General features: G+C 38.6%; 1 protein-coding gene and 1 non-coding gene across 4 annotated transcripts; one reads left to right on the forward strand and one right to left on the reverse strand.

Moving 5' to 3' along the window:
• Positions 1-8095: 8095 nt before the first annotated feature.
• On the forward strand, positions 8096-117424 carry CNOT6L (CCR4-NOT transcription complex subunit 6 like). Of its 3 annotated transcripts, none has more exons than XM_054728085.1 (12): positions 8096-8494; positions 38304-38425; positions 44060-44246; positions 46070-46155; positions 72929-73018; positions 81894-81962; positions 84914-85071; positions 87367-87521; positions 96955-97106; positions 101406-101633; positions 101807-102009; positions 110177-117424. In XM_054728085.1, exons 2-12 carry the CDS (start codon positions 38314-38316, stop codon positions 110387-110389), a joined length of 1653 nt encoding a protein of 550 aa, XP_054584060.1. In that variant the 5' UTR covers positions 8096-8494; positions 38304-38313; the 3' UTR covers positions 110390-117424. The 3 variants fall into 3 exon arrangements, with proteins under 3 accessions (XP_054584060.1, XP_054584047.1, XP_054584053.1); XM_054728078.1 differs by lacking the exon at positions 8096-8494 and adding an exon at positions 9018-9073; XM_054728072.1 differs by lacking the exon at positions 38304-38425 and having other exon boundaries at positions 8303-8494.
• On the reverse strand, positions 55978-56084 carry LOC114232273 (U6 spliceosomal RNA). Its single transcript, XR_003618312.1, has one exon. It is a non-coding gene; the product is annotated as a U6 spliceosomal RNA (small nuclear RNA).
• Positions 117425-144179: the final 26755 nt, after the last annotated feature.

Below are 144179 nucleotides of genomic sequence, written 5' to 3' on the forward strand. Positions count from 1 at the left end.
TTTGCTTTGCTAGGGTAAAACTTTTAGTTATGAAACTCAATCCAATGGCTTAACTTATCTCTTTAGACTCATCAGCCATCCGATGGAGTGCTGGATTGCATTCAGGCTGCACCTACAGGGAGGCTGCCCACTAGCTCATGGTGGCAGTATGTGTAACTAAAACACTGTTTTCAGTTTCCCTTCCAATTGTTGGTGTCCTGTCATTAAGTACTGGCCAATGAAATCTAAGCAAATATTTTTTACGTGGGCCTTCCAGGAAAGTGCTTAGTGGTAGTGGTAATTTTTCTCCTGCCAGGAAAATGGATGTGATAGCTGGAATCCAATGGCCAAAATATCTCCGTTAACCTCTTTGGTGCGTTTGAACAGAATAGAAAGAGCACTCATCCTTGCAGGTAGATTAGAAAACGTTCCTCCTCTCGGTAGATGCAATACATCACACTATACAAAACCCACTCACTTCTTGATCTGGTGCCTCTGCAGTAAAGAAACTGCAAAACTATATGAGGTGGCCCTGACAGCCACATTGGACTATGAGGCAGGAAAGGAAGCCATGTTCTAAAGGCAGCAAAACTAAAGAGAAAAGGAGATGGTTCCCTGCTGACCATGAATGTGCCATATCGGCCCTAAATGGACTACTTCCAGACTTCTTTTGTGTGAGAGTGAGAAAAAATATTGTTTGTCATGGTTACTTCTGATTTCTTTTACTATCAGCTAATTGCTGGTAAATTAAGAACACATGGCATGTTTTGAGACGTGCTACTTTTAATTACTTATTAAACAAATATTCCTTGAGCATTATGCATCAGATACTCTGTATATGCCAGGGATAAAGACAGAGCTTACAATCTAGGATGGGAAAGGTAGATGGGTACTTACATAGATAATTATAGTATACTGTGATATGGTGGCTCAGTTTGCATATTGCACAAAGACCTGTGGCCAACAGCTGAGTGGGGGCTGTGCTTTGACAGACTGCAGTCACCTACAGGGGGAAACTTTTCTAGTTCATCTCCATAAAGGGGATGCCCCATTTTAAAGAGTAAGATTCAACCAATAATAATGCCTTATTTTTGTTTAGTCATTTCCAAACTTATTTTAGCAGCAGTTAGCTTTCTTTGAAAGAACTCTCATCTGCCCTAGCTGGTTTGGCTCAGTGGATAGAGTGCTGGCTTGTGGACTGAAGCGTCCTGGGTTCGATTCTGGTCAAGGGCACATGCCTGGGTTGTGGGCTTCATCCCCAGTAGGGGGCATGCAGAAGGCAGCCGATCAATGGTTCTGTTTTATCATTTATGTTTCTCTCTCTCCCTCTCCCTTCCTCTCTGAAATCAATCCTATATAATAAAAGGCTAATATGCAAATTGACCAAACGGTGGAACAACCAGTAGCTATGATGCACACTGATCACCAGGGGACAGACGCTCAATGCAGGAGCTGCCCTCTGGTGGTCAGTGCACTCCCACAGGGGGAGCGCCACTCAGCCAGAAGCCTTGAGCTGGGCTCACGACTGGCAAACACAGCAGCAGTGGCGGGAGCCTCTCCCGCCTCCACAGCAGAGCTAAGGATGTCTGACTGCTGGCTTAGGCCCACTCCTTTGAGGACATCCCCTGAGGGCTCCCGACTGTGAGAGGGCACAGGCCGGGCTGAGAGACCTCAGCCGTATGCACGTTGGGGGTGACCAGGCCCGCAGGGGAGGGCTATTAGGGGTGATCAGGCAGGCAGGCTGAGGTGATTAGGGGCAATCAGGCAGGCAGGGGAGGGCTGTTATGGGTGATCAGGCAGGCAGGCAGAGGTGGTTAGGGGCAATCAGGCAGGCAGGGGAGCAGTTAGGGCCATTAGGCAGGCAGGCAGGTGAGTAGTTAGGAGCCAGTGGTCCTGGATTGCAAGAGGGATGTCTGACTGCCAGTTTAGGCCCGATCCCCAGGCAGTCAGACATCCCCCAAGGGGTCCCGGATTGGAGAGGGTGCAGGCCGGGCTGAAGGACCCCCCACCCCATGCACGAATTTCATGCACCGGGCCTCTAGTAAAAATATATTAAAAAAAAAAAAAAGAAAGAAAGAACTCTCATCTGGCAACACAATGTATTAGTCCAGATGTTTTGGTTTTAGTGATCTAACTCAAATTAATTTAGATGTAGAAGAGAATTTACTAGTTAATTTACTTACACTTATTGTAATAGAGGTGGGCACAGTATGGTAAGGGAATACACAGTAGGGCTTTTTGGGAAGGCTTCACAAAGGAAGTGATGCTTGAGCTAAATCTTGAAGAATGATTTCAAGAGGAGGACAGAATGGGAAACAGCATACCATGTTGAGGAAAGAGCATGTGCAAAGATATCTAAGAGAGCATATTCTATTTCAGAAATGGGAAGTAGAGAGAAAGGCTGATGGTTAACTGCCTGCAAGTGGTAAGAAAGGCAAATTATTAAGGGACATTCATGCTTATTAGGTTTTAGTTTATAAATTATTGGAAGTCATTGAAAGATTTTAAAGAGCAGGATAATATGAATAGAACATGTTTCAGGAAGATGTTAGGATTATACTTTGTAGGGAAACGTTAATTAAAAAATTAAAGAGCTCAGGCAAGAGGTGTCAGGCTGACTTAAGACAGCAGTACATTGAAATGGAGAGAATCAATTAATGAAAATATTTAGTAGGTCAAACAGGTAGATTATGGCGGGGATGGTAAAGAAAAGTTAAGGATGATTCCTAGGATTCTACATTGGGTGATCATTTATATGATTGCATGACCATTAGCACGGAGGTACAATTTTTAGTGAGAGAGGGTCACACAAGGTCAGGAATAGATTGGGGAGGAAAGACAATCAGCTCAATTTCCTTGAAATAGGTGCAGACTGTCTAGGTGGAGATACCCAGGAGGAAATTGACAATATACTAGTAGACCTGAATGTGTGGCAAGAACTCTGAATTGGAGGTGTAGATTTGGGAGATATAAGCAAGCATACCTTGGAGATACTGTGAATTCAGTTTCAGACCACTTCAATAAAGAATCGCAATAAAGCAAGTTGTAATCTTTTTGCTGGTGGAGGATCTTTCCTTCAGTTGGTAAAAAAATACATCTGTGAAGTGTAAAAGAGATACATCTGTGAAGTGCACAATCAAATGAGATATGCCTACAGTTAAAATTTGTCTATCTGACCATCTAAGACTCAAAGACTGTGTTTGGGACCAATATGAAAAACACACGAGAGGCTCAAAAAGGCAAAGGGGTCTATTATGGCCTCGATGTCACCAAATATCTTCCCACTAAGCAGTCAGTGTCTGAAGTTGCCATTGTTGTGATTTATTTCTTTAGGTTAAGGCTGTATCTCTAAGTAATTGCCTCTTAAAAATACCTTGGGGAGAAATTAAATAGACAACAGGGTATTTTAATGAAGAGAACAACTGAGCTAGGTATCCAGAGATCAATTTCTAACACTGACTTACCCATCGACTGCCTGGATAATGTACGGCAAGTCACTTTGTCTTGGGTTCCTCGTGTGGAAAATAAGGAAGTAAGGCCAGGCGACCTTCAATATTTGGTAGACTGCGATATTATACCCAACTGGAGTTTAGTTCAGTGATTTTTCAAATGTATTTAGCAGCAGTTAGCCTTCTTTGAAAGAACTTCCATGCAGAAACACAATGTATCAGGCTGTTTTGGTTGCAGGGGTCTAACTCAAGTCTGACTAGCTGTTGAAGAGAATTTACTAGTTGATTTATGCTATGTGAAAAGGTGCAGCTAGATCCCATAATGGCTGGAACAGGAGACTGATGCATTACCAGGACTTGCTCTCTACACTTCTCACTTGTGTGTGATGGCTTCATTCTATCCAAGGCAGGATGTGGCCACTGACCACTCTCAACACTTCCTTTTTCCTTCCTCCTTGTCTCAGACTACCACTGTGATGAAATAGCCCCTTTTCCCTTTCTTCCCTGAAAACACTCAGGAGAAGAACTCTTCTTGCTGTGGCTTGAGTCATATTGCCAATGCTGCAGCCAAGAAGTTGGGAGACTCTCTTGAGCTGTAGTGGGCATTAGAATCACATGTTTATAGTTAGGCAGAAATAGTTTCCCCAGAGGAAAGGAGCATTGTTTACAGAAAAATGAAAATTACCAGGCAGACAAAGATGGTCAATATGTAAAACATAAAGCAGAGGCTTTCCCACCTATATGGTCCCCTCTGTGTAAACTAGATGGCTTCTGAAGCATGCCTTTTGAAGTCACCATGCAGACCCTTGGGTTATAGCATTAAAATAATTGATTTTATTGAATGGATAGTATGCCAGATGCCTGCAGCCCTTGACAAATTGAAGCACTAGATATTTATTCATGGTGGTGGTGGTGCGTTAACCTAAAAGAAAAATTCTGGAATAAGTACTAGAAAAATGGTACCTGATGCTGATGGAGTTGGGGTGGAGATTCTGAATATTCAGGGATCAAGAGACTTGAGACAGAGAGTACAGAAAGAGTAGGCAGGAGGGCACCAAGATGAACTTGGCCTACTTAGCCATTTTATCTAGGACTAACATATCATATGGCACTCTATCAATAATGTTGGAAAAATGTTCATATTTGGCTATGATAGCGGGATGGCCATTGATGTCACTCTCAGTCATTCTAGGGAAAGGAACAATGGGGAAGTTTATGGAAAGAGCGTTTATGGACCTGGAAAGGAACAGAGGAGATGAGTGAAGCCACCTTTCTTGGATAAATGTACCTATGGTAAATGGTACCTCAAAAAATATTAGAAGTAAAGTAATGGGGATTTAGGGAGAGAGAGGAAGAGGAATAATATGAGTAAAAGATGAGAAGTTAGAGAGGAGTTTAGTTCAGTAAAAGGTAGAATATAGTTTGGAAGCCTTGTCAGGAAATCTGGGATGTAAAAATTCAAGATCATTTTGATTAATACTTGTTTAAAAGTTGTACTAGTGAATATCATGTAAATTACATTTAATTATTTTACTAATTATACCTTATTGAATAATTTAAATGTGACACTGTTATTGTGAAGCTATGTAGCTATTAATATAAAAGTGTATATTGAAAGCAATAAAATCAAATTTGATTATCAAATAGTAATAATGTTCTTAAAAGTTTTTTAAATCTTTGCTTTTTGAGCAAGTTTTTCAAAGGAATTTCAGAAAACAGACAAAGGAACATAATTTTAAACAATCTTATAGATCCAGCTACCTGTGCTACCAACAGAAAAAAACATGGAGAGGTCAGATTTACTCAGATCAAATGTTAAGTGCTAATTTGGAAAATGCACAGGTCGCTAGAACATGAAGTACTTTTTTTTTTAAATTCAGAAGGAATCAACCAGTTCTGTAATAATACAAACAAATATAAGTGTTGTTTCAGAACAAATTGTACCTACACAGCAGTGCTATTAAACCAATTTGGTCAAAAAGGTCTTACTTAAGCCAGAAGTTTTCACTTGGATAAAGAATTTCTTTAAAGAGACAGTTTCTTATTTTTAATCTTAAAAATTGCAATATCTGACAAACATAAAAAATTCATATGAAATATGAAAAGCAAATGTTGATCTTCTATTATAAAGCTGCTTTTATAAAAAAATAGTTTAAGTGTTACTCTTTTGTTGGAATGTCTTTTGAATTGAGTCTTAGGAGAGGGGTTTTGTTTTTACATCAGTGAAGATTTAATTTCTCAGCATTTGCACAGTGCCAAAAACTATTTGAAAACTATTATTTCTCTAATCTCAATCTCATTGCAGATGTGATATATTTATAATATGTAAAAGTATTGCTTTCCTTTTGTTTTTAGTGAGTCAATTCATTTGCTATGTATTGCATAGAGAACATCATCGAGTAGAGATTAAATTTATTCTACATTCAATTTAACGTTTTATAATAAAATTTTCTGTTCTTAACTCTGAATGTCACAAGTACAATTATTCAATGGATTGTGACTCATTTAGTATTTAAAACTTAAAGGTCAACAATGAACATCCCCTATATATACCTAAGCTTCTGGACCAGCAAGCCTCACCATTTATTAGTACTTAACATCCACAAAGGCTCTCCCCACTTTTCTCACCACAGTCTCCACTGCCGTAAAAGTGGCAGGTATCATATGGCTCAACTAAAAATGCCAGTGCCATCAGTCTTATCTTTCTTGGAATTGTTGTAACTATTAATTTTGTGATACTTTTCATACTTTCATCTCAGGTTTGTCCTGTGAGAATTTCCTGTTTATGTGTCTGCTTCCCCTATGACTGTGAGCTACTTAAGAATAGGGACTACATATCCTTATCTTTGTATCTCTGATGCTAAATACAATGCATGTCTGGATGTTTGTTTATTGTATATGAATGAACAGCTAGGAATCTATATAGTTATGGGTATTCGAAGAAGCTTAAATCTGTGAGAATATCCCATCATCTGATTCATATTTTCCAGGTTTATTTCCCTCTTTTCTTCAACATCTGGTAGTATTTCTCCTTGGGAAAGCGTGTTTGTGTGCCAAGGAGAAATGCTGTGGCAAGATGCCATTGAGACGGGTTTACTACTCTGGGTTCCTGAAGTGACTTGTTTGGCTTTGTTGCTTACAAAGCCGAAGATAATTATTCATTATATGTCAGCCTAGACTTAAAATTGTTGGGAAAGAACAAGTGGGGACTTCTTCCAGGATTAAAGCCATTTTGATGCCTATTACACAGTATGGGGGTGGTGTTGCTAGGGAGAGAAATGGAAACAACACCGGTGGAAAACAAAACAGCCTGAGGTCTTCTATGCCCTTAAGGGGCTTCTTCTCTCACTCACTCACACTTTCTGGTAGCAAAGATGAAAGTGGTGCAATTGTTCTTCTGCAATGGTGAACTCTTTTAATAGCTGATCAGTTCTGTCTAAATGATGATTTGCATTTTTAACGCACCATTTTCCCCAGGAGATGAGAACGTTCTGCATCCAGTAATAGGGTCTAAGATTAATTGCAACCCTACACAACGTGCTTAGTGTGCTAAACAACCACCCTGTAGGAAAAACAACACTGAACACTGCTAATATACCCGTGACCTGGAGCATGCATTGAGAAAGAGATTGCAAAATTGCAACAGCAGTATTCTTTCTGCCTCTGGAGCTGGTATGATTTGGTTTTGGACTGCTGGTGGTAACAGCTGAATGAAGCTGACCCACAAAAACAAAATTAAACCCTAGGAACTAAAATGTCAAGGTCATAGTCATCAAGTAAACATTAATATTTCTATTTCGCATTTTGATGTTTTCATTCTGCAGCCAAAGAAACGTTGATTCTATCGCGAGAAGGGAAAATTAGAATACATATAGGACGTGATGATTGCAGTCACAGGTTCTTTTATTTACATCTCGCTGTGCCACCTACAGATGGTACACGTAAAAAAAAACAACCACCACCACACCCACAAAGATGTCAGGAAACATCTCCTTCGGTCACTTCACCTCACCTGGCATCTCAGCCACCCAGACCAGCGCTCAGCTTTGCTGTCAGCCTCTGGCGAGCGAGCACGCAGTAAACAGCGCCGAGTCCACGCGTGACCACGGGGCTCGGCGGCTCGCCAGTCTCTCCCCCCCCTCTCCCCCACCATGCATTTGTGGATGTGGGTTTTTGATACCCTACCAGCCTTTCCAGCTCGGCTCGCCACCCAAGCCGAGAAAAGAGAATAAGAAAAACAGCAAGAGTGAAGGAGAAAACAGGAGAGACCCCCTGGCCGCGGCGCGCGCACGCGCACGCGCACCGGCCTCCGGAGGCGGGGCCCGGGCTGGGCAGGGGAGCCCCGCCTCCTTCCCCTCACCCCACCCCAGGGCTCCGGGGAGTGACGGACTCCCGCCAGCCCCTCCACGTCAATCAACCTTTCCTCTCGCACTCCCCGCACCTTGTTATTAATCTCCGTACCGATATCGCGCGGACGCCTCTCCCCCGGCCCCGGGGGGTGTGAACGTGTGTGAGCGAGAGCGAAGGCACCGAAAGCTGGCGTTTCCGAGTAGCAGCCTCGGCCCCGGCAGCGGCGAGCGCAACAGCAACCTCCGCAGCGGCGGCAGCCCCGGCGCCAGGAGGCCAAGGCCAAGGCCAGGCTTCGCGCGGCTCTCGCAGTAGTAGCCGCGGCTCCGGCGGCTGCGGGGGCGCAGCGTCCTCGGGCGAGGGCCTTCTCGGCGGCGGCCGCGGGAACCTCTCCCGCGGTCCAGGGTCACCGTCCCCGAAGCCGGGGCAGCGCGGCCCTCGTCCCCTTCCTTCCCCGCCCCCGTCCGTCTCCTCGCTTCCTTCAGCCGCCCTCCTCCCCGCCGCCTCTGCCGTTCCTCCGGCGGCCCGGCCCGGCCCGCCCGCCCCGCGTCCCCTCCGGCCGGTGCCTCTTCCCCCCCGGCGGGCTGCCTGCATGTCTTTGCTGCCCTCAGCCCCGCCGCCACCGCCGCCACCGCCTCCCCCGCCGCCGCAGCACCAGCACCAGTCGCCCCGCCGCCGCCGCCGTCGCCGCCGCCCGGACCCCGGCGCGCTGAATGCAGGTGAGGAGGGGGCGCAGGGCCCCCGGGTGCCCCGCGAGCTCGGTCCAGGCCCCGCCGGCCTCGCAGCTCCCCTTCGGGGGCGGGCGGGAGCGAGGCCCGCCCGCGGGTGTTTGTGTTTGCGTCTGCGGCCGCGGCTCGGGGGGAAGCTCCGTGGGGGCCTGTGCGCGCGCGCGCGCGTGTGTGTGAGTTTCCCCGGCCGCGGGGAAATGGCTGCTGTTGCTCCTCCTGGGCCCGAGGCAGGGAAGGAGGTCGAGTGTTTTTGCGCCTCCGAGTAGGATCCCGAGTGTTGGGAAGAGGAGCGCGTCCCCGGGGAGATGAGGTGGGGAGGAAGGCTCCTGGTGTGTGTGGTGCGGATGCGAGTTGGGACTTTGGCGGGCGGGCGGCGGCCCGAGGAGCCACCGGGAGTGGGTGTGTGTCGGGCTGACCCGGGTCTGTCAAAGGTTCCGGGTGTGTGTCGGGGGGGGGGGGGGGGGCGGGGGAGAGGCGCTCAGGGCCCGGGAGGCTGGGGAGTCGGTGAGCCTGGGACCCTCGAGTGGCGTGTCCCTCCCCCTTTGTGGCCCAGGCTGGGGAGCCTCGCAGGTGAGAGCGGCCCCGCGGGAGCCGGGCCGGGTGGGTGAGTGTGTGCGGCCCACCGGACAGCTGCGGGGCGGAGGGCTGCGGGTCGGGGCCGCGCCTCTGATCTCGCGGCCGCGGCAGGAAGCGTCCTGGCCTGCGGCGCGGCCTAACCGCCTCGGCGCCCGCCCGCCCGCCCGCCCGCCCGCCGGCCTGCCTCCCGCCGGCCTCCCGGGACTTCGGGCCCCGCGGGCCAGCGGCGCCGTCTCGGGCCTGGGCAGGTGACGGTCCGAGGCGGCACGTACTGATTGGGGAGCGGCGAAGGCATATTCTGGCTTCGGAGGTGCGGGCTCTCTCCCGGGCCGGCGGTGGGACCTGGAGGGGGGGAAAGGGAATCAAAGCCGTCGTCTCGGGAATACGCGGTGCCGAGAGCCCTGAAGCTGTACGGGAGGGACGAAGTCCCTATTTTCAGGTCTCGTTGCAAATACTTTACGGTTGAGAAACCGTGTATGCATTTTTTTTTTTTTTAAGATAAAAGATTTTTCTTGGAGGGGCGAGGGAAGAAATGGAAGCTTCTGTGGTTTGGTGAGATTGGGTCGATTCTGTGCATTTGAAATTGTTTTATCCTGCCTCCTAGGGGGAAAGGCGGGTACGCGCCGGGCTGAGGCGGCCCGTGAGGAAGAGGAAGTTACTGGCTGGAGCTGTCATCCTCACCTCCGCTGGCTTGTTTAGCTTGGGCTCTCGAGTCGGATTTGTGTTCTGGCAGTTCAGCCGGGCAGTTTGTGCACATTGGGAGCGCGCTCCTGCCTCTCGGGAGGCACTGCCTTATTACCTGTAGGTGTCTTAATTGTCAATCGAGATAGTTGTGCATAAACACACTTTCCCTCGCAGTCTCCAAAACCTAGGTTAAGCCTCTGTTGCCAGAGTGTACGCTTGAAAAGCTATTTTTGAGAGTAGTCTAAATAAAATGCACCGCTAAAGAGAGATCTGCCAGTAGATGTGCAATGCATTTCAGAATTAAGTATAAATGGTTATTTGGGTAATTATTTGCTGGTTTGCTTTACTCCACCATCTTGCCATTTGTATCTAGTTAGCTCATCTAGCTAAAATCCTCTAGTTAAAGTCATGATAGAGATTCGACCCTTGCAGGCTTGCTCTGTATAATGGCCAGAGATTGGTCCTTTCTGACCTGGGCTCACAAAGAAATGTTCCTTCCATGCCCTTCGCTGGGAAGTGGGGGTAAGAATGGTGGTTGGGGGATGTAGGGGGGTGGAGAGCCGTTTTCTGAGGCCATTATTGGAAAAACAACACACATAGTTTTAATGGAACAGAGATTTGTTTTACAGACTTCAGAACTCCAACTGTGACATTTTCTTAGCTATTTGGCCTCAGGCAAAGCATTTAATGTCTTTAAATCTCTCTCATCAGCAAGAAGGAGATAATACATTTAGAGTAAGATTGTCTGAGGATAGAATGAGTAACATATGTTTGACACATAGTAGATGCTTAGTTAAATATTAGTTCCTTCACCTGCAGTCCTTATGGCTTTGAAAAACATAACAAATACTCTTTTAATTAGTGAGAGAACTATTATGTAACTAAGTTAAAAATCAAAGCAATAGAACATTTCAGAGTCCTTTGATATGCATAAGGTATATATATAAACGACTTTTAAAACTGTATTTTAGAATTCTTTCTAGAAATAAGACTCATTAAAATACCTAGTGTTCTAGTTTATAGAGACTATATAGTCTTAATATTTTTTCATATTTTCAAATGGGCCTCTAAAGAGAGATCTGCCTGTAGGTGTACAATGCATTTCAGAATTAAGTATAAATGATATTTTAATAATTATTTGCTGATTTACTTTACTCCACCATCTTGCCATTTGTATCTAGTTAGCTCATCTAGCTAAAATCCTCTAGTTAAAGTCATGATATAGATTCGTTTCATTACTCTTTTTATGAGTTCTTGTTAATGTAGCCCTGGGAAAAAAAATTAAGTTGTTTGTAGCACATACATGTTCCAATACAGTCAAGCATTAAAAAGGACCAAAGATTTTACTTTACCTATATAGGTCCACATAGTATAAGTGCCACAAATACTGCTATGTAATTATTTTAGTTTATGTTGACTGATTCTGGTAAACAGAACTTCTTGGAATATTTTCCTGAATGAAAGCAAAAATCCTCTATCAACTTTAATAATTTAATATTTTATTACTCTGTGTGAAGTAGTAAATGTGCTGTCGTTTTAATTTTAATTGTATTGTGGAAAAAGTAATGACATGGAGTTTAAGGCAAAGGCAACAGAGTTTAAAGAAATTACTTTTTTCTTTTTTTTTGGTGAAGTGAACATGGTAGAAGTTTCATTGGTTAAGTTTGTAATGTCCTTATTTACCAATACCAAGTTAACCAGTTAGGCTAAAAAACAAAACAAAAAAACTAACCACTTAGTAAGCACTAAAATTTCAATAAATTTGGGAAGATTTTTGTGAAGGATAGTAGAGACAACTTTATTAGAATGCAAAATGTCATGATTTTGTTAAAGTGAGTGTTATGGGTGGGTGTGTATTTACAACAAATATACCCATCTGCCATATAGTTATATTTAAAGGAAGAATTCTTACCTTAAAATGTATAAATGGTAATTTTTAATATCTTAAAAAAATAAAATAGAATTTTACTGTTAACTAGGTATTTGGTTTTTACTAGATACTATGAATCTAGTAAAATTTAAAGCACTCCATACTTTTTTAATTAGGGAAAATTGAGGAAAATTTTCTTAGCAATATGAAAATAGATGATACTGAACTAATATATTAAGACATGTGAAATTTATTATTAATAGTGGAACTGCTTATGTTGTCATTGTTTAAGCTAAAGGAATTGCGTTACATCGAAATCAAAGTGGCAAATGGTTTAGATTTCAACAATAAATGTTACTTAAATGGGCTTTTAAACAATCTTTCCAAAATATTCCTTATAAAATGTCTTTAATGATAGGGAATTAAAATACTTAAGAATTTGTGCATGTATTACTTTGGGTAATGCTAATTGGGATAATAAAGACACTCTAGAATTTCAGTGGCTTAATACATATAAGTGTATATTTTGCTCACATAACAGTGTAGTGCAGGTGCTCCTAGTTAGCAGGCTTGTGGCTTTCTTCCCTGTGGCAATTGAAGGACCCTGACTCCTTATATCTTATAGCTCCACCATTCCCTAAGGCCTCCTAGCCCTGCCTATTACCCACAGACCATTTCTTAAGAATCCCCACACTTAAGGTGACAAACATCTGTCCACATTTCATTGGTGAGAATTTGTCACAGAGTCTTATTTGAATGCAAGGAAAATGAGAATGTAGTCTCTGCATAGTGGACAGCTTGGGACTTTTCATGAGGTTATTTTAGATGGTAGCACATATTTATGAAATTATGTCTAAAATGAATTATAATACTTAAAAATTGCTTTCCATGTTAAAAGAATAAAATTGGGGCAAGGGGAGAAAAGGGAAGGTGTAGAGCCAGAGGATGAGGAGGAGGGAACAGGAGCTTTCTTCTTTGGGGATTTTGAATGACAACTGAAATCAGCGATTTAAAGATACAGATAGCTGAGACAACATTGTAATTGTATTTAATAATCTTTGGTGAGTTTCTTCTTTACTATCCAGTTATTGATTGCCATTGTGGTGTACTGGATTTTGACTGTTTTGAGTTGTTTCTCTTTGTACTTTGAAATCATTTGACTTTGAATTTTAGTTTCTGGGGTATAATTTTATGGGAAACGAATTTTTGAATTTTCCTTTTCTGTTGAGAAAGCATATGTAATATATAGAGCATTATAGTTGTTATTACTTTATACTTTAAAGAAATATCATTTAGGTTGACCTTACTATGTTTTATTGTTTGCTGTTGCTGTTTTTGTAATTTTAAAGTCATTGTAATTATAAGATATGTTAACCGTAATCAGAAAGAACAACAAAATCAAGTAAACAGCAAAGACTTAATTATTAACTTGTGCTTGTGTTTCATGATGAAAATACTACAACTTTCTTTAACTGTACTAACATTGAATCTCTAATACATTAAATGCATTTTATTTCTGAACAACTTTAATTCTAATTGAATCACAATTTATTCTTTCACTGCTTAGGATTCTTGTAAAGTGAAACCTCAGCTCTCTGGTCCACCTATACTTATTTTTCTTCTGAAGAGTTTGGTTAGGAATCTGGGAAATTTTATATATGTCTGTATTTCCCCAAAGAAAGATTTTTGAGTGGTCTGGTTAACTTTTTCCTGGCAAATATTTCTAATATTTTGTATTTTAAGAATTAAAAACCTTATTTGAGGGCCCACTCTATATCCATTAGTATATTCAGTTGTAAAGCGAAGTGTGAAAGAAGTAGAAGAAACCCTTCTGAGTAAGGGAGATAAAACAATTTAGTGATTTCAAAACAATAAACAAGTGCAGGTCAATATAGTATAAACTGTTTACAGATATTCTGAGAGGAAGTAACAAAATAGAATGGTGAGTAGGTTGAACTACTTAAAGAAAAAGGTTTTTGGTAAGAGCTTTTTTGAGATATAATTCACTTACCATAGAAGTGGTCCATTTAAAATACATAGCTCAGTAGTATTTAGTGTATTCATATTTGTGCAGCCATCACAACAATTTTAGAACATTTTAATCACCTAAAATATAAATCCTGTGTTCTTTAAAAGTTACCCCTTATTCTCCCAAACTCTTTATTTCTAGGTAATCAATTATTTATTTTCTGACTGTATATTTACCTCTTCTAGACATTTCATACAAATGCAATCTTAGTACATAATCTTTTATCACAGGCTTCTTTCACTTTGTTTCCAGGGTTTATTCCTGTTTTGTACTTTATTCTTTCTATGGCTGTATAATATGCCATTTTATGGATATGCCAGCTGATCAACATTTTAGTTGTTTTTACTTTTTGTCTATTGTAAATAATTCTATGAACATTCATATGTAAGTTTCTGAGCATGTGTTTTTCAGTTATCTTGGGGATATGCTGGATCATATGATTCCTTGATGGTTAAACTCCAGACTGTTTTCCAAAGCTGTCTCACCATTTCATTTCACATCTCCACCAAAAGTGTATATATAAGGGCTCCAGTTTCTCTACATCCTTGCCAACCTTTGTTATCTGTCTTTTTGATCATAGCTCTCCTAGTGGGTGTTAAGTAGTAGCTCATTGTGATTTTGATTTGCATTTCCCTAATGATTTGAAGTGTTTTTTCATTTCCTTATTGGCCATTTGTGTATCTTTATGTGTATTTAGATCTTTTGAGCATTTTAAAATTGATGAAATTGTTTTTTTTATGATTGCATTGTAAGAGTCCTTTGTATATTTAATAGATACTAGTCCCTCATCACATATATGATTTGCAAATATTTCCCTCAATTCATTGAGTTATCTTTCACTTTCCTGATAGTGTCCTTTGAAAAACAAATTTCTTAATTTGATGAAGTCTAATTTGTTTTTTCTTCTGTTGTTTGTGCTTTTGATGTCATATTTAAGAAACCCTTTACTAATCTGAGGTCACAATGATTTACCCTTCTGTTTTGTCCTAAGTGTTTTATAGTTTTAACTTTTACATTTAGATCTTGGATCTATTTTAAGTTAATTTCTGTATGTGGCCTAATGTAGGGAGTCTAACATTATTCCTTTGCATGTGGGTGTTTAGTTGTCCCAGTACCATTTGTTGAAAAGACTATTCTTTCCCTACAGCATTGTCTTGTAACTCTTTTTTTTTTTTTTTAATATTTTTTTATTGAGGTATTTGTCTTGTAACTCTTGTTGGAAATAAGTTAATCATAAATATGAGGGTTTATTTCTGGACTTTCTGTTTTATTCCATTGAACTATATGATTTTCCTTATGCCAGTACTGTCTTGACTAATGTGACTTTGTAATTAAGAAGTATTTTCTGAGTAATTCAGATTTCTTGAGTCCTCTAACATTTTTCTTTTTCAACATTGTTTTGGCTGTTTGAGGTCTCTTGTATTTCCATATGAATTAAAATATATATTTTTATTTATTTCAGAGAGGAAGGGAGAGGGAGAGGGAGAGAGAGAGAGGTAGAAACATCAGTGATGAGAGAGAATCATTGATCGACTCTCTCCTGCACACACACATTGGGGAATTGAGCCTGCAACTCGGGCATGTGCTCTGACCTAGGAATCCAACTGTCACCTCCTGGCTCATAGGTTGATGCTCAACCACTGAGCCATGCTGGCCAGGCTATTTCCATATGAATTTTAGAATTAGCTTGTAAATTTCTGCAAAGAAGCCAGCTGGGATTTTGATAGGAGTTGTGTAATCTGTAGATCGATTTGAGGAACATTGCCATCTTAACATTAAATCTTCCTATTCACAAACATGTTATCTTTCCACTTATTTAGATCTTTATTTCAACAATATTTTGTAGTTCTCAGAGATGTTTTACAATTCTTTTGTTGCATTTATTCTTAAATATTTTATTCTTTTTGATGCTATTGTAAATGGAATTGTTTTCTTAATTTCATTTTTTGGTTTATCGTAAGTATATAAAATACAACTGATTTTTGTGTATTGATTTTGTATTTAGCATGTTTGTTAAACTTTTTATTAGTTCTAGTGGATTCTGTAAGATTTTCTGTATACCAAAGATCATGTCACCTGTAAATAAATATAGTTTTACTTTTCCAATCTGAATGCATTTTCTTTCTATAATCTTGCCTAATTGCCTGGGTTAAAACCTCTAATACATTGTCAGAAGACGTGTCAAGAGCAGATATCTTTGTCCTGTTCCTCATCTTGTGGGGAAAGTCTTTAGTCTTTGACTGTTAAGTATATTAGCTGTGGGGTTTTCATAGATGCCTCTTATCATGTTGAGGAAGTTCCCTTCTATTCCTAGTTTGAGTGCTTTATCATGAAGAAGGGGTGTTATGGTTGAGTTTTGATGAAAGTATGAAATATGAATTAGAAAAGTGAAGATGCTATGTCCAGTAATGAGTGCCAGTAATAATGCTTAATTTGTTTGGAAAAGAGAGACTAGCTTTTTCCCCCTCTCCAGTCCTTCCTCCCCTCCTTCCTCTTTTAATGTTTTCTAATTGTCTTCCCATTGATCCATACACACATCTAGCAGGTCCTTAATCCTTTACTGAAGATTTTCTGAATAATTCAGATTTCTTGAGTAGTGGAGACTATTGTTTATTTTGGAAAACCTTAAACTGTGGAGAGTTTTGTTCTGATTAGTTTGATAGCTAGGTTGGAAGGGGGAACACAGGAGGCTGAGAAAATAATACCAAAAAAAAAAAAAAAAAAGTACCAATCGTAGAATTTAAAAGAAGGGAACAAACTTTGTGATAGTGAGAATATGGCTAATGATGAATTCCATGTTTACTATGAACCTGACAGTCATCTGACTTTTCCCCAAAAACGTTTCAGCATCAATGATTTTGTTTTTGTAAGTTTTCTGAAAAATTTAATAGCTTTCTTTTTAGGAAATTTTGCTTTACAAGGTAAAGTTATGTTTCAATTGATGTGGTTATTACCCTTTGTTTCATTTTTGAAACTTTCTGTTTCCATGTAGCTACATTCTGAATAGATAAAATATTAAAAAAAATACTTTTATTGATTCAGAGAGGAAGGGAGAGGGAGAGAGGGGTAGACATATCAACGTTGAGAGATAATCATTGATCGGCTGCCTCCTGCATACCCCCTACTGGGGATCGAGCCCGCCACCTGAGCATGTGCGCTGACCCAGGAATTAAGCTGTGACCTCCTGGTTCATTGGTTGGTACTCAACTACTGAACAACACTGGCTGGGCTAGATCACTATTTTTAAAATTTTATTTCTGTCCTTCATGTTATAAGTCTCAGAAGTTAAAAAACTTTGGGTTTAGTTCCAAATCATCCTGTTAAGGCAGAGTTGGAAAGTGGTATTTAACTTTGGGTAAATAGCAAACAAATGAAGGCAGAATATGGTAAGCAGCAAAGAATATTAAATGCTATAAAATACAGGGTACATAAGAGTTTGTAACCTTACAGGGATAGATAAAGACAGGTGGTATAGAAGTTGACCTTACCTTTAGCCTTAGGAGAAGGAAGGAAAGTTAGTGGATTATTGCAAAATCCTTCAGCATCCATTATTTAACTTCTTTTCCTTTGCATGCATTGTTGCCAGAGAAATCCCTAAGTCATTGGACATTGCTTAAATTTCCTATCTAAAATCCTTCAATGATAAGTTACTGTATTTTGGTTGCGTATTATGTGTAAGGGCAGGAGTTGGCAAGTTGCTTTTTATATAAAGGACCATATGTAGTAAATATTTTGGCTTTTTGTTTTGTTGTGGTTTTTTTTTAGTAAATATTGTTCAGATTATTACAGTTGTTCCTCTTTTTTCCCCCCATAGCTCCCCTCCACCGGTTCCCACCCCACCCCATGCCCTTACCTCTCCCCCACTTTCCTTGTCCATAGGTGTAAGATTTTTGTCCAATCTCTTCCCGCACCCCCATACCCCCTCCCCCCCTGAATTATCAGTCCACTCCCTTTCTATGCCCCTAATTCTATTATATTCACCAGTTTATTCTGTTCATCATATTTTTTATTCACTTGATTTTTAGATACACTTGTTGATAGATATGTATTTGTTGTCACTTTGTTGTTCATAATTTTGATCTTTACCTTTTTCTTCTTCTTCCTTTTCTTAAAGAATACCCTTCAGCATTTCATATAATACTGGTTTGGTGGTGATGAACTCCTTTAGCTTTTTCTTGTCTGTGAAGCTCTTTATCTGACCTTCAATTCTAAATGATAGCTTTGCTGGGTAGAGTAATCTTGGTTGTAGGTTCTTGCTATTCATCACTTTTGAATATTTCTTGCCACTCCCTTCTACCCTGCATAGTTTCTGTTGAGAAATCAGCTAACAGTCACATGAGTACTCCCTTGTAGGTAATTAACTGTTTTTCTCTTGCTGCTTTTAAGATGCTCTCTTTGTCTTTTGCCCTTGGCATTTTAATTATGATGTGTCTTGGTGTAGTCCTCTTTGGATTCCTCTTGTTTGGGGTTCTCTGTGCTTCCTGGACTTGTAAGTCTATTTTTTTTCACCAGGTGGGGGAAGTTTTCTGTCATTATTTCTTCAAATAGGTTTTCAGTATCTTGCTCTCTCTCTTTTTCTGGCACCCCCATAATTTGGATGTTGGTACGCTTGAAGTTGTCCCAGAGGCTCCTTACACTATCTTCATATTTTTGGATTATTTTTGCTTTTCCAGTTGGGTGTTTTTTGCTTCTTCGTATTTCAAATCTTTGATTTGATTCTTGGGATCCTCTAGTCTGCTGTTGGATCTCTGTATATTATTCTTTATTTCAGTCAGTGTATGCTTAATTTCTGATTGGTCCTTTTTCATATCCTTGAGGGTCTCACTAAATTTCTCGGAGGTTTATAGAAGATTCTTGAGTAACCTTATAACCATGGTTTTGAACTCTATATCCAGTCATTTGCTTTCCTCCATTTCTTTCATTTATGACATGTTTCTTTGTCTCCACATTTTGGCTGCTTCCCTGTGTTGATAGAGTGGCCTTGTGTGCTAGGTGTCCTATAGGACCCAGTGGTTCAGCCTCCCCAATCACCTGAGGTGAACACTCTTGGGGCATCCCTTTGTGGGCTGTGTGCACAGTCTTGTTGTAGTTGAGCTTTGATTGCTGTTGGTATCACTGGGAAGAATTGACATCCAGGCCAATTGGCTGTGAGGACCAGCAGTGTCTACAATGGAAGAACTGCTGTGCTGGAGACACCCTTATGGAGCAGGACTTGCTTCAGTGGGGCTTTGGTGCTCACTGAGTCTGCCCCTTGAGTGTGTCACTTATGGATGTGAAGAGTTGTAATCTGGTATGGTCTCACACTGACCACTGGGTACACTGGCTCTTGGATCTCCAAGGAGGTGCAAAGTCAGCCACTACCTGAGGCCACCCAGCAGGAGCTACAGAGAGATCTGCAGATTCCTCCTCTTTGTATGGGGTTTGGAAGTGCCCAGACAAGGCCCAGCTGTGAAGCAAGGCAGGCTGCTGCTGCTGGGCCTTGGGCCTTCTTTTGGAAGCTTTGGAGCTCTCTGACCCAGCTGCAGTTTGTTAGGTTTTAGGCTACAAAAGGACAGGCCATTCATATGCAAAAGCCACTGCGCACAGCTTTGGTGGGGTTATAAATTGGGTGGGGCGGGGTCTTAGGGAATCACCAGGGCGAGGCAAACAGCAATGTCTGCCAGTCAGCCCTGCACCGGGGTCTCTGTGTCCTGTGGCCCTGTGCAGGAACAATGATCTCTGCGAGCACCTCTGAGAGAAATTCGCCCTCGCGTTCCAGCCCAATGCCAGACAGTCTGGTTTCTCCCCGTATGAGTCTGGGTCCCCAGAGTCTTGCCAGGAACTGGAGTTCAGAGAAATCGAGAGCTTGTATCTCCCTCCCAATAGAAAAAAACAACAGCGCACCCAGTTGCCAGCCCGTTTTGTTCGCACCTCCGTACCTCCGCACTTCCGCACCTCCTACTAGTCTCAATGTGCTTTTTTCTTTTCTTCTAGTTTTAGAACTTCCACTCAGCCAGCTTTCCCATGATTCTGGATGATATTTGTTTTGTCTTTTAGTTGTAGTTTTGATGTGGTTGTGAGAGGCAGCAAATACAGGCGTTTACCTATGCCGCCATCTTGGTTGCCTCTATTTTGGCTTTTTGGATCACATAAGATCTCTGTTCTATAGTCTCCTTTATGTTTTAGTTGTAGGTTTTGTTTGTTTGTTTTTTCTTTTAACAATCTTAAGATTTAAAGCCACTCATTGCTGTCAAACCAAGCTGTAGTTTGCTGACTCCTGTGTTAGGAGATTTACATGAATTAACTTACTGGAATTCTGGCAAAATTGGTATTAATTTCTATTTTATAGTTGAGGAAACAGAAACTTAGAGAGGCATTTTTGTTGAAAGTCATATAGCAAGTAAATGTCAGAGCTTGAATTCAGATTTAGGTTATTGGAATTCCTAAACCTGTGTACTTTCCAAGATAACCTGCTGCTGCTCATTGCTTTTATAATAAAATGGAGATTTCGTAGAATTATATGTAAGGCTCCTTATGATCTTGTTCTTGTATACCTCTCCAGTTTTATTGATTACTCCTCTCTCTTGAACATATTCCCTAGCCTAGCTATATCGCAAGACTTATAGCTTGGTTTATGCTTTATATGTGCCTACAATACCTTATATTTTATGACCTCACTGACGTCTTTAATAATTCACCTCAGGTTCTCCCTACCCTGGGAAACTTTGCTGACACTTACACTATTTGCTTTATGCTCTTTCTTCTTGCTCCCCTAGCATCCTATGCATTCCTCTTCCATAACATTTACCAATTGGCTTGTGTTTACCTGATTTATGTCTCTGTTTTTCCATTGGGCTGAGAGTTGTTAAAGGCAGAGATACCTCACCCTTATAGCTTAAGTGTTTGATACATAGTAGAGGCTTAACTATGTACTAAATGTTTGTTATATATCCTGGGCTTAATAATTGCTTGTTAAATGAATGAATAATCAAATGGCATTGCAAGCAGTAGAAATTACATGGAACAAATATGTAGTAGCGGAAAGGCATCAGTTTAGATTCAAGGATGAGAGGGAAGTTGAGTTAATTTCCAGTTAACTTCTAGAGCTTCAGTGGGAAGGAGGCTGATAAAGCACATTGGAGTATGATTATTATGGAGGGGTTTGAATGTGTGGGTAAGGAATTAAAATTTCTTACTAGGTTCAGCTAGGTTCAACTCTAGAGCAGCATTTTTTTTACATCTATAAATTGAGGTTCTGTTATTAATACCTGAGTTTTATAATATTGTCTTAGATCATATTTTGTAGGGCATACCTACATGATAGTTTTGATAATACTTATTGTAAATGTGTCTCTAGAATTTCATAAGTATCAATATTACTTTTAAGGACATTGGGGACATTGAGTGATTTTGGGCACGTTGGTATTTTAAAAACAATTATTGAAGATTCTTGTTGAGGTATGCAGAATGAGTTGAGGAGACCAGAATGGGAGGAGGGAGGTTCTTTTTTTTTTAAAGAGTTAAATTAAAACATGAAATGAGAGGTCAAGAAATAGATTGCTGTCAATTGCTATAGAAAAGAAGGCTTTTGCTGATTGAATGTGAAGGGAGATGACTGAGAAACCAGGAGACAATTTGGGAAAGAAAATTAGGAATTTTGTATTAGATAAATTGATTAAAATTGGAATGATTTCTATTTTTGCCTGGATTCAGCTCCTAATTACTTATTACTCTAATAATTAGAATATCCTCCTGATTGGTTTCCCTTCCTGCCTTTAATGAATGGATGGATGGGGGTGGATGTTGGAGCCTTTTTAGAGTAATGAATTTAAGTGAATGAAAGAAAATAGATGTTATATTGAAATACTAGAATATATATATATATATACAAATTTGTGATATATTAATATATGTGTCTCTTTATTAATGCATTTAAGTAAGGATCTAGCAGAGTCTTAATAACTACTGTGATTTTGAAGTAGTGATACATATAGATGACATATAGTGATATGTATTTGAAGTAATATAGATGGATGATATTTTGAGGTATCTATAACAACTATAATGTGATATGAAGATTTATTTGTGTTAGTGACAAAAATCACAGTTACTGTTATTATTATAGTAGGTTGTCTAGGTTTATCTGAGAGAAGTACAAAATTTTAATTAGAGGTTAGTGAAAATAGTGATGAAAATAGTGACTTTTTTCTATACAAATTTAGCGATTTTCTGAGCTTTATGGACCCCAGTTTAAAAATCTTCGCTTGTATTGTCTCCTGGTTTCAATTTATTCTATGTATTAATGTCATAGTACTCTTCTTTGCAAATTGTATTTTCTTTAATGTCTGTTCTAGAAATAATATGTGTTCTTTGAAAGAAAAATGATACTGAAGAGAGTAATTTTCTGGTTGTCATCAAGATTGTTAGTAGTATAGTATATATAGTACCATTATCTGTTTCTGGGCAATATGTACTTATATAACTACATAAACATACATAACTAGAATCATACTGTTTGATGTTTTTAAACTTGCTTTTCTTTTTATTTATTATTTTTTAAGTATATATTTTTTTATTGATTTCAGAGAGGAAGGAAGAGGGAGAGAGAGAGAAACATCAATGATGAGAGGGAATCATTGATTGGCTGCCTCCTGCACACTCACACTGGGGATCAAGCCTGCAACCGGGGCATGTGCCCTGACTGGGAATCAAACCGTGACCTGCTGGTTCATTGGTTGACGCTCAACCACTGAGCCAGGCAGGCCGGGCTTCTTTTTAAATTTAATCCTCATTTGAGGATATGTTGAGAGAGAGGAAGTGAGGGATGGAGGGAGGGAAAGAGAGAAGAAAAAAAAATCACTGTGAGAGAGAAACATGTATCAGTTGCCTTCTGTATGCATCCCAACCCGGGTTCTAAATGGCAACCTAGATAGGTGCCCTGACTGGGAGTCAAACCCGCACCTTTTGGTGTATAGGACTCTACTCCAACCAACTCGGCCACCTGGATAGGACTAAACTTGCTTTTTTCTTTTTAATCGTCACCTGAGGATATTTTTTTCCATTGACACTTTTTTCCAGCGAGAATAGAGGGGAGGGAAGAGAAAGGGGAGGGAGGTGGGAGAGAGGGAGAGAAAGAGAGAGAGAGAGAGAGAGAGAGAGAGAGAGAGAGAGAGAGAGAGAGAAAACATCCATGTGAGAGAGACACATCGATTGGTTGCCTCCTACATGCACCCCAACGGGGGCTGGGGATTGAGCCTGCAACTGAGGTACATGACCTTGACTGGGAATCAAATCCATGATCCTGAGGTCTGCAGCTCGACGCTCTAACCATTGGGCAACAGGCCAGGGCTAAACTAGCTCTTTTATTTAACAGCATGTTATGGCCATTTTTCCATCTATAGATATACCTCATGCTTTAAATTTTTTTATTTTTTTTTATTGAATCTATTGGGGTGACATTAGTTAATAAAATTATATAGATTTCAGGTGTACAATTCTATAATACATCATTTGTATATTGTATTATGTGTTCACCATCCCAAGTAAAGTCTCATTCCTAAAAATTTTATAGCATTAAAATTGATATATATATCACATAACACAAATTCACATTTTAAAAGTATTTTGTCAGTATTGTGAACACCACTACTATCCAATTACAGACCATTTCCATCACCCTCAAAAGATACCTCATACCTATTAGCAATTCCAGTTTGCCCATTCTAGCATCTGTTGGCAACCACCAATCTACTTTCTGTCACTGTGTATTTTCCTATTCTAGGCATTCATATAAATGGAATCATACAATATGTGACCTTTTGTGTCTGGCTTCTGTTAATATTTTTTTCTTGAACATTAACTTACCAGACACTGAATAACTGCACAAATTAATGTGTAACGCAAATAAACCTATTTTTCTTGTTCTCCGAAAGTGAAATACTTCCTGTTGTGCACACCAAACAAGTCAGTCCAAGACTAATGATGTGGCAGTCAGCTGCTAAAGTATTCACTGCTAGTATTAGTGGAGAGAAATGGTGCACCTGCGTGTAACGCGCATAAGGAAAATGAATGCAACACGATTATAGTCATCAGTCATTAGCGAACGTTGTAGTTCGTTATTAATAATTATGTATAGCAGGATATTGTAAAAATTAAGTTATGAAATTTTTATTAAAATGTTTCTTACATACCGTTATATTGGCTGGGCCTCAAAAATATTCGTTGTAGGTCGCATGTGGCCTGAGGGCCGCGAGTTTGACATGCTTGATGTAGCATGTAACATTACTTCATTCCTTCTTGTGGTTGAATAATACAGTATTGTGTGAATATACCATATTTTGTTCACTTGCTCGTCAGCTGAGTGTTATGAATTACAGTGCTTATAGCACATTTTACAATTAATCATCATTCAAGAATTGCTACAATTGAATTTTATTCTTCTATGTAATGTGCATACATTTCTTTATTAAGTTACAGTTATTTGTAAACAGTGTTATATATCCTTCATGGAAAGCAACTTTAAGTACATTTTAGATAGAAATGGGAAATACATGTTTACAATATAGTGGTCATTGTTTACATTTTTCTCATCTTTCATAGACTGTAAAGTTTTTAGGGCAGGGAACACAGTTCTAACAATTAAAAATAATGGATTTTTGATAAATGCTTTCAAAGAATTACATTTTATTTTTTAATTTGTGAAACAACCTCAAAATAAAGTTTAAAAAAATTAATTAAAAATGTTTATTTAGCTCTTACATAGAGAAATAATAAACATGGATTATGTGCAACTTGGTTTTAGGAAATCATATCAAATTCTATTCTTTCACTCTGGGTAACTACCTATTTTTCCTAGTATGTTGTAAGTATACTGTCCTCATTTTGTCAGCCTCAAAACAAGAAGGAAATTCTGTATTGGTTAGCTAAGGAGGAAGGTAATGAGTTTAAGTAACAAAACAGGACATTTGTTCCTCTGTGACCTTTGATGAGTTTGTGAAGTTGGCATTTTGACTATAGGATTGAAATTTAGGAGAGTTTTATATTTAGTTTGCTTTGTTGCTTTTGCAGAGTATCTATCTGCCAGGAAAAAAAAAGAAACCCAAGTTAAAGTCTCTGCTACCTTTGTGGGAAATGTTGAACAATACTCTTCCTTCTGTTGACAAAATCTGGGTATCTGTATTTTACAATGGTTCGTTTTTGCTTTCACATGGGGCCAAAGTATCCTTTTCCTGGAACCAAGCTTGATTCAAAGCTTTTGTAAGTTCTCTTATTCTTTATCCATGTAAGCAACTATTTTAGGAACTATTTTAAAGCTGACACCCCTTCCCTTCAAATCTTTTCCGCTCAGTACAAAGCACCACCTTCTTGGCAGTCATTTTATGAGTAGTGTGGGTACTCTCAGGCATTTATTCATGCCAAAAAGTTAAGGATTAGCTCTATTGTTTAATGCTATCTGCTTTGGATCAATTCGAGTCAGCATTGGCCCTGCCTTTTTAATTCTTTTATAATTAAGTTGCTGGCACCTTAGAACCCTTTCCTGGATGGAGCTTTTCTTTGTGCCTTTATCAAGTTTTATCCACAGACAGTTTGGTTACTAAGTTTTTTCTGTTTTATACTACTGTTTTTAATAGAGCCTTACATATTTAGGTATTGCTTTTCCAAATTCTAAACCTTGGTTCTCAGATAAAGTAAAACTAGTTTTAATACCTTTTTGTGTATATTTTGCTGTGTATATCTATTGCTGAAGCATTGGATTATTTGGTTCAGGTCAAAAGTGTGGGGCAGCTATGGTTACCTTCAGACTTCCATAATCAGTCAGTTTTGTATTAAAAATTTAATGCAGTTACTTTCCAAAACAATAGAAAATTAAAAATAAGTAGAAAAGGTATTCATTATGAAATTGATTCATTAATTAAATCCTCCATTTTTGATATTACCAAATTTACTTTTCTAGTAACAGAATCCAAATGATTTCTTGATATACTGTTTATATTTTCTTGATGCAATATGACATTCTTAGTTTATACACAGGTGATAATGCTTACATAAACAAACTTAAGACATATTTGTGAAATATTACCCAATTCTTTGATTTTTTTTCTGTACCACTAGAGAGGCAGAGCCTGAAATTGGGAGGTAGGAGAAGGAAAAAGATGAAGTATTTTATTTTTTATGAAGTGATAGACTATAAATTCAGTCTTTTCCACATTTAAACATTGAACTGAATCCAGTTTTTCTAGTGGCTTTGTTACTTTGAGTGATAGTATATCTATTATAATGTCCAAAAATCCAAAACACTGGCAATACCAAATGCTGGTGAGGATTGGAGCACCTGATGGGAATGCAAAATGGTACATCCACTTAGAAGACTGGCAATTTCTGCCGAAACCGGTTTGGCTCAGTGGATAGAGCGTCGGCCTGCGGACTGAAGGGTCCCAGGTTCGATTCCGGTCAAGGGCATGTACCTTGGTTGCGGGCACATCCCCAGTGGCGGGTGTGCAGGAGGCAGCTGATCGATGTTTCTCTCTCATCGATGTTTCTAGCTCTCTATCCCTCTCCCTTCCTCTCTGTAAAAAATCAATAAAAAAAATATTTAAAAAAAAGACTCTGGCAATTTCTTATAAAACTAAACATATTCTTACCATATTCAGTCATTAATCATGCTCCTTGGTATTTATTCAAATGAATTGAAAACTTATGTCACACAAACACTTGCACATGGATGTTTATAGCAGTTTTATTCATAATTGCCAAAACTTGGAAGCAACCAAGATGTCCTTTGATTTAGCTTAATGCATTTGACATTTATCCATGTTATGTGTATTAGTATTTGACATTTATCCATGTTATGTGTATTTTTTATTGCTGAGTAGTATTTCATTGTGTGGCTGTACCACAGTTTATCTTTTTATTAGTTGGAGAACATTTTAATTGTTTCCAGTTTTGGGTGATTATGAATAAAGTTGCTATAAAACATCTATGTACAGATTTGTGTGCAAACATTAGTTACTATTTTGCTAGAGTAAATATCTAGAAATGGGATTGCTAGCTTGTATAATTGTAGGCTTAACTTATGATAAACTACCAAACTGTTTTCCAAAGTTGTGGTACCATTTTGCTTTATCACCAGCAAAATATGAGCGCGCGCGCACACGCGCGCGCCTGGGGGGTTATATGTGTCATCCTTGTCAGTCCTAGGTATTATAGGATCACTGGGTGTAAGCTACACAAGGGCAAGGATGTTGTTCATCTTGTTCACTCTTGAAGTCTTGGTACTTGGTATAATACACGATAATGTGCCTGCAATAGATATTTGTTGAATAAATATGAAACTGATCAGAAACTCAAAAGTCAATGTTATTTTTGTCATAATGATGTATGACCTTATCGTCATAAAACATGGGTTTTGTTTAGAGTGGTGACAGAGCAGGAAATAATATGAAAATTTTGGGGTTCTTTTTGAATGTTTGCATTATTTTCATTAATGGACTTTAGTTGAATATGTCATTGAGACAAATGCTATCCAGAGGCCCTTGGTATAAAAGTAGAGTGGGAATACTAATTAAATTGTTATTTATCTCAGGGTGTTTTATAAGCTTTTTTGATTTCCATAGACCTTTATTTTTATCAATATGGTCTTATTATATGCAGTGTAGTTTGCTAGATGCTGTTTTTTTAGTTATCAACTGGTAAGCCCATTCAGGGAAGATAAAACATTTTATATGACATTTGTAATGATTAGTAGTTGTGTATAGTTAAAAGTAGATATTGATGAGGAAATAGAAACTTCAAAAATGCTGCAGTGCAGGGTTTTTTTTAATTATTAAAGGAGGTAAATAAACTTAGACATATTTTCTCAGAAAGGAAAATGGTTTTAATGGTTATGATCAACTGGGAAGGATGGATGTTAGTCAAGTTGGGCATAACAAATAACACAGAATGAATTCTATAACCTTTGGGAATAACTGTCGATGGAAGACAGATTTATCTGAGAATGTATAAAAATATGTCATTGACCTGTTGCTCTAAAACCTAAGTAGAAATATCTAATTTAGGCTCGATATTATCCAATTTTGAGAACGCAGGCAGCATTTGCATCTCTGCTTAAGGTTACTTTGGAAACTAATATTGAGATGATCCGTTAATATTTCTATAGAAATGAGTCTATGTCTAATGATTTGTAATTTAGGGTTAGATTCATTGAGTTAGAAGTATCTGATTCATTATGAGACACTCTTCGATGGTTTAACATTCTCCCTTTCTTAGTCTGAATTCAAATAAAGTAATATGCATCCCTGTGTTCATTGCAGCACTATTTACAATAGCCAAAATATGGAAACAACCCAAGTGCCCATCAATTGATGAGTGGATAAGAAAGTTGTGGTACATATATACAATAGAATATTACTTGGCCATAAAATAGAATGAAATCTTACCATTTGTGAAAATATGGGCAGACCTAGAGAGTATTATGCTAAATGAAATAAGTCAGCCATGGAAAGACAAATACCAAACTATTTCACTTGTATGTGAAATCTAAAGAACAACATAAATGAACAAACAAAATTGAAGACTCATAGAGAGAACAGACTGATAGTTGCCAGAGGGGAGGGTGCTGGGGGACTGGGTGAAATAAGTGAAAGGATTAAGAAGTATAAATTGATAGTTACAAAATAGTCCTGGGGATGTAAAGTACAGCATCTATATATATAAAAGCTTAAGTGACCATCGCAACCGAAACAACTGAATGGACGACCGAACAGGCTGCATGGGGCGACCAGGCCAGCAGGGGGGTTAGTGAGGGATGACCAAACGACTAAGCAGCAGGCTGCATGAGGCGACCAGGCCAGCAGGGGGCTTAGTGAGGGACGACCAAACAACTGAGCAGTGGGCTGCGTGGGGCGACCAGGCCGGCAGGGGGGTTAGTGAGGGACAACCAAACGACTGAACAGCGGGCTGCGTGGGGCGACCAGGTCGGCAGGAGGATTAGTGAGGGCTGACCAAATGACTGAGCAGCGGGCTGCGTGGGGTGACCAGGCCGGCAGGGGGGTTAGTGAGGGACGACCAAATAACTGAGCAGCAGGCTGGATGGGGTGACCAGGCCGGCAGGGGAGGCAGGGGTGACCAGGTAGGCAGTAAGGGGCAACCAGGCTGGTGGGGGCGGGGCATTTGGGGGTGACCAGGCTGGTGGGGGGGCAGTAGGGGCAATCAGGCCAGTGTGGGGGGTGAGTTAGGGGCAACCAGGCCAGCGGCGGGGAGCAGTTGGGGGCGACCAGGCTGACGAGGGGGAAGTTGGGGGTGACCAGGCCATCAGGGGAGGCAGTTAGGGGTGATCAGGAAGGCAGGCAGGTGAGCAGTTAGGAGCCAGTGGTCCTGCATTCTAAGAGGGATGTCCGACTGCTGGTTTAGCAGGGATCAGGCCTAAACCGGCAGTCGGGCATCCCCCGAGGGCTTCCTGATTGGAGAGGTTACAGGCTGGACTGAGCCCCGCCCCATGCATGAATTTTGTGCATCAGGCCTCTAGTAGGGAATATAATCAATACTAGAGGCCCGGTGCATGAAATTCATGCATGGGTGGGGTCCCTAGGATCAGGGCATGGACCTATCAGGTACGGAAGGAACGGATGCCGGATGCCAATACCATCGTCGGTGCCCTGCCACCATGCGGTTCCCCGCCTCTCTCCCCTCCTCTTTTCCCTCACCACCACGCTGCCACAATCGCATGCAAGCTGAGGGGAGGACGGGGCCTGCTGGCCTGGGGGAGGGACCATGGGAGGAGGGGGAGGGACCATGGGAAGTTAGCTGTCTGTGGGAGTGCACTGGCCACCAGGGGGCAGCTCCTGCGTTGAGTGTCTCCCCCATGGTGGTCAGTGTGTCATAGTGACCAGTCGTTCTGGTCGTTTGGTCTTAACAGTCGTTTAGGCTTTTATATATATAGATTGTAATAACCTGTGTTTGATGGATACTGGAAATATGGGGGGAAACATTTTGTAAAGTATATGATTATCTACTCACTATGCTGTATACCTGAAACTAAAAACAATATTAAATGTAAACTGTAATTAAAAATAGTAAAAAGATGAAACAATATTAATTGTGCTGAATTGTTGCTTAAATTTAGACAGGGTGCTGAGAGGGAAACTGTTTTAACACTATAAGGACTTCTATCTTTATATGCACTGTAGAGCCTGCTTTTTTTTTTTTTCAATAAGCTGCTTCAGATGACCAATATTAAATGTTTAGTTCTAGTCCAGTGATGGCGAACCTATGACATGCGTGTCAGCACTGACATGCGTAACCATTTCTGATGACACGCGGCCGCTGAGGCGGCCGCATGCCGAGGATGAAACATTTGCTGCTCCTGAGGATGAAACATTTGCGAAATAATGTTTTTTCCTCAAAGTGACACACTACCCAAGTTATGCTCAGTTTTTTGACGAAGTTTGACACACCAAGCTCAAAAGGTTGCCCATCACTGTTCTAGTCTTTAACAGTTTGCTCTGATTTGGCCCATATTATTTTATATATATATATCTTTTTTTCTTTCTTTCTTTCTTTCTTTCTTTCTTTCTTTCTTTCTTTCTTTCTTTCTTTCTCTCTCTCTCTCTCTCTCTTTCTCTTTCTTTCTTTCTTTCTCTCTCTTTCTTTCTTTCTTTCTTTCTTTCTTTCTTTCTTTCTTTTCTCCTCCAGGGGAGGATAGTTATGTTGCATTATTTTCCTAGCCCCAGATATAAAACCCAAGATTTGGGATTTCTTAACAATAGTATATTTGGGTGTATTTCATATATACTTTGTAATATGCTATTCATTGAAACAGCATATTACATAGTTATCTTGTATTTTATTTTGGTTTTGAAAAGTTCCAATTTAAACTTCTCCAGGGCTCTTATGATAGAGATTAAAACTTACTTACTTTCAGGATAGTTTATATAGAAACCAAGAAGTAGGAGGTAATCAGGTTTTTTTGTCCAGGACTGATGGTTACTCTCAGAAATCTTGCACTAGAATCTAGGACATCTTCATAAATGATAGGCTAAAGTTCAAGGAATGGAGGATAGTAGGTTCAAAGAAACTTATGTGGTTAGTATTTGGGGAGCTTTGTGGAGTATTTTTCATAGTGTTGAAATGGGGTCAAAGACTGAGAAGTTTAAAGGTTGTGTTGACAAATACCATATGATTTCACTTATATGTGAAATCTAATGGGCAACATAAACTGACAAAATGGAAGCAGAGACCTGGATACATGAAACAGATGGACAGCTGTCAGAGGGGAGGGAGTTGTGAGACTGGATGAAATAAGGTGAAGGGTTTAAGCAAAAAAACACACACATATATATGTATTTTATGTGTGTGTGTGTGTGTGTGTGTGTGTGTGTGTGTGTATAACACATAGACACAGTCAACAGTGTGGTGATAGCCAGAGGGAAAGAAGTTAGGTAGAGGTGGGCAAAGGGGGGAAAAAGGGATAGAAAGAGACTTTGCTTGGGGTGATGGGCACACAACAAAGTTTGCAGATGAAGTTTTGTTGAGTTCTACACTTGATATCTATATGGTTTTGTGAACCAGTGTCACCCCAATAAATTCAATTAAAAAACTACAAAAAAAAAAAAATTAAAAGATTGTGTCGAGAAGGGGCTTTTAGTTTATTTTCTTACCTGATCAGTATCTGCAGTGTAAATTAGGTTGATGTAATGAAAGGATTCTTTGGGAACTGATGTAAGATGGAGAAATTAGAAACTCTTGTAAAAACTAATTTAAAACTTTGCCTCTTTCTTTCTTTTTTTTTTTTTTAAATATATTTTATTGATTTTTCACAGAGAGGAAGGGAGAGGGGTAGAGAGTTAGAAACATCGATCAGCTGCCTCCTGCACACCTCCCACTGGGGATGTGCCCGCAGCCACGATACATGCCCTTGACTGGAATCAAACCCGGGACCTTTCAGTCCACAGGCCGACACTCCATCCACTGAGCCAAACCGGTTTCGGCCAGAAACTTTGCCTCTTTCAAATAAACAAATGAACTAACTATATACAGACTCTATAGATACAGAGATCCGACGGGTGGTTGCCAGAGGGGAGGAGGGTTGGTGGGCTGGGTATAAAAGTTGAAGAGATTAAATATAAATTGGTAGTCACAAAATAGACATGGGGATGTAAATTACAGCATAGGGAATATAGTTAATAATGTAATGACTATGTACAGTGCCATGGGGGTACTTGAAATATTGGGGACCACTTTGTAGAGTATACAGTTGTCTAACCCTATGCTGTATACTTGAAACTGTAACAAAATAATATTGATTGTAAACTTTAATTCAAAAATAAAAGAAATAATCCTATATAATAGAGGGAATATGCTAATTGACCATCACTCCATCACAAAGATGGCTGCACCCACAGCGGAGGACAAGTTCTCATAAGGAGCCTTAACGAGCAATCAGCAGGGACCTGAGGCTACGCCCTTCCCCACCCCTGTGGGGCTTGACAGGGGATCTCAGGCTGTGCCCCCAACCTGGCAGGGCTTTACAGGGGACCTCAGGCTGCGCCCCACACCTGGCAGGGCTTGACGGGGGACCTCAAGGTGCGCTTCCCATCCTGGCACCAGGCCAGGGGACCTGAGGCTACGTCCCCTGCCTGGTGGGGCTTGACAAGGGTGGGTCTGGCCGGGTCTGGATCCTTCCCAATTGGGGGTGGGAGGGCAGCCGGGTCTGGGTCTCAAGCGATTTTGAGGTGCATGTGAGTGGGCGGGGACTTGACTCTGGGTCCCGTGGTGCACCCCAGACTCTGACAGGAGGAAGGTTTTCATATACATTTTACTAATTTTCTTTCATCTCTGACACTTCTATTATAGAGAAAGGGCAAATAGCAATATTAAATTATTTCCTCTAATTAATCCCCTTTTAATGTGCATGAATTTTGTGCACTGGGCCAATAGTCCTACCTAATAATAGATAAATATGCAAATTGACCGTACCTTCGCTATGCCCACGATTGGCCAGGAGGCGTGGGGGGGGCGGGACTTGGGGTGGCTGGGGTGGCTGATTGGGCCGGCGGGATGCTGAGCTCGCGTCGCCAGCGGCGGCTCGAGCTCAGCGTCTGCGCCATGGCTGTGCTGCGGCACAGAAGGGGCCTCTGGGGCCGCGAGCTTATGTCCCACCACGGACCATCAAAAGCAGGGGAGCTGGGTGCCTGTCCGCTCAGGCACCAGGCCTTTCAGAAGCCTCCGCCATGCCGGAGGCTTCTGAAAGGCCTGGTGCACCAGCGGACAGGCACCCAGCTCCCCTGTGATCGAAAGCGAAAGCGTATAGGGGACCCTACATGTGCATGATTCAGTCATGCACTGGGCCTCTAGTCTATATTATAAAAACCCAGTGGCCCTAATGCTGTAAGGACACCAGCACGGGTGGGCGGGGCTGCGAGCACGGGTGGGCGGGACATGCGATTTCATGCTCTGGGCTTCTAGTAATAAATTAAAATAATGCTTTGAAGCCCTCCTAGTTACTATTTTTTTCAAAGGTAAGGCAGTATATTTTTATCCAGTATTACATAAATATTTCTTAAATGATAAAATAACCAAAACTGCCTCTTTCATCAGTTTGGAAAAGAAGGTAGGAAAGGCTTTGCTTTCCAAAATAAAACATTTCTATTTCTTGGTTATAAAGTGTCTATCACTCAGTCTTTAAGCCTTGGAATGATCTATATATGAGAAACCATATTATCACTGTCATATTTAGAGATTTAAATTAGCTTTGAATTATTCTTTTATATTGTAAGTTCTTTCAAAATAGGTTTTCTTTGTGGTATGTCTTCAAAGTGATTCATGCTAAGGAACTGAGAAGGAAAACAAAGCTGAGTAGGAGGATTCAATAATACCAATTTTCTAAATTTTAGTTCTCCAAGCTTTTAGTAGCACATTTGAAAACCTCATGTTTGGGACAATAGCGATTTCTGGAACTATATAGATTCTACTAAATCACTTAGTTAATCCAAATGAAAAATGTTTTAGCTTCAATCAGGTTATCCAAATCTAGATTCACTTTGAAAAGTTAAGTAACTCGTATTTTTATTGGCTTCCTAATCAAATGAGACCTCTGACCAGCCCTTACATAGCAGGATTAATATTACTTTGGTTTTTACATATTATGGACATTCGTAAACATTTTGTGGATCTCTCTTGCAGAAACAGATTTTGTAAATTTTAATGTACTCTCAAAGTTGGAAACTTGTATTTATTTAAAAATATATAGTTTTATAGAGTAGCTGTTTTAAGACTAGAATTAGGGGGCCAGAAGAGATTTTTAAAATGTTTAGGGAAATGGAACGTTTGGATTTATTACCTTTTCTTGAGATCAATTTTTAGAAAAGTATTGTCTGTTAGTTGGCTGTGAGATGGCAAGGGTAGGTAGAAGTGGTAGATTTTAGAATTACATTCCATAAATACATATTAAGTGCCGTGGTAGGAACGGTATAGAGATATAAAAAGCATATGCTTCCACACAGAAATAACTCACAGTCCCCTTAAGAAATATACTGTCTATGAAATACTATGCAGCTGTAAAAAAGGACCTTTTACCTTTTGAGACAGCATAGAGGCACCTAGAGAGTACAATGCTAAGGGAAATAAGCCAGTCAGAGAAAGACAAGTATCACATGATCTCACTTATATGTGGAATCTAATGAACAAAATAAACTGACCAACAAAATAGATCCAGAGACATTGAAGTACGCAACAGACTGATGAATTTCAGAGGGAAGAGGAGTGGGGTTGTAGGAAGAGATTAACCAAAGAATGTATATACATAATCCATGGATGAACAGTAGTTTGGGGAAGGCCTGGGGACGGGATGGGAGCAGGGTGGAGAGGGGCATTAGAGGGGAAAAGGGGCATCTACAATACTTTCAACAATAAAGATAAATTATTTTTAAAGAAGGAAACATGCCATCTAGTGAGAGCCCATGATTAAAATAGCTAAATTAGCTCTAGCTGGTTTGGTTTAGTTGATAGAGCGTCAGCCTGAGGACTGAAGGGTTCAGGGTTCAATTCCGGTCAAGGGCATATACCTCGGTTGCAGGCGGGCCCTGGTAGGGGTGCGTGCAGGAGGCAACCAATCGATGTGTTCCTCTCACACTGATATTTGTCTTTCCCTCTCTCTTTCATTCTCTCTAAAAATCAATGGAAAAAATAGCCTCAGGTGAGGATTTAAAAAAAAGCTGCCAAATAAGGTTGACCTCTAATCCTATGCTGCTTTATGCTTTATAAAAAGGATCTAAAGTTACTGAAACATGTTTTTGCAAATTTTGTAGTGTGCTTTTTACCCATCCTCATTGTAGGTAATGGATTTGGTAGCTAGCATGTCTTTGGATTTGGATCTGTTTGATTTAGCTTTGATCTTGTGTTTTTGTAGACTCTTATAATGCGGAAATACCCACAGAGAGATACATGTGCTTTATGGTGCACAGTAGAAATTTTGAAAACATGGTTATTTAAAAATTTTCTTTTCAGAAGTATTTTGCATAGGCTAAATGTGTTAGAAATCAAGTTTTTCCCATGTGGAAAATGATCTTCTTTGTGCTATTTGAAGGTATGGGCGTTATGGTAAATAAAATATAGTTTAGTATCACCAAAGTTATATAATAAAATTAAAACAGAAAAGTTTAACATGGAAACTTGGAAGCTAATTACTGTTAACAGATGAACAAATCTGGAAAACTTTCTCTTTGCCTTAAGGGGGAAAATCAACTATTTTACCTTTAGAAATAAAAGGACAATTTATGGTATGGGAAACTTTGTACTCTTATAAACTAGCTTTGATTTCTTGAAACATGATAGAATACCTGTAATTTTTTCTCTCTCTATGTGTAACAAATTTCAGACCCCCTGAAAATAACTCTTCCATTGAGATATAAATTCTGAATTCTACTTAAAAACACTCCCAGATTTAGACACTTGGTTTTGGTGTGTATATGTTTGTGTGTGTATGTTAAAAATATGAGCAAAGAGTCAACTGTAAATACTATAAGGCAGTTTACTAATAACATTTGGGAGTTTAATTAGGTTCAGGACTTTGTTATTTACTATTCTTGTTATATCTGAACTGGATTTTTTCCCCCTACCAATTACCAAGCAGTAATTCTTTTGTTGGACCCCTGAAACAATTACTTTTAGGACCATTTATCATCTGTTTCATACATGCATACTAGTGGAATTTTATGCTTCATTGGTCATTACTTTTGATTGTTCTGTGATTATTTAATTAATACATGAAGACTGTATGGTAGTTTCAATTAGGGTCGTCATGTAACTCATCATTCAAATTGGATACTTTTGAGAGTGAAAAGGGCTGATATTAATTATCTAAGAACAACAGATATAAACTAAGACTGGCCCACGCAAACCAAGACACATGATCATCCTGATTAGTAAGCTTTTGATTGCAAGTAACAGGAAACACAACTCAAACTAGTTCAAACAAATGAAATGTATTGGCTTGTGTACTCAAAAAGTCCAGCATTTGGAAGTGCTACAGGTACGGATTGGTGAGGAATCTGGCTTTCTTTTTATATTTTCTAGACTCTTAACTCAGTGGTTCCTAATTTGATTTTTAAGGAGGGCAATTTGAGAATGAGTTATTAACTGATTTTTTTTTTGCATTTGTTATGGTTCTAGGGGCCTCATATACAGTATATAAATTATGACATGTTCTTTTATTTTTCATGGATTTTTCTCTTCTTTGGAAGCTTGTTTAGACCAAGTTAATGGCTTTTTAGGCTTCCTTGTAAATATGAGTCCACTTTTTGAATAATAAGAATTATATGTCACAGCGGAGAGCATGGATTTTAGAGATGCTTAGATGGGGCATGGCCAAAAAAAGGTTAGGAACCACTGCTCTAACTTCTATGGCTGATGTCCCTTATAGTTGTTGGGATGGCTGCCAATAGCAATTTAGGATATATTCTCCTTTATTTATAACTAGAGGCCTGGTGCATGAAATTCGTGCACAGGGGGTGGGGTGTGTCACTCAGCCCAGCCTGCAGCCTCTCCAATCTGCCAGCCTGTTTGCCCCCAACTTCCCTCCTCTGCTGGCCTGGTCACCCCTAACTGCCCTCCCCTGCAGGCTTGATCACCCCCAACTGCCCTCCCTTGCAGGCCTGGTCCCTCCCAACTGCCCTCCCCTGCTGGCCATCTTGTGGTGGCCATCTTGTGTCCACATGGGGGCAGGATCTTTGACCACATGGGGGCAGCTATCTTGATCTTGTGTGTTGGAATGATGGTCAATCTGCATATTACTCTTTTATTAGATAGGAAAGAGGCCTGGTGCATGGGTGGGGGCCAGCTCGTTGGCCCTGAAGTGTGTCCCAGATCAGGGTGGGGATTCCCTTGGGGTGTGGGGCAGCCTGGGCGTGGGGCCTGTGGTGGTTTGTAGGCTGGCCCTGCCCCCCGGCGACCCAAGCGGAGGCCCTGGTATCTGGGATATATTTATCTTCTACAATTGAAACTTTGTAGCCTGTAGTGGAGGCCTAGGCCAGCCAGGCAGGTGAAAAGCTTGGCTTCCTCCATCTCTGGGGCAACCCTAGCTTGCTCTCTCCAGCTCCGTGTCTGCTGCCATTTTTGTTAGGATTTATCTTCTATAATTGAAACTTTGTAGCCTTAAGTGGAGGCCTGGGCCAGCCAGGGTGTGCGGAAAGCTTGACTTCCTCTGTCGCCAGGGAAACCCAAGCCTCCCTCCTGCTCGCTCAGTGGCTGCAGCCATCTTGGTTGGGTTAATTTGCATAATCACTCCTGATTGGCTGGTGGGTGTGGCTGGTGGGCGTGGCTTGTGGTGTAGCGGAGTGGTGGTTAATTTACATATTACTCTTTTATTAGATAGGATCAGCAGAAGAGAGGGGACATCTATAATACTTTCAGCAATAAAGATATAACATATTTATTCTCCCATTATATAACATATAATTATTTAACATATAAGAATTTAAACTCTGTGATTGTTAGATATGTCTCAGCTAATCTATGTGTCTAGGGCAGTGGTCGGCAAACTCATTAGTCAACAGAGCCAAATATCAACAGTATAACGATTGAAATTTCTTTTGAGAGCCAAATTTTTTAAACTTAAACTTCTTCTAACGCCACTTGTTCAAAATAGACTCGCCCAGGCCGTGGTATTTTGGGGAAGAGCCATACTCAAGGGGCCAAAGAACCGCATGTGGCTCGCAAGCTGCAGTTTGCCGACCACGGGCATAGGGGAATGTCATGTGTTGATTGTCTTAGATATGGGATATCTGAATATCACTGAGGCAAAGAGGATGGGATTACCCTGGTTCTCTTGGACTAGTCAAGAGTCCATTCAGAAAATTGGTGTAGGATCAGTCTGTCATGGAAAGCAAGGAAGCTAAATGAAGGGGAATGGATGGAATGAATGTTTGGGAAGCAACTACAATGTTCATTGTGAAGTTCAGTGTCATTTCTTGTTTGACTTTCCTCTGACACACCTTTTGCTAGTTCCTGCAAGAGCCTAGCATACTTCAGAGGTATTTTTCTTTTAGTGAGAATTTGTGGTATAAAATCACTTAGTAACCTGGCAAAGGGAGACAAAAAGAAAACTGACCCATTTTTCTCTTTTTTCTTATTAAGACTCTAATGATTTTTTTTTTTTTTTTTTTTTACAGACTAATAGGGATGCCAAAGGAAAAATATGATCCTCCAGATCCTCGCAAAATTTATACCATCATGTCAGCAGAGGAGGTAGCCAATGGGAAAAAATCTCACTGGGCAGAATTAGAAATTTCGGGTGAGTGGAATCTGAAGCATTTAATTCAGGGTATAATAGCAATAATGAACAAGAGTTGAATATTGTTATATTTATTTCTTTTTTGTACATTTTTAATTAGATGAACTAATCAAGAAAATATACACTGAAATACTGTTTAATTTATCTATTTTACCTATAACTAAATATATTTGTTCATATCCTTTCTTTTGAGATTAGTATCTTGAGCCAGAGTTAACATCTGGAATTGAAGACATTGGGAGTTCAGTTTCTTTTTTTTTTTTTTTGCTTACACTTATTTATTTATCGTACTTTCCGGCGTATAAGACTACTGAGCATATAAGATTTTCCTGGGTTAAAAAGTCGTTTCATACACCAGAAAATATGGTATATTGGACTATATTGATGGGATTAGATGTAATGGATTAGATATATTGGACTACCGTATTTTCCGGCGTATAAGACGACTTTTTAACCCAGGAAAATCTTATACGCCCAGTCGTCTTATACGCTGGAAAATACGGTATTTATTTATTTTTTTAAATTTAATAAATCTTTATTGTTCAGATTATTACAGTTGTTCCTCTTTTTTCCCCTCATAGCTCCCCTCCACCTGGTTCCCACCCCACCTTCTGCCCTTACCTCCCCCCCCACTGTCCTCATCCATAGGTGTACGATTTTTGTCCAGTCTCTTCCCGCATCCCCAACACCCCTTTCCCCCTGGAATTTTCAGTCCACTCTCTTTCTATGCCCCTGATTATTTTATATTCACCAGTTTATTCTGTTCATCCGATTTTTAATTCACTTGATTTTTAGATTCACTTGTTGATAGATATGTATTTGTTGTTCATAATTTTTATCTTTACCTTTTTTCTTCTTCTTCCTCTTCTTAAAAGAATATCTTTTAGCATTTCATATAATACTGGTTTGGTGGTGATGAACTCCTTTAACTTTTTCTTATCTGTGAAGCTCTTTATCTGACCTTCAATTCTGAATGATAGTTTTTCTGGGTAGAGTAATCTTGGTTGTAGGTTCTTGCTATTCATCACTTTGAATATTTCTTGCCACTTGCGTCTGGCCTGTATAGTTTCTGTTGAGAAATCAGCTGACAATCATATGGGTGCTCCCTTGTAGGCAACTAACTGTTTTTCTCTTGCTGCTTTTAATATTCTCTCTCTGTCTTTTGCTCTTGGCATTTTAATTATGATGTGTCTTGGTGTGGTCCTCTTTGGATTCCTTTTGTTTGGGGTTCTGTGTGCTTCCTGGACTTGTAAGTCTATTTCTTTCACCAGGTGGGGGAAGTTTTCAGTCATTAATTCTTCAAATAGGTTTTCAGTATCTTGCTCTCTCTCTTCTTCTGGCACCCCCATTATTCTGATGTTGGTATGCTTGAAGTTGTCCCAGAGGCTCCTTACACTATCTTCAAATTTTTGGATTCTTTTTTCTTTTCCGGTTGAGTGTTTTTTGCTTCTTTGTATTTCAAATCTTTGACTTGTTCCTCTAGTCTACTGTTGGGTCTCTGTATAATATTTTTTATTTCAGTCAGTGTTTGCTTAATTTCTAGTTGGTCCTTTTTCATATCCTCGAGGGTCTCGCTAAATTTATCAGCCTTTTTCTAGGAAATTCTTGTAAAACCTTATAATCGTGGTTTTGAACTCTATATCCAGTCCTTTGTTTTCCTCCATTTCTTTCGTTTGTGATCTGTTTCTTTGTCTCCGCGTTTTCGCTGCTTCCCTGAGTTGGTAGGGTAGCTTTGTGTGCTAGGTGTCCTATATGGCCCAATGGCTCAGCCTCCCCAGTTACCTGAGGTGGACACTCTTGGTACACCCCTTTGTGGACTGTGTGTACAGTCTTGTTGTAGTTAAGTCTTGATTGTTGTTGGTATCACTGGGAGGACTTGACCTCCAGTCCAATTGGCTGTGAGGATCAGCTGTGTCTACAATGGGAAAACTGCTGTGCTGTAGACAGCCTTATGAGACAAGATTTGCAAAATTACAAAAGCCTCTGTGCTCAGCTTGGATGGGGCAGAGTCTCAGGGCTGAACAGACAGTCTTGGCTTCCCATCAGCCATGCCTTATGAGGCCCCTGGGTCTCACTGTCCCTTGGTAATCACTGCAAGCACCTCTAAGAGTAAGCCGCCCTTGCCCTAGCCGGTTTGGCTCAGTGGATAGAGCATCGGCCTGCAGACTCAGGGGTCCCAGGTTCGATTCTAGTCAGGGGCATGTGCCTTGGTTGTGGGCACGTCCCTAGTGGGGGGGTTTGCAGGAGGCAGCTGATCAATGTTTCTAACTCTGAAAATGGTATCACAGCCCATTTGGAGGTATCCCTCTCCCTTCATCTCTGTAGAAAATCAATAAAATATATTAAAAAAAAAAAAGTAAGCTGCCCTTGAGTTTCACCCACTGCCAGACAGTCCCGTTTCTCCCCCAATGAATCTGGATTCCCAGATTCTCGCCTGGAACTGGAGTTCAGTGCAGTGGGGAGCTTCCATTTCCCAACCGCTAGCGAAAGCCAGTGGTGCTATTCGCGCACTCGTGCGCGCACTTCCAGACCTCTGCATTTCGCGGCTCCCCTGAGTTTCCACCTGACAGTCCAGATTCCCCCTGTATAAGCCTGGGTCCCCAGGGTCTCGCCCGGAGCTAGGGTTCAGTGCAGTCGGAACTGGGGTTCAGCGCAGTCGGGAGCTTTTGTCTCCTTTCCGCTAGAGAAAGCCAGCCAGGCACTCAGCCTCCCGCACGCGTGTGTCCGTACCTCAGCCTTTTGCAGCTCTTCTGATTCTCCGTGTGCTTTCCTCTTTCCTTCTAGTTGTAGAATTTCCACTCAGCCAGCTTTCCTGTGATTCTGGATGATGTTCGTTTTGTCTTTTAGTTGTAGTTTTGAAATTGTTGTGCGAGGCAGCAGTTTAGGTGTTTACCTATGCCACCATCTTGGTTTCTCCTACAGGGAGTTCAGTTTCTAAGTAAAATCAGATTTTTTAATATGATAAATTTTGTTTTGGCTATTGCAGAGTAATTTTTTTCTTATTTTTAACTTTTTTACTTTACTTTTTCCTGTACAGAGTAATTATTTTTGCAAATTGAAATCTTTGCCATTCTCCTATCATCTCAGTGTTGGCAGAGTAGGAAATCTAGAAGTTCTGTTTATTCTAACACATGTGATAACTGTGTTATATGACCTTACATATTTAGGATTTGGTAAAATTGAATAAGATTTCCAAAATCTTAACCCCAGTCTAATAATAAGAAACATAAGATAAACTCAATTGTCAAGGTCAGAAAAACAAGGAAAGACTGAGCAACTGTCATGGATAAGAAGAGACGAAGGAGACAGAATGACTAAATGCAAAATGGTATCTTGAATTAAATCTTGGAACACAGAAGTGTAAAAATGGGTTAAATCCAAATTAGCTTATTAATAGTAATGTACCAGTGTTAATTCCTAGTTTTGACGAATGTACCATGGTAATATAAGATATTAATATTAGGGGAAATTGGATGAGGGGTATACAAGAACTCTGTATTATCTTGGAACCTTTTCTGTATATCTAAAATTATTAGTTGCAGTTATAACTTTATTAAAAATAGAGTATGAGTACTGTTTTTCTTTTATGAATTGATATGCAATACAGATTATATAGGCTTTCATTAGGAAGAGTTAAACCAACGTTATAGTGTCAGTAGCAAGAATCATCTTTGCAGTTAGCTAAAAATGGAACTGGGTGAGTAAGTGATGGAATAATCAGAAGAATGAATATGAGCAAATCCTATTAGGTTAACCTAGAGTTTCTCAAATTGGCATTGCTGACATGTAGGTCCAGACAGTTCTTTGTGTTTGGGGGCTATTGTTGTGCACTACAGGATGTTTAGCAGCTTTTCTGGCTCCTTCCCACAAGTTGCCAGTAGCACTTCTCTAGTTTTTTTAAAATATATTTTTATTGATTTCAGAGAGGAAGGGAGAGGAGAGAATGATAGAAACATCACTGATGAGAGAGAATCATTGATTGGCTGCCTCCTGCACGCCCCATACTGGGGATCGAGCACACAGCCTGGGCATGTGCCCTTGACCAGTATCGAACTTGGGACCCTTCAGTCCACAGGCTGACGCTCTGTCCACTGAGCCAAACTGGCTGGGGCAGCACTTTCCTAGTTTTGAATACCAAAAATGTCTCCAGATTGCCGAAGTCACTTCAGGAGCAAGATTGCCCCTGGTTGAGAACCACTCCGTTAAATCCTGGGTAAAACTGAAATACACCAGAAAGAAACTCACTATAGACTGATTCATTTGCCTCTCAGCATAACCATTATTGCTTGTCTCATTTTCGGTTCCTATAAGTGTATTCCTAGTATCACATGAGCTCACTCATCTAGGGGAAAAGATGAACAACATAGACTGAAGAACAAGAACAGCATTGATCAGACTGTCAGACCTCAGAGGGAAGGTAGGGGAGGGTGGGGACAAGGGAGATAGATCAACCAAAGGACTTGTGTGCTTGCATATGAGCCTAACCAGTGATCATGGACAACAGGGGGATGGGGGCATGCATGTGGGGGGGTTTGGGATGGGAATGGGGGGGGGGTGATGACAAATATGTGATACCTTAATCAATAAAGTAATTAAAAAAAAACAAAACTGAAATACATTTCACTTGGGAACTTTGTTTCCCTATTAAAATGCAAAATCCTAGTTTGCATTTTAAGCCTGATTATAGATAGTGGGAAAAAACCCTGGACAGAAGATCTAAGTTTAAATTTACTGCTCATTAGCTACATAAAAAGTAACATTTTCTTTTGAGATTTTGTCCCGCTCTACCTTCCACTGCTTTTTAAATAAAAATCAATTGTTTGTAAAGTGTTATATAATTAAATACCATTTTACTTTTGTAAAGTTTATAAAATAATCTTCATATAAATTGTTGAGATAATATTATATTTTATAGAAGATGAGGCGAGGTGATTTTTCCAGGCTTATGTAGCTAATAAATAGCAAAAATCAGGAATCTGAATTTCTTCTGACTTTCTAGTACATGTTCCACCATAACTATAAGATGCTGACTATTTGTAAAACTTAATGTGTGACTATTTCCTTGAGTATGTTTACTTAATGGAAAATATTAAGCCGTAGTTAATGTATAATTGTGTCTTTTGGGGGTTAAATGGTTTTTATGGTGGCTAATCTAAGGTTGGTCTACTCTATATCACAGTCATTACTCTTGTCTATTTAAGTTTGTAGACTAATTTGGGCCCTAGATATGGATAAACCATGCACTGTTAATTTTTATGTGGCATATGAGATATACTTTGTTTAGGATTATGACTTAAAAAAAAAATCATGATCTACCACAAATGCTCAATTCAACCAAGGCTTTTTCCTTGAGACCATGTAATCAACCTGATTCCAAGGGTCTTCCCATTATTCCGCATCTCATTTAATACACAGAAGGTCCATGAGAAAGAATGATTGTCAGCTGAAAGTGGTCTGACATTTAAGAAGGGCCAGGTATGTTTGGAAGCAGTCAACTGGCATTAAATGCAAAATTTAAATGTCAAAGATACAATATTTGTATATATTTGCAGGCTCTTCTACCACTTTTTAGTTCTTGTAGTTCAGTCTTTGTCTTAGGCCTAGAGTTTAATGCTTTAATATTTTGCCTTTTAGGTAGAGTGCGGAGCTTAAGTACATCACTTTGGTCATTGACGCACTTGACAGCGCTGCACCTAAATGACAATTTCCTTAGTCGCATTCCACCTGATATTGCCAAGCTTCATAATCTGGTTTACCTGGATCTGTCATCCAATAAACTCAGAAGTTTACCAGCAGAACTAGGAAACATGGTGTCTCTCAGGTGAGGAAATATTGTAGATATGACTCACAATATGAAATTCTAAATTTACCAAATTAGAAAATTATGGGATGTTACTTATCTTATAGTAGGATTTCCATGTGTGTTTCAAGGTCAAATGATATAAATTGAACACAGTGCTTGTGTGGCCTCCCTTGAACATTTCTTTTCCTTCCTTTCAATTTGGAGGTTTCTGACTAGAAATGTGCTTGTATTACCAAGTTCTTTTCACAGACTTGAGGTAGGGTGGAAATACAATACTACATCTGACTTTTGGCTCAATTGTATGCTCATAAGACTAATCCTACCTAATAATAGACAAATATGCAAATTGACCGTACCTTCACTATGCCCGTGATTGGCCAGGAGGTGCGGGGGGGGGGCGGGACTCCGGGTGGCCAGGGTGGCCGATTGGGCCGGCGGGACGCTGAGCTCCCATCGCCAGTGGCGGCTCGAGCTCAGCGTCTGCTCCATGGCTGTGCTGTGGCACAGAAGGGGCCTCTGGGGCAGCGAGCTCACGTCCCACCGCGGACCATCAAAAGCGGGGGAGCTGGGTGCCTGTCTGCTCAGGCACCAGGCCTTTCAGAAGCCTCCAGTGGAGGCTTCTGAAAGGCCTGGTGCACCAGTGGACAGGCACCCAGCTCACCCGCTATCGAAAGCAAAAGTGTGGGAGCTGGGTGCCTGTCCGCTCAGGCACCAGGCCTTTCAGAAGCCTCCGCCGTGCTGGAGGCTTCTGAAAGGCCTGGTGCACCAGCGATCAAAAGCAAAAGTGAGGGAGCTGGGTGCCTGTCCGCTCAGGCACCAGGCCTTTCAGAAGCCTCTGCTGCACCAGCAGACAGGCACCCAGCTTCCCCGTGATCGAAAGCAAAAGCATGTAGGGGACCCTACACGTGCATGATTCAGTCATGCACTAGGCCTCTAGTCAGAAATAATTGGGAAAATATAATGTACTTATTAGTAAAACTTTTAGGAACATATCTCTGTTTCATATAAACTTCTGTATATATAAAAGCCTAATATGCAAAGTGTCCCTTTGGGAGTTCGACCAACCAGGAGTTCAATCGCTCACTGTGATGTGTGCTGACCACCAGAGGGTGGCATGGAACGAAGGAGGCCCCGGTCGGGAGCCACTTAGGGACCCTACTGTGTATGGATTTCGTGCACTGGGCCTCTAGTTCTTACATAATACAAATCCTTAAGGAAACCTTAAAACCTGATAAGTGGATTTATTTCTAGTCCTTCAGGGTTCTTTAAGAATTTCTCTATAGGAGAAAAATATGTAGAAATCTTAAGACCTTGAATAAATGTTCCCAATACAAACAAGGATTGCTTTTCTATATTGTTTATATGCTGAGTAGTAATTTAAAAGATTTTTGTCATATGTTTTAAAATGAAACATACTGTTTTAAAATCTTGTTTCTCACCATCCTCTTACTATATGATTATGGTTAAATCCTGAACTTTGTAAAAATTTTATTTTTTTCTATGAATTAGACTAGGTTCAAGGATATCTGTTTGTCTTTGAACACTAAGAATATCTGTCACTGGCATTTGGATGAAAGAGAAAAGAGAGTAGATTTAGCCTGAAAATGATATACAATTCCTACACCTTTAATAATGAGTAAATTATAGAAACGCTGTTAATAGTTGTGGCAATTACACATTTTGTAGTACTTTAATATTACACAACAGTTTTAGATAAGCATATAAAATGTGCCTTGAGTATATACAGAACTCATGGTATGTTAGAGGGAAGGTTAAGAAAGTAATTGTAGATATTAATAAAGCTTGATAAATTAAACTAAAACTTTTTTTTTTTTAAACAGGGAATTGCTTTTAAATAACAATATGTTACGGGTTTTGCCTTATGAACTTGGTCGGCTCTTCCAGCTACAAACTCTAGGTTTGAAAGGTGAGTGATTTTTCTTTTTTTTAAATGTAGTATTAACACTCAGTATTGAGGTATACTGAGCCCTTTAAAGACCATTTAAATTACTAGGTTAGGTTTTAGTATAATTTTGAAAATGGGACTATACTTTTTTTTGAAAGAAAAAAGTGGTTCTTTGATAGTGAATTGTGTTTCAGGATTTCAACATGCAGCCATCTTTTTAACAAACTTTTGTGGGGGAATGTTTTGTTTTTTTATTTTACCTTTAACTTTCTATAAAACGCTAAAATTTCTTAGAAGAGACATTTCAAATTAACAATAGTTTTTTTCTGTTTTTTTTTTTTTTTCTTCAATGACTTAATAGCTGGAATATCCCATGTCAGGTATTAATAGAGTACATAAAATAGTATTAACATATTATATTATTGTAAGAGGGAAAACATTGTAACAGTAAAAATGAACTATACCTAGTGAGTATAATTATTCTAAATAAAATATATTAATCCAAAATACATGCTCCACTTATAATTTTATCTCAAGATTAGCTTGGAAGGAAAGTTGTACTCAATTTACACAAATACTGAAATTTGTATAATTTTCTCTTATAACATAAGAAGAGGGGTTAATTTAAATTCAGAGGACTAAATACAGATTTACTGTATTGGTTAAACATTTTATTCTGTGCTCTTGAGGAATAAACATTAATTAAAGCCATATAAAGTATACACTTTCATGTATTTTGTTTTCCTCCTTCAGAGATTGAGTGTCCATGAACATGTTTTGTTTGCATTTGTTTATATCGTATAATGGAGCATTAAAAAGAGAAACTTGAATAAGAGTGAAAAGAATGTTGACATTATTGGTTGAAATGACAGAAAAGGCTTCTTTATACAGTTAACCCTTTATAAGTTATATAATTATATGAATGGTTAAGTCTTAGTTTTTAGTTTCTCTCTAGGATATTTTGGATTTTTAAAATTATGTATGAAGTGGAAAAATATTTTCTTTGAGAATTAATCCAAGGCATGTGAAATTTAACTGTTGGGATATTTTACCTAATTCTATATATGCTATAACTTATTTTTATAAATATGGTTAAAACGGCCATCCAGCTAGAGTTGGAGTAGAAGCAGGTCTGTTCCTTACTAAAAATAATTATGGATTGGTTGTCATTCTTTTATAATCTTAGATTCTAGAAGTATGAAATTAATACTTTTATACTGACTATAGTCAGTATAATGATAATGATAAATGAATAATTTACTATTGAGCCCAGTGGACTCACCCTTTGTACTGCATTTAACATTCTTGAAAAAGCACGTATTACATATACTGTTTCATAACTCTAGTCCATGCTATCTCATATATAGACATGTTCCCAGAAAATTGATATTAAGTATCAACTGAATGAATCATTCTGAATATCTATTATCTTCTTAGTCCTTTATTCTATTTTACTGGTTAAAATGTTAGTCTTCTAAATTACAGTAGCCTTTATCTGCAGGAGGTATGTTCTAAGATCCCCCCAATGGGGATGCCTGAAACCAATGATAATACCAAACCCTATATATACACTATTTTTTCCTATCATAATAATAAAAGGCTAATATGCAAATGGTCATCATCCTGTGACGCTGTAGCGACCGATCAGTAGGGACCTGAGGCTGCATGGTGCCTGGCCAGGCCAGGGGACCTGAGGCTGCACCCCCCACCCGGCAAGGCTTGACGGGAGACCTGAGGCCACGCCCCCCGCCCGGCAGGGCTTGATGGGGGTGGGGCCAGCCAAGTCTGAGTCTCGCCCATTGGGGGTGGGGCTGGCTGGGTCTCAGTCTGGGTCTCACGCAATTTTGAGGCGCATGTGGGTGGGTGGGGACTTGACTCTGGGTCCTTCGGCACACCCCAGACTCTGTTAGGAGGGAGATTTTCATATACATTTTACTAATTTTCTTTCATCTCTGACACTTCTATTATAGAGAAAGGGCAAATAGCAATATTAAAATATTTGCTCTAATTTCCTTTTAATGTGCATGAATTTCATGCACTGGGCCATTAGTACATACATAACTGTGATGAAGTTTAATTTATGAATTTGCGCAGTAAGAGATGAACAACAACTGATAATAAAATAGAACAACTATAAAAATACTGCAGTAAAAGTTATTACATAACTTTTAGATATTTTATTGTGCTATACTCACTTTCTAACTTAAAGGAAGAACTTTATGGCTTCTCTTGGGCACATCTTAATTGCAAAGAGTACTACTGAATTGCAAAGAGCATTGGGGCCATTTTTAAGTAAAACAAGTGATACTTGAACACAAGCACTGTGATACCTCTATAGTTGATCTGATAACTGAGATGCTGCTAACAGGCAGGTAGGGTATCCACCGTGGTTACACTGAACAAAGGGATGATTCATGATCTGGATGGGATGGCACGAGATATCATTACACCACTTAGAGAACGGCATCTAATTTAAAACTTATGAATTGTTTAGTTCTAGAATTTTCTGTTTTTTATTTTTGGTCCTTGGTTGACCATCATGTTTCTGAAGCTATAATAAGAGGAAGACTACTGTATTCTCATTGTCTGGACTTTGATCCTAGTGCCCTTTTGACTACTGATTCATAGTTGTTAAAATCTCTTCTTAGACCACTAGTCTTTTGGATGAGGCACCAGCTCTGCTTCGCCAACTTTAATTCAGCTTTGTTCATGGCTATACTATAAATTCCTTTTCATTAAACTTTAGTTTGTTCTATAGTAAATACCTATATGCAGCCCTTTTCTATGAGAGCCTCTTTTTCTGGCAGTGCCACTTATTGTTCAGGTGATCCAGTACAGAAGAGCAAGCACCTTTTAGAAATGAAAGAAAACCAGTGCTTTCTGCCTTCTTTCAAAAGTTGAGGAGGGTGAAAACAGGATTGGCTTCATAAAGCAACTGAAGGAATAAAATGTCCCTAATGAATGGTAGCTTTATATTCTTAGGAAGGTAAAATTGAAATAATTTCTTAATCAGTTTTAATAACCACATAGTAGTACTTTGTGTTAAAAAAGAAGAAGAGAATGGAATGGAAAATTTAAAATAGCACTGTGATAAATGTAAATGAAACAATGAGAATGAATTGCCTCTGGGATTCCTTTTTGTCTTTTTTAAAATTCCATTTTGTCTTGAAACTGGCAAAAGGAGTGCCTTTTTTTTTATTTCCTTGTCTACCTCTGAAACATAGACACTGAAGTTTTGATAATGATTATGATTATCTTGGCCCAACAAGCTAATTTTTAGAAATTCTATTTTGAGATTTAAGGAATGTGTATGGAAGGGTATTTGAGGAATAAAGATAAAAGGCCAATTTTAAAACTAAAGAAATGGCTAGTCCAGTAAATTGGAAGTGTTCTCTTAAGTCACTTAAAAGTCTAAAATGTATTAATTTTATGGAAGAAAAGGTATAAGAGCAGTTCTCACACAGTTATTTTAAATAATGTAGAATTCAGGTCCTAATGTGTTGGGCAATACTTTTTCTGACATATGGTTGAAAGAGTTGTCCTCAGGCATTGATGTCATAAAAAATTAAGAACTTCAATAATTGTGAAAATTCTAGGTTTCTGCTAAGAATTCCTTATCTCCCTTAAAATAAAATGGGCTATGGCAATAGATTCTTTTTCCTTGTAAAATTTTTTTCATGAAATATATAAAAGATTAACAACATGCATTTTAAAAAGAAATAATAAAATGAATAGCTATACACTCATCTAACATTCTCAGTACCTTTTTAAAAAAATATACTTTGAAAATCTAATTGTCTTCATAAAGAGTCAAAGTACTAATTTCTGTGTTAAATAATGAGCTTCTGGAAATCAGTAAGAGAACAATCTAGTACAGAGCATGTTAATAGTTCATATAAGAGCATAAATAGCTATAAAATATAGAAAGTTGATAACCTTATGCATAATTATAGTGCCACTTGAAATTATACTCAGTTTTCACCTATCAGTTTGGAAGAGTTCCAGAAGTTTGTCAAATAACTGTTAGTGAGATTATTAGGAAATAAGCACAATCACATCTTGTTGGTGTAGACCTATACATTTTAAGATTCCTATATTTCTTTTCATGATTGCATCTTCATCCCTTCTCCCAGAAGTTATTACTGTCCTGAATGTTGTGTTAGCTATTTCTTTACTTTTCTTTCAGTCATTCAATAGGTATTGATGAGCCAGATGCTAGAGTTATGTATGTATCTGTTATGGGTGTTTTAATCTTTATATAAATCGAATCGTACTGACTATAATTTTCTATGACTTGCTTTCTTTTTCAGTTTCATGTTTTTATGATTCAGCCATATTCATGCATACATGTAACTGTAGTTTATTTGTTTCCTTGTTGTGTTGTATTCTGATATATAAATATGCTGTAATTTATTCATTCCATTGTAGATTGTAGATACTTAGTTTCCTCCCCTACCCCTACCCCCCCCCCCCCCCCGCCACACACACAACTTTTTGGCTACTCTATAAACAATGCAGCCATGAACATTCTTATGCACGTCTCCTATAGAGTTTTTAATAGTATTGTTGGGTTGTAGAGGCCTTTACATCCTTTGCTTTATTATGTAATGCCATAGTGTTTTACAAAGTAGCTGAACTAAAATACATTGCCAAAAGTAATATAGTTTCCATTTTTCTTCTTTTAATCACTTAATATTGTCAGACTTATAAAATTATGCCCATTTTTTAGTATGAAACAGTTTCTAGTTGTACTTCTAATTTGCATTTTCCTAGTTGCTAATAAGATTGAGCATCTTTTCATATATTTATTGGCCATGTTTCTTCTGTGAAATTGCTATGGATATTTTTTGCTCATTTTCACTTGGAATATTTGTTTCTTATTGATTTGTAGGAGTTCTTAACTTTTGTCTATTTTGTATTGTGAATGCCTTCTCCTACTCTGTAGATTTTATTTTTGTTTATTGATATCTTTTAATGGATAGAGTTGATATTTTTATTATAATTGAATTTAAAAATCTTTCATGGTTAGTGCACACTATGTCTGGTTAATAAATCCTACCCTACCCCAGGTCAGAAATACATTTTTCTATATTACCTTCTAAAAGTTTTGCTCTTTATAGTTACTTTTTTCATTCATTTGGGTTCTTATTTTATTTTATTTTTTATTTTTGAGAGAAAGGGAGAGGAAGAGGGAGAGAGTGATAGAAACATCAATGATGAGAGAGAATCATTGATCGGTTGACTCCTGCACACCCCACACTGGGGATGGAGCCCACAACCCCGGACATGTGCCCTGACGAGGAATTGAACTATGACCTCCTGGTTCATAGGTGGATGCTCAACCACTGAGCCACACCAGCCCGGTTGGAATTGTTTTTTAATATGGTAGGAGGGTTCCAATTTGGGGAGGGATCTAATGTTTTTTTTTTCCCTATGAATAACTAATTGTCTCAGTACCATTTAGTGAAGAGTTTCCCCTTTTCTCACTGATGAGCAAAGTAACCTCTCATATATCAGTTACGTCTAGGTCTATTTCTAGGATCTTCTGTATATCCAGTAGTCAATTTGTCTAACCCTATACTAATGACTAAATCGTCATAATTATTGTTATGGCTTTATATTAAGACTTGATATCTGGTTTATGAATTCCCCTTACATTTTTATTTTGCATTATCTTGGTATTTTGGTTGTCTTGGATCTTCCTCATACTTAAGAAACAACTTGTTACCTTTCATAAAAGCTGTTGTGACTTTGGAATTGCATTGAATGTGTGAATCAATTTAGGAAGAATTTACATCTTAATTATCCATGAATTTGTGCATTCTCTACATTTATTTAGATCTTACTTAATGTCTTTGAATAAAATTTTATAACTGCACACTGGTCAAGCACATCTTTTGTTGTTTGATTCTAGGTTCTTTATAAGTTTTTTCCAATTATAAACCATGTCTTTATTTTAAAAGTTGCATTTCCTGCTTATTTACTCTTTTGGTATACAGATACAATTTTTTGAAAAATTGGTTTTATAGTAAGCCTTTTTGGTTATATTCTCATTCTTTCTAAAAACTTGTTTTCCAAGTTCTTTTGGGTTTTGTATGCAGGTAATAATTTAATCTAATAGCGATAGTTTTATTTTTTCCTTTTAAGTTACTATATATCCATATATATAATATTATATATTTATATATTATATAAATATATATAATAACTTTTTCTTATTTTAATGTACTAACTAAGGTGTTTAGTACAGTATTAAATAGAAGCATTAAATTGGGCATGCTTCTATTCCAAATTTTAAAGAAAATGCTTTTAATATTTTTCCATTAAAAATATTTGCTCCTGGCCCTAGCTGGTTTGGCTCAGTGGATAGAGCATCAGCCTGGAGACCTAAGGGTCCCAGGTTCAATTCCAGTTAAGGGCATGTACCTTGGTTGCAGGCTCCTCCCTTGCCCCTGGGCCCTGGTCAGGGCTTGTGCAGGAGGCAACCAGCCAATGTGTTTCTCTCACATCGATGTTTCTCTTTGTCTTTCCATCTCTTCCACTCTCTAAAAATCAATGGGAAAAATATCCTCCAGTGAGGATTGAAAAACAAAAACCAAAAAACGAAAGAATATTTACTCAGTATTTTTTATAAAAATTTTTTTTTAGTTTCAGAAATTTTTTTTATTTCTACTTTGCTAATCCTTATTCAAGTGCTGAATTTTATGGAATGCTTTATTTCATCTATTGAGATGATTATATTATTATTCTCATTTAATAGGATTTGCAGTTAAAAGAACTATTGAGGTTTTCTAATTGTTAATGAGTAAATTTTGTTGGACTGTATCTGTACTGTTAGAATTGGTCAGCTTTTTAAGTTTTCAAACTTACTTGCATTAAAATGTTCATAATATTTTCTTGATATAGTTTTAGACTGTTCTATTTATAGCTATATTACCGTGCTTTTTATTTTTCTGAGAGTCTCCTCAGGGGCTTTTTCCCCCCAATTACTCATTGTTGGCTTTTATTTTATTATTTTTTTAAATTAATCTTTATTGTTGAGATTTTACAGAGATCCCTCTTTCCCCCTCCCCCCAAACCGCCCTTCTACCCCGCCCCAGACCCTCACCACCCTGTTGTCTGTGTCCATAGGTAATGCATACATGCATATAAGATCTTTGTCTAATCTCTTCCCGCACCCCCCCATACCCTCTTCACTATGAGAATCGTCTGTCTGTTCCATTTCCATGCCCCTGATTCTGTTTCATTCACCAGTTATTCTGTACATCAGATATTTTATTTGTTTGATTCTTACATGCAATTGTTGATAGATATGTATTTGTTGCCACTTTATAGTTCATATTTTTTATCTTTACCTGTTTCTTCTTCCTCTTAAAGAATACCCTTCAGCATTTCATATAATACTGGTTTAATGGTGATGAACTCCTTTAGTTTTTTCTTATCTGTGAAGCTCTTTATCTGACCTTCAATTCTGAATGATAGCTTTGTTGGGTAGAGTAATCTTGGTTGTAGGTTCTTGCTATTCATCACTTTGAATATTTCTTGCCACTCCCTTCTGACCTACATAGTTTCTGTTGAGAAATCAGCTGACTGCACTCACTTGTAGGTAACTAATTGTTTTTCTCTTGCTTTTAAGATGCTCTCTTTGTCTTTTTGCCCTTGGCATTTTAATTATGATGTGTCTTGGTGTAGTCCTCTTTGGATTCCTCTTGTTTGGGATTCTCTGTGCTTTCTGGACTTGTGAGTCTATTTCTTTCACCAGATAGGTCAAGTTTTCTGTCATTATTTCTTCAAATAGGTTTTCAATATCTTGCTCTCTCTCTTCTTTGGCACTCCCGTAATTCTGATGTTGGTATGCTTGAAGTTGTCCCAGAGGCTCCTTACACTCTCATCATATTTTTGGATTATTTTTTCTTTTTGGTCTTCTGATTGGGTGTTTTTTGCTTCCTCATATTTCAAATCATTGATTTGATTCTCGGGATCCTCTAGTCTACTGTTGAATCCCTGTATATTATACTTTATTTCAGTCAGTGTATGCTTAATTTCTGACTGGTCCTTTTCCATTTTTTTGGCATTCTCACTAAGATCCTTGAAAGTCTTACTAAGTCCCTTGGAGGGTTCTAAAAGATTCTTGAATAACCTTATAACCATGGTTTTGAACTCTATATCCAGTAATTTGCTTTATTTCATTTCCTCCATTTGTGACATGTTTCTTTGTCTCTGCATTTTGGCTGCTTCCCTGTGTTTGTTTTTATGTATTGGGTAGAGCTGCTAAGTCTCCTTGAGTTGATAGAGTGGCCTTGTGTGCTAGGTGTTCTATAGGGCCCAGTGGCTCAGCCTCCCCAATCACCTGAGGTGGACACTCTTGGGGCATCCCTTTGTGGGCTGTGTCTTGTCATAGTTGAGCCTTGATTGCTATTGGTGTCACTGGGAGGAATTGACCTCCAGGCCAATTGGCTGTGGGGACCAGCTATGACTACAGTAGGAGAGCTGCTGTGCAGGAGACCCCCTTATGGAGCAAGACTTGCTTCAGTGCGGCTTTGGTGCTCACTGAGTCTGCCTCTTGAGTGTGTCGCTTATGGATGTGAAGAGTTAGTTGTAATCTGGTATGGTCTCACACTGACCACTGGGTACACTGGTTCTTGGATCTCCAGGGAGGTACAAAGTCAGCCACTGGTTGGGGCCGCCCAGCAGGAGCTACAGAGAGATCTGCAGATTCCTTCTCTTTGTATGGGGTTTGGAAGTGCCCAGACGAGGTAGAAGCAAGGCAGGCTGGTGCTGGTGCTGGGTCTTGGCCCTTTTATTGATAGGTTTTGGGCTCCCTGACCCAGCTGCAGCTTGTTTGATAGGTTTTTAGCCTGAGAAAGGACAGGCCATTCATATGCAAAAGCAGTAGTCCACAACTTGGGTGGGGTCTCAGGGAATCACCAGGGTGAAGCAAACAGAAATGGCTGCCAGTCAGCCCTGAGAGCACCTCCCTCTGTGAAAGAAAGCCGCCCCTGAGTTTCCTACCCTGATGCCGGACAGTCCAGTTTGTCCTCATATGTGTCTGGGTCCCCCAGAGCCTCTCCTGGCACTAGAGCTCAGAGGAAGCGGGAGCTTGTAAATTCAGTTCATGGTGTTGGCCTTTTAAGAGGAGCAGCTGGGTCTCCAGCAGCCTGTGTGTAACTCAGCCCCAACCTGCATTGGTTTTTACAGCCCGTAGTTCTTATTGCCCGTAGGGACTTCTCTTCCCTGGCACTTTGGACTGGGTGTCTGATATGGGGCTGGGACCCCTTACTCCTCTGGGTGGTCTCTGCAGAGGCGATCTCCCTCCCAGATAAAAAAGCAGCACACATGGGTGCCGGACCAGCCCTTCTGTGCCTCCGCACCTCCTACCAGTCTCAGTATGCTTTCTTCTTTACTTCTCTAGTTGTAGTACTTCCATTCAGCCAGCTTTCCAGCGGTTCTGGATGATGGTTGTTGTGTATTTTAATTGTAATTTTGATGTGATTGTGGGAGGCAGTGAGTATAGGCATTTTCCTATGCCACCATCTTGGTTTTCTTCTGGGCTTTTATTTTAAAAAAATTGGTTTATTTCTGCTTTTCTTTATTTTGTTTTGTCTGAATTTATTATATAATTTTTTCTCGCTTTTAAGTTGGATATATGGTTTATTCAGATTTATATTTAGTACTGTTTTACCTAATTTTTAAAATGTAAGTTATCATATCTTTGACTTACCAGTTATTTAAGATATCCATTCATGTGTGATTTTTAATTTAGCTTTTTTATTGTAAGCTTTAAGCTTAATTGCATTACAGGCAGTTAAGGTAGCCTGAACCAGTTCTTTGACTTTTTTTTTTTTAAATATGGAACACTTCATGAATTTGTGTGTCATCCTTGCGCAGGGGCCATGTTAATCTTCTCTGTATCATTCCAATTTTAGTATATGTGCTGTTGAAGTGAGCAGAGTACTTTGACATTTGTTGATGCTTTATGTCTAGTATGTGATCAATTTTTGTAGATAATTTACTGTATTTGAAAAAATATTGTTTCTCTCACTGTTGGGCACAGGTCTAAGTATTTTCCCATTAGATCAAATTTGTTAGTTGTATGATCTGATTTTCTATATCTTCAGAAAATTTTGGCAGTTTTCCTTTGTAATAATAAAGATATTTATGCTAAAGTTTCCATTAAAATATGAATTTGTTCATTTCCCTATGTAATTCAGTCTAGCTTTTGCTTTGTATCCTTTGAGGTTATTTTTATTAAGTGTACCAACTATATGTATATATTGCTGAATATTGTATATATTGCTGTACCTTCTGATGAATTAAAACTGCTATTAGGTAGTGAACCTCTTTCCCCCTTATTAGGCTTTCATCTTATAATCTATGTAAATATTATAGCTATGCAAATTTTTGTTAATGTTTGCCTAATAGATCTTTTCTCATCTATTTACTTTCTACCCTTCTGTGTACTTATGCTTAGGTGTACCGCTTACAAATAGCATATAGCTGGACTTTGTTTTTAACCCAGTCTGACTTTATTTTGTTTTTAATATATGGGCTCAGCCTTAGCTATATTGTAATTATTTATATTTTTGTATTTCTGTCCTGCTTCTTAATTCTACTCTTTGTGATTTTTTTCTCCTTTTCTAAAAATAGGGTGTGTTTTTTTCTCTTGTTTCTCAATTTATATACTTTCTTCTCTTGGTTTAGAAATTAGACATTTTATTTCTAGACTCTAAGTGATGACTTTTGAAATTTTACCTTGAATATATTTTTGAAAATAATAAAATTCTAGCAACCATTTCACTGAGCTATAATTTATATATAGTTAAATTCACCCCTTTGGTGAATATTGACAGACATATGCAGTTGCATAGCTACCAGCACAGTTGAGAAATAGAACTGTTCTATCACCCCTCAAAATTCATTTATGTTCTTTGAAGTCATTTCCCTAATCAACTCTTGGCAGCTACTTTTTCAGAATGTCATACAGTATATAGTCCTTTGAGTCTGGATTCTTTCCTTTAGCATATGCATTGGAAGTTTATCCATGTTGCATATATCGGTAGTTAATTTCTATTGCTGAGTAGTGTTTTATTGTTTGGATGCACCACAGATATTTATCTGTTTATAAGTTGAAGGACATTTGGGTTGTTTCCAGTTATGGGTGATTAGAAATAAAGGCACTATAAACATTTGAACAAACAAATAAGTTTATGTATATAAACCTATAATCATTGATCAGCTGCCTCCTGCATGCCCCCTTCTGGGATTGACCAGTGCTTTTGCCCTGACAGGAATCGAACCTTGAACTCCTGGTTCATAAGTCGATGCTCAACCTTTGAGCCACACTGGCCAGACTGAAATAAGTTTTTATTTTTCTTAAATCAGCATATGATATCTGCAAAATATCCTGCTGGAATTTTTATTGGGATTGTGTTGAATATGTAGATTAGTTTGGGGAGATTCAGTATCTTAATCTTGACACTTAATATTGCATCTTCTAATATATGAGTACAGTATATCGCTCCATTTATGAGGGTCTTCTTTATTTCTTTAATGTTTTGTAGTTATCAGTATGTAGATCTTGCAAATATCTTGCTAGATTTATACTTATTTCATCTATATATATATAATTTTTTAAAATATTTTTTGATTGATTTCAGAGAGGAAGGGAGAGGGAGAGAGAGATAGGAAGGAACATCAGTGATGAGAGAGAATCATTGATCTGCTGCCTCCTGCACAACCCCCCTATTGGGGATCAATCCTGAAACCCAGGCATATGCCCTTGACCGGAAACAAACCTGGAACTCTTCAGTCCTCAGACCGATGCTCTAGCCACTGAGCCAAACTGGCTAGGCTAACTTACTTGATATTTTTGATGCTATTGTAAGTGACACTGGTTTTTAAATTTCCAGTTGATATTATATAGAATTAAAATGCCATTGGTTTTTAAATATATTGACCTTGTCTCTAGCAACATTATAAAGTTTATTCTAGGAGCTTAAGTTTTAATCTGAATGGAGTTCATTTCATTACTTTTTTTCTGATTATGTATTCTTTTCATTTCTTGCCTTCCCTCACTGGCTAGGGTGATATTAAGTAGAAGTGATGACAGTGCACATACTTGCATTATTCTCTATTTTAGAAGGAAAACACTCAATCTTTCACCATTAATTATATCATCTGCCCTTTTTTTGGTATATGCTTTTTCAGGTTAAATTTCTACTTCACATTTGCTGAGAATTTTTATTATTTATGCAAGTTAAATTTAGTCAAATACTTTTTAAGTGTTGAGATGACTTTTCTTTTTTAGTCTGTTTATATGCTGAATTACATTGATAGATTCTCAAATATTAAACCAACCTTCTATTCCCATTTTAAATACTACTTGGTCATTACATATTCTCTGTTTAATATATTATTGGATTTGATTTACTAATATTTTCTTGAGGATTTATACATTTATGATCATGAGACATATTTTTCTGTAATGTTTTTCTTACAATGTCTTTGGTTTGATTTCAGGATACTGCTTTAACTCATAAAATGGGTTGGAAAGTGTTATTAATACTTGCATTTTCTGGAAAAATTTGCATAATATTTATATTATTGTGTTTTAAAATGATCAGTTGAATTTTCAAATAAAACTGTATGGGCATGAATTTTCTTTGTTGAAATGTTTTTAAGTACTAATTCAATTTCTTTTCACTGATACAGGACATTGAGGTTATCCCTTTCTTCTAGAATAGCCACTTCAGCTTGCTTTTGGTTACTGTTTACATACCTTTTTCTGTTCTTTTACTTTCAACCTATTTGTGCCTTTCAATGTATAGTATGTCATAAATTTTATTATTCATTCTGCTAATCTGTTTTTTAATCAGAGTTTAATTCACTTCTAATGTATTTGCTGATAAGGTAGAATTTATGTCTGTCATTTTGCTTTTTGTTTTCTATGTGCCTTATGTCCTTTTGTTCCTCAATTAATGCCTCCTTGCTAAATGGCTATTTTCCAGTATACCGATTTACTTCCCTTGTTTCTTTTGTTCTATTATTTTGAGTTGTTTGCTTAGTGGTTACCCTGAGGATTACAATCAACATCTTAATTTATAGTAATCTAATTTGGATTAAATTAACCCTTTGCACTCGCTTGCTTTTTTCTTGATTCCTTTATTCTACTCGGGATTTAATTTTTTAAATACCCCAGATTTTACAAAGCGTGGCAGTAGAATAAAAAACTGGAGTTTCTTTTCATACAAACTTATTTATTTGGATTTTTTTATATTTCAAATTATTGATACATTCAATACAATTCGACATACGAGCTGCTACTGATGCTAACCGTGTCGAGTTACAGTCGACGTCCGAGTGCAAAAGGTTAAATTGAAAAACTTTATCTAAAGTTCCATTTATTGTCATTTGTGCTGTTATTTCATAAATATTTTTACTTATACATTTTGTGCCTGTAATTATAAATTTATAATTATTGCTGTATGCAATTATCTCTTATATGAGATAGGAACAAAAAGAATTAAAAACAAAAATTACGTTTATATGCACCTATGTAGTTATCTTTACTAGTTCTCTTTTATTTTTTCATTGATTCCAAGTTATTGTTCAGTGTCCTTTTATTTCAGCCTGAAGGAATCCCTTTAGTATTTCTTGTATGGCTGGTCTTGTAGTCACTCAATTTTTGTTTATCTGAAAATGTCTTAATTTCTTATTTTTGAAGGCTATTTTTACTATACATAGAATTCTTGATGAACAGTTTTTATTCTTATTTCAGCACTTTTAATATGTCATCCTACTGCCTTTAGGCCTCTATGTGTGTTTTTCCTTATTGTTTAAAGTATTAAAAATAGTATTACATATGTCTCCTTTTCCCCCCCATTAACCTTCCTCCATCTTCCCCTACCCCCCGGCAAATGCCCCCCACCCCAGTGTCTTGTGTCCATTGGTTTTGCTTATATGCATGCATACAAGTCCTTTGGTTGGTCTCTTACCACGCATCCCCAACACTCCCCAGCCTTCCTGCTGTAATTTGACAGTCTGTTCGATGCTTCTCTCCCTCTGTATCTATCTTTTTGTTCATTAGGTTATAATGTTCTTTATTATCCATAAATGAGTGAGATTATGTGGTATTTTTCTTTCACTGACTGGCTTATTTCACTTGGCATAATGCTCTCCAGTTCCATCCATGCTGCTGCAAATGGTAAGAATTCCTTTTTTTACGGCAGCGTAGTGTTCCATTGTGTAGATGTACCATAGTTTTCTAATCCACTCATTTGCTGATGGGCATTTAGGCTGTTTCCAAATCTTAGCTATTGTAAATTGTGCTGCTATGAACACAGGGGTGTATATATCCTTTCTGATTGGTATTTCTGGTTTCTTGGGATATATTCCTAGAAGTGGTATTACTGGGTCAAATGGCAGGAAACGCCTTACTGTTCTCCACAGTGGCTGCACCAGTCTGCATTCCCACCAGCAGTGCACGAGGGTTCCTTTTTCTCTGCATTCTTGCCAGCACTTGTCATTTGTTAATTTGTTGATGATAGCCATTCTTACAGGTGTGAGGTGGTACCTCATTGTTGTTTTTATTTGCATCTCTCAGATGATTAGTGACTTTGAGCATGTTTTCATATGTCTCTTGGCTTTCTGAATGTCCTCTTTCAAAAGTGTCTATTTAGGTCCTTTGCCCATTTTTTGATTGGGTTGTTTATCTTCCTTTTGTTAAGTTGTATGAGTTCTCTGTAAATGTTGGAGATTAAACCCTTATCGGAGATAACATTGGCAAATATGTTCTCCCATGCAGTGGGCTTTCTTGTTGTTTTGTTGATGGTTTCTTTTGCTGTGCAGAAGCTTTTTATTTTGATGTAGTCCCATTTGTTTATTTTCTCCTTAGTCTCTCTTGCCCTAGGATCTGTGTCTGTAAAGGTATTGCTACAACATATGTCTGCAATTTTGCTGCCTATGGAGTCTTGCAGGATTTTTATGGTTTCCCATCTTACATTCAAGTCCTTTAGCCATTTTGAGTTTGTTTTTGTGTATGGTATAAGTTGGTGATCTAGTTTCATTTTTTTGCATGTATGTGACCAAATTTCCCAGCACCATTTATTAAAGAGACTTTTTGACTCCATTGTATGCTCTTGCCTCCTTTGTAAAATATTAATTGAGTATAATTGGGTCAATTTCTGGGTTATCTATTCTGTTCCATTGGTCTATATGTCTGTTCTTATGCAGTAGCAGGCAGTTTTGAGAACTGTGGCTTGGTAACAGAGCTTGATCCCTCCAACTTTGTTCTTCTTTCTCAGGATAGCTGTGGCTATTTGGGGTCTTTCTTTGTTCCAGATGAATTTTTATAGAGTTTGTTCTAGAACTTTGAAATATGCCATTGGTATTTTATTTATTTATTTAAATAAATCTTTATTGTTCAGATTATTACAATTGTTCCTCTTTTTCCCCCCATAGCTCCCCTCCACTCGGTTTCCACCCCCTCCCTCTGCCCTTACACCCCACTGTCCTCATCCATAGGTGTACAATTTTTGTCCAGTCTCTTCCTGCACCCCCAACACCCCTTTCCACTCGAAAATTGTCAGTGCATTCCCTTTCTATGCCCCAGATTCTATTATATTCATCAGTTTATTCTGTTCATCAGATATTTTATTCACTTGATTTTTAGATTCACTTGTTGATAGATATGTATTTGTTGTTCATAATGTTTATCTTTACCTTTTTCTTCTACTTCCTCTTCTTAATACCTTTCAGCATTTCATATAATACTGGTTTGGTGGTGATGAACTCCTTTAGCTTTTTCTTATCTGTGAAGCTCTTTATCTGACCTTCAATTCTGAATGATAGCTTTGCTGAGTAGAGTAATCTTCGTTGTAGGTTCTTGCTATTCATCACTTTGAATATTTCTTGCCACTCCCTTCTACCCTGCATAATTTCTGTTGAGAAATCAGCTGACAATTGTATGGGTGCTCCCTTGTAGGTAACTAACTGTTTTTCTCTTGCTGCTTTTAATATTCTCTCTTTGTCTTTTGCACTTGGCATTTTAATTATGATGTGTCTTGGTGTGGTCCTCTTTGAATTCCTTTTGTTTGGGGTTCTTTGTGCTTCCTGGACTTGTAAGTCTATTTCTTTCACCAGATAGGGGAAGTTTTTGGTCATTATTTCTTCAAATAGGTTTTCAGTATCTTGCTCTCTCTCTTCTTCTGGCACCCCCATAATTCTGATGTTGGTACGATTGAAGTTGTCCCAGAGGCTCCTTACACTCTCATCATATTTTTGGATTCTTTTTTCTTTTTTCTTTTCCGGTTGAGTGTTTTTTGCTTCTTTGTATTTCAAATCTTTGACTTGATTCTTGCGATCCTCTAGTCTGCTGTTGGATCTCTGTATATTATTTTTTATTTCAGTCAGTGTATGCTTATTTTCTAGTTGGTCCCTTTTCATATCCTCGAGGGTCTCACTAAATTTATCAGCCTTTTCTAGAAAATTCTTGAAAAACCTTATAACCGTGGTTTTGAACTCTATATCCAGTCATTTGCTTTCCTCCATTTCTTTCATTTATGACCTGTTTTTTTTTTTGTCTCCGCATTTTGGCTGCCTCCCTGAGTTGATAGAGTGGCTTTGTGTGCTAGGTGTCCTATAGGGCACAGTGGGTCAGCCTCCACAGTTACCTGAGGTGGACACTCTTGGTGCACCCCTTTGTGGGCTGTGTGCACAGTCTTGTTGAAGTTAAGCATTGATTGTTGTTGGTATCACTGGGAGGAATTGACCTCCAGGCCAATTGGCTATGAGGATCAGCTGTGTCTACGATGGGAGAACTTCTGTGCTGGGGACACCCTTATGAGACAAGAGTGTGTCCCTTATGGATCTGAGGAGTTGTAATTTGGATGGTCCCACTCTGACCCCTGGGTACACTGGCTCTTGGATCTCCAAGGAGGTGCTAATTTAGCCTCTGCCTGAGGCCACCCAGCAGGAGCTACAGAGAGATCTGCAGATTCCTCTTTTTGTTTGGGTTTTGGAGGTGCCCAGATGAGGTCCAGTTGTGAAGCATTGCAAGCTTCTGTGGGACCTTAGGCTTTCTTTTGGATGTTCTGGGTCTCTCTGACTCAGCTGCAGTTTGTTAGGTAAGATATAGAATTCAAAGGACCAGACTATTCATATGCAAAATCCTCTGCACTGAGCTTGGAATGGGTGGAGTCTCAGGGCGGAGCAAACAACAATGGCTTTGTGGGGCGGGATCTCAGGGTGGAGCACATAGCAATGGCTGCCTGTCAGCCCTACCCTGGGTCTCAGTGTCCCATGGTAATCGCTGCAAGCACCTCTGAGAGAAAGCCACCCTCGAGTTTCGCCTGATGCCAGACAGTCCAGTTTTTCCCTGTATGAGTTTGGGTTCCCAAAGTCTCACCCGGAACTGGAGTTCAGAGCAGTCGGTGTTGTGGAGCGGATGCGAGTGAATGACTACTGGAGCCCAGACCAAATTAAAATTTAGGGAGCCTTTATTAGCCGGGCAGCCGGATGACCCGGCGACTGCTCTGCCATTCTCCACGCAGGGAGACCAGAGAGCAGCAGCGACCCTTTGTGTAGGACCGCTTTTAAGCACATTAACCACATCCGGTTTTTGCAGAACAAGTAACCCAAGACAAAACAGTTTTTCCCAAGCAACGTCAGGATCATGCCAATGACGACCATGTTATTCACAGGGTCATCCTGTTCTTCAGAAAGCTGACAGTGTTCTATGAAAGAAGGCCTACGTGCTGGGAAGGGGCCATGAGACCATATCTCAAGGCCTGGCCTAGTGTCAGCACTGACAACTCTATCTGGGGCATAGTCCACGGCCTCTCTGGAATGCTCAAAAATTCCCACTCTCTAACATCGGGAGCTTGTGTCTCCCTCCAGCTTGAAAAAGGCAGCTGTATACTCAGTTGCCAGCCCTCTCCGCGCGTGCTCCTCTGTACCTCTGCCTTCCGCAGCTCCTGTGAGTCTCAGTGTGCTTTTCTCTTTCCTTCTAGTTGTAGAATTTCCACTCAGCCAGCCTTCCTGTGGTTCTGGATGATGTTCGTTTTGTCTTTTAGTTGTAGTTTTGAAGTTGTTGTGCAAGGCATCAGTTTAGGTGTTTACCTATGCCGCCATCTTGGTTTCTCACGCACCCTTGGTATTTAATAGGTATTGCATTGAATCTATGCTTTAGGTAGTATGGACATTTTAATGATGTTAATTCTACCAATCCATGAACATTATATGTTTTTCCATTTGTTTATGTCTCTCTCTCTCTCTCTCTCTCTCTCTCTCTCTCTCTCTCTCTCTCTCTCTCTAATGTCCTTTAGTTTTCTGAGTACCGGTCTTTTATGTTCTTAGTTAAGTGTATTCTTGGTATCTTAATTTTTTTGGTGCAATGGTAAATGGGATTTTTTTTTTTTTCATTTCTCTTTCTGTGAGTTCATTATTGGTGTATAAAAAGACCATAGATTTCTGGGTGTTAATTTTGTATCCTGCTACATTGCCAGATTTATTAGGTCTAGTAGTTTTTTTTTTATGGAGTCTTTGGGGTTTTCTATGTATAGTATCATGTCATCTGCAAATAAGGACAGTTTTACTTCTTCTTTTTTAATTTGCATGCCTTTTATTTCTTCTTCTTGTCTGATCGCTATGGCTAGTACTTCTAGTACTATGTCGAACAGGAGTGGTGAAAGTGGGCATCCTTGTCCTGTTCCTGCTCTTAGGGGAAATGGGTTTAGTTTTTGCCCATTGAGTATGATGTTGGCTATAGGTTTGTCATGTAGGGCTTTTATTATGTTGAGGTATGATCCCTCTATTCCCACTTTGCTGAGAGTTGTTATCAAGAAAGGGTGTTGGATTTTGTCAAATGCTTTTTCTGCATCAATTGATATGATTATGTGATTTTTGTCTCTCAGTTTGTTTATGTGATGAATCATATTTATTGATTTGCGGATATTGTAATATCTTTGCATCCCTGGAATAAATCCCACTTGGTCGTGGTGTTTGATCTTTCTAATGTATTACAGAATCTGATTTCTAGAATTTTGTTGAGGATATTAGCACCTATGTTCATCAAGGATATTGGCCTGGAACAACATAAACTGATGAACAAAAATAGATCCAGAGACAGAGAAACATCAATCATTAAATCAAACCTCAGGGAAGGTAGGGGACAGTGGGGGTAAGGGAGAGATATCAACCAAAGGACTTATATGCATGCATATAAGCCTAATAAATGGATACAGACAACAGGGGGGTGGGGGCATGAATGGGGAGGTGGGGGGTAATGGGGGAACAAGGACACATATGTAATACCTTAATCAATAAAGAAAAAAAAAGGATATTGGCCTGTAGTTCTCTTTTTTGTGGTGTCTTTATCTGGTTTTGGGATTAGGGTAATGCTGGCTTTGTAGAAAAAGCTTGGAAGTATGCTTCCTCTTGGATTTTTTGGAATAGTCTGAGGAGGATAGGTTTTAGTTTTTCTTTGAATGCTTGGTAGAACTCCCCTGTAAAGCTGTCCGGACCAGGGCTTTTGTTTGCTGGAAGATTTTTGATCGCCTTTTCAATTTCTTCAGTAGTTATCGGCCTATTCAGGTTTTTTGCTTCTTCTTGGTTGAGTTTTGGGAGCTTGTATTTTTCAAAGAATCTGTCCATTTCATCTAGGTTGTCAATTTTGTTGCAATAGAGTTGTTCATAGTATTTTTTCATAATTGTTTTTACTTCTGTGGGATTGGTTGTTACTTCACCTCTTTCATTTCTTATTTTGTTTATTTGGGTCCCCTCTCTTTGCTTCTTGGTGAGCCTGGCTAGAGCTTCATCAATCTTGTTTATCCTTTCAAAGAACTAGCTTTTGGTTTTGTTGATTTTTGTATTGTGTTTTTTTCCCCCATCTCTATGTTGTTTATCTCCGCTCTGATCTTTATTATTTTCTTCCTTCTGCTTATGCTGGGCTTTTCTTGTTGCTCTCTTTCTAACTCTTTTGAGTTGTATGGTTAGATAATTTATTACCATTGTTTCTTTTTTTTTTTTTTTTTTGAGGTAGGCCTATAAAGCTATGAACTTCCCTCTCAGGACTGCTTTCATTGTGTCCCATAGATTTTGGATTGTTATGTTTTCATTGTTGTTTGTTGCCATGATGCTTTTTATTTCTTCTTTTATCTCTTTGGGACCCAGGCATTTTTTAATAGCATGCTGTTTAGCCTCCGGGTGTTTAATTTTCTTATTGTAGTTCATTTCTAGTTTTATGCCATTTTGATCTGAGAAGATGCTTGAGATGATTTCTATCTTCTTGAATTTGATGAGATTTTGCCTGTGTCCCAATATATGGTTTACCTTTGAAAATGGCCCATGTGCACTTGAGAAGAATATATATTCTGTGGCTTTGGAGTTAAAGTTCTGAAGATGTCAATAAATTCCATCTGATTTAGTGTGTCATTTAGGATTGATGTTTCTTTGCTGATTTTTTGTTTAGAGGATTTGTCCAGTGGTGTTAGTGGGGTATTAAAGTCCCTACTATGAATATATTGCTGTCAATCTCTCGCTTGATATCCTCCAGAAGTTTTTTTATGTATTTGGGTGCTCTGGTATTGGGTGTGTATATGTTTATCAAAGTTATACCTTCTTGTTGCATTGCTCCCCTTGGTATTATGAAATGGCCTTCCTTATGTCTTGTTATGTCCTTTACTTTGAGATCTAATTTGACAGATAGAAGTATTGCTACCCCAGTTTTTTTTGTTTGTGTTTTTTTTCATTTCCATTCGCCTGAAATAACCTTTTTCCATCCCTTCACCATGAGTCTTTGTGAGTCCTTTTTTCTGAGGTGGGTTTCCTGTAGACAGCAGATATATGGTCATGTTTTCTTATCCACTCAGCTACCCTATGTCTTTTGATTGGGGTATTTAATCCATTTACATTTAAAGTTATTGACATGTACTTGTTTGTTGCCATTTTTATTTTTATGCCCGTGTTCCTTCTTCGCTTCCTATTTCTTCTTTTTACAGCAGACCTTTAGCATTCCTTGCATTGCTGGTTTGGTGGTGATAAACTCCCTTAGTCCTTTTTTTTTCTGTGAAGCTCCTGATTTCCCCCTCAATTTTGATTGATAGCCTTGCTGGTACAGTATTCTTGGATTCAGACTCTTCCTTTGCATGACTTTGTATATTTCATTCCATTCCCTTCTGGCCTGATGTGTTTCTGTTGAGAAATAAGTCACTAGTCTGATGGGGAATCCTTTATAGGTAACTTTCTGTCTCTCTCTGGCCACTTTTAAGATTCTTACTTTGTCGTTGGTGTTTGCCAATTTGATTATAATGTGCCTTGGCGTCGGTCTTTTGGGGTTCATTTTGTTTGGGACTCTGTGAGCTTCTTGGATGTGTGTGAGTTTTTTCTTCCCTATATCAAGGAAGTTTTCTGCCATTATTTCTTCAAACAGGTTTTCTATTCCTTGCTCAGTTTCCTCTCCTTCTGGCACCCCTATTATGCGGATATTATTTTGTTTTGTGTTGTCCCAAAGTTCCCTTAGGGTCTCCTCCTGATTTTTAAGTTTTTTTCCGAGATGCTGCTCTGTTTGGGTATTTTTTCCTACCTTGTCTTCTCGCTCACTGATGCAGTCCTCCGATTCTTCTAGTCTCCTGTTGATGCTTTCTATTGAGTTCTTTATTGCAGTGATGTCATTTTTCATTTCCTCTTGGTTCTTCATTTCCTTTTGGTTCTTACACATATTGTTGAATTTGTCTTCCAACCTTTTCAGCGACCTTATGACCATTTCTCTGAATTTTTTTCTCTGACATATTGCTTGCCTCCATTTCATTTACTTCCTTTTCTGGTGATGCCTCCCTTTTCTTTTTTAAAAATACATTTTATTGATTTTTTTGCAGAGAGGAAGGGAGAGGGATAGAGAGTTAGAAACATCGATGAGAGAGAAACATCAATCAGCTGCATCCTGCACACTCCCCACTAGGGATGTGCCTGCAACCAAGGTACATGCCTTTGACCGGAATCGAACCTGGGACCCTGGAGTCTGCAGGCCGACGCTCTATCCACTGCACCAAACCAGTTAGGGCGATGCCTCCTCTTCTTTCGTATGTTGGCTGTTTCTTTGTCTCCCCATCATCTCTCCTCTCCAGGTGTCTGGTTATGTAGCTCTCTCTCTCCTGCATTGACTTAATGGGACAAAATACAACACAACAAGGCACAACGCGCAAGGCACTGAACACAAATGTATTCACGATACTAATAACCCCAAATAAAGGTGACCACCAGAGAAAAAACAATTAGGGGATAAAAAAATAGAGAGAGTGCAATAATGATATTGAGAAAAGGAAAAAAAGTAAGAGAGAAAAGAAAGAGAATAATAATGAAGGAGGAAAAAACTATATGGGGAGATAACTCAATAGAACAACAACTAATCCAAAAAATGCAAACAACACCCAGAGGTTAATGCAAATTACAAACAACAACTAATAGCAAACGAGGAGAGGAAAACCAGAAGCAAAAAAAAAAAAAAAGAAACAATCACACAAACCAAAAAAAACACAATCTAATCAACAAACAACAACAAGAGGACAGAGAGAAAGAAGGGCAAAACCAAACAAGATAAAACAAAAAAACATTAAAACAAACAAATAAACAAAAAAAACAATAAAGCAACACGAAACAATAAAAAAAAAGGAAAGGGAGAAAAAATTGGATAGTGAAGAAAGAGAAGAGAGAAGTATGTATGGATTTGGAGCAGGGTGTATCAGAAATTAGATATATAAATAGGATGAATTTTTCAATGGGGTTAAAAGAAGGAATAGGGAAAATCTAAAGCAGTATTAGGGTAAGAGAAACAGGAGTACAAAAGGGGAAAAGTGAGGAAGAGAGTGTTGGCATAAAGGCAAAGTTGAGGTAGAGTAAAATGTTAAAGGAAAATGAAAATAGTATGTAGAACATTAATCCCAAAATAAAATAAAATGAAACTTTAAAAAAAGGTAAAATAATCTATACATATATAAAAGCCCAGTGACTGAAATGGTGGCAGTGTTTCTGTATTGATATTGGGGGATATAAGTCCTTTCTACTCAGTATTTAGATTTTGTTTTCCCTGCCACACTTAATATGGTTGTGGGGAGTGGACTGCCCCAGAGCTGGTTTTCTGATCGTTTCTCCCCGCTCTCATCCCCAGGTTCCACAGAAACAACTTTCCCTTGCATTCTCTGAGAGTGTTTTTAATTGGGTGACCCTATTTACTGGCCTTAGTAATCAAAAGCAAAGATTTAAAGAGGAAAAAGAACCAGAATAAATGCGTGAACTCGTGACTTTTTCGCCCCGTCACTGCATGCGACTCTGTGCACGTCTCTGCACATGTCTTTTTCCCCTGGCACAGAGTAGCCAGTATACTGGTAAAACTTCAGGCTGCCTTTTTGTGCTCAGCCCAGCTGTGGGTTGATTTCTAGAGTTTCCTTCTGCCAGCAGCCCTGTGGACCCTCTTCCACATTCGTGCACTATGCTGGCCCCAACGGCCGCGGATTTTGTGGGGCGCTGACTTCCTCTGTACCTCTAGGTCCCGCTGCATGCATTTCTCCTGGATTGCAGACCTCACCTTTCTCTGGGTGAAATCTGACCTTTCCATGGGAAGGTGCAGAGCTTGTCTGAGTCCACGTATTCGTGCTGCTTGAGATCCGGTGTTTGTAGGTTCGCAGCTGGTCCCTGGGTGTTGTCCTTGTAGGATCCCAGCAGGTATCGGATTCTTCCTGGTTGAAGGTAAGGCTAGGCTTCCGATCACAGCCACTCTCCCCTTCAAGATGGCGTGGTCTCTGCGGCAGAGCTGGTCGCTCCGGGAGAGATTTCAGCAGCAGTGGAGGCCCCCAGTCATGGGAGCCCAGTCCGGCAGTCCCTTGGAATATAGCTATCCCTCACTCACAAATAGACACTCCCGTATGTCCACATACTCGCCTTTCGTTCTCTCACTTCACACACTATCTTGCAGCCTGTCTTCTTCTCGGCAGCCATCTTCGGCCTCTATGATTTTGATGAGAAATCTGCTATTAATCTTATTGAGGATCTGTACATGATGAGTCACCACTTTCCCATTGCTTTGAAGGTTCTCTTTTTGTCGCTGATGTCCCACAGTTTTATTACAGTTTGTCTAGGAGTGGATCTCTTTCACTTTAACTTACTTGGAGTTTGTTCACCTTTTTGGATGTGTATAATGTTTTCATCAAAATTGGGAAGCTTTTGGCCACTATTTACTAAAAAATGTTTTTTCGGTACTTTTCTTTCTTCCTCTCTGGGCTCCCATTAGGTTTATATTGGTACATTTGATATTGTCTTGATAGATCTCTGAGCTCTGTTCTTTTTTCTTCATTCTTTTTTCTTTCTGTTCCTCAGACAGTATAACATCAAATGAAGCATCTTAAAGTTCACAGATCTTTTTTTTTCTAATACTGTTCTTGAGCCCTTCTATTGTACTTTTTAACGTCATAAATTTTATTATTTTAATTTCTATTTTTAATATTCTCTATTTGGTGAGACATTTCAGACTTCTAATTTTTAGTCATAATTTTCTGTAGCTCTTTGAACACATTAAAATAGTGGATTTTAAAAATCTTTTTTAGTAAGTCCTTGCTAGGGTTTTTATTTTCCTTGGGGACAATTTACATTGCTCTTTTCTACTGTGAATGGGACATACTCTCTTGCTTCTTTTCATGCTTTCTAATTTTTTTTGTTATGAACTGGACATTTTAAGTAATATGGCAACTCTGAAATCAGAATCTCTTTCCTTCCCAGGGTTGTTTGTTGCTACTTTGTTATTTGTCACTTTAGTGATCTTTTAACTAATTCTTTGAAGTCCATATTCTTTATCATGTATCACCACTGAAGTCTATTCAGTTTTTGGTGATCAGAGATTTCCTTGAATGCCTGAAACCAATAAATCTCTTCTGTCTTGGCCTTGTGGCTCTGTGTGTGTTTTGGGACACACTTTCAGTACTCAGCCAGAAAGTTTATAACTCTGCCTTAGCCTTCACTTTATACTTTTGCATAGCTAGAAGGTCAGACAGAGGTGAGAGCTTAGGCTGTTTTTAGTTGTTTCCTAAGCATGTGCCTAGTGCACCATAAAATATGGCCTTCTAGGCTCCCCGAAATATGTCAGTGCTTTTCAAGACTCCTATTGACATCTTACCGGTATTCCCAAACTTCTCCTTTTAATTGTTTTGGGTAGTTTATTGTTTGCATTAGTTGTTTCCATGACCTCAGGCAGCCACAAAGTTAAAACATTTTCTAGTAATGATTTCTCAAACATGCTCCCAAAACCTTCCTCTCCCCTCCAGGTAGAAGTCTTTTTTTTTTAGCACTAGGCAAGAGTCAGGGAACCACCACTTAGGTCAGATAATGGTTGGTTTTGGGGAATGAGGCTTTGAAAGGCTCCAATTCAGTTTTGGTTGCTCTGGTGGTTGCCAAAGCTGCCTTGGCAATGAAGGGACCAAGAGAAGTTAAAACTCCACAAATTGCTGTTCTTACTATATTGTGTCTTTTCTCCTGAGTAATGCTTACTGGATTATCATTTGGTTAATTTCCAGAGTTCCAAAGTGGTTGATTGTGATAATTTTTACTAGTATTATTTTGTTATGACCAAAAGTATGCTTTGTATTATTTTATTTCTTTTAAATACAGTATAGCTTATTTATGGCTCAAAATATGGTCTCTCAGGCAAATGTTCATGTGCACCTGGAAAGAATATATATTTTTCTGTTTTTGAGTAGATACTGGACAAAGTGGGGGGTCTTCTTCCCCACTGGGTACTGCCAGGGGTGGAGTTTTTACAATATCCTGAGAAAAAGAATTTTCTGAGACTTGCATGGGAGAATGAGTGATTTTTATTTTTGTGGAATTAAATCCCTGTGTTTCCTTCCAAAGTCCCATTTTCCTTTGTCCATTAGAAGCAAAGCCAGTATCCATAGTTTCCTTTCCATGTTGGAGCTGTGTGCAGCTCAGCATCAGGCTAGCTGTAGTCATTAGTTCATCGCATGTGGGCAAATGCTAAGGAGCAGAGTGAAAGAGCCCCACAAACCAGGAGTCAAGCACAACGTGCTAAAAGCACAAGAGGGTGAATTTCTTTGTTCATGGAGTTAAGTATCCCAAATCTTCATGCCTTGCAGTGGCCGTGCGCATTCTGGCCAACTACCTCTGTTCCTAGGTGTGATTGACAGGCAAGTATCTTCCCTATCACTCCAACTTTACTGGGCATCTTCCCTTTGTCCAGTCCACTTCCACCAATGTGAGAGTGACACATCCATTGGTTGCCTCCAGGGCTGAGAGCCTGCAACTGAGGTACATGCCCTTGACCAGAATCGAACCCGAGACCCTTCAGTCCGCAGGCCGATGCTCTATCCACTCAGCCAAACCAGCTAGGGCCTTTTTCTTTTTCATATCACTCATTCTTTCTCATACCAGGCTTTTTTGTTTCTCAGTTAAAATACTGTCTTCAAAGATAAAGTTAGAACCTATAAGGGTTACTTCAAATGCCAAGTTGTGATATTACTTCAGAATTTACTACGATTAATATTTATATGCTATGTGTCTATGTATACATGTGATTTTGACAAACATAAATTATAGGGATATAGTATAAATAGTGAAATATGGAAAGAAATAACTTGAAGTTTTTCTTTTTGAATATCTTAAAGTATTTCTTTACATTTATGTTTAGATTAAATATAGTAAAATTCACTATCAAAAATAATTTTTTTTATTATGTACATTTGTCTGGTCTTACTGTTATACGTCTTACAGATTGTATTTTTGTCTTCTGCTTTAGGCAATCCTTTATCACAGGATATTCTCAATTTGTACCAGGACCCAGATGGAACCCGAAAGCTACTGAACTTCATGCTTGACAATCTTGCAGGTAACTATTAATGACAAAGCAGTAAACTCTACAGATATTACCATTGACTAATATGTCACATATTGCTTAAGGCATCAGACCATTTAAAAAAAAAATTCTCACTTGAGGATATGTTTTTATTGATTTATGGAGAAGGAGGGGGGAAGAGAGAGAGAAACATTGATGTGAAAGAGAAACATCTCCAACTGGGGATCTGACTTGCAACCAGGGTATGTGCCCTGACCAGGAATTGAACCCACAGCCTTTCAGGACAACACTCCAACCAACTGAGCCTTCAGGGAACAGGACAAAGTTCAAATAGGTTTTCAGCATCTTGCTCTCTCTCTTCTTCTGGTACCCCCATAATTCTGATGTTGGTTCGGTTGAAGTTGTCCCAGAGGCTTCTTACACTATCTTCAACTTTCTGAATTCTCTTCTCTTCATGCTTCTCTGGAGGAGTGTCCTTGGCCTCTTTGTATTCCAAATCTTTGAGTTGATTCTTGCGATCCTCTAGTCTGCTGTTGGGTCTCTGTATAATATTTTTTATCTCAGTCAGTGTATGTTTAATTTCTAGTTGTTCCTTTTTCATATCCTCGAGGGTCTCATTGAATTTATCGACCTTTTCCATGAAATTCTTGAAAAACCTTATAACCGTGGTTTTGAACTCTATGTCCAGTCGCTTGTTCTCCTCCATTTCTTTGGTTTGTGATCTGTTTCCTTGCCTCCTCATTTTCGCTGCTTCCCTGAATTGGTAGGGTAGTTTTGTGTACTAGATGTCCTATTGGTTCAATGGGTCAGCCTCCCAGTTACTTGAGGTGGACACTCTTGGTGTACCCTTGTGTACTGTGTGTCCCCCAGCAGGAGCTACAGCAAGAACTAGTTTTCTCCTCTGGCTTGGGCTTGGGCGGTTTTGGAGCAATCTGACTGGAGCTGCAGTTAATTTGGTTGAGCTGCCACAGAACAGGCCATTTATATGCAAAAGCTGCTGTGTGGAGCCTGGGCGGGTTTGTAGAATGTGCGGGGCGGGGCCTCAGGGCTGGGCAGGGTCTCAGGGTGTCACTAGGCTGGGGCGTGGCCAACGGCGATGGCTGGCGTCAGCCGTCTCTGCCTTTCCACGTTTCCAAGTCCCTGCGCCCCACGCTCCAGCGCAGTAAAACAATGATTGCTGGGTGCACCTCTGCAAAAAAGTCATTCTCACTTTCCGACCCGATAGCCAAGAGTCCAGCTTCTCCCCGTAGGTGTCTGGGTCCCCCGAGTGTCCCCAGAAACTGGATTTCAGAGTGATCGGGAGCTTGTCTCCCTTTGGGTTGAAGAAAAGCCGCGCACCCAGTTGCCCGCCGCCAGCCCGATTCGCGCGCCTCCCTACCTCAGCTTTTCAGCGTCTCTGCTCCTTTCTCTTCTTAGTTGTAAATCTACCACTCAGCCAGCTTTCCCGTGGTTCTGGGTGGTAGACGTTTTGTCTTTTAGTTGTATTTTTGAAATTGTTGTGTGAGGCAGCAGATTAGTTGTTTAACTATGCCGCCATCTTGGTTCCTCCTCCTGCATAGTACTCTTTTATTAGATAGGATAGAGGCCTGGTACAGGGGTAGGGGCCAGCTGGTTTGCCCTGAAGGGTGTCCCTGATCAGGGTGGGGTTCCCTTGGGGCGTGGGGCGGCCTGAGCTAGGGGCCTGTTGTGGTTTGCAGGCGGGCCACACCCCCTGGCAACACAAGCGGAGGCCCTGGTATCTGGAATTTATTTTCCTTCTGCAATTGAAACTTTGTAGCCTGGAGCAGAGCCAAGCCTGGGGCTCCCTCGAAGGCCGTCCGGCAGCCATTTGTGTTGGGGTTATAATTGAAACTTTGTTGCCTTAAGCAGAGGCCTGGGCCCGGCCAGGGTGTGCGGAAAGCTTTGCTTCCCCTGTTGCCGGCGTCAACCCTGGCCTGCTCTCTCAAGCTCCATTCTGCCGCCATTTGTTTGAATTTGTTTACCTTCTATAATTGAAACTTTGTAGCTTGAGTGGAGGCTTAGGCCTGCAACGGCTGTCGGAAAGCTTGGCTTCCTCTGTTACCTAGGAAACCTTGCTCTCTGTGGCTGTAGCCATCTTGGTTTGGGTTAATTTGCATACTCGCTCTGATTGGATGGTGGGTGTGGCTTGTGGGTGTGTTGGAGGTATGGTCAATTTGCTTATTTGTCTATTATTAGATAGGATATCTCTCTAAACATGGCTTTTAGCCGCATCCCACAAGTTTTAATTTGTATTATTTTAATTATCATTTAGTTCAGCATATTTTCTAATAGCTCTCATCATTTCTTCTTTGACTGGTGAGTCATTAGAAGTTTCTTTATTTCCAGGGAAGTTGTTCTAGTTTTCTTTGTCATTGACTTCTAGCTTAATTCCATTGTGGTCAGAGAACATACACTGAGTGATTATAATTTAAATTTTTAAAATATATTATTTATTCCCAGCACATACTTAATTTTCATAAACGTTAAGTATGCACTTAAAAAGAATGTGCATTCTACAGTTGTTTGGTGCTGCATTCTTTACATATTAGTTTGTTAATTGCTTGAATCCATTATAAATACTAAATGATTACTTTGTTTTTATTCATTATTGATAGAGCTATGTTAAAATATCTCCCTTTTATTGTAGATTTGGTTATTTATTATTGTAGCTCTTACAACCTTTCAATTATATATATTAAGGGTATATTTTCATGTGTTTCATCTTTCTGGTTATTTGAAACTTTCACCATTATGTTCTTCTTTGAGTTCCAATTTCTTTGTTAAAGTACTTATTTTGTTTGTTGACATGTTTTCTGAGCCCATTAAATTGCCTATTTTCTTGCATCTTGTTGAGTGTTTTCGGAACTGCAATCTTGAATTCTCTGTCATTTCAGTCACATATTACCATGTCCTTAAGTTTGTTTACTGGAGATTTTTTGTTTTCTTTCTGAGCTGCCTTGCTGCCTTGGTTATTCATGGTATTTGATGGATTCCTTCTCTGTCTAGGTATCTATGGATGAGTGGCAGTTCTCTAGTAGATTGAAAGGAAGGCTTTCTATTTTCCTGTAGGCTGCACTGAATCACAAAGGTTTTTTTTTGTGTGTTTTTTTGTTTGTTTGTTTGTTTTTTTAGCTCTCTTGCACTTCTTTGGCTTTTCAAGTCCTACAGGGTGGTGAAAAATGGGCTATGCTTGATGGGAAGGTGGGTGCCTCTTCTGTGATCTGGTTGCCCCAGTCCCAAGGGATCAACTGCTGCAGGGGAATGTGGTGGTCATTGTGCCTCCAAAACCATGAAATCCCAGTTCAGTTTCCTGCAGCCAGATGCTGCCGTCTAGCAATGAGTGGGGCTGGAATGGACTGGGGGAACTCCACCATCTTTTTTGTTGGTTTGCATCCCTTGACAATGGCAAACAGTGGACTAGTGGACTTTCAAACATCTCCCCCCAGTTCCCACCCAAATCTGGGATTAGTCACAGAGAGCACCTGTCGCTCAGTGAAAAAGTGATTCTGTGGTTCCAGTTCTCAGGTTTGTAGATAATGTGCTCTGCAACCCAACATGAAGGGTGAAGGAAGGCAAGCTCTGGGAGGTAAAGGGGTGACCAGACTCCATGGCTTTCTCTGTCTGGAATGCCAATTGCCAGACAATCGAGACCACATCTCTGTGCTTAGTCCCTGTCCAGAGGGCTCAGCTGTACCTTGTACCATCCACTCCTATAGGAATGCTCCCTAAATCTCTTTGCTTCTTCCTGCTGAAGGGAGTGTCGGCCACACCTGATTCCTCACCTCTCAGGGCTGAGCCCTGTTGCAAGCTCCTGGCTGCCTCAGTGGTTTCTCTCAGGTTTTATTCCTCTAGTCTCTCTGGTTTGCTGCCACTTGCCCACCTTTAGATGCTTCAGTGCATGCATCTCTGAGACGTGTTTATGCATTGAGCAGGGACCCTTTGTTGAATTATAGCTGTTCAAATGGTTAAAACATCAAGAAGAGAGACGAAGGGGATGTCTCACGATGTTATTCTTTTGGCATCACTCCTCTTTTGGTTAGAATTTGCACCATATTTTTTGTTCTTTTATGTTTAACCTTCTGTGCTTAGTCCCTGTTTGCTTTGACTTTATTTTGCTCTCTTTCTTATTCAAAGTAAAAACTTGGATTGTTGATTTCAGGCATCTTTTTAATGTAAGCATGCAGTATTATAAATTTACCTTGAAGATATACTTTAATTGCATTCCACAAATTTTGATATGTTGTCTTTTTTATTTCAGTCTGTTTAATTTAATGTATTTTTTTAATTTGAGACTTTGATTCATGGATTATTTACAAATGTGTTGTTTCATTTCCTGTTGTCTTTTTTTTATTTTTTATTTTATTTTGGTTTGGCACCAGTTAGAAAACATATTCTGTATTATTTTAGTATTTTAAAAATTTGCTGAGATTTGTATTTTGAAGCTGTGTTGTTTTGGTAGATACATATTTAGGATTGCTACATCTTGGTGGCTTGCCCATCTATCATTATGTAGGGACTTTCTTTGTTCCTAGTATTTTCTTTGCTTTTACATATATATTATCTGATATTAATATAACCAGTCTGCTTTTGTTTAGCATAAGTATGGTTTATTTTTCCCCATCCTTTTACTTTCAGCTTTGCTATGTTATTGTATTTGAAGTGAGTTTCTTGTTGACACTGTACAGTTGAGTCGTGCCATTTTTAAAAATCTATTCCAAGATTCCACTCTTACAATTTGTTTTGAAACCATTTACACTTAAATATGTAAACCATCCTATCTAATAAAAGTAGTATGCAAATTAACCATCACTCTGTTACACCCACAAACCAAGCCCACAAGCCATGCCTACATGCCAATCAGGAGCGGGTATGCAAATTAACCCAACCAAGATGGCTGTGGCCACGGAGAGAGCAGGAGGGAGGCTTGGGTTTCCCCGGCGATGGAGGAAGCCAAGCTTTCCGCACACCCTGGCCGGCCCAGGCCTCCACTCCAGGCTACAAAGTTTCAATTATAGAAGATAAATAAATCCCAACAAAAATGGCAGCAGCCACGGACCTGGAGAGAGCAGGAGGATAGGGTTGCCCCCAGCGATGGAGGAAGCCAAGCTTTCCACACACCCTGGCCGGCCTAGGCCTCCACTCCAGGCTACAAAGTTTCAATTATAGATGATAAATAAATCCCAACAAAAATGGTGGCAGCCACAGAGCCAAAGAGAGCAGGAGGCTAGGGTTGCCCTGGTGATGGAGGAAGCCAAGCTTCTGTATCCCTGGCCTGCCTTGGCCTCCGCTTAAGGCTACAAAGTTTCAGTTATAGAAGATAAATAAATCCCAACAGAAATGGCTGCCACCATGGAGCGAGCAGAAGGCTTGGCTCTGCTCCAGGCTACAAAGTTTCAATTGTAGAAGAGAAATAAATCCCAGATACCAGGGCCTCCGCTTGGGTCGCCGGGGGGCGTGGCCGGCTTGCAAACCACCACAGGCCCCTCACCCAGGCCGCCCCACACCCCAAGGGAACCCCCACCCTGATCTGGGACACCCTTCAGGGCAAACCAGCTGACCCCCACCCATGCACCAGGCCTCTATCCTATCTAATAAAAGAGTAATATGCAGGTTGACCATCACTCCAACACATAAGATGGCTGCCCCCATGTGGTCAAAGATCCTGTCCCCATGTGGACACAAGATGGCCAACAGGGGAGGACAGTTGGGAGGGACCAGGCCTGCAAGGGAGGGCAGTTGTGGGTGATCAGACCAGCAGGGGAGGGCAGTTGGGAGGGACCAGGCCTGCAAGGGAGGGCAGTTGGGGGCGATCAAGCCTGCAGGGAAGGGCAGTTAGGAGTGACCAGGCCTGCAGGGGAGGGCAGTTAGGGGCAAACAGGCTGGCAAGGGAGCAGTTAGGCATCAATCAGGCTGGCATGGGAGTGGTTAGGGGGTGTTCAGGCTAGCAGGCAGAAGTGGTTAGGGGCAATCAGGAAGGCAGGCAGGTGAGCAGTTGAGAGCCAGCAGTCCTGGATTGTGAGAGGGATGTCCTGGTGGGATCGGGCCTAAACGAGCAGTCGGACATCCCTTGAAGGGTCCCAGATTGGAGAGGGTGCAGGCTGGGCTGAGGGACACCCCCCTCCCCGTGCACGAATTTCATGCACCGGGCCTCTAGTTAATTATAAATATGTAGAACTTAAGTCTGCCATTTTATTACTTGTTTTCTTTCTCCTTCTTTTGTTTTCCAGTGGGTTTCTTAAACATATTTCAGGATTCCATCTTGTTTTATTTTTGCTGTTTTGAGCATATTCTCTTGCTAGTTTTCTTAGTGATCACTCTAGATATCACAATATCTATACTTAGCACAGTCTACAGATAGTGGTGTTTTAGCACTTAAATGAGTTGATGATGCCTTACTTCCATTTATGTTTCTTCCGCCTCCCCACTTTTAAATATAATGGTTCTCTAGTGTTTTCTCTGCTTATACTGAGAGCCACACAAATGTTGTAAATTTTGCTTCAACTATCAATATGGTTTAAGAAGCTGGTATGGAGAAGGATAACCTATTATATTTACCCCTAATTTTTTACTCATTCCTTGTTTTTTTCTTTTTTCTTTTTGGTGGTCCAATTCTTTTGTTATTATTTTCTTTCTGTTTAGAAAGCTTCCTTTAGTCATTCTTCAAGGACAGGTGTGCTAGCAACAAAGCCTCTTAGTTTTCCTTTGATAAATCTTTATTTCCTCTTGATTTCTTAAGGATAGTTTCATTTAACACAGAATTCACAGTTGATGCTTCTTTTCTTTCAGCACTTGAAAAATGTGCCAGTTTCTGGCCACCAGGTTTTCAGAAAAGAAACCCATTGTTTCTTTATAAGTAATGTGTCATTTCTCTTTGATGTTTTTGAGAGTCTTTGTCTTTAGTTTTCATCATTTTAATTATAATGTGTCTTGGTGTCGATTTGTTTGGGTTTATTCCACTTAAACTTTGTGTACCTTCTTGAATTTGTAGCTATATGTCATTTACTAAATTTGGGAATTTTTAGTCATTATTTCTTAAAAATACTGCTGAAATGTATGTCCTTTCCTTTTTCTGCACTACGATGATATGAATCTTAGAGCTTTTTTGATAGTCCCACAGGTCCCTCCTCCCCACTGCCCCAGTTTATTTTCTTTTTATTCATATTGAACAAATTCTGTTGATTCTTAAATTCACTCATTTTATCTTTTTAAATCTTTATTATTGTGCCTTTCCTGTGAGTTTTGTTAGTTTATTGTATTTTTCAGTTAAATAATTTCAATTTGGTCCTATTTATTTAATTTCACTTTGAAAGACACTTTAATTTTTAGGGGAACAGAAGTAAAGCACGACATACTAGGGTATTTACCCTTGGAATGGTCGTGAATTGGAGGCATAACATATGGGGTGTATCCTTTCTCCTTCTGGGCACCGATGTGGCGTTTGATCTTGGCCATGGTGAAAACACCTCTGCCCATCCAGGTGGCTGCTCAGGCCACCCAAGACATGATTGTACAAAAACTCATGTTTTAGTGAGTGAGGCCGATGTCCCAGATGTCCAAGCTTCAGACCAAAGCATTGTTTCTTTTATAAATAACACTTAAAATTCTCCTAGTTCCGTGGACCTGATGTCCAAGATCAAGGTGTCAAGAGGATTAGTTCCCTCTGGAAGGCTCAGGAAAGAATCTGTTGCAGGCTTCGCTCTGAGCTTCTCAGAGACATCCCAAATTCTTATTCTTAGTGCATCGCCCTGATCTCTGCCCCTGTCATCAGATAGCTTCTGAGAACCCAATTTGGTCTTTCAAAAAAAAATGTCAAAATGTCATTTATGCTTCTTTGCTGTGGTTTTCTGCTTTTTTTTTCTTCATTTATTTCAAGAGAATTTATCATTATTTTCTGAAACAGATTTATGATGGCTGCTATAAAATCTGTCAGATAATTTCAACATCTGAATGATCTCTGTTGGCATTTGTTAGTCTTTTTTAATGTATGTTTTTCCTGGTGTTTGGTATGACCAGTGATTTTTCAGTTGTACCCTGGATATTTGGAATATTATGTTAGGAGACTCTTGGTTTTTTAAAAAATCTCAATTTTAGCAGACAGTTGCCCAGTTTAGTTTTATTTATTTTTATCTATTATTTTCTTTTTCTTTTAATCTTTATTGTTGAAAGTATTACATAGGTCCACCCTCCCCCCCCCCCCATTAACCTCTTCCAGCTCTCTCCCGTACTCCACCTCCCCCTCCCTCCCTCCCCCCATCTCCCGTTTAATTTTAGCATGTAGGTTCTGTCAGCCCTTCCAGACTCATAATTGTTGGGTAGTATTTAGTTCCATGGTATTGATAACTATATCTGAGCAATTAATGTTTAACCAATGCCTTTCTTTTTTCTGTACAACCTAGTTCTAATCTCTTGCTTTGCATAGACATTATGAAAGAAAGATTTAAATTAGGAAATGAAAACCCCATTAGAAAATGTATTAATTTTTATTATACATTCATATGTGTGTTTTTTTCTATTTTAAAGAGATTTGAGTATTTTAGTTCATTAATATGTTGGAACTCTACATAGCTTTGATTTCCCTGCAGAGAACAAGGCTGAGTCAATGTGTAATTAAGACATAAGAACCTGGCTAAAGTTTTAAATAGGTGTACTTTTCATAAATACTATTTCAGTGGAAGTGCCAGTGAGTTTCCTAATATTCTTTTTTGTATATTAGTTATGTGTTTTCTGCATAGCTCGTTTTAAACTTCCTTTGGCTTCTAAAGTTTTACTATATTTCATTATGTTTTTAAGTAGGCTTTTGGTTCATTATAGCTGAAGAGAAGAAAAGTTGATTTGACATTATAACGTAAATGATACTGATTTTAGGAACATATGAAATTAACTTACATTAATTTTTTTTTCTTTTCAGTTCATCCAGAGCAGCTTCCTCCGAGGCCATGGATTACATTAAAAGAACGAGACCAAATTCTGCCATCAGGTAAATGGTTTTTATTCTTCCTTGACTTTTTCCAGAAATACTTGAAATGCCATTTGGGCAGTATGACAAAATGAACAGGCCTTCATTTTATGCTAGGTGAGTATAAAAATACTGATGGATAGACTTAAAAATCCACACTAAAGCTTATGTACAAGAAACTTTCTTTCACAATGATGTAACTTTTAGTTTTAAAGTGATTCCTTGTACTACAGCCTTCAATTGGCATCTTCACAGCATATTGGGAGATGTAAGAAAAATGAGTAATAATGAATTTCTTCTGAAAAATTTAAACCTACTTAGGTACTTAATCTTTCTTGAACAGGTAGACTGATAACAGTTGTGAAAGAATAATTTAGATTTAATTTATTTTTGCTATATTAGAAACAAAATATGATATGAGGCCTGTGGTGTAGAAATGGTATAGTGTGAGCATTTCAGCAATTTAAGGATATGGTTTAGCACTTTTTGTACTGCATTAGTGTAAAAAATATAAACCTTTGTCTCTTTGTGGAGACAAATATTGATTTGACATTTTTATAGGGCTCTTTACTTCTTATTAGACATTTTATGAATGGCAATTCTACTTAAAATAACTTGTGAATTGGTATTTCTCCTAATGCCTTCTTTTTTAATCACAAGAATAGTGGTTTTTATGGTATCTAATTTCATTTTAAAATTAAATAAAAATTTTACTGTTTTAATCTGAAGATTAAAACAAGCACTGAATACTCATGCTTAAATAATTTTTAATAGGAAAATCATAGTTTATTGTGTACTTTTTAAGCCCTTCTGTTTGTGAGGTTTTTTTTTACGTTATTAAATAAGAGGATTCAGAAAAAGTCATTTGCTTTGGTATTGGGAAATGTGGGCAGTATAACATCTTGCATTTTACTAACGCTGAGAAATATTATATACAATTCATTTCTGTCTTCCGGAAGTAATAATGTTGAAACCAGCACAGTCTAGAGCCACAGTATCAGCCTGTCCCAAGAGGCATTGTGTCAGTGTTATCACGAATAACATTTCTATTATCAGGATACACATTGATGGTTTGAAAAAAAGAATACCTAAGGTTTTCTACAAACCTTAAGTTAGGCAGATTTATTTTATGTTTAGCCTCCCCTAATGTGCAATTAATTTGTTCCTTTCTGGTATTAAAAACACCATTTTCTAGTTATTCAAAGCAATCCTTTTTCGAGTATGAGTGAATATAATCTTCAAGAAAACATTTTCTAATATTGCATACCTACATTTCCATTAGAAAAAGGACAACAGAAAGAAGTTTTTACTAGTTGTTGAACTCTCAGAGTAATGTGTGTTTTTGGGCTTTTCTTATTGAAAACTGGTATGGATTTTTTTACTTTTTTTTTTGAGATGTATGCTTCCCTGAGTAGAATCTGAGTGCTAAAAAAGATATTAAAAATGCCTTTTACATTTGGTGCATAGGGAGATGTGTATAATAACGAATGATGTTTAAGCGTGATTTATAGCCAAAAAAATTATAAACATTAAACTATCGTAAGAATAATTACCAAATAGTGAAAAAGGTAACAGTATATAAAATTGCCACCAATTGAGATCCCCAGGGGAGCATTGAATTAAGTTTCTCTTAATTCTTTTACCATCGTTTGAATCTGAACCAATTTCAATCAAGTGTTCCTTTATTACTTGGGTTTCTCACCTTTTATTTAAATACTAGAGGCAGGTGCATAAAATTCATGCGGGGGGGCGGGGTGGTCCCTCAGCCTGGCCTGTGCCCTCTCGCAGTCCGGGATCCCTTGGGGGATGTCCGCTGAGGTGTCCTTAGCTCTGCTGTGGAGCCTCTCCCACCACCCTGCTGCGCTCATCAGCCATGAGCCCGGCTTTTGGCTGAGTGGCGCCCCCCCTGGGGGAGTGCACTGACCACCAGCGGGCAGCTCTTGCATTGAGTGTCTGCCCCCTGGTGGTCAGTGCACATCATAGTGACCAGTCGTTCTGCCGTTCAGTCAATTTGCATATTAGCCTTTTATTATATAGGATGTGATTCTCAACCGTGTCTGCCCATTCTAATCACCTGGGATACTTTTTATAAATATAAATACCCTGACCCTAATAAACAGACTTAATTTGTTTGGAGTAGGGCCATGGGCATCAGCTGTTTGTTTGTTTTTAAAGCTCTTCAGACTGATTCTAATGGGCAGCTAGGATAGAGAATTACTGGTAAAAATCAGGGCTTTTCAAACTGTGCATGTCATATGAAGCACCTGAACATTTTGTTAAATTGCAGGTTCTGATTCAATAGGTTTTCGTGGAACTAAAGATTCTGCATTTCTAAGGTAGCTGATGCCTTTTCCTTAGAGCACACTTTTGAGTTTCTAATTTCATTATAAAAACCATGTTCCCTCAACTATTAGTTTTCTCGCAGTCCTTTCTTTCATAGTTCAAGGGCATTCTAAAATGAGAATTTAATTTCAGCAGTGAACATTTAACTTGGCAAAAAGGATTCTCTTATAACTAAACTTTGTTAGTGCATATTCTTCTGGCTCAGAGCAGTAAGAGGTCCACTGAAGTATTAAGTATGGATATTTTATAAAAATTAATGAAATTAGAGCCTTTTAATGAGAACAAAACTAAAATTTACCTTTGTTTCATTTATATAGAGAAGCTTTACTCAACAAATTATGTGCAAAAATCATTCTTATTTAAAATTTTAATTTGTATTAAAATAAATTTTCTAAAAATTTCAAATATGAACTGTTAGTCTAATTCTAGTAAAGTTGCTTTGGTGTGATGGACTAAAGTGAAGCTTTAGTAGATACCATTTAATGTGTTCTTGCCCAAGGCATTTCCTAATGATGATATTTTGAGTATGTTTGTGTGCCCTGTGTGCTTGTGCACATGATAACTACTTTAGAAAAAGTTGCCTAATTTTCTCCCTTTTGTCTATTGTTTTTTTCTCTCTCACTTCTTAGCATCATTCACGGTTATGTGTTACAATGTGTTATGTGATAAATACGCCACCCGGCAGCTATATGGCTATTGCCCATCCTGGGCATTAAACTGGGAATACAGGAAAAAGGGAATTATGGAAGAAATTGTTAACTGTGACGCAGATATCATTAGTCTTCAGGTAACACAATAGAAATTGAATTGTCTTTAAGTTAAAGGTGAACTTAAAAATGAAAGATCTTACTTCTGGGAGAGATCCTGTTTTCAGAGCAAAACTCAAAGGGAATTGTTTTCTGTCCTTAAAGAAAATGGACAATTTTAAAAAGAACCTAAGACATTTCCACAGTGAAACTATTTTGCTAAATACAGCCATCCATTTATACTTATTTACTATCTTAAGTGAAAATTATCTCTTGCATTATTCATGTTAACAATCATCTCATCCATAAATTATTGGTATTGCCAAAAGAGAAAACTGCAGAAGATTGTCTTTTAGGAATATAAAGTCGACTTTTAATTTAAAAAGAAAATTGCTTGCCTACTATTGTTCCTTGATAATAAACATTTTAAACATTTAAAAATATTGTATTATAGCCCTGGCTGGTGTGCTAAGTGGTTAGAGCATTGGCCTGAGGACCAAGGGGGGCGTGGGTTTGATTCCTGGTCAAGGGTACATACTTGGGTTGCAGGATCCCTGTCCCCGTGGGGGCACAAGAGGGAGGCAACCGACCAGTGTGCTCTCTCACATCAAAGTTTCTCTCACTCTCTCTCCCCCTCCCTCCTTCCCTTCCACTCTCTCTAAAAACCAATGGAAAAAAATATCTTCAGATGAGGATTAACAACAGCAAAAAATATTTTACCATCAATCATGCAATTTTGTCTTATTTTAAACACAACCTCTGAAATTTAGATTCTTCTGTTTTATAACACTTTAGTATAATAAATTTAACTGGAGAAGCACCTTTCCATTGAAATATACATTTTATTGCTTTTTTTTCAATACTTAGCTAATGAATAGCCAAGAAAGATTTTAGGTAAATTTCAGTAAAAACTTTTTTAGCAGCTTTCAAAGCATATTAAGTACTTTAAAGGTATCTTAAAATGTTAAATATTATAGTTTCACACCTTCTTTTCAGGATAGCCTGAGAAGAAATTATTATGTTGTCCATGGTTGATCTTCCTGGGGAATAATAAGAAATAAATATCTTCAAAAATTACATTTTCGTCACTGAGAACTGACACAGATTTGGGGGGAGGAGGAGGTAAACAGAATCAGTCTTATTATTATTACATAATTGTCTCCATTTTGTATATGTAGTAAAAATAGCCTCACACTCTTCTATGTAAAGTTTAGTTTGAAGGATAAAAATACCATAATAAAAAGTTTTCATACCAGTGTCACCCTAATAAATTTAATTTAAAAATGTTTTAAAGCAAGAAATGTTATAGTATCAGAAACAAAAATTTAAAAAATTAAAACCATTATTCTGAAGTCTGCTCTGGGGAGTAGACATGGCTGAATATGTTAATAAGAATTAACTTTTCAAATGTAGGTCATACACAACTATATGCCAAAACACTTCTTTTTTAAAAAGTAATACTACTTTATAAAGTGTTAATTCTAGAGAAGTTGAAAATGTTGAAAAAATATAAAGAATGCTGGAAGAAAACATGTAATCTCATATCCCAAAGATAGTAGCTGTGTTAAAACTTCTGAAGTGTTTCTTGTATACATTTTTAATTCACTTATTTATTTATTTGTATATATATATATTTAAAAGTTGATATCACACTTATTGACATATTTTCTTTTTTATTTATTGCTCTTAATGCACTTTATATTACTATAATTCTTCAGAATTATTTATATGAATATATATTGATTAATCATTTTCCCTACTGTTGGACATTTAGGCATGTTATAAAATTATGTTGTTATGAGCATTATCATTCATAAATCATTATCTTCAGACTTGATTTTTTCATTTGGAAGGATTTGTTCAAAACATTTTGTGGATAAAAAATAAAATAATTTAACCCAACAATTACTAAATTAACAGAGACCATTAGAATCAGGTACCAAAAAATTTCTTAAAGAACAATTTTTGTTGATAGATCTTAAACTTCTTACTCTCGGGTATTCATGCTTTTCACCACAGTTGAGAAAGCTTAAAAAAAAGTTTTTAAAATTACTTTTTTATATATAAAATTTATTCTTTCCTACCACTTAATCTATGATATGATCAATTTTCTTTGTTTAATTACCAGTTGTGAGGAAGTGAAAAATAGTGGGATGAACTCTGTATTGGGAGTCAAGAGGCTTGGGACCCACTAGCTGTGTGAGCATGAGAAAATAGATAATATTTGTTATGTGAATTATTTTAACTTAGTCACGTCTTACTCATAATGCTGAACATTTTTATACCTTTATCAGAGTTTTCCTGTCATGTCGATGATAACTTTTCTTTCATCTCAGGAAGTGGAAACAGAGCAATACTTCACTCTCTTTCTGCCCGCACTGAAGGAGCGTGGATATGATGGTTTTTTTTCTCCAAAGTCACGTGCCAAAATCATGTCTGAGCAGGAGAGAAAGCATGTGGACGGTTGTGCAGTATTCTTCAAAACAGAAAAGTGAGTTAAGAAAAGAAAGCATAATAGTGTAAACTTACTCCTTTAATTACTGCACATTTGAAATTGTTTTTGGTTTGACCCTATAAAATAAATAAAAAGCTAGAAAACAAGTGATATAAAAATTAAATTTTAAGTAAATTAATATACTTGAATATAGTGTTATAATCATGTTTCCAATTATATTTTCATGAAATAAAATATTAGTTTTGGTGTGAAAAAAGTAATTAGTAACTTTTAAGATTAGAAATAAGTTTTTATTTTCTTCTGTGATTTTTTAAAAAAATATTTGGCCTTTTTCAGAATCATTCATTTTATGAACTTTTCATCATTTTTTTTCAGTTAACATTTCATACATTTATTTAATCAGTTATTCACTAAATGATTACTGAAAATTTGTTTTGTGACAAGTATTGTGGTAGTCATAAATAGACAGTTACTAAGCACACTCAGAGCTCTACTCTAGTAGGAAAAGGTAAGCATGTAAGAAAATCACAATAGCTCTGGCCAGTTTGGCTCAGTGGATAGAGCGTCAGCCTGGGACTGAAGGGTCCCGGGTTTGAGTCTGGTCAAGGGCATGTACCTCGGTTGTAGGCTCCTCCCCAGCCCGGGCTTTGGTTGGAGCTCATGCTGGAGGCAACCGATTGATGTGTTTCTCTCACATTGATGTTTCTCTCTGTCTTTCCCTCTCTCTTCCACTCTCTAAAAATATGAACGGAAAAAATATCTTCAGGTAAGGATTAACAAAAAAAATTTACAATAACATTAAAAAAAGAAAATCACAACATATATATATATATATATATATATATATATATATATATATGTATGTGTATATATATATATATATATATATATATACACACACACACACACATATATATATGGCAGAAAAAATATGCATTAAGATAAGGCAAGGCAGAAGCACAGAGCTTATGGAGGTGGGGAGTTAAAGAATTAATTAGGACAGGATAGTGGAAAGTAGTCATTATCGGACATAAAGAAAATATCACTTATGTTTTTTTGGGGGGGGGCTGTTAATATAGCTGGTTACTGTACAGTCATAATGAGAATATTATGAGTCTGCTTATTAAAATACATAAATGATCTTGTAGAAGCCTCTGTGCTTTAATATTCTTGAGTTTAATCTGGGAAACCGTATTCATGCTTACTTCAGAGGTAGTTAAAATAATCAAATGAGGTAATGAATGGGTAGGTCCTTTGAAACTATTAAGTGTCCTGGACATATTTTTATTATATTTTTCTGTTTCTGTAGTCCTTTGTAATATTAGTATTTCTCTATTACTGGGTTTATTATGTTGTGTGCATTTGATTTAGAATTGTATTTCCTACTTGAGGGTGAGGAGCTGTAACATGGTCAGAAGGTGTCTCTTGAGTGTTGGCTGAGTAACTATATGGTTAGAGGCAGATTCTTTGGTTATCATCATGAGGAAAAGAGAATATTTTTGCCTCATAAAGGCTGCCAATTTTAAAGTGGAAAATTAGAAATGACTATCAATAGAAGACTGAAATATGTGAAGTCTGATAGAGATTGAATCTCATGGATAATAATTTGGGTTTGCTATATTAGAGAATCTACTTAAAGAATAAGTATTTACATGCTTATGACTATATTCCTGTTTAATACCTATTATAACAAAGTTGGTTAAATTTTTTTTTATTAATGTAGGCATATTACCAGAATGTTATTTTAAGTAAATGAATTAAGTGAATTTGAAAGATATTTGGCCTACTTTTCATTAATTTGAACCTACTTTCCTATCTTTTCTGTGAATTTTTAATAGAGGTATTCTCATTTTAGTTAAAAATTAGTACACAGCCCTATAATATTTGAGGTCAGAATATATGAAATTCTTTTAGGTGATTTATTTATTTATAATATGTTTTATTTATTTTTAGAGAGAGAGGAAGGGAGAGGAATAGAGAGATAGAAACATTGATGAGTGAGAAATATCTTCAATTGGCTGCCTCCTGCATACTGGGGATTGAGCCCACAACCTAGGCATGTCCCCTGACCGGGAATCAAACCAGTGACCTCTTTGTTCATGGGTCAAGACTCAACCACTGATCCACACCAGCCAGGCTAGGTGATTATTTTAAAACAAATTTTAGAATAACCACAGTAATTACTTTTATAATGTTTACATTTCAGGCCTTTTATTAATATGGATTATCTTATTTAATTTTATGCCGAAACCGGTTTGGCTCAGTGGATAGAGCATCGGCCTGCGGCCAGAAAGGTCCCAGGTTCAATTCCGGTCAAGGGCATGTACCTTGGTTGCGGGCACATCCCCAGTAGGGGTTGTGCAAGAGGCAGCTGATCGATGTTTCTCTATCATCGATGTTTCTAACTCTCTATCCCTCTCTCTTCCTCTCTGTGAAAAATCAATAAAATATATTTTTTTAAAAATATTTATTTAATTTTAAATAAACCCTCAGAGGTAGGAATAGAGGTAGTTCCCCATTTAAAAATTTTTTTCTTTATTGATTAAGGTATTACATATGTGATACAGAGAAGCATCGATAAGACTGTCAAACCTCAGAGGGAAGGTAGGGGAGGGTGGGGGTAAGGAGGATAGATCAACCAAAGGACTTGTATGCATGCATATAAGCCTAACCAATGGACACAGACAACAGGGGGGTGAGGGCATGAGTGTGGGGGTTGAGAGGGTAATGGAGGGGATAATGTTGTTTGGTAGTTCCCCATTTTTAAAAAGTTATGAGGTACCATCTCACACCTGTCAGAATGGTTATCATCAACAAATCAACAAACGACAAGTGCTGGCGAAGATGTAGAGAAAAAGGAACCCTCAATGCACTGCTGGTGGGAATGCAGACTGGTGCATCCACTGTGCAAAACAGTATGGAGTTTCCTCAAAAAAATTAAAAATGGAACTCCCATTTGACCCAGTAATCCCACTTCTAGGAATATATCCCAAGAAATCAGAAACACCAATCAGAAAAGATTGTTCATAGCAGCACGGTTTACAACAGCTAAGATTTGGAAACAGCCTAAGTGCCCATCAGCAAATGAGTGTATTAAAAAACTGTGGTACATCTACACAATGAAATACTACACTGCTGTAAAAAAGAAGGAACTTTTACCATTTGCAACAGTATGGGTGGACCTGGAGAGCATTATGCTGAGCAAAACAAGCCAGTCAGAGAAAGACAAATATCACACCATCTCACTCATTTGCGGAATATAATGAACAACCTAAACTGTTGAACAAAAATAGAGCCAGAGTCATAGAAGCATCGAACAGATCGTCCAACTTCAGAGGGAAGGCAGGGGAGGTGGGTGGTAAGATCAACCAAAGGACTTGTATGCATGCATACGAGCATAGCCAATGGACACAGACAGTAGGGGGGTGAGGGCATGTGCTAGGGGGTGGGGAGCGTCCAGGGAGAGGTCAATGGGGAGAAAAAGGAGACTTATGTAATACTTTAAAGAATAAAAAAAATTTTTTTTGAAAGTTTACCTTTATTAAAAAGTTTTACAGATGCACTCCTCTTTACCCCATTGATCTGCTCCTCCCCTCCCCAGGCCCTCACCACCCTATTGTCTGTGTCCATGGCTTATGCATATAAATAATTTGGTTGATCTCTTTCTGCTCCTCCCACCTTCCCTCTGACATTTGTCAATCTGTTGCAATCTTCCATGTCTCTGGATCTATTTTGTTTGTCAGTTTATTTTATTTACTCAATTCTACATATGAGGGAGATAATGTGATACTTGTCTTTCTCTGACTGGCTTACTTAGCTTAGCATATTACTCTCCAGGTCCCTCCATGCTGTCTCAAAGGGTTAAGAGATCCTTCTTTTTTACTGCTGCAGAGTATTCCATTGTATAAATGTACCACAGCTTTTTTATCCAGACGTCTACTGAGTGGAACTTGGGCTGTTTTCTGGACCTTAGCTATTATAAATAACACTTAATATGAACATAGGGGTGCATATATTCTTTCTGAATGGTATTTCCTCATTTTTATAGATGAGGAAAACAAGGCACTGAAAGTAGTCTGGCTTCATAGTCAGTGCTATTAATCACCATACTAAATGGAATCTTTAGGCTTCTTATATGAGCTTCGGATATTACTTGTACTTTGTATACAGTTATTTTAATTGGAAAAATAGCCTTGAATTTGATATTTGTTACTTACACTCCTACACACATTTACTTGAAACACCATAATATATTTAAAAAGTACTGATAACATTGAGATATCTAATATCAAGCTCTTTTATATTCTATTTCTTTCTGAAGGAAGATAATACACAGGATTTTTCATGGTTTTGAGAGAAAAAATTTTCATGCCTTGGTAATTTTTTTTTTTTTTAAATATATTTTATTGATTTTTTTTTACAGAGAGGAAGAGAGAGGAATAGAGAGTTAGAAACATCGATGAGAGAGAATCGATTAGCTGCCTCTTGCACACCCCCTACTGGGGATGTGCCCTTAACCAAGGTACATGCCCTTGACCGGAATCGAACCTGGGACCCTTGAGTCCGAAGGCCGACGCTCTATCCACTGAGCCAAACCGGTTTCGGCATGCCTTGGTAATTTAATAGTACTATAGGTAGTTAAGATTTTGAACTAACAATTATACCTGCTATCTAGGAAACTTGGAAACAACTAAGTATTTGAAAATTGATGCTAGAATTTTTAAGAATACTGTGAATTTAGTTGAGAGATGAAATAAATAATAAACACTAAGATGCATTATTTGGATTTCTTTCCTTCCGCAACTCTTTTTGCCTACATAGTAACATAAATCCAGCAACAGATAAAGACTAGGGGTATGATACATTATTACGTTCTACCTCTTTTAAACAGTACCAAATACTTGTTGATGTCAAATTAGCTAAAACTATATTATTTGAAATTCAATACAAAGTGTGCTACCTTGCCTTTATTCTATTCTTTGGATTGGAGAGAGAATACTGTGCAAAGAAAAGACAATTTTGAAGCCAGGTCATTCTCTTATATGTGTGATCTTGAATGATTCCCTTACCCTTTCTGGGCTTATTTCCTCATTTGTGTGTGTGTAGTCATTCAACAAATATTTAATTATTTATTTTTATTGTCTAAAGTTTTACATATGTCTCCTTTTCCCCCAATTAACACCCCCCCCCCCAGCCCAGCCATTTCCAACCCGGGCAAGCCCCCACTGCCCAAGTGTCTGTGTCCATTGGTTATGCTAATATGCATGCATACAAGTCCTTTGGTTGCTCTCTAATCCCCCTCATTTGTATATTAACTTGTAAGATAATTTCTTATATAGTTAACAAATCTAACAGTCAGAAATGAGCTGTAGAGGGGTTTTCTCACTGTACTCATTCTCAAAGTCTCATTCTTCTAAAACCAGAGTACCTGATAATTCCTAATCTTCACTGATGACAGTTTTCCCCCCTTCTTTAAAAACAGTGGTACAGAGTCGGTAACAATAAATAGAAACTATAATAATTACTATTTTAGCAAATTGCTAGAAGAAAAAGCTCATCCTTTGTGATGACAGGGTAGGAATATAGCCTAGCGAAAGCTAGGGCACAGATTAACAATATTCAGGGAATTAGAATACAATAAAATATTCCTTTAATCATATTCATTCTAGTTTAATCTTTGGGGATTCAGAAGTTAAAGATTTGGTAGTACTTATCGGTCATTATTATAAACATGTGGGTTTTTTTGGTAAATGCATAGAGATACCAGAAAATAAGTTTGGATTGATAGCATGCTTTTGCTTTGTCCTTTACCTCAATAAGTATCATCTTCAGTCTAAAGTGTTTTATAACGTGTGTGTGTGTGTGTGTGTGTGCGCGCGTGTGTGTCTATACACACATATGTATGTATTTGTGTGTATGTATATGTATAGAGACACTGTTATTGTAGATTAGATACCTGGTGCACGAATTTGTGCACGGGTGGGGTTCCTCGGCCTGGCTAGTGATCGAAGCCTATCAGGGGCTGGCTGGCTGGCTGGGGGGAGGAACCACGGGAGGTTGGCTGTGGGAGCTCACTGACCACCAGGGGACAGCTCCTGTGTTGAGCATCTTCCCCCTGGTGGTGAGTGCGCATCATAACAACTGGTCGGCTGGTCATTCCGGTCGTTCAGTCTTAACGGTCGCTTAGGCTTTTATATCTTTTATCTATATTATAAAAGACCCGTGGCTGTAACGCCGTAACACCATAATGACCGGTCACCAGGAGGTGCATTGAGCACCTCTCGGTCCCTCCCCCCTGGCCCGCGAGCAACAGCCCTTGCAGCAGGCGAAGGGCAGGGCAGCAAGCTACAAGCGGCAGAGGGCTAGAGTGATGGAGAGCTATGAGCAGCTGAGGGCGGGGCGTGAGCCACCAGAGGCGGAGAGCTACGAGTGGCAGAGGGTGGGGCAGCGAGCTATGAGTGCTGGAGAGCTACAAGCAGCGATGGGCACGGCGGCCAGTTGAGGCAAGTGGAAGTGAGCTACACTGGGCCTCTAGTATATATGTAAAAAGCTAATATGCAAAGTATCCCCTCGGGAATTCGACCGGGAGACCAGGAGTTTGATTGCTCGCTCACTTGCTATGACTGTGCTGACCACCAGGGGGCAGCATGGAACAAAGGAAGGCCCTGGCTGGCAGCCAGAAGGCCCCAATCGGCCCTGATCACCGGCCAGGCCTAGGGACCCTACCCATGCACGAATTTTGTGCACTGGGCCTCTGGTATATAGATAAGTTTTGTCCTATAGATTTAACATTTAGTAGAAACAGAATCTTGCATCCAGATACTCAATTTGCAGAAATCCTAAGTAGATTTCTTACTGTCCCTGAGGTTAGCAGTCTGATCTGATCCTGCTTTGTTTAAAATCAAAGGGAGAGGGAAAGATGAGAACAGCAGTTTTAGGACACTGAAAAGGCAGTCTCTTCCAATAGGATTGGGAACTCCTCGGTCATGGTGCTTAGTCCTTGCTGTATTGCCTCTGCTTTCTAACTTGCTTCCAGTATCAGAGGTACCAAGTAAGGCCAGGTCTTTGCTTTTCCTTCCTACATCATTATAGGTAGTTTTGTGCTTGAAAAGAGGGCATTCAGAGGTTACAGTTATATCATCCCAAAATGATCTGTTGTGATGATCCCTGTCTCACTGGTTTCTCAGTTATTAATTTCCTCTGCTTTATGTGGTGGTTGAATTTAGAATTTGTCTATGTAATTTAAAAAAAAAACAAATTGTGATTTCTGGTTTCTAATGTTAATTTTACCATTAACTTAATCTTGAACATAAAATTACTGCTTTGTACCACAGTTTTGTGACCTCTCCATTAGGGATAATACAGGGTATCCCCCAAAATATGTATATACACTTTGAATAATTATTAACTCCAATGAGTTAAATCTGAAAAGAAAGAAACATCAATTGAGCTATCAGAAAAAAAGTGTGTTTACATTTTTTGGGGGACATCCTATTATAATGATTCCACCTAACTTTAGAGGTTTCTTTTTGGGCTAAAATGATCAAGAAAGTGAAAGTGCCTTCAGTGGTTGTATAAATATAGGTAGTATGGTATACATCCACTTATCTTCCCCATTTATCAGTCTCTAATCTTATCTTTTCTGGTACATTATTTTCTGGCACTCCATGATTACTTAAAGAACCCAAGAACACATTTTATAGCATTTTATAGTACTGAATATACAATAAAAACTTCTATTTGGTTTAGTTTTAAGAGTGCTGGGATATGACCCAGAAAGTGTCATAGTTAACTTTTGTTTGGTTGGCTTTTCTTGACTATGTACTACATTGTTCCTTTTGGCTCTTAGTGAATTCAGGGAGAGAATATTACTTGTCTTTTTTTCTTAATTATAGATGACATACAATATTATATTAGTTTCAGGTGTACAAGATAGTGATTCAACATTTGTATACTTGCAAAGTGATCACCACAGTAAGTGTAATAACAACCTGTCACCGTACATAGTTATTACAATATTATTGACTGTATTGCCTATGCTGTGCATTACATTCCTGTGACTTATAATTGGAAATTTGTACTTCTTATTTCCCTTTCCCTTTTCCACCCAACCCCCACCTCTGTCCTCTCTGGCAATCATCAGTTTGTTCTCTGTGTCTATGAGTTTGTTTGGATTCCACATATAAGTGAAATTAGACAGTATTATTTTGCTTGCTCATTGTTGGTGTTCACTGTCCTCTCTCCAGCATTAATTTAATCATATCACATCCCATAAAATTGCTTCTATATCACAAGATAGTAGTATATTGAGTTATTTCTTCTGTTTGAAGGGCTGTTTTGGACATGTTCTTCTGATTTTAGAAACATTCAAACTAATAATTTTTCTCAAATCATATAAGAATGGTGAGGTCTCTTTTGTTTGTTTTTTGTCATAGTAATCTTCATTATATTTTCTCTTTCTTATATCCATTTGACCATCAGTGAAATAAGATTTTTTAAAGAGTAAATGTACAGAAGATTTCTTAGTAAAATATAATAGCCTTAGGCATACTTAGAGTCTCTGTGTACTTGCTACAGAACAGGAATAATAAAATGAATTGAAATAAAGAGGCAAGTTTTAAGATTTTACATATTACCAAGATTTGATGAGTAGAAAGTTAAGTATAAACCAGTATGTCTCATTTAAAAAAACAAACATCTAAAAGAAGGAATGGAGGAAGACTTCTGTCACCTGTATGGAAATCTGTTAGACAGAAAATAGAAGCAGAGTGGACTACATTTGGTTGTGTGTATGGGGGAAAGTATTAAGTAGTATTGTTAAGGTAGTATAGATAGAATATGGATAATTATTTCTTAGGCTATTGTAACTCTGTTTCTCTGAACACTTCTATACATTAATTCCAGCTTTCTAGTAAAAGCCAGATGGAAAAATAGGCTTCTCCTTAGCTGAGATAAAGGTGTGTCACTGCATCTTCTTGACAAATCTCTTGAAGTGCTAAGAATAAAACTGCAAAAAAAGGTTAGGTAGATTTTACTCTGTTCTTTCCTATTAACTTGCTGACTTAGTTAAGTTTCTGTTCACCTTTAAATACCAGAAAATTCCAATAGCAGCTTAAAGAAATGGGGGGAGGGTAATTTTCTCACATAAGAAATCCAGAAATGGCAGTGCAGAACTGACTTAGCAGCTTCCCCATCTATAGTGATTGGGCTTTTGTGCTCCTGCTTCTCACCACATGGACAAAGGTATAAAGGGACAAAGGGATTAACATGCCATTACTAGGTGGTGCTTCCAAAAAAGTTTTTATGGTGAGTAATCAGACTTCTTACAACTCATTGGCCAGACCTGTATTACATGGCCCCTTGCTGCTAGAAAATGATTAGGGAGACAGTGAATAGTGCCTGTATCTTATGCTCTCTTACCATGGCAGTCCAAGTACATAATATAATAATAATGTATTGTACCTTGTAGATTTACATTGGTGCAAAAGCATACAGTGGAATTTAATCAAGTGGCAATGGCTAATTCAGATGGATCCGAAGCTATGCTGAACAGAGTGATGACAAAAGATAATATTGGTGTTGCTGTGGTATTAGAGGTCCACAAAGAATTATTTGGAGCAGGTGAGTACAGTTTAAAATATTCTTACTAAAAATAAACACCATCCGAAGTTTTTCTATCTCAGACAAGTGCAGAGAATCTTGCTATTTATTGCACAGTTATTTTCTTGTCTTTTGTGGAAAGTTGAGAGATATTGGCAGGAAAATAGCACTAATTGTGTAAAGCACCATATATTTCTTAGGATATTAAGGTAATCTTTAAAAAGGAGAGTCTTTAATATGCCATTAATTCCAAAGGTTATTTGAAATAGGAAATGTTTTAGATAGGCTGAATTTGGATATTCTGAAGAGTTGGTTATCTTGTCATATTTTTACCTTCTTGAGAATAAAAGCTTTTGTCTTTAAGGTTAAGTACTTGACACATTTTCTCTAATTTCTTTGTTATCTCAGTTATTGTCAGGGTAAGGGCTGGATCTTTAATCAATCTGCTTCTTTTGTTTTGTATTTTAGATTTTTTTTATAGCTTTTATTAAAGTCAGAAACTCATTTATGTACTTTGCATATCCAGACCTCCCTCTCTCCCTGCTTTCTACTGACGGCCTTTGAGCATTTCATTGTTTATTTAATTATACTTTAGGCAAGAGTAAGAAGAATCTGTAAGAACACATCAGGGCTTTTATTTATATACTAGAGGCCTGGTGCACAAAATTGATGTATGGGGGTGGGGGCAGGTGTGTGTGTGTGTGTCCCTCAGCCCAGCCTGCACCCTCTCCAATCTGGGATCCCTCTCACAATCCAGAACTGCTGGCTCCCAACCGCTTGCCTGCCTGCCTGATTGCCCCTAACTGCTTCTGCCTGCCAGTCTGATCACCCCCTAACCACTCCCCTGCCAGCCTGATCGACGCCTAACTGCTCCCCTGCCAGCCCGATTTCCCCTAACTGTCCTCCCCTTGCCAGCCTGGTCACCCCTAACTGTTCTCTCTTGCAGGCCTGGTTGCCCCCAACTGCCCTCCTCTGCCAGCCTGGTCACCCCCAACTGCCCTCTCTTGCAGGCCTGGTCCCTCCCAACTGCCCTCCCCTGCTGGCCTGATTGCCTACAACTGCCCTCCCCTGCTGGCCATCTTGTGGTGGCCATCTTGTGTCCACATGGGGGTGGCATCTTTAACCACATGGGGGCAGCCATCTTGTGTGTTGGAGTGATGGTCAATTTGCATATTACCTCTTTATTATATAGGAGGATTTTTTGTACTTGCTAACTGTAGAAGAAAATATTTTTGTCTTGAATGTTATTTGAATTATTCAGACCATGCATATCTGTCAGGACCTTTTTCTTTTTGCCATTACTCAGTTTATCCATCATCAAAGATAATCAGTCTTTGTTAGGATATTTAAAATTTTCTTTTTTAGCCTCTCCATTTTTACATAATTTTATATCCTATCTAGTCTCATTCTTCTCAGAGATTTGGTACCTTTTTTTTGGGGGGGGGTGTAATGTGAAAATTTAATATCCTTTTGAGTTTTACTTTCAATTTAACCATAAATTATACAGTGGACAGTTTCACATTCTGATCTGTGTCACTCTTGTACTCCTAGAAGAAGAGTTTAATATTATAGAAGGTGCTTATGACCCCTTTGAAGGGGCAAGTTTTTAATATTTAATATAGTGAATATTTATTTCATCTATAGCCAAAAGTGACACTTTATAACTTCTAGGAAAAGAAGAGAGCTTAGAGAACTTTAGCTGCAAGCTTTATCCTATGATCAAATTGCTTTAAAAATGACAACAGTCAAACCTTGGTTCTCTAATGTCTCCCATCTAGAATAGTTAGGTTCTCAACCAAGTTTTTCATGGAAAAAATGTCTCAGTTGTCAAACAAACCATGGTTCTCCATTGGATAACCCTTTCATGGTGATACCTGTATGACCAGTCATGGGTCTCTCGGGTGACAAAGGAGAGAATGCATGAGTATGAATCAGTTTACCACTAAACATCACGTTTTTAATATCTCAGGAAATTGTGCTGTGAATATTTTCATGATTTTTTGCTTTTGTTGCTGCTTATTATTACTAAATATGTACAGTAAGTTCATGGTCATAAGAAGGTTAGTGATAGCAGCAAAGTGAAAAGAGATGTTGTGAGAACAATGATAGAGCTTCAAAAACAAATAATTGTCAAGTATGATAGAGGTGTTCATTCGCGTGTCTAATCTGGCTACTGAGTATGCAATGGCGAAATAGACGATTAGCACAATATTAAAACATAAAAAGGCCATCAAGAATGTTGATGTTGCTAATGGTGTGAAAGTGCCCAGAAAACAACAATCACAGGTAATTGAAAAAGGTTAAAACAGGGAGTCATTTAGGGGTCTGGAATGGACTAATTCCATTTACATTATTTCTAATGGGAAAAAATTCAGTTTTTTTAACAAATAATTTCTTGAACAGCCTTCCGGAATGAATTAAGTTCGAGAACCAAGGTTCCACTGTATTTCTGTCACATATAACACATACTTTAGTTACTTGTTTACACAACATCAAAGATAATTATAGCTTAGTAAGACGGAAGGAAACTTTACAAAAATAGTAGACATAGAAAGTTAGGTCTTTTCCTGCAGGGTGTGTGTTTTTTTTTTCAATACAAAAATTGGAGAGACATTATTATAGAAATTTCAATGGAAACATTAATTTTATGTGTTCACTAATTTTCAAGCAGTATAAAAATGTATAAAAGCCCCTTATTCATACTCTGTAGGAGTAATTCTTCATTTCTTTACACATCACTAACATGTAAGATATATGTATACAGTTTTATTTAAATTGCATCATACCATATATATTGAGCTTTATGCCTTACAGGTTAACTAAGTTTAATTTTCGCAATTTTTAATATATTATTCTGTCTGCCATTTTGATGAAAGTACTATGTTAATATTTTGACAAAATTAAAGAACAGACTTTTAAGGGAAAAAAGAACTTAAACAGATTTTCTAGTTGAATATCTTCATTGTCCAAGTAAAACTAAGCACCAAAAAGTAACTAGCCCAGGACTACACAAAATAATCCTATATAATAAAAGCCTAATATGCTAAGTGTCCGGTCATCCAGTCGGCCATTCAACCAATCAAAGCGTAAGATGCTAATGATATGCTAAGGCTGCTCAACCGCTCAATATGATGTGCACTGACCACCAGGGGGCAGACAGTTGACCGGTCAACCAGTCGCTATGACGTGCACTGACCACTAGGAGGAAGATGCTCCAACCAGTAGGTGAGCCTGCTGCTGGGGTCTGGCCGATCAGGACTGAGCGAGATGGGCCGGACATGCCCTGGAGCCCTCCCGTGGTCCCCCCACCCCAGCTGGCCAACCTCCTGCATCCCTCCTCGGCCCCAATCGTGCACCAGTGGGGTCCCTCGGCCTGACCTGCGCCCTCTCATAATTCAGGACCCCTCAGGGGATGTCAGAGAGACAGTTTTGGCCCCATCCCACAGGCCAGGCCAAGGGACTCCACTGGTGCATGAATTCGTGCACCGGGCCTCTAGTTAGTAATAAAGCTGGGTAGAAAACCCATGTCCAGACCTTGAGAGCACACTATTGATTTTAATTTTTAAAATTATCTTATTTGGGCATATGGTATGAATTTGTTTTGGTAGAAAATTCACTTTCTCATTTTATTTTGTATAGGTTAATATAATGTTACTGCTTTTTTACTGCTGACCTATCACTGATGTGCTCAAAAAAATGCAAGGTGAATAGCAAAAATAAGTTAAGAATGCAAGGTGAATAATAGCAAAAAGAAATTAAGGTTTAGATAACTCAAATAACTGAAAACCTGCCTCACTAGGTTATATTGATATTTAAATGATAGAGATATTTAAAGTACTTCTTTACACTAAGAAGTCAGCAGATCAAGGTATTTTAATCAAATTTTGGTTAGTTATATCATGGTATAATTTCTAATTTAGGCATACAGAGCAGGAGTCAGCAAACATTCTGTAAAGGTCCAGATAGATAGTATTTTAGGTCCTGGGGGCCACATGTGGTCTCTAGCGCAGTTTTAGAACTCTTTTATAAAGTAAAAGCAGTCTTTGCTTATACAGGCTGTACAAAAACAGGTGGTGGGCCATATTTAGCCCATGAGCTGCAGTTTGTCAACCCTGATCTAGAAAAGTAATTCCTATGTTGGGATTACTAGAATCTCAGCACTTTAGCTTATGAGAACTACTTTATGAGATAAAGGGGAAGATATAAATTAATGGAAAAGAGTAAAGAAGTGGCTATGGATTTGGGGGAGAGAACCATAAGATACTGCCTTTTTGATACATAAAGCATAACTATATTCCTTTTTCTAATGTTTAAATTTAGGTATGAAGCCTATTCATGCTGCAGACAAACAGCTGCTTATAGTGGCAAATGCCCACATGCATTGGGACCCAGAGTATTCTGATGTGAAACTCATCCAGACCATGATGTTTGTCTCAGAGGTTAAAAACATTCTGGAGAAAGCCTCTAGTAGGCCTGGCAGCCCAACAGCAGATCCTAATTCCATCCCGCTGGTGCTATGTGCAGATCTGAACTCATTGCCAGATTCAGGTATTTATAGCATAATTTCCTATTGCTTTCAATTTTGCTTTTATTTCTACTTGAAAGGCCAGCTAGCTCTTAACTTTTGAGTAGAGAATTTCTCTTCTAAATTAGGGAGTGTATCAGTAAGAATCCTGTGGATGGGACATGGGGTAAATGATATTGTTTCTTTATTCTACTAGGTGTTGTGGAATATTTAAGCAACGGAGGAGTAGCTGACAACCATAAAGACTTCAAGGAACTAAGGTACAATGAGTGTCTTATGAACTTCAGCTGCAATGGAAAGAATGGAAGCTCAGAAGGGAGAATCACACATGGCTTCCAATTGAAGAGCGCCTATGAAAATAACTTGATGCCTTACACCAATTACACCTTTGATTTCAAAGTGAGTGGTTGCTCTGGGCTGCTGTAGAAGTTATTTTAAATATAAACATGACAAGAAAGGTTTATATTGTGCTTAATTGCATAATCTTCAGGAATTTTTAGATTCTCAGAATGTCTTGGCTGAGTATGCACCTAATGTAAAAGAGGTTTGTTAGGTTTTGTGATTGTTATTCTTAACTTGAGAATTCTTTTTAAATCCTTATTTGTTCAAATTTCAAATAACATTTGGTAACAGAAAAAACTACTAAAATGCTCATTATTTGCCAAGCACTGGAAGCACTTACGTTTATTAATATAGTTAAATTTCACCTGTTCATACCATCCCTAACTTTCAGTAATGACCCAAATAATATGCAATCTGATATAGCTAAATTCACCATGAGTGAATTTATATAGTATTCTCTCAAAATTTTATTAGTACTTTTCATTGATATCTTATTTATCTTTACATATTTAGGTTTCTTTAGGCGATGGTTGTACTTAGGATCTGTTTTACATCCATGTAGTCACACTAAAATATTCTCAGGCAGAGAGAATAGGAAAGATATTTCCATAGAGGGTCCATTGTGCAAGACCAGTTGTTCTTTAGAAAGATTGACTGTAGTGGTTTTCTATAGTAAATCCTTCTCCCTTCGCTAATTTTCTGATCACTCTGTCTGCCTATAGCTCCTTTATTTGTACTTCTGTTTGATTTTCCGGCATTTCAGGCATCTATCTTAAAATCTTATACTGTCCTGAAAAAAACACACAGATGTTAGAAAGTGGTTTGTTGTAAGAAGCCTAGCGGGAATTTAATAAAATACTAAAACAAATTTATGAAATGGGCACTTAAATCTCCAATAACCTTTTTCCATTTTCAGTGCTTGTTACCCCTTTTTAAGAAACAAGTAGTAGGAAAACGAAAGGAAATTAATGTACTGATGTTATTAGTCTGCTTTTGTAATCATGGAGTGGAAAAAAATGGTTTAGAAGTTGAATCTAATTTTTAGTATTTTTGCTGTTAGAGTAGATAATAATATCCATGGTTGGTTTTGTTCAATTCACTCATATGCAGTGATGTGCTAGTAAATATTTAATAGCTAGTTTTCGGGGGAAATGAATCTCTAATCTGTAGTGTTTGCTGATTTCTGTGGTATAAGTACTCCCACTGTAGTAGATTTCAAACTCCCAATATACTACCATTGAACACAGAGTTGGGGTGAAGTGCTAAGAAAGCAGGTACTAGCCAACTTTAACACACTATTACTCTTGTGTAAGTTTGAAGGAAAACCTCCAGATTTAATGATACACAGATTACTATAGGTTAATTCCTATTTTTGTGACTGTAGTGATATATACTAAACACACATACACAGACACAGAGTGTGATACATCTCTACCAGCACAGTCCCAATAAACCTAAAATAAAGTTCCCCAAAGTAAGTGCTACTAATTCCATAACTTTTATTGTTGTTTTGGTATTTGTTTAGGTAGAAAGACCAAATCATTTCTATCTCCTCTAGGCTTCCATAAAGGTTACTTGTTCATAAAGTTTAAATTAGAGAAACAAAATTTGAGATATTACTCATCTTCCTCAGTCATCTGAATTATTTTTAAATCCTTTTTGATGTTTTTCAAAAGATCTTACATATGTTTTAAATAAAAAATGTTATTGAACCATTTACATTGCCCAAATAAGTATAGTTAAAGAACCAAGAATACATGGCTCAGAGAGTATTTGCTGTTTGGATATGTAGGATAGGATGAGAAAGAAGGAGAGCTATAAAAATCTGTGGGAAAGAGGAAATAATTAGTTCTATACCAATATTGAAAGCAATTAGTAAAAATGGGTAGGTAATGGCAAATATTAAAATGTCCTGTGATTAGCATTAAATACAGACCCAAATGCAGTATCCAACCATTGCATCAGTGGAGTGTTAAGTTTTATTTACTTGATTTAGCATTTGTTTACTTTCTCAGTCCTTGAATAAGTTAGAAATGTAGAAAAGTCGTACTTAGAACTCAGATTCATTTAATCTAGAACTGATTTGAAAAGGGTAAGTAGGAGTATTACTTTTAGACCAGGCCTTTTAGTGAGTTTGGGATGCTATAACAGAATACCATAGACTATATGGCTTATACAAAGACAAACTTATTTCTCACAGTTTTGGAAGCTGGAAGTATAATATCAGAGTGCCAGCATGGTCAGGTTCTGATAAAGACCCTTTTCTGAATTGCAGATAGCTGTATCTTATACCCTCACATGGCGGGGGTCCTGGGTGCCTGCGGCTGGCCAGAAGAAGGGAAGCCCAGGTCCCAGGTGCCTGCGGCCGGTCAGAGGGAGAGAATCCCGGGTTCGGGGGCCAAGGCAGAGGCGGTTAGGAGCTATCAGGCAGGCAGGGGAGCAGTTAGGGGTGATCAGGCCAGCAGGAAGAGGAGTTAGGGGTGATCAGGCAGGCAGGCAGAGTGGTTAGGTGTGATCAGGCAGGCAGGGAGGCAAGCAGTTAGGAGCCAACCGTCCCGGATTGCTAGAGAGATGTCCAACTGCCGGTTTTAGGCCCGATCCTGTGATCGGGCCTAAACCAGCAGTCGGACATCTCCTGAGGGGTCCTGGATTAGAGAAGGTGCAGGCTGGGCTGAGGGGACCCTCCTCCTAGTCCCCCGTGCATGAATTTCATGCACCAGGCCTCTAGTATGGTATAATTTTAGCTCATAAGCTTTTTATTGTTTTTACTTTTTTCTCTAATACAACTCTACAGACATGATATAGTCTTTATTAATATAAAGTTACTTTTCCATGGTATAGTCTTTTATAAAAAAGAAATAGTTTGATTCAAAAAAGGTTAAGAATCATTAGTCTATAGCCTCCTTTGTGACTATGATACAATGGATAAATGTATGTGCATATGTACAAATATTTGGGCAGGTTCACAGACTTGACCTTGCTAAGTGTTTTGATAAGAGCTTTAACTCTGATTTTTCAAGCTAAAAGAATAGTTACAAGTGATGCCTCCAATTAAATACATCTTATTTCATTTTGGGTGGTGGGCACACAGTACAATATACAGATCTTGTAACATAGAAATCTACACCTAAAACCTATATGATCCTTTTAACCAGTGTCAGCCCAGTAAATTTCATAAAAACATTAAATAATTTGGAAAAATATTCATCTTACTTTCTGTAGTGGCTACCATTTTTCTCTGAGTTTGCAAAGGATTCTAACTAGCAGCTGATGTGCATAATAGTCTAATAAAGCAATAGAATATAAAAGGTTTTATCTGACATAAGTAATTGAGAATATTTTAAAAGGGTAGTCTCATAAAGAAAAGTGAGACCATTCTGACCCTTGTTAAGTTTTTTTCTAAAATGTTACTGCAAAAGTAAGCATTAACCAAATGAAGGGATAATTCGCTGTACTAATATCATTTGACTATTTAGACTTAGAGTTATTAGTGGCTCATGGATTCAAGGAGGTTTCTTTATTTGTGGTAAAGTAAGGTTAAAGAACTGTTTGTTATTTTGGTCTTGGTCATGTCAAAATTAGCAAACTAAGGTAATTGTTTCTAGAATTTCATGACCATATATATATATATGGTCATGAAATTCTAGAAACAATATATATATATTAAGAGTTCTTTTTCTTTCTTTTTTAGGGGGTAAAGTATCCTATTTCACTATGATGCCATATAAAATATTAGCTGAAACTCATTATTTATAATATTTATATTTGTAAATAAGTAATTCCAGGTCTGGAGATATTTCTCCATGCTTGGGGTCAGGCTCTCTTGATGTGGGAGGTAGAAAATTTGACTTTACTCTTGCCTACACACCTGGGGCAATAAAAGCACAATAGTTGTGTGTTTTTTTATTGTTTAAAGTATTACATATGTCTCCTTTTTCCCCGAGTGACCCCTCCTCCCAGCCACTCCAACCCCCCAGGACAAGCCCCCACCGCCGCCTCAGTTTCTCTGTTTATTGGTTATGCTAATATGCATGCATACGTGTCCTTTGGTTAATCTCTAACCCCCTCCCCCTCCATTGTCTTCTCTCTGAGATTGGACGGCCTGTTCAGTATTACCTTGTCTCTGGATCTATTTTTGTTCATCAGTTTATGTTGATCATTATATCCCACATATGAGTGAGATCATGTGATATTTTTCTTTTTCCGATTGGCTTATTTTGCTTAGCACAGTGGTTGGTAAACTGCGGCTCGCGAGCCACATGCGGCTCTTTGGCCCCTTGAGTGTGGCTCTTCCACAAAATACCACGTGTGGGCACGCACGTACAGTGCTATTGAAACTTCGTGGCCCACGCACAGAAGTCGGTTTTCGGCTCTCAAAAGAAATTTCAATCGTTGTACTGTTGATATTTGGCTCTGTTGACTTATGAGTTTGCCGACCACTGGCTTAGCACAATGCTCTCCAGGTCCATCCATGGTGTTGCAAATGGTAAAAGTTTTTTCTTTTTTATATAGCAGCGTAGTATTCTATTGTGTAGATGTACTACAGGTTTTTAATCCACTCATCTGCTGATAGGCACTTAGGCTGTTTCCAAATCATAGCTATGGTAAATTGTGCTTCTATGAACATAGGGGTGTATATATCCTTTCTAATTGGTGTTTCTGGTTTCTTGGGATATAATCCTAGAAGTGGGATTACTGGATCAAGTGGGAGTTCCATTTTTAACTTTTGGAGGAAACTCCATACTGTTCTCCACAGTGACTGCACCAGTCTGCATTCCCACCAGCAGTGCACAAGGGTTCCTTTTTCTCCGCATCCTCGCTGGCACTTGTCGTATGTTGATTTGTTGATGATAGCCATTCTGACAGGTGTGAGATGGTACCTCATTGTCCTTTTAATTTGCATCTCTCTGATGATTAGTGACTTTGAGCACGTTTTCATATGTCTCTTGGCCTTCTGTATGTCCTCTTTAGAAAAGTGTCCATTTAGGTCTTTTGCCCACTTTTTGATTGGATTGTTTATCTTCCTTTTGTTAGGTTGTATAAGTTTCCTGTAAATTTTGTAGATTAAACCCTTATCTGAGATAACATAGGCAAATACTGATATGTTCTCCCATGCAAAGGGCTTTCTTGTTGTTTTGTTGATGGTTTCTTTTGCTGTGCAGAAGTTTTTTATTTTGATATAGTCCCATTTGTTTATTTTCTCCTTAGTTTCCATTGCGCTAGGAGCTGTATCAGTAAAGATATTGCTACAACATATGTCTGATATTTTGCTGCCTATGACTTCTTTTAAGATTTTTATGGTTTCCTGTTCTTACATTTAAGTCCTTTAACTATTTTGAGTTTATTTTTGTGTATGGTGTAAGTTGGTGATCTAGTTTCATTTTTTTGCATGTATCTGACCAATTTTCCCAACACCATTTATTGAAGAGACTGTCTTGACTCCATTGTATGCTCTTGCCTCCTATGTCAAATATTAATTGAGCATAATAGCTTGAGTCTATTTCTGGGTTCTCTGTTCTGTTCCATTGGTCTGTATATCTGTTCTTGTGCCAGTACCAGGCAGTTTTGAGAACAGTGGCTTTGTAATACAGCTTGATATCTGGTATTGAGATCCCTCCTACTTTGTTGTTCTTTCTCAGGATTGCTGCAGCTATTCAGGGTCTTTTTTTATTCCAAATGAATTTTTGGAGAGTTTGTTCTAGGTCTGTGAAATATGCCGTTGGTATTTTAATGGGGATTGCATTGAATCTATAAATTGCTTTGAGTAGTATGGACATTTTAATGATGTTGAGTCTACCAATCCATGAACATGGTATGTTCTTCCATTTGTTTATGTCTTCCTCCATCTCTTTTTTCAATGTCCTGTAGTTTTTCAAGTACAGGTCTTTTACCTCCTTAGTTAAGTTTATTCCTAGGTATCTTTAATTTTTTGGTGCAGTGGTAAATGGGATTGTTTTTTTAGTTTCTCTTTCTTTGAGTTCATTGTTGTCATATAAAATAGCCATAGATTTCTGGGTGTTAATTTTGTATCCTGCTACATTGCCAAATTCATTTATTAAGTCTAATAGTTTTTTTTATGGAGTCTTTGGGGTTTTGTATGTACAATGTCCTGTCATATGCGAATAATGACAGTTTTACTTCTTCTTTTCCAACTTGGATGCCTTTTATTTCTTCTTGTCTCTGATCATTATGGCTAGCACTTCCCAGCACTGTCGAACAGGAGTGGTGAAAGTAGGCATCCATGTCTTGTTCCTGTTCTTAGGGGAAATTATTTTAGTTTTTTCCCATTGAGTAAGATGTTGGCTGTAGGTTTGTCATGTAAAGCTTTTATTATGTTGAGGTATGATCCCTCGATTCCCACTTTGCTGAGAGTTGTTATCAAGAAAGGGTATTGGATTTTGTTAAATGCTTTTTCTGCATCGATTGATATGATGATGTGATTTTTGTCTTTCAATTTGTTTATGTGATGTATCACATTTATTGATTTGCAGATATTGTACCATCCTTGCATCCCCGGAATAAATCCCACTTGGTCATGGTGTATGATCTTTCTAATGTAATGCTGGATCTGATTTGCTAGAATTTTGTTGAGAATTTTAGCATCTATTGGTCATCAAGCATATTGGCCTGTAATTCTCTTTCTTTGTGGTGCCTTTATCTGGTTTTGGAATTAGGGTAATGTTGGCTTCATAGAAAGAGCTAGGAAGTGAAGAGTACAATAGTTTTGAAACTTACTGATCAGACAGACTGAGAAACACTGCTAATCCTATATAATAAAAGGCTAATATGCAAATTGTCCCTTCGACTGAGAGTTCTACCTGGAGTTCAACCAGGGGGCGTGGCCGACGGCCAACTGCCTGTGGCCCCTCCCCCATCTGGCTCTGCCCCCAGTTGCCCCCCCACCCTGATCGGGGGCGGGGCCGGTCAGCCAACTGCCTACAGTCCCTCCCCCAGGCCAGCTGGATCCCACCCGTGCACGAATTCGTGCACTGGGCTTCTAGTAATATATATGGTTCCTGCTGAATATTTTTTGCAAAGGTATTGTTAGGCAGGAAGGAATCCAGAATTTAGAGTATACCAGGAATTGTGAAAATGAGTATTCTAAAGTAAAGAACAAATTAGAGCAATTAACTGCATGCAGTATTTTGTAGGTATGGCAAATAGGGAAAGCTGAACTAGGATTAGCAAACCTGAAAACATGCTTTACTATGGCTTCTTTCAGATGTGTTTGAATATTTTGATGTGCTGCAAATAATTGAAAATAATTCCAGTTATCATTAAAGGAATTAATTTGAATGATACCTTTTCATTAATTATACTGGTATATGCATTTTATATACAGATCCTTATTTTCTACTTATTGTAGCTGTTAGAATTACTGCAATTTCCATAATGCTTATACTGATACTAGAGGCCCGTTGCAGGAAGATTCCTGCAAGAATAGGACTTCCTTGTGCCTATGCCTGCAAGAATAGGGCTTCCTGCGGACTGAGCGAAGCAGAGAAGGGAGCGAAGCCCGCCTCGGCAGGCTTCGCTCCCTTCTCCACTGCCTCGCTCCCTCCCATCTCCGCTGCCTCGCTCCCTCCCATCTCTGCTGCCTCGCTCCCTCCCGTCTCCGCTGCCTCGCTCCCTCCCGTCTCTGCTGCCTCGCTCCCTCCCGTCTCTGCTGCCTCGCTCCCTCACATCTCCGCTGCCTTGCTCCCTTCTCTGCCACTTCGCTCCCTTATGCAGCACTTGGCTTCCTTCTACACTGTCTTCAGTCTTCGCTCCGCACCTGCATATGCAAATTAACCACCATCTTTGTTGGGTTGATTTGCATACTCGCTCCTGATTGGCTGCTGGGCGTAGTGGAGGGAGGTCAATTTGCATGTTTCTCTTTTATTAGTGTAGATATTAGATTTTACTAACCCAAGCAAGCAAATTCTAAAGATGTGTAAACATAATTTGGTGTGCTTAGCTCCTTAGTTTGCTTATCACTTGTACACACGTGTAAGACTTTGTTATTTCAGTAGGGTACTATGTTTCCCTTTTGTGCCACTTTTATTTCATGTAATAACCCATTGAAGACTTGAGCCTTATTTTACCCATTGTCAAGACAACCAGATGTACAGGTCATTCAGGTATTTGGCTTTTGAAATATATGGATTGTTCTTGTATATATTGTTTTTCTTTTTTCTAATCATATGTTTTTCTCTTTTTTTTCCAACTCCCAATCTCTTTTCAGGGCGTAATTGACTACATTTTCTATTCCAAGACTCATATGAACGTGCTTGGTGTCCTGGGGCCTTTAGATCCTCAATGGCTGGTTGAGAACAACATCACTGGGTGTCCACACCCACACATCCCTTCAGACCACTTCTCACTGTTAACACAACTTGAACTCCACCCTCCACTCCTGCCTCTTGTCAATGGTGTTCACTTGCCTAATCGGAGGTAGTGGAGTACTGCCCCGCAAAGACGGGGATCTATTGCTATGGACCTGTACAGTTGTAAATCAAAGTATATAGGAGTGAAGTATGGCCATCCTTAAGCTGCTTCTTCAGGTTCTTTTCATTATGTGTTTGCTATAAGATTTTGTACATTTTTGTGCATATTGGCATCATTTGGCACTAGAGCTGGAACCAAAGTATTACTCTTTCCAAATTTTTAATTTATAACATGTTTTTAAAATCGACCTTCTTCATATTATATTAAGAGTCAGCATTCATAATTGATAAATCACCAATTTGAGGCCCAACAACATGTATTTGTTTTTCCAAAACAAATATTTTCCTTTAAATGGTTTCAAATGAGCCAACCATTTTTGTAAAAGGCAAATTTTAAAAACGATGTAAGATTTTAAACTTAATGGTATGCCTTGCAGGGAAAACTTTCTTGAATTTCTGTTTTCCATTATAACTGATTTTTGGCTCCCAAAGTCATTTGCACATTAACAAAGCATTTACATTTACTAGATCTGTACATAAACTATGATATAGCCTATAGCCATAAGAAAAATTGAGAAATTAAAGATGGTTGCACAATATACTTTCAAAATCAAACAGTTAACTGCACATGACAGTTTGTTGGGCAAACATTTTTTAGTTTGTTTTGTTTTGTTTTTTGTTTTTTTGAGGAATCACTCTGAATTTTGTTCCCCTTTTAGTTATAGACTTATTGGAAGTATTAATTTTAAGCCCAACTCTCCAGTTTATTTATAGGGAAACAGCAGGTAATTTTTACTGCCACACATTTTGAAAATAGAATTTTTGGTATATTTAGGAAGCCCACAAAATTAGTGTCTAGTATTTTTCATTATTCTCATCTACCCTTTTCTGCCTGGTTGTGCTGGAAAAAAATGTATTATATGATATATGTCATTTTTGCTGGTATAGTCAAATGTTTAAAAAATAACTACTGAATGAAATGGCCCTGATCAAAGTTTTAGAAGATGAAAGCTGTCCAAGTATTTAATGTGTTTCCCAAAGTAGGTCAAGTGGCTCTTGGTTTTGGCTTTGGGGGGCAACAGTAGAAAGAATTTGGAGAGAAAGAGACAGGGAGTAGTTGAAAACCTTGGATCATTTTTCCTGACTCTAGTTGCCAAATGGCCATTACATGCTTTAAATCTTTGTTTCTATTGTCTGTCAGGGTTGAATTAAGAAGCTACTGGTTTATTCCCAACTCTTGATGTTCTTTAGATATGTTGGAATCCTTTTTTTGCCCATGAGGGGCCAGTTGAAAATCTATGACTCGAGGCAGTGAAGATAATATCATTTTCTGGGGGCGAAATTGGTTGGCTACTTGATGTTAATTATGGCACAGTAACAGGAAAAGGTTGTGTCTGTGTTTTTAAGTTTTTCTTTATTCTGCTTTTTTGCTGCTATAAAAGTTTTCTGAATTTATATTTTAAACTTTTCATGCACTTTACTGTTTCTAGTCTCAAAATGTGATATTTTTAATAAACAAGAAATTTTCCATTATGTGAATGAAATTTTAAAATAAAATAGCCTATATTTGTGTCTCACTAATATATAAAGTACAAGTCAAATTTAAATTATTTAATTAGTTTTAAATGTATACAATTAGTCTCCTCTTTCAAACCTGACATCTTAGGCTGTTTTATTAGTCTTAAATGATGCTTTTCCTTTGGTTATTTCATACTAATTTCTTCCGTAGTAAATCAGGCTATAGAATATAATATTTCCCTGAAGGGTAATTTTAATGGGATGAGGGTGGTGGGATGATGTGATACCACATATGGGATTGCATCAGAAGGTTTCTGTAAAGCCTAAACTCCCTTTTAAAAGTGCCTAGTGATGAGGCGTTGTTTGTCATCTATTAAAATTGGAATGTCATTGTAGTTGAGTGAAGTTTGATGTAAATAAAATATTCTTTTAAAAATGTTAAAATATCAGAAGAAACAAACACACAAAGAGACAACCCTTAAGATGACAGATTTTCCTCAATGTGCAGGTATCCCTTCTTATATACCTCAAGCATTCAACATCTAGCCATGCAAATTGGTTACCTGAAGTATAGTACTGGAAAGTAGAATAGCATGAAAAACTTAATTTTGTGGACATTACCTTTTTTTGTAATCAGCTACTGTATGTGTTATTTTAAACCCTTTGTTTTGGGTGGGTTTTCTGCTCTGGAGGTATATGCACTAACAAAACATTTTCCTCCTTTCATATACGCATGTTAATTAGCAATGTGAGCAATATTTCCTACCATACTTCACTCCCAATATTTTTTGAGATGTTTGTATAAAATGGAATTTAAAGTTCACTTATGATTGTATATGAACCACAGAGGAGCCCATTTATTAATAAAAACTTTTTTAATAGTTAAATGTAGAGGGAAAATAAAATTTGGGAAACATTGTAAACAGCTTAAGTTTATTTTGTGTATGATCGAGGCACTCTGTTGCAGGAAGGTGTGTAATTGGGTTCTCTCTGCTTCCAAATGCACTCTTTCAGACCATTCATTATCCTGTGTATTTTTAATGTGGTTTTAATAAATGTTGGTAGTAGCTTTGTTGAAGTAGGTAATTGTGTTATGTTTTGGGTGGCACACTTACTTGGGGCATGGTGACCCAAATTTCATGTGCACGGTTTCCCTTCAGCCCACTGCCCAACCTTCACGTACCCTTCACCCTCTGTTACCTTTGTAAAAGGAGTGGTATCTGTTTGAGCTGCCAATTCAGATGATCAGAAATGCTGCTCTCCTCAGTATTGTCTTGTTAAAACCCATGCCATTTGGAACTTTGGCAGTGACAAGCCAAAAAAGGAAGAGGTGAATGACATATGGTATATATATTCAGTGAGAATAAAATATTTATGCTCATATGCTTTCTAGTTCTTAGAATAAGTTAATAAGCTTCATGCCATTGGGCTGCTGCATATTTTAACTGAAGATAAAGGAAAATTTGGGCATTTTTAGATTGTGCTAATGTGTTTTTTTAACTGTTAAATATGATTTCTGCTATTTATCTAAGAACTGGAGTGTTCTTTACATTTATTACAACAGTGTTGTTTGAGGACAGGAAAACTGCACTGTTTGCCGTTACAGCAGCCATGCAAGTGCATGTGAAGTCACCCACTTTCTCAGGCATCAGTATCCGCCTCATAGCTTTACACATCGTGATGGGGAATATCGCAGCATCCTCAGGACTGACATCTGGGAAAGGCTCAAGTCCCTTACTGCTCCTTGCTTGTTGACTTTGTTTTAAAATATTGTGCCTGGTGTCAACTTTTAAGCAACAGCACTGCCTAAAAGCAAGCAGAGAACAGAATCCCAGCACCATTCTATAGGCAACTTTTTAGAATTCAGATAGAGTAAATCTGTTCAAGATTTATGATGTTTTATGTAAAAAATTTTTGTACAATGTAGCTGAATGTTTTTGTTTTTCATATCCTTGATGTAAGGCGTGTGAACGATTGTTTGAATATCACATGTTAAAGTCAGGTATGGCACAATGGGTTCTGAGACCAGCTTTCCCCCTCCCATTTGCCTGTTCCAAACTCTTTGTTTTCAAATTACTTTTCTGGTATTCATAGGCAAATATTTAATTTTGCTAATAAGCATCCTGTGTGAGTGTATTAAAGAAGCCACTGTGTTTTAGTGTTGTAGTTTGCAGAAATATAAAGCTTCATTTCTAATTTGTCCCTTTTCTTTGGTGTCTTAAAGTTATATATTAAATGCCAGAGAAGCAATGAGAAAGTTGAACGATATCTGAGGCTTATATCACTTGATTCCATGGTGGGTTATATTAGATTTGAGGATGTGGCACATTAAAACTGGAACACGGGCAAATGGATTGTGATCCATTTAAAAATTGTATCTCCTAAATATAGTTAAATGGGTGAAAATTTAAGTTTGTTGAATTTCTAAGAGTTTCTAAAAATCACTAATGCCATCTATACTTTCAAATCAAATAGCAGGGCATAGAGAAAGCACAAGAAAAATATAGGTCAAATGTGTTCGATACAACCAGAGACATATGGTTCATCATTTCTAAATTCAAGGTTAGATGTTCTAGCAATAAAAATCAACTGTGTCCCAATACTTACTTGTTTCTAAGGTCTTATATTCTGAGTTTCTGAGGGATTTTTAATAGCTTTGTAAAACACATTGACTGATTAGTAGCTTCAGTCCCAGAAAACATCATCAGTTTCTGATACCTTTGGCAGGCCATGAAAACAATGGTTTATAGCAAGCAAAGACTTTACAGCACGTTTTCAAAATAGCATTCATCCATGATTACATTTTGACAGAAATGTGAATTTTCACATTTGTAAGGCAGTCTCTTTCCCACCTACCCTCTTCTTAAAAAAAAAAAAAAATCACCTTTCTAAATGTGTGTAAAAAGATTTGTTTAACCCTTATTAATTGTATCATTTTTGTAGAACCCTGAATTATAGGTAGACAAATTAACTAGGGAAATGAGAATATTTTTCTAAGCCAGGAACTTAAACTAAAGTTTTGAAATTGTTTGAAACACAGAAGAGAAATTTTATACTCTGGTTGCTTTGAATGATTCAAAATTTTTAATAGCATCATGATCACCAAATTTGAATTCAAGCGTAAGTACATTAGTACATCTATACCTTGGCTTACTTACCAAAGTTGTACTCTGTTTAAGAACAGGATGCCAAGAGCATCTTTCATTTTACAGAATATGTAAATCTTTATTGTGTAAGTATCACTTAAAGCTTAAGGGTAAAGAGAAAACTCTTATACCTACACTGCAGGGGGTTCTGAATAAGATCCACAGAAAGAAAGGGGGAAAAACATTCAAACATTTCTTTTTAAGAAGGTGGTAAGGGGGTGCATGCATGTTTCTTGTTTTAACCAAATACCCTCCTTATGTAAGTTTCTTTCTTAAATCACAGGTCCTACAGCCAGAAATAGGGAGACACCAGGAAAAGCAAGCTTTATTAACCTAGTTAGTAATTTTTTTTTTTTGCATAAGTTTGGTTAGACTTGGGTTATTCTTGGAACCAAAGGAAAACAAGCGTGTTGAGGTTTTATTCAACAAAGATTATGCTATTGAAGCAATGGAAGTTTTTAAGTAAAATAGTGTTTACTTTCAAAGCATATGAAATAAGGACATTTCTGCCTATTAAATGTTAATTTTTATGGAACATAAGTATAAATTCAGCATTATATTGAAATTAAGTTGTGTCATCAGAAATAAATCACATTACGAAAAGGATATGCAAATGCCAAGTGATATGATTCTTTTGGCATTGATACATTCAGCTTTCAGAAACTTTCAGAAGACATAGTTTAGTTATTTTTTTATACCAGTCTCCCTGAATTTAGATAATTTCCCTGTTGGTATGTCTGTTACTTTTAACTCTGAAGCATAAAAAGTGGTCCTTTCTTGCTCATTTCAGTTTTGTGTTAATTTCTAATTACTGGTATATGACTGTTTCTTTCAAGCTATCAATGGTTCTATGTACCACATTTGTTTAATTAGTTATCTTGGCTCACACGATTGGCTCAGCGCTGATGTGTCAAATAATGGCTTTGCTTCTTACTGAATAAGCTTAGTTTCCTGCTACTTGTTTCAATCTTGATGCAGTAAGTGATACAATAGTCTGGGTGTGTATGCAGAAACTGTACTGCCCTTTCTCTGCTTAACTTGCTAAAAATATATTCCCTTACCTGTGAAATTCCTGAGCGGTGCTCTGCCAACTTTTGGAGGAGGCTTTGGATGGTTGTGTTGCTGCACACTGGATCTGAAATTGTTGTGGCAAATTTCTTAAACACCAGCAGCACTGAGAAGTGCACTATGGGCATTCGTACAGTTGTCCAAATGCAAGCAATTCTTTCATCTAGGAGAAGCTAAGGAATAGAGTTTATTGGAGCACTTGGAATATTTTGAGGATGATGAACATTTCAACTTTGCTTTTATCTCTAGTGGGGTGGTATGAATGGAGTCTGTTTGTTTTAAGACTAAGAGTGTATATGTACCTTTTCTCTCTAAATGGACCAGGCATTGGTCACATTCACCATGGATTAATTTGTATTTTCTATTGTGATTTCTTTTGACTATAAAACAAGTGCCAACTCATTGTCCATGAGATGACCTCTTTGACTCAGTTTACCATTTGAATTGGGAAGGGTTCATTTATTTTCAGTACTTGGCATTAAATTGATTGTTTTGCATACATTTGAGTCATTCTGTGGCCTATAAAGTGTTTTTGTAACTCAATTAATGGTTGAAAGCAAAGCACATGAGTTTAAAACTGAGCAAGTTGTTTTGGTATTTTTCCCCCTTGAATACTTGGTAGTTTCTATTGATATTATTCCAGAACAAATCTGTTTTATGTTGCATATTTATTTTGCTTTTGTTCTTAAAAAAAAAAAAAAGTCTAGCACTAAATTAATTTGTTATTGTATTCTAATCAGTTTAAAATCTAAGATTTTTTTTTCTTAAAATTAGATTTAATGAAGTGCCATGTAATTGTAGCTTATAGTGTTTAATGTTTAATAGATTGGTTCTGTAGTGTTCTAATCATTTAACACTGTCATCCCTGGAGAAAGTGGTTCTACTCTTATTGAACACATTCTCCTTGACAAAATCACCAGCTGATTTATTTTTCTATTTATTACAGTTAAACAGTTGATGAGGTCTGAATCTTGACCAAGCTGCTCAGCTGAGATGTTTTTCACAATAGACACTGTACAAAATGTGTGTGCAAAAGGACACAGTTGGGTGGTAGTATTTTTTCATTAATGTGAACATTGACTAAACAAAGCAGTCCTGCCTTTTAAATCCGTGGCAGCTCAGAAGGGAGGTGCTTAAGAACCTTAACTATTATGTCAGATGACAAAATACTTTTTTTCCATTTTGGAGATTGGGTACTGCTCACACATGATGTATAGGGCTAAATATATGCTTGTTTCCTTGCACCTGTGTACTTCCCTTCTCTCCCTCACTTTTCTTTCCCTGTAGGCAATAAATGGCCATTTTGCAACTGCATACCTTTGTCTTGGTTTTTTACTATTTATGTGTGCAGTGTAAATGTCTGCATTCAGGTCAGTGCATCTCTTACAAAGTGAATTAGGGAGAGCCAAGGTAATTCAGGCAAAAAATTACAAATTCCTGATACATTTTTTTCTGGTGGAAACTACATTACTACTCAAGCACTACTTTGTTTAGAATAGGTTCAGAAGTTAGTCATAGTTATGAGACTTACTTTGGCTGAAGAAATCTGAGTAAAAAGACTTACTTTGGCATGTGTCACTTCTGAGTGGGGCTTTAAGAGCCAGTGTGCAATATTCCCTTTCCTTTCCATGGTGATCATACAAACGTGGAGATCAAACCTCTCATCCCAGATCCTTGAGTGACTGATGAGCAGAGCTCTTACATAGGACATGTAGCGTGAGTTAGAAACAACTGCTAAATCACAGTGTCTGAATACAATGAAGGTTTGTTATTAAGGCATACGGTAATCTAGCCCATCCTGACTGCTAGACACCCTCGGACAGATCTGCTGAGTAACCAATATCCACAGGTGGATCTGCCAAGACCTAGAGTAAGTTCATTCAACAAAAAATATCTACTATATACAAGGTGTTTGGGGAGATATAAGATGGACAGGCTCCCTCTCCAAGAATTCACATTCCAAACCTTCTATTTCTGACACAGGAGAAAATATTGAAGTGTTTAAGTCAGAGTAAAGGTTATCTTAAACCTTGGAATGTTAGGAGGGGGAAGGGTACAGTAAAGTAATTAGAAATTCTGAAAACTATGTTTAGGGACATCTAGTTGAAAAATGATTTTAAGATAGGGTGTGATAAAGACCAGATTATTCTTGAAGAGAATGAAACAACTGTGTAGCTTCATAGGTACTTAGAGAAGATGATGGCAGCTTATTTTGGGAGAGATTACTAACATTGGCAAATCTCTAGCTGAACGCTTAGTGCCTACAGATTTGTTTTTTCTACTAAGGTTTCCATGTGAGCCTGTCATGGACCCAAGGACCCTCTCTTTGCAGAGACCTTGATGTCCAGCCTTGAGGAAGTTCTCCAAAAGTAGAATCACTCCCCACTTAAGTGGATCTTGAAGGAACCAAGTTTTAGGATACTGCCTTATAAAGAAGAGACTCCTAAGATAAGGCAGTTATGACATTCACCAAGTGTCCTTGCATTTCACCATGTGACCTTGGACAAAATGCATCCTCATTGGTAAAATGGATATAAGAAACTGAATCTCATGAAATGGTTCTCTCAAAGAACTGACACCCAAGGCTTGAATGCAGGTAGTTTATTTGGAGACATGATCCCGTAAGCAGAGTAGGGGAGTAGGGAGAATAAAATTGGGAAGGAGAGAAGACCAAGTCAAGGGAACATTATTGAGCTGGTCATTCTGTAAGCAGCTGGGACACAAAGCTGACACAGACCCTCTGAGGAGCAGATACAATGTTTTCACGAAGGATGGGAAAGAATTTATTGGTAGGCTCCATCTCCCATGAGGGAACAGTTACCCCATGTGTACTAATTCCTTTTCCTACCCAGCTTTGTACATCAGTTGAATTCACTAAGCAGGTTCCTGCAGACATCTCATACAATAATAATGGGTAAATGGGGTGGTGAGATGGAGAAAGCAAGCATTTGGTGTGGCTGAGGCAAAGTGCTGTTAAGTTACACTTGTGTGCAACTGGTTGCCAAGGCAGTGGTGAGAGTAAAAAAAGGGAGTTGAGAATTCATGGGAGGCAACACAGAAGAGTTACATACAGTGTACCCACTTGAACCACTGAGATCGTTTTGGACCCACTGTTAAATCCACTTCATCACAGCCTTCTACATCATGACAGGCTATAATCTCAACAAATTATAGAGGAGTGGTGGAACAAGGTACACTCCACTGTTGCGGCTGGTTCTGAAGCTATGATTGATACTTGTCACCTTGCCCTTTCTATTATGCATTTCAAATCTTAGCGTTGCACCAACACAACAGTGGGTCTAGGTTGCTTCCCTAAGAAAGGGTGACACAGACCTTCATGCCAACAAAAATGTTATGCTTCTTGAGCCATGGTTACTGAATTTGCCCACTTATCCTTGGGCGTGGAAGAACAAAGAGTTGCCTAATGAATCCCTTGGATTCCAGATATGCTTCTTCTTGCCTCCTATTGTGTAATTGCAACCCTCCCTTCTCACGCCAGTGTGATGAATCTGCTTGTTCACCAGCCTTGTGAGCCCCAAATGGGGCAGCCTACACCCAATGCCTGCATAATGCATGGGTATAAAGGGTCGGTCTGTCCACTGCAGTAACTCTGAAGGGCCATCCCATCTTCAGAGTTCCTCAAGATGCCTTTGTTGAAACTGCATTGTAACCCACCTACTTCCTTGGTTCAGTTCTGATTCCTTTTACAGGGTTGATTCTGAGAGCACTCACTAATACGTTTCCTGAATACTAATCTCCATCTATATTCTAGAGTATGCTTCCCAAAGAACAAAACGTACCACACCGTTTCAAGGAGGTTATCAGGACTGCCTCCAGGACTCCTTGCTAAGACTTTAAATATTGAATCACTAGAGTGCAACTATGTCAATAAGTTGTTCTTTATGCAGGTTTATTCAGGTCTCCCTGGCCCAATACTTTCAAGATCCACTTTCACATGTTTCTTCAGTTTCTGGTCACAATGTTAGCCCAGGTCTTAGACTTCCTTGTGTGTGAGAGTTATTTTCTTCTGGTATAGGTGCTCTATTCCTCTGCTCAGGCTATGGCATGCTGAAATTACTAGTATTGATCCTGAGTTCAAAAAAGAAGAGGCATGGGTGGCTCTTAAGAAGAACGAGCATAAACAATCCAAAAAAATCAAACACCTGGAGACTAAGTAGAATGCTATTAAACAATGACTAGGTTACCAGAGAGATCAAAGAAGAAATAAAAAACATCATGGCAACAAACAACAATGAAAACACAACAATCCAAAATCTATGGGACGCAGCGAAAGCAGTCTTGAGAGGGAAGTTCATAGCTCTACAAGCCTATTGCAAAAAACAAGAAACAATGGTAATAAATTACCAAACCCTACAACTCCAAGAGTTAGAAAGAGAGCAACAAGAAAAACCCAGTGTAAGCAGAAGGAAGGAAATAATAAAGATCAGAGCGGAGATAAAGGACATAGAGACCAAAAAAAAAACAAAAAAAAACAATACAAAAGATCAACAAAACCAAGAGGTGGTTCTTTGAAAGGATAAACAAGATTGATGAACCTCTAGCCAGGCTCACCAAGAAGCAAAGAGAAAGGACCCAAATAAACAAAATAAGAAATGAAAGAGGAGAAATAACAACAGACCCCACCGAAATACAAAGGATTGTTAAAAAATACTATGAACAACTCTATTCCAACAAACTGGACATCCTGGAGGAAATGGACATATTCCTAGAAAAATGCAACCTTCCAAAACTCAATCAGGAAGAATCTAAAAATCTCAAAGGCCAGTAACTATGGAAGAAATTGAAGCAGTCATCAAAAAGCTTCCAGCAAACAAAAACCTGGGGCCAGACGACTTCATAGGGGAGTTTTACCAAACAAGGAAGAACTAAAACCTATCCTCCTCAGACTATTCCAAAAAATTCAAGAGGAAGGAACACTTCCAAGCTCATTCTATGAAGCCAGCATCACCCTAACACCAAAACCAGATAAAGACAACACAATGAAAGAGAATTACAGGCCAATATCCCTCATGAACATAGATGCCAAAATCCTCAACAAAATTCTAGCAAATCGGATCCAGCAGTACATCAGAAAGATCATACACCATGACCAAGTAGGATTTATCCCAGGGATGCAAGGATGGTACAATATCCGCAAATCAATAAACGTGATACAGCACATAAACAAATTGAGAGGTAAAAACCACATAGTCATATCAATTGATGCAGAAAAAGCATTTGACAAAATCCAACACCATTTCTTGATAAAAAAACCTCAGCAAGGTGGGAATAGAAGGATCATACCTCAACATAATAAAAGCCATATATGTCAAACCCACAGCCAACATCATACTCAATGGGCAAAAACTAAAACCATTTCCCCTAAGAACAGGAAAAGACAGGGATGCCCACTCTCACCACTCCTGTTTGACATAGTACTGGAAGTATTAGCCATTGCAATTAGACAAGAAGAAGAAATAAAAGGCATCCATGTTGGAAAAGAAGAAGTAAAACTGTCCTTATTTGCAGATGACATGATACTGTAAATAAAAAACCCTAAAGACTCCATCAAAAAACTACGGTATTAGACTTAATAAATGAATTCGGCGATGTAGCAGGATACAAAATTAACGCCAAGAAATCTATGGCATTTCTATACACCAAAAGTGAACTTACAGAAAGAGAGACTAAAAAAGCAATCCCATTTACCATCGCACCAAAAAAATTAAGATACCTAGGAATAAACTGCACTAAGGAGGTAAAAGACCTATACGTGAAAAACTACAGGACACTAAAAAAAGAGATAGAGGGAGACATAAACAGATGGAAGAACATACCATGTTCATGGATTGGTAGACTCAACATCATTAAAATGTCCATACTACCCAAAGCAATCTATAGATTCAATGCACTCCCCATTAAAACAACAATGGCATATTTCACAGACCTAGAAAGAACTCTCCAAAAATTCATCTGAAATAAAAAAAGACCCTGAATAGCTACAGCAATCCTGAGAAAGAAGAACAAAGTAGGAGGGATCTCAATACCAGATATCAAGCTGTATTACAAGGCCACTGTTCTCAAAACAGCCTGGTACTGGCACAAGAACAGACATATAGACCAATGGAATAGAATAGAGATATCAACCCAAACCACTATGCTCAATTAATATTTGACAGATATCAACACAAACCACTATGCTCAATTAATATTTGACAAAGGAGGCATGAACATACAATGGAGTCAAGACAGTCTCTTCAATAAATGGTGTTGGGAAAATTGGACAGATACATGCAAAAAAATGAAACTAGACCACCAACTTACACCATACACAAAAATAAACTCAAAATGGATAAAGGACTTAAAAACATAAGACAGCAAACCATAAAAATACTAGAGGAATCCATAGCAGCGAAATCTCAGACATATGCCAAAGCAATTTCTTCACTGATACCGCTCCTAGGGCAATGGAAACTACAGAGAAAATAAACAAATGGGACTACATCAAAATAAAAAGCTTCTGCACAGCAAAAGAAACCATCAACAAAACAACAAGAAAACCCACTGTATGGGAGAACATATTTGCCAATGTTATCATCGATAAAGGTTTATTCTCCAACATTTACAGGGAACTCATACAACTTAATAAAAGGAAGATAAATGATCCAATAAAAAAATGGGCAACGGACCTAAATAGAGACTTTTCGAAAGAAGACAGAAGGAAGGCCAAGAGACATATGAAAACATGCTCTAAGTCACTAATGATCCGAGAGATGCAAATCAAAACGACAATGCGTTACCATCTCACACCTGTCAGAATGGCTATCATCAACAAATGACAAGTGCTGGCAAGGATGCAGAGAAAAAGGAACCCTCGTGCACTGCTGGTGGGAATGCAGACTGGTGCAGCCACTGTGGAAAACAGTATGGAGTTTCCTCAAAAAACTAAAAATGGAACTGCCATTTGACCCAGTAATCCCACTTCTAGGAATATACCCCAAGAAAGTAGAAACACCAACCAGAAAGGATATATACACCCCTATGTTCATAGCAGCCCAATTTACAATAGCTAAGATTTGGAAACAGCCTAAATGCCCATCAGCAGGTGAGTGGATTAAAAACCTGTGGTACATCTACACAATGGAATACTATGCTGCTGTAAAAAAGAAGGAATTCTTACCATTTACAGCAGCATGGATGGAACTGGAGAGCATTATGCTAAGTGAAATAAGCCAAGCAATGAAAGAAAAATACCACATGATCTCACTCATTTATGGAAAATAAAGAACATTATAACCTGATGAATAAAAAGATAGATACAGAGGTTGTGAAGCATCGAACAAACTGTCAAATTACAGCGGGAAAGCTGGGAGTGTTGGGGAGGGGGGGAAGAGATCAACCAAAGGACTTGTATACATGCATATAAGCACAACCAATGGACACAAGACACTGGGGGTTGGGGGGTGGGATGAGGGCATGTGCCAGGGGGTAGGGGAGGCTGGGGGAAGGTCAATGGGGGGGGGGGAGGAGATACATGTACTATTATTTGTAATACTTTAAACAATAAAATAAAATTTAAAAAAAAGAGAACAAGCATCATCTTTTGAGGCACCTGCTACAAGTGGGAACTTTGCACATTAATTGGACAAAGAGAGGTTTCTTTCCTTTCGCAAGTGAGAGGGCTCAGAAGGGATCCAGCTTTTCTGACTTTTCTACCAAATGTCCTCATCCCAGATTTTAGAGTCTCATTTTGAATTCACAACCTTAAAGACTATTTGTTGTGGTTCTGCCACTATTATGCAAATCCTGGGCCTGATCTTTAGCACTGTTTGTCCCATGGCTGCTGAAATAATGGTCATAACACACTATAAAACACATCATGTTTTGAATTGTAGTTGGTTAATCTGAGACTGTCATTTTCTTTTCTTAAGGTGTCTAAAGTCAGTTCTGAAAACAGACAACCCACAATCCTTATCATTACTAGTGCACCATACTGTTTAAGTGCTACTGCTTCCCACATGTGCCGAAGCTTCCCTTCCACCTGCACTCCATAGCCACCATGAGTAAAAGCACACAAGGCTCATCAACTAGCAATGGGGAAACGAGAGAGATCCAGTTCTAGAATTCCATCATATATACATATAGTTTTATTGATTTCAGAGAGGAAGGGAGAGGGAGAGAGAGATTGAAACATCAATGATGAGAGAGAATCATTGATCCGCTGCCTCCTGCAAGGGACTGGGGATGGAGCCCGCAACCCAGGCATGTGTCCTTGACCGGAACCCAGGACCCTCCAGTCCTCAGGCTGATGCTCTGTCCTCTGAGCCAAACCAGCTAGGGCTAGAATCCCATCTTGAGCATTTGCTTTCTTGAGCTATTTCTGGTAATGATAAGTGAAACCTAACCACAGCAATCTTTTATTATAGACAGGTTTCAACCTAATCCACATGAAAAGATCACACAACCCTATAAATTGCACCATTTGATAGGCATTGACCTTTTAAATGAGGCCTACATGTTTCTTTCTTTGCTTTGCACAGTTTTAAATGTTTAGTATATACTTATGAAGTATATACATATTTACAAGGAATTTATCTTACATGCCAAATACTACAGTTTTCTGGCCTCCACAATTTGTAATTTTATTGAGGATTCTTTGTATGTGATGAGTTATTTCTCTGTTGCTGCTTTCAAGATTTTACCTTTGCCTTTTGAAAGTCTAATTATAATGTATTCCAGTCTGGACCTTTCTTGGAATTCATTAAGCTTCTTGGGTGTTCATATCTTTCATCAAATTTGGGAAGCTCTCTCTGCTCCTTTCTCTTTTCTTCTCTATTTGGGATTCCCACAACGCATGTTAATCCACAGGTCCCTTAGGCTCAGTTAATTTTTCTTTAGTCATTTTTCTTTCTACTCCTCAACTTCATAATATCCACTGTCCTGTCTTTAAGTTTACTAGTTCTTTCTTCTGCCTGTTCAAATCTGCCTTTGAATTCTCTAGTTAATTTTTCATTTCAGTTATTGAGCTTTTCAACTCCAGAAATTTTATTTTTGGTTTTCTATTTATTGAAATAACTATGTTGCTCATACATAATTTTCTTTACTTTTCTACATCTTCTTTGAGTTTGTTTTTTTTTTATCAGCTTTATGACAGTTATTTTAAAGTCCTTGTCTAGTTGATCTGTCATCAAGCCTTTTTCAAGGACAGTTTCTATTGATTTGTTTTTTACTTTGAATGGGACATACTTTTCTATTTCTTTGTGTAGCTTATTATATTTTGTTGAAAGAGTATATTTAAATATAAATAATATAATAATAATAATATGACAACTCTGCAAATGAGAGTCTATCTTTTCTACTGGGTTTGCTGTGGTTTTTTTTTGTTTTGTTTTGTTTGTTTGTTTGTTTGTTGTTTTTTAATGTTGTTGGCTGTCTCTGTGCCAAGAATCAGCCTGAAGTGTAAACTTAAAGTCTTCTTAGGTCTTGTCTGAACCTGCACCTTTCCCTGGGCATGATGGTCACTCTAATTTTACCTGTAAGTGCAGTTGCTTTTCAATGTTCTAGTCTTTAATGTCTGGCTCCCATGAAGCAAGGGGTAGGGGGAACTGGTCCTTTAAATTCTCTTGAAGTCATTTCAGCCAAGGGGGTAGGGGCTTGAAGCAATAAAGGGAGGTGTAGCAGCATTGGCTGCCTGTTTCTTTGTCCACATCTTTGTCATCAGAAGCAGAAATCAGCAAACAAAGCATTGATTTGGGGGACGGGATCCTTTTTGCTCACCCTGGCTCCGGCAAGCTGTGTTCAGGCTGCTCCAGGAACAGGTGCACAGCTGCCTCCCATGTGGCTGGGAGTGGTGTAGGTTCTACTCTGCTAAGAGCTGAAATTGAAATTAATTAATCATAATTTACCTTCTGATCCTTCTCCTAGAAGTTACAAGTCTTTAATAGACTCCAGAGTTCTAAAGTAGCTACATTAAACAAATCCTGCCAGTACAATTGTTGTCTAGGCCGGGAGACAGATTCCTGGATCTTTCTACTCTGCCATCTTCCCAGAATCCTCCTCCACTTCTAACTATTTTAAACTTCAATTACAACTACAACCTAATACTGCTACATAACAGCATTATATGCTTCTGTCACCCCTGCATTTCTTAATACTATGGAGAAAGGAATATCTTCTGGATCTTCAAGGTGAGGATATGGTTGGGAGTGGCTAAGCAGTTTGCACATTATGTATCCACTCCAAACTCCCATTTCTAGAATTCTCCAGACTTCTTTGCCTATGCTGTGCTACCCAGTATGTTAGCAACTAGCCTCACTGAGCACTTGAAATGATAATTTAAAAAAAGATAGATATCATATCTAATAAATAGGAAATATGCTAATTGACCATCATGCCCTTACAAAGATGGCAGCGCCCACAGCCAATAAAGAGGAAATATGCTAATTGACTGCCACACCCTCAAAGATGGCGCTGCCTAGTCTCTCAGCCCCACCAGGGCGGCAGGCATGCAGCACGGCTGAGCCCGCCCCCAGGCAGGTCCGGCCACTCTGAGCACCTGCCTCTGGAGTCCCCCAGTCCCCTCAGCCCCCCAGCCACCCAGAGCCGGCCTGAGGCACAGGCAAGCCTCGAATGTTGGCTGCCCAGCTGCCCAGGGCTGCCCGAGGCTCAGGTAATCAGGGCCAGCCAAGGCTTGTGCTGCCAGCAGTGGCAGCAGCAGAGGTGTGATGGGGGTATCGCCTTCCCCTGATCGCCAGGTCGCCTCCTGCCCCTGAGGGCTCCCAGACTATGAGAGGGGGCAGGCCAGGCTGAGGAATCCCGCCTCGAGTGTGTGAATTTTCATGTACCAGGCCTCTAGTATATATATATGTGTGTGTGTGTGTGTGTGTGTGTGTGTGTATGTGTGTGTGTGTGTGTGTGTGATAGAATTATGAAAACTCCTTTGGTATATTTGCTTTCTCTTATTGGAATAAGTCCTGCACTTTTCCATCTGGGCTCTGTTGAGACATAACTCTTGTTATAAGATCAGAGAAAATGATGACTGGTTAGAATGAATTTTGTAGAGAATAATCATCCTCTTCTCAGGCAACTGCCAGAAGTAAGTAAAGTCATGTAAAGGTTTTTATACAAGTAAAGGTTGGTCGCCTCAGTTGGTATGTTAAATTGACAAGAGAACTACTTCTGCTAGCTAGGAAGGTGCAGGGAATTGTAAATTCTGAGCTCACAGCCTCATCTCTGTCTGCCTAAATGTCACCAGTCCCAGTGAAATGCTGTTTCCATCAAGGCCCTTATATTAGCAAAAGCAAACAAACAAACAAAAACAAAAAACAAAACTTGATTGGACTATACATTTAACTAATGTTACATCTTTGTAACCTGTGTCATTAAGCCTTTGGCCTGATTCTCAGCCATGTCTGCTCTGTGGCTACAGGGCTGTAGAATGTGGCTGCGTAGCTTAAGGTTTTGTGTTAGAACTTCAAGGCCTTAGGTTTATCCTTTTCTTTGTGTACACTGTTCAGGGCACTTAGAAGCATCCATATCATGTAATAATTCTTGTTAATCTTAATTGTTATCATAATGGTCAAATGCATCAGTTACTTGACCAAAGCCTCTGTCTTCACTCTGTACCATGTCTCAAGAAATCACAGCTTATGGTTTAAGGAATTATCATGCCACAACTTGCTAGTGTTCATTTCTTCCTTGTAAGGAAAGTCTTCACTGCATTCATGGTCAAACAGATAGCAACCCAATCCCAGAGTTCCATGTTGAATATCAGTTTTCTATGACTATTCCTGCAATGAAGGAACCATTCAGAAAAATAGAAACCACCCTGACTGGTTTGGCTCAGTGGATAGAGCGTCGGCCTGCGGATGGAAGGGTCCCAGGTTCGATTCCAGTCAAGGGCATATATACCTTGGTTGCAGGCACATCCCCAGTAGGGGGCGTGCAGGAGGCGGCTGATCAATGATTCTCTCATCATTGATGTTTCTATCTCTCTCTCCCTCTCCTTCCTCTCTGAAATCAATAAAGATATATTAAAAAAAAAATTAAAAACAAAAAGAATGTTGTAGAAACTATGTATGGAACCAGGTACAAAAAAAAAAAAAAAAGAAAAAAGAAAAATAGAAACCACTCTGGGAAAACAAAAGAATTTAGTGCAAGGCATCGGTTGTACAGGTAATGGAAGAACTGGGGAGCCAAATAAGAAGATACTGAGGTAATCCTGAAATTAGGAAAAGCAGCAGGGAACGGCCACCACCATTTGGGTGGATGAAGTATAGGGAAGGCAGAGTGTTACCAGTGCTCAGAAGTTAAGCCACCTTATAGGAGCTGCAGCCTCTGAGGGGCCATCTTGTGAGATCTGAAACACATAGGAATGGTTACCCCATGGGAACTGTGCTGTGGAGGAAACCCAGCCACTGCCGGAAATGCTCCAAAGCAGAGGAAGGGCAGAATAGCCTGGCTTCTTCTCTTCTCCCACTTCCAAGTCCCCCAGCAACACTTCCCACTTGCTAAACCTACTCAGAAGCACTTGTCAAGGGACCCTGGGAAACGTAGACCCTGAGGCACAGGCGGAACTAAAGAAGGACGGCAGTAAATCTGAGAGCAATTAGGCAAATGAACAGCACAAGAAGCACCCTTCCTGGGTGGGTTCATAGAGGTGATATGATACAGCCCTTTCTTTAGAAAAACTTGCAAATATAGTTATATGTCGGTAGTAGTAACAGCATGAATGTCAGACAAATTGCACATAATCCTAGCATTGTTTCCTGGTAGGGCTACCTACATAATTTTTAGAAAGAAATCATCATAGATATTATCTTATGAGAGGTGTGAAATTACTTAAAGGAGTCTGCGTTTAAATATTCTACCTACCTTTCTTATTCTGACTACTTTATTCAAAACTTACCTGTTAATTGAGAAAATAAGAAAACCCACAGAACAACATCTACCTTCCCTCCTATAAACTTGGGTCTTCTTCAGTAATTTGCAGCTATGTAGCCAAGACGAATTGTCTAAACTCAATAGACCACCAATGTTGTGTGGAATTGAGGTACTAAACATATAGATAGGAAATAGTATGGAGAATCCTACTTGGAGATGTTTATTTCTGTGGAAACTTTAATCTTCAGTTTTAGTGTTTCCATATCTATAAAATAACCTATGGGGTGGGGTGGGGGAATGTTTAAGAGTCTTATTCTAAGCGGCAAATATGCTTGCCCAAATTTTTGCCCTTCATAGCTTTTGAATTGTACCTACTAAAAATCAGATAAATTTGGAACATTTACATTCTGTACCAAGCTGTCAGGGAAAAAAATTTTTTTAAAAAGGACTTTATTTTTTGAATATGTGGTTTGACTCTACCCTGTCATCAGGAAGTTAGATTCGGGCAATGACCCAATGATCCACGGAACATCTACCATTCCTTCCCCAGCGGGAGGAGGAAAGATTTGCTAGAGAGGCTGACAGCACGAGAATGTGCTACTTCTTTTAACCCTCCAGTCCAGATTGGGTTTCTCCTCAACACAACTGGCCAAGCAGTTGTTTCTGAAGTGTCTTGGGTGCTGTCCACATGACCAGGTTCTCAGTTTTACGTGGTAATGCCTTCCATTAGGACTAAGGGGATATTTCGCTAATCACCATGAACATCTGACTTTACAAACACGCCAGTTACAAACCATGTGACATTGAACACTGGATCCAATGTGCAAAAGGCAAAATATCAATTTCTCTTCTAGCCTGATGCAGGCCAGCTCACAGGCATACTTTTGAGGGAAAGAGGAAAGGCACTGAGGCATTGGAAAATGCATAGATAAGTTAGGGAGGTGAGAGGATCCGACAATTAGGTTCTTCCTGCAATTTTTTATTTTTGGAGGGGAGCAGTTTTTTTCCATCTTTGCACAGTGCCCTCAATAAATGTTTATTAAATGAATTCATTAAAGAAGGTTTAGAGTATGACAGCACTTTTGATGTTTAAAAGTTGTTATGCGGGAGAGGAATGAGTTACTGAGCCTTTCTTTAACCCTTTGTTCTTTGCTTTCCTCCCTTAAAGACACACAGAGTAATAAGTTAATCAAGTGTGGGGATTCATGACAATGGAAACGTTCTCTAGGAACTCACTGGAACGTGTACCTCTCCTCTGTACACTTCCTCCTCAAATACCAAGCCCCAGTGGACTGGCTCTGTCATGGGCTTTGACCGACCCTCTCTTTTCCTTCGCTGCTACGTACACAGGTGTGTTCCCCTGGCCTGATTACATTCCGAGTACAAATGGAATGACTGGATATGGCTTTGTCTGTCAGGGCCGAACTTTGTCTGTCAGGGTGTGTTTTAACCACCTGTCATCTAAATGCGTATTAAAGTGGCTCCTCCGTGTAAATGCCATTGTCTATCTATGGAAATGCTCAGCTGTCTAGAGGGACAAGTGTTAAGTCAGATGGTTCTCAGTCTCCCGTCCTAGCCTGAAAACGAACACCAGGGAGAGAAAGAAATCCTTTCAGGATATATGCCAAAGGCCAGAGAGTGCCTTATGTTACAGTTTTTAAAAGCAAGTCTATTTATTTGTCCATGTGCCAGAATTAGGCAATTACTATACAAAATTCTGATCTTGCCTGTCTGAAACAGCAGCGGTGCGACCGGGACCTAATGGAGCTGTGCACTACCGGGCAGCCAGCTTTTCTCTAGTGACGGGGCCTGTGTCTTTTCACAGATGCCAGGGCAAGAGTCTCGGTGAAAAGATGAAATGGGAAAAGCATTTGTTCTGCTTTTCTGCTTCTCTTATCTGTGACTCTGAGCAGTGCCAAGAAGAGGGCCTCGAATGACTTTGGGAAGAAAGAGATGAAAGGAGAGAAGTGAAAGGGTTGAGTTTTGATGGTGGTGGTGTTGGAGAATTGGAAGTAGAGAAAAGATTCCAGGAACTGGTGGAAGCAATAACATGGTTCATCCCACCTGTCAGCTGTGGGTTTATGCTGGTTAACATGCCGTACCCACAGCGCAACTATTGCACTTACGTTGATTTGTTATTACTGTGATGTGTAAAAGCATTTTTTAAACTAATAGCACTTTTCTTTTTATATTTTTAAGAATATGTGCAAGCCAAAGTGACTGGATGAAAATATAGCAAATGATTACTACTTTTTAATTCATTTTTATATCCTACCTTTTTCCACTTAACATTGTTACTTAAGCATTTATCCAGGTTAATAAATATACTTCAGAACCACAGATATTACAAAACCATTCAAAATGTTTTGGTTTTGCTATCATAGGGCTGAATTTTACATTAACAAGTATATAAATTGCTTCTAATATTTTGCTGTTATATGTCATTGAAACTAACATGATGTACTAATTTTTTTTCCCTTTTCAACATCTAAACTCACTTCGTTGACACTTAGAATGAGGACAGTTACAGAGGCGCCTGAACACATTATATGGCTTAGACCCAGAGGTGGGTTTCTAATCCTCCTCCACTATTAACACCCAGGGAGCCCAGGGTTAAACTCCCACATGGCCCAGCCGCTCATGATGCTGCGGACTGAGCATCCCAGGAATGTACAGACTCGCTGCAAGGCCTTTGGAAAGACAGCTAGTCTGCAATACCATTAAAAGTCAGGTTAGCCACATTTCCCTGAAAACAGAGGACACACCAGAGTTAGGATCAGCGACAGCCATTTAGGGAAGGGAGAAAGCAGAAAGGTTTTATTTAAGGGAGCCATTGAATGAGAGAGTAGATGGTAATAAAGTAAAATATAGTAGCTACCAAATATGGAGGAGTGGGGTGGGGAAATGAAGGAAGAGACAAGGATGGCGGAACACTGCCCCCGCAGCCTCCACTCTCAGGACGTGGAGAGAGACCATGTCTCCAGCCCATTTCCCAAATCTCACGTTCGTTGTCCTATGTTTTGCCAGCATGTGGATGTAAGTTAGGAGAGCTTCAGTCTCTCCACATTCACGCTGTCAGAGGATACGGTGGGATGTTATTGACTTGGAAGAAGATACTAATGTCTTTGAGTTTAAATCTCCAGGACAGTGGCTGACATCTGTTACGGTTCAATTCTGCAAATTTGTTGATGATTTTGAGCAGTGATAGATGCTGTGTGGGATTGAAATTTTAAAAAAACAGTCTCAGCTTTCAGGTAGTTTATTATGTAATTTAAGATGTAGGGATAGTGGACAGAGGAATTAGACGCACCAGTGACTGTAATACAAAGTAACCGAGGAAACTGTTGCAGGGAAAGTGGTAGAAGGTTCGGAAGTAAGAGAGAGACAAGGATCAGTGAGGAAGACAGTGGCTTTTTAAAAAAAGATGTGGGAAAATATTAGCAAAGATGTTGGAGCGCATTGCAAATGGAGTAAGTCAACCTATCTTCAACTTCGGTTTCCGGCATAAAATAGTGTTCCATAAATCTATTTTGACTATTTGAGGACCCACTGTTTATATGGCCTGCAGAATAAGAAAAGGAAAGACCATGGGCGTTAATGCTAGACCGACGGGGGTTCAAATTTCCATCTACTTCCTAGCTGTGTGTCCTGGAATGAGCTACTTGATCTCTCTGATGAAAACTTTTCTTACCTATAAAAATGGAGAATATAAGAACGGACCTCACAAAGTTGTAAGAATTAACTAGGAAAGTGTGTGAACACGCATGCTCGGCAAGAGCTGGGGTCCCGTTTTCCTTGCCTCTCCTCTAGTCAGACAGCCTCGTCCTGACCAAGTGTGTGCAGCCACTCGCTGGCTCCTTGGTGACACCAGAGGGCGGTATCGTCCCATTCTTACACCAAGGGCTTCCAGGAGTGCGAGCCTCCAGTGCAGACAGGCTTTTTCTAAATGCCTTCCTAACGAAGGAAGCAGAGACTCTGTGTTCCAGAACACGGAAAGGGCAGGAAGAGATAAACCATGGACACGCTTCGGAGCAGCTGCTGTGCCCCTCTATGGACAGCAGCTGTGTATGAAGATGCCATTGGAAGGCGCCAGTCCAGCCATCTATTTCTGCCAGTTGGTACTAATAATATAGCAACAAAACCTTAGGCTGGGCATCTCAGTGACCTGCCTGATTCCTGCTAGAACCACTGTGCTTATATGATGTCTCTGAGAAGGCTGCTGGAACGTGTTTGTTAGCGTCAGAACGATGGTGACCACGTGTTCCAGTGTGCCCGGGGCAGTCCGGGTTTCTGCCTGGTTTAATTACTAAGAGCGCCCCTTTTATTCTCAAAGTGTCCTGGTTTGGAGGATACGTGACAGGGCCACCCTATTCAGAACATCAGGAGGGACACTCGCTAATAGGATGGGTCAGAACTAGCGGGAGCCCTTGGGCCTGGTTAAGACCAGGCCTGGGCTTTGGAGTCAGAAAGTGACAGCCGTGTCAGGGTTAAAATCCCTGCTTTGTCTGTGTGTCACTGACAAGTTATTGAACCTTGAGAAGCCTCATTTTCCTGGTATAGATTAGAGATAATAACAGTTAATCCTCCTAATTAAAGTGATGGCTAGAATCTCTGGCACATAGCAACATATGGTAGCTGCCCTTGTTATTATTTTTTAAATCTACTGTAGGATTCAGGCTGTCCGCCTCGTTATATTGGTTGAAGAAGAGGTGAAGAAATTGAGTACCAAAGGAAAAATGAATTGCTCAAGGTCATAAGACAGTTGGTGAGTTGCTCAGAGCCAAAATTAGCACCAGTTTCTCAGAACTCCCTGACCGGTGCAACAAGGTTGCGGCTCTTTCTGTGAAATCATTCAAAGTTAACTGTGCGAACCCATTTCTGCCCTAAAGGCTTTAGCAAGCACCAGACGCAACATTATTCTAGAGTTTAGAGGATAATAGGTATCCGATTACTACATTTTATTTCAAAATGTTTCAAACATATGAATAAGAATAGAGAATCTTATGAGCACCAGTGTATGAACCTTTATCAAATCCTAACATTATGCTATACTTGCTCAAGTCCTTTTTTCAAAGAAATGAAATGTCATAAATGAAGACCTCCTTTGCACCCCTCCATTATTTATACAAGCCTTTTCTTAGTTAATACATAGTATTATGTAACAGGTTTTTATTCAAATGGTATCATACATAGCCCTTTGCAATGTTTTTTGTTTTTGTTTTGCTCACTGTTTTTGAAATTTATCCATGCTGATAAATACTGGATGGCATGGCAGTATATGAATTATCCACAATTTATTTCTCCATCTTCCTCATAATAGACATTTATGAAGTTGGTTCCAGTTTTCACATGTGTGAGTTTCTCTAGGGGTTATAGCCAGAACTGGACTTTTAGGGTCTTAGGATATGAGTATCTTCAACTTTACTCAATGTTACTAACTATTACCAAAAGTTTTTCAAAGTGGTTGTTTTAATTTCCATTGTATTTAAAATTTTCCCATCTGAAAATATATTATTTATTTTTTAAAAGGCATATTTATTTCAGTGACCAAGTAACTGAAAAGTCACTCTAGTTATAACATATACACTTTAAGAAGTGACAAACTGAATATTTACTGGATGCCTACTATGTGCCAGGCTCTATGCTAGGTGAGTTACATTTGTTCCTTCATTTGCTTTTCAATTAATTCCATGACCTATCAGTCACCAAATCCTCTTAATTCCACCTCAAAAACATCCCTTAAATTCATCCCTTCCACAATTTCTTTAAGAAGATTTTATAAAAGCACAGATGACACCAGCTGGTCTCCTTGCTTCTAGACCAGTGATGGGCAACCTTTTGAGCTTGGTGTGTCAAACTTCGCCAAAAAACTGAGCATAACTCGGGTAGTGTGTCACTTTGAGGAAAAAACATTATTTTGCAAATGTTTCATCCTCGGCATGCGGCTACGCGTGTCAGTGCTGACATGAGTGTCATAGGTTCGCCATCACTGTTCTAGACTTTGCCCTCACCAATCCATCCTTCGCAGTTATCAGAAGTATTTTTCTAAAAACACAAATGGAATCTTGTCACTCACTTCTGTGGAAACTTTCTAGAATTTTTTATTGACTAGAAGATAAACTTCCAACTTTTCGGATGGGGTCAGATATTGAAAGGCCTTGCATACCTTTGGACCTTCCTCGCCTCACCTCCTTCCTACCCCTCACCCTGTATTCTCCTGCCACACCAGATAGACTAGTTCTCCAAATAAATCATATGTTTTTCAAACTGGGGAAAGCCATGGATGTTTGAACGTTCTTTCCATCACCCTCACCTCAGGCAGATTGATCACAAGTGATTTGTATTCTGCAGCAGTCTGGGGAGGAATGTTGGAGATGGCTTGCTTCAGAAAGGAAGGATAAGTCGAATGAGTCAGCTATGTGCCATGAGTAGGAAGAGCATATAATATAACTTAGCCTATATATAACATATAACTTAACTGGGAGACTTTAATTTTGGTAAAACATATGTAACAGCCCGGCTGGCATGGCTCAGTGGTTGAACGTCGACCTATGAACCAGGAGATCATGGTTCAATTCCTGGTCAGGGCACATGCCCAGGTTGTGGGCTCGATCCCTAGTAGTGGGCATACAGGAGGCAGCCGATCCATGATTCTCTCTCATCATTGGTGTTTCTATCTTTCTCTCCCCCTCCCTTCCTTTCTGAAATCAATAAAAAAAATATATTTAAAAACAACAACAACAATAAAAAAAACATACGTAACATAAAATTTACTCTCAACCATTTTAAGTGTACAGTACAATGGTATTAGCTCTGGGTACATTGTTGTGCAACAGAATTAGAACTTTTATCTTGCAAAACTCCATACCCATTGAACTTTTGTCTTGCAAAACGCTATACCCTTTCCCCCTCCTGCTAGCCCCTGGAAACCACAATTCTATTTTTTGTTTCTAAAAGTTTGACTACTTTATATACCTCAGAGGAAATTATGATGTAACATTTGTTGTTTTGTGACTGGCTTATTTTACATAGCATAATGCCCTCAAGGGTCATCCATGTTGTCACCAATGGCAGGATTTCCTTATTATTTAATGATAGATAATATTTATTGTATGTATATGCCACACTTAATTTAATCATTCCTCCTTTAATAGACATTTAAATTGCTTCCATCTCTTTATTTTGTGAATAACACTGCAATGAATATGTGTGCACAAATATCTCTTTTCAGTTCTTTTGGATATGTGCTCCGAAGTGGGATGGCGGGGTCATATGGTAATTATATATTTAATTTTGAGGCATCTCTGTACTGTTTTCCACAACGGCTAAACCAAATTTTTAAACGGAACAATGCACAAGGGTTCTAATTTCTCCACATATTTTCCATCACTTCTTTATTTCCCTTTATTGTGGAAGGACAGTTTTGCTAAATATGGGATTCTTTCTCTAGAGCTTATAATCTCTTGCTCTCTCAGGTTTCTGTCTAAACTTTAGGTTCCCTAGTGCTGCAATATGTCACTGAGGTATCCTTTGTTCTCAAGGCCCTCAGGCCTCCAAAGTACGTCAGTTCCCCATCGCAGGGCTAGATAAAAACTATCCTTGGTACCCCCGAAAACCTGGAAAGTTGGGCAATTTTCCACTCTTTCTCTCCTGAGGGTGAAACCAGGATTCAGGTATTTTCTCCTGATCGGGTTGAGCTGTACCAGCTTCGGGGAAGGGTTGTCTTGGTGAAAGACAGTGGTTTTTCTTACTCATTTCAATACAGTTGTTTTTGACTCTGCACTTGACTTCTCAGCTGTTTTCTGGAATTCTCAAAAAGGCTTTCTGTATCATACATTGTTGTTAAATTGGTGTCTTTGTTGGGGGAAGGAGATCTGAGGCTCCCTGTTCTATCATGTCATTGATATCACTCCTTAACTGGGACACTATTGAGAATGAGCTTAAAAAAAGTATATATATCCCTAATATGCAAATCGACCAAACAATGACAGGTGGAACGACCGGTCGCTATGACACGCACTGACCACCAGGGGGCAGATGCTCAATGCAGGAGCTGTCCCCTGGTGGTCAGTGCGCTCCCACAGGGGGAGCACTGCTCAGCCAGAAGCCGGTCTCATGGTTGGCCAGCTCAGCAGCAGTGGCGGGAGCCTCTCCTGTCTCCACGGCAGCTCTAAAGAGTGGCAAGCCAAGCGGCAGGAGCAAGCAGGTGGGTGGTAAGGAGCGAGCAGGCAGGTGGTTAGGATCAAGGAGTCCCGGATTGCAAGAGGGCTCAGGCTGGGCTGAGGGACACACACACACCCCCACCCCGCCCTGTGCACAAATTTCATACACTGGGCCTCTAGTATATATATATAGCTTAACTGGGACACTTTTGACAGGGAGTAGATAAAATTATTAAAATTATATATAATTTTTTGGAATTTATTAACTATGTAACATTTAGTTTTGTTATATTGATATACCTATAAAATAGTTCTATTTCAAAAATACTTGCCATAAATTATCATATACTTACATGTATTAAACCAAAATATTTTAACTACAAAATGTAAGTAAATTTATCTTCTGTGTTGAAATTTAAACTAAATTTACAATAACATTCACATTAACGAGAGCTAACACTATTTTGCTTTCATCATAATGAACTTTTAACCTTAATTCCCTACAATGGAAGAAAACAATGAGCTATTATTGATCTTAACCTTTCTCTCTGAAGCATCTGAAGACTTTGATGTAAAACTGACACAATTTAACACTTTGAGAAGTTCTTTTTCTGCTATTTGAGCCAACACATTGACAGTTCTCACTTTACTTTTGTACATGCAAAGAACACTTAAAGTTGAAAACTAGCTAAATAATTGGTAAGTTTCTCCAAATGAAATGTCATGCTTCCCCCGGGGCTATGTTTAACTTCTGAGGCACACGTGTTAAATAAGCTTCTTAGAACACAGTTTTTATATAACAACTAACTTTATTTTAGAAGGAATTGCATTGTCTTTTTTAAAAAAAGTAATTATTTTGTTGAAGTGTAGTTCGTGTACTTCACAGTGAACTGTACAGATTATAAGGGCAGAGCTCAATGAACATTTTTCGATCAAGAGAGAATATTGGCTACATCCCATTCTCTCACCATTATACACCATTCCTCCCCAAGAATTATTATTATCCTGACATCTAGCACCATCATTTAATGTTCCCTACATTTGAACTTCAGATAAATGGCCTTCTACATTATGAATTTTTTAAATTCTGACTCCTTTTACTCAATATAATTTTTATGAAATTCATCCGTGTTGCATATAGCAGGAGTTTGTCTCTTTTACTTGCTGTAAAGTGTTCCTTTTTGGGAATGCCACAATTTATTCATTTTACTAAATTTATACTATTTTTTTTCACTTTTAACTATTGTGAAAATGCAATTATGAACCTTATTGTGCCTTTTGGGATGCATATGTACTCATTTTGTTGAGTGTATATCTAGAAGTGTAATTGCTGTGTCATAGGGTATGCATATGTTCAGCTTTAATAATTACTACAAAACAGAGAGAGGGCTCAAATAAATAAAACATAAATGAAAGAGGAGAAGCTACAATTGATACCACAGAGATACAAAGGATCATAGAAACTTCTATAAACAATTACACACTAACAAATGGACAACCTAGAATAAATAGATAAATTCCTAGAAACATATAATCTCCTAAAACTGAATCAGGAAGAAATTTTAAATCTGACCAGACCAATTACTAGTAAGAAAATTGAATCAGTAATAAAAAAATCTCCCAACAAACAAAAGTCTAGGACTAGATGAATTCACAGGTGAATTTTACCAAACATTCAAAGAAGATTTAATACCTATTTTTCTCATACTCTTCCAAAAATATTGAAGCAGAATAAGTGCTTACAAATTTACTTTATGAGACCAGCATTACCCTGATACCAAAACCAGACAAGGAAACCATAAGAAAAGAAAGCAACAGGCTTTCTTTTTAATAGCCTGGATGGACAGAGATGCAGAAGTTCTCAACTAAATATTAGCAAGCCAATTTCAACAACACATGAAAAGGATCATACACCATGATCAATTGGGATTTATCCCAGGGATGCAAGGCCGGTCCAACATTCACAAATCAATCAACTTGATACACCACTTCAACAAAATAAAGGATAAAAATTATGATCATCTCAATAGATGTAGAAAAAGCATTTGACAAAATTCACTATCCACTTATGATTTTTAAAAAACTTTTAGTAAATTTCGTAAAGAGGGAACATATTTCAAGATAATAAAGGCTATGTATGACAAACCCACAGCTAAGATCATACTCAATGGTAAAAAGCTAAAAGCTTTTCCTTTAAGTTCAGGAACAAGACAAGGATGCCTGCTCTTGCCACTTTTATTCAACATAGTATTGAAAGTCCTAGTTAGAACAATTAGGCAAGAAAAAGAAATAAAAGTCATACACATTTGAAAGGAATAAGTAAAACTATCACTACTTGCAGATGACATAATTTTATATATAGAAAACCCTAAAGACTACACAAAAAAAAGCCTGTCAGAACTAATAAATAAATGATTTGCAGTGTACAAAATCAATATGCAAAAGTTGGTTGCATTTCTACACACTAACAATGGACTATCAGAAACAATTGCATTTACAAATGCATCAAAAAGGATAAAATACCACCCAGCCAGCGTGGCTCAATGGTTGAGTGTTGACCTATGAACCAGGAGGTCACGATTCAATTCCTGGTCCATCTCCAGTGTGGGGGGTGTGTGAGGTGGCCGTTTGATTTCTTTCATCTTTGATGTTTCTCTCTCTTCTTCTCTGTTGTTGTTTTTTTTTTTTTTAAGGATAAAATACCTAGAGATCTATTCTAGAAGATGAAAGAGCTGTACACTTAAAATCATGAGACACTGATGAAAGAAATTGAAGAAGACACAGCTAAATAGAAAGATATTCTGTGATCATGTATTGGAAGAATTAATATGTTAAAATGTCCATACTACCCAAAGTAATAATGTTATATTACATATTTGAAAGTTGTGGAGAGAATAATCATAAAACTTTTCATCATAAGAAAAAGATTTGTAGCTTTGTATGGTGACCAATGTAACTAGACTTATTGTGGTGATCAAATTGTAGTATATACAAATATCAAATCATTAATTTGTACACCTGAAACTGATATTTCAACTATAACACAATAAAAATAAAATAAGTAGAAGTGAGTCTTAAGCAAAAACATTCTGTTTTAATAACTGAAAGGGACAGACTAAGACTAAGATGATATTATGGGTTTGGGTACCCAGTGAAAAGGAGAATTAAGAGAGCAGAACTGGAAATACTTACTGGAAAAATAAAATAGTTTTATGCTTCTACCCAAGTTGTTGAGACAGCTCAGTCAAGTTGCTCGCATAATCTTACATGGATTACTTGGTTAATGTCATCCTGCCCCACGAGGACAGGGCCTGCGTCTGTTCTGGCCACCACTATATTCCTATGTTCAGCATAGGGCCTGGCACATGGCAGATGCTGTTATACTTTGGTTTTCTAACTAAGAAATTGCAAACACTCCTAATGATAATTAAATTCTATCTGAAGGCAATAATCTGTGAAAGTATAATATCATATTATTCAATTTGCAGCACTTTTTTTAAAAAAAATCTAGTTTTGCATTCTAGAATCAAGTAACTAAAGTAAAAGTTACAGGGATTCTACTTTTTAATTGAAAACTGGTATTAGACAGTCTATCACTTTAACTTATTACTTAAATAAGAAAAAATGTGGTTAGCATATTAAACAAACACTTTATTTTATGTGTACAAGCTTCTTACCTATTTAGTTCACTTTGCAATGGGGAGCATTTTGGATTTTTAAGGATTGCTTATTGCTATTTAGAGTTTGAACTTTGTGGTATTTTTATTACATTGAGAAATACTTTTCCCCCCCAAGCAAATCCGATGATTAATAGCATAAGTAACAGTAGGTTTCAGCCAGGACCAGAGTGGGCAATAAATTGGACTGCGATGAAGCTGTTTTCTGTTCAAGTTCAGTCTGACCTAGGGATCCACCCATTTTTTTGGCAAGGGGAGGGGTGTGATTTTGGACATTAGATTACTCAGGCACTAACAAAAGCTTATCCTATAATGATTTTATTTGTAAAGTAATTCTATGGCATGAACTCAAGGATTCATCATAGCAAAGTTTATAATAAGCCATTTATATTCATTTTCTTTAATAATTTATTATTAGGGGCCTAGACTAGAAAAAACAAACAACATTTCTCTTTTTTCTCTCTCTCTCATTTTTTTGTTAATCCTCACCTGAGGATATTTTCCCATTGATTTTTAGAAAGAGTGGAAGAGAGAGGGAAAGACAGAGAGAAACATCGATGTGAGAGAAACACATTGATTGATTGGTTGCCTCCTGCACGAGCCCCGACCAGGGCCCGGGCCTGGGGGAAGCCTGCAACCAAGGTACGTGCCCTTGACTGGAATAGAACCCGGGACTCTTTGGTCTGCAGGTTGACGCTGTATTCACGGAGCCAAACCAGCTAGGGTCTTTTTAAAAATTTTTAAATAATATTTTTGCTTTAGAATAATATGGGTACAGAGATTTCCCATATACCCCACACCCAGTTTTATTATTAACATCTTACATTAGTATGATACATCTACTATAAGTAGTGAACCAATATTGATGCATATTATGTCCAAAATTTACTCATATTTCCATTTTTACCTGATGTCCTTTAGTTTTTATTTAATTTTTTACCTAATTCCTTAGTTTTTACCTAATTTTTCAAATTTTCTTTGATAACCTTGACAATTATGAGAGTATTCATCAGGTGTTTTGTAGAATGACCCACATTTGGGATTTTTATGATTTTTTAATTTTTTATCATGACTATGCTAGAGTTATGGGTTTGGGTACAAAGGCCACAGAGATAAAGGGCCATTCTCATTACATCATATCAAGGTTACACACCATCAACATGACTTATCTCTGTTGATGTTGACTGGACCACCTGCTTGATGATAGTGTCTTCAGGTTTCTTTACTGTAAAATTACTTTTTCTCTCCATTTCCATACTGTATTTTATGAAAGGAAGTCAGATTCACCTACTTTTTTTGGGGTGGGAGACTTATTTTTATTGAGATATAATTGACATATATTAGTGTTAGGTATACAACACAGTGATTTGATATTTATATATATTATGAAATGTTCACTGCAATAAGTCTAGTTAACATCCATCATCATACATCTTCTCAATTTTTTCTTGTGATGAGACATTTTAAGATCTTCTTTCTTAGCAACATTCAAATATGCAGTTCAGTATTATTAACTACTAGGGGCCCAGTGCACAAATTCATGCACCTTGAAAGGAACTGTGGGTCGCGAGGCTGAGGTGGACACGGGGCGGGTCTCAGTCCATCCTCCACGCCTCCCGCCCAGCCCCTCCTGTTGCGGCCCCGGTCCCCTGTCTGCCTGCAGCTCCGCTCCTGCCTGCAGCTCCCACGTGCTGACAGTGCGTGCCCCACTTGCACCCGCTGACGGAGCGGAGCGATTGGGGCCAGTGCCAGCAGCAGGTGTGAGCAGGGCCAGCGCCGTCCGCGGGTGTGATCGCCCCTCAGGAGCAGGGGGAGGTGGAGAAGCCCCCAGGAGCCATCGGGGCCGGCAGCCACCGCTCGCACCCACTGACGGCGCTGAGCGATTGGGGCCAGCACCGGGCACAGCAGCAGGTGCAAGCGGCGGCTTCATCACTGGCAGCGGGTACAAATGGGACCAGCACCGGCAGCGAGTGTGAGCGCCAAGGCGGGACTGCAGCATGCAGGTGAAAAGAATTTTCAGTAACCACCAGAGGCTTGCCCTGATGACAGCGACTGGTGCCCCGCCTTGGTCTGGCAGCCCCGCTCACCTGCTCCACCAATCTTGTTGCGACCGATGCCCACCATGTTCCGTGCATGCTCCCTGGTGGTCGGCGCCCGTCATAACAACCGGTCGTTTGGTTGTTCCGCTATTTGTTCTATTTGCATATTAGCCTTTTATTATATAGGATAGTCACCATGCTGTACATTACGTCCCCATGGCTTACTTATTTTATAACTGGATGTTTGCACCTTTGACCTCTTTCACCCTTTTTGCCTTACCCCTCTGGGGTAGAATTTCTTAGCAAACATTTTTAACTGAATTTATTGGGGTGATATTGGTTCACAAAACCATACAAGTTTCAAGCGTACAGCTCAGCAAAACGTCATCTTCACAATGCATCATGCAGCCTTCGCCTCAAGCAAAGTCTATTTCCATCCCTTTTCCCCCTCTTTGCCCACCTCCACCTACTCCTTACTTCCCTTTCCCTCTGGCTATCACCACACTGTTGTCTGTGTCAATGTGATATATTTACATAGGTTTTTGCTTAATCCCTTCACTTCTTTCATCCAACCACCCAACCCCTCTGACAGCTGTCAGTCTATGCCATGTATCCATGCCTCTGTTTTTTTGTTCATTAGATTCCACATATAGGGTGTCCCAAAAATGTATGCACATTTTGAATGATTATACAGTCAGTGTTTATTAACCTAAGCTCCTTTTCAAACTGATGACTGTTCTGGTACAGGCACTGCTGATAACTTGAAGCAATGGAATCACAAACATCAAGAATCATTTTGTTTGGCATTTGTGTGCCCTCTATTCTTCAACTGTTGCTGATTGGTTGGTGGTTGCCAGGAGCAGAGAGACAATGAGTTGAAGATGCTGATGAGGTCACATTTTTCTGTCTTGTCTACAAGGATTCACAGCCAAATGCTGGCTGAACTCTGTGTTACCTGGATCCTTGATAGTCAAGTCGTGGTCCATAGACCAGTGTCATCATCCTCACCTGGGAGCTTGTTAAAAATGCAGAATCTCAGGCTTCTCCGAGAATGACTGAATTAGAATGTGCATTTTAACGTGATTCCCAGGAGATCCACATGCACATTAAAGTTCAGGAAGCATAGGTCCAGAGCGGGGTGGGCAAACTTTTCCTGTCATTAAAGTTTTATTGGAACACATAAGTGCCTGTGAATTTATGTTTTGTCTATGACTGCTTTTGCACTACAGTGGCAGTTTGAAGAATTACAACAGAGTCTTAAATCTTTATTGCCTATCTTTTTACACAAAAACTGGCTGACCCTTGATTT

This window comes from Eptesicus fuscus, chromosome 2 (genome assembly GCF_027574615.1).
Source record: "Eptesicus fuscus isolate TK198812 chromosome 2, DD_ASM_mEF_20220401, whole genome shotgun sequence".
In the NCBI taxonomy this organism is placed as follows: domain Eukaryota; kingdom Metazoa; phylum Chordata; class Mammalia; order Chiroptera; family Vespertilionidae; genus Eptesicus; species Eptesicus fuscus.

Excerpts from the sequence above, each read along its gene's own strand:
- CNOT6L (XM_054728072.1), top strand. The coding sequence starts at position 8,368 with ATGTCTTTGCTGCCCTCAGCCCCGCCGCCACCGCCGCCACCGCCTCCC. Across the intron at positions 8,495-44,059 it reads CCCCGGCGCGCTGAATGCAG|GTAGAGTGCGGAGCTTAAGT; the intron begins GTGAGGAGGGGG and ends TTTGCCTTTTAG. Across the intron at positions 81,963-84,913 it reads AGACCAAATTCTGCCATCAG|CATCATTCACGGTTATGTGT; the intron begins GTAAATGGTTTT and ends CTCACTTCTTAG.